Raw genomic sequence first — 121,896 nt, forward strand, 5'->3', positions numbered from 1 at the left:
AAATTAGAAGATTTTTGTAATGATGATAACACGAATGATGTGACAATTGGAGATTTGTCAGGAGTTTATAGGGATTTGTTTAAAGAGAATGAATCTTTCAACGCTGGTTTTGGATTGTATATTTTGTGTAAATTGTTGACAACGTATGCGTGCTTTATTATATCGTTGTATTACTTGTTTGTCGTGCCGAATGTAGCGAATTGGATGATATTGTTTTGGATTTTCTGCATGATTAGTGAAATTGTGCTGATTGTGTATTATTGTGATTGGATAGGCAAAGAGGTAAGAATTTTACAGCGCCATCTATTGTGATAGTGTTAGTATAACCTAAAAAACAATTTTTTTATTTGAAATTTTTGTTTAATTTGTTTAAGAGGAGTCGTAAACTAATGAAATGCGTAATAAACAATGAAAAAGGTTTTAAGAAATGTTGAAATAGTAAAAAATAATAGTATTATTATAAACCATGTTTTTCAAAATGGAAAAACATATTTTTATCAATTTGAACATTGGGTACTTTTCGTTTTTTATAGAAATTTGTTTTTTTTTAAATTCTCACTACTTAAGCATTATTTTTACATACAACTACTTTAATTGTAAGTGGCGCCATCTAAATAACCTAAAATAGACATAAAACATAATGGCTGATACTGTCACAATATATTACTTTTATTTATATTGTTATTTATTATATTCTTTACTAAAACTATGAAAATTTATATTGATTATCACTTTATTGAATATAGGCTAACTACTTAAGTTAATTACACATTTTCTAAGTAGATAGTCATTAAAAAAACATTAAAATTAGTAATCATTAAAGTACAACATCATTTTACACTGTTACTTCACATATTACTATTTTCTTTCTACGTATTTTCATTCATAAGTTTTGACAGTTGACAACAGTTAACAACCGTTAACAACATCCCACAAAATGGCTGTCGAGCGTTACTTTTCCGCCATTATAAAACTTGGTGAAATTTTATGCATACACCGTCGATATCCATGCAGAACTTATCTGTTTAAAGACATTCCAATCGCGTTTTTGCAAAATTTAATGTTAATACTAATACTTCTCTATGGGAGTTACATTTATTACCTTTCTTTCAATTATTTTCGTCATGCGTTTGCTAATAGTTATGATTCCGTCATTCGTATAGCGCAGGTGACTGGTTTCTACGCGTTTATGTTGATGATCTACGGCAGATCAAAAGGAAATTGCAAAAAAATTCGCGAAATGATATGCATATTCAAAAACATTGATAATGGAATGAGTAAAATATTTAGTGCTAAAAAACTCATGAAATATTTAATAAACATTATCCCCGATATGATTTTATTGTAGTTTTTGGTATATCTTTTTGTTTTTATTTGTGTGCTATGTTAACTGACGTTATAACACGAGATCATCCGTTTGGTCAATTCGACGCGACGTTTTCTTTTGTTTACTTGCATTTTATGTTGTATGTAACGTCACTTGTTATGTTTCAAAGAGCGTTATATAAAAAACGTAAATTTATCAATGAGTTATTACTGAATATAATAAATAAAAACAAAAATTTTAATAATAATAATGATAAATATGATAATAAAATGTTAGACGTGGTTGAATCAATGTGGAAACAATGTATAAAAGTGCATCATTTGATAGTTGATGTGTTTGGACCGGTTTTACTAGTGAGGTTATGTGGAATCTACATTTCATTGGTTGCCAATGTTTATTACATGATTCTTAAACCGGACGGAACCGGAAGCGCGGCCATTTTCTGGGCGTGGATACTTTGGTCATTATGGATTATTGTACATCACGCAGAACACAATATTAAAGAGGTAAACGATGTTTTTTGTTGTTTGTTGATTAGGGAAAATATTAATGAATGAAAATGAATTCATAATGAAGGTTATTAACAACTTTATTTTTGGTAGTTTGTCATTGTCAATATGAGTGTCGACATACATTTTAAACCAATTTTTGTTATAAGTCGTTTTCTTTGTCTTTATCGTCATTATAACATTAATAATAATTCAAATTATCGTAAAATAGTCGCAATTAAAATAATACAAAATGGCACCATTGTCATTTTGTTTATAATATTAATATTTTGTTGTATATATTCGAACGTAGAAGAATATTCATTTGTGATTGATGTTATAATACAAGTTTATCTTTTATTATCGTATATTATGTTTATATTCACGACATATTTACTCTCAAATCGAAATTTTCGAAAATTATTGAAAATTATTAATATTTTACAAGAATTTGACAATTTAACAACACAAAACTGTCGAAATTTTCATCCAAAATATGAAGTACTTTTAATTTATTCAATTTTTTCTCTTCAATACTTATTTATTGTTATTTCTGACATTATAAACTTTTTTAATACTGATTTAAGTAACGCATGGACGTATTTTTTGACCCTTTTTGGTTATATTTTAATTATTCATTATACATCCATGTTGATTATATTTTATAACGCGATTTATAAAAGAATAAAATTTGTTAATTACTTATTAAGTAAAAAATCAGTGTTGATTGAAGATAAAGTAGTTAAAATGTTGTATATTCTTCGAAAGTGCATAAATGACTTAAATATTGCTTTCGGATGGTTTATATTAATACAAATTATCATTTCTTACGTAACAATTATTATTGTTGGATATCATAATAAAACAGAAGGCTATACTTTTGTTGACCTCATTGGTTTCACGGAATGTTCAAGTGGAGTTATTACTTTTACGTTTCTAGCTGAGAAAATCAACATGAAGGTAAAAAAAGAACATATTTAATTTTATTTTCTATATTTTTATGTTTGTAATCATCTTATCACTTAATCTTAAGACTTAATTCAAGGAGATGTTTATGTTTTTCTTTGAAAATTACATAATTAGTTATTACTAATGGAGCTATAAGGTAAACAAATAAGGTCAGTAGTAATTATACATTGACGTGTTACACACGCAATTTTGACGACATTTTGTATTTCTAATATCATGAGTGCCGAAGTATATTTGAAACCGATATTTTTTCTTAGCAAATTATTTTGTGTTGATCGTGGTGTAACCAATAAATCGTCAACTAAAATAGAAACACAAACATGTCAAAAACTAATAATTAGAATTTTACAATATGGTTTTATTATATTTTTGATTGCACAATCAATTATTTGTGCCATTTACGCCGATCTAACTTTTCAATGGGAAGCTTTCGATAGATTCATACAAATCTACATAGAAGTTGCCTACATTATATTTGTCATAATATTATACCTAAAATCCACACAAAACATAACCACAATTTTGAAATTTATCGAAAATATTAACATTTTTGACAATATTGCACAAAACAGCAAAAATGTTCATGAATTTTATCCAAAGTATGAAATACATTTAATTTACTTCATTTTCACAATACAATATACCTTAATTATGATTTCTGACACTTTTGCTTATTTGACATATGAGGTTAAGTATCAAATTACCTATTTTGTATTTTTTTGTGGTTATTTTTTGATTATTCACTATACTACCACTTTAACTGTATTATATACTGCAATATATAAAAGATATAAATTTATTAATAAACATTTTCTACTTAAAATACAAAATGGCGACGTAGACACTGTCAAAATGAAGAAAATGACGATGATATTACAATCGTGTATAGTTGAGGTAAACACAAGCTTCGGATGGTTTTTATTGATTCAAATCATCATGGCTTATTTGGCAATCGTCATGGTTGGATATTATCATTATGTGGAAGGACGAGGAGTTTTTGATGTTGTTACATATACTGAAAGTCTCAGTGGTGTCGTTGTTTTTGTTTATTTGAGTGAGAAGATCAAAGTGGAGGTAAATTAATATTAATATTTATTTATTTTTAATTTACAAATGTGTTTATGTTTACTTTTACTTTCCTATAATTTACTTAATTTTACTTGAAACACACGTTTTATCAATTAATGGCTTATTAAAAACTGAAATAAACAATTTGAAAATATTTTAAGGTTAGTTAAGGTTAGAATGTCACACAAAGTGGTTACGTATTGTTCCTTGGTATTACGTCATTCGACTATAACGTAATACCTTGTCATGTAATTAAAATGTATTGGCTTCACAACATTTCCGTCATTAATCAATTACTATAAGTATTTTTGTTTACAAGTTGAATATTTAACATTTGGATATTTTGAGGATAGTCTTTCTTATAATGTCGCATAAAGTGGACACAATTTTCCGTCCCATATTTATCTTCAACACTCTTTGTATCTTCAAAGACTTTACAGTTACCCGATCACAAAATGGCCGTCGTATAAAATGGATTAATAGAATTATCTATCTCTTCAGATTTATTTATATAGTTTATACTTGGTATGTTCTCTTCAGTATAGAAAGTCCTTCCACTGGAGATATATTCGAAGGAGCTTTACAAATTGTCCAAAAACTCAGCTGGGCATTAAGTGCTACTTTTGCTTATAGCATGGCTAGCACAATGTCCCGCCATATTGAACATATCAAAACTATCATGTCACAAAATGGTCGTTATTGTGAGAACATAACCTCACCGTTTCTAAAATGGTTCTCTATTCAATTTCTAATATATTCTACTTTAGTCTCTTGGGATTTTATAAATTTTCCAGGAAATTATTTTGATTATTATCCAATTGCTCATGTGTTGATCAATGCATATGGTTGCTTGTTCAGTGTGATGTTTGGCAGCCAAATATATGCAATTGGGAGTTTTCTTAGACAACAATATCAACACTTGAATAATGTATTATTAAATTACTCGGGCAGTCATGATGCATTATTATTGGATGAAATATCAAAAGTTTATAGTGATGTATTCAAACAATGTGAATTGTTTAATGCGACTTTCGGTGGGTTTATGTTGTGCAAGTTGATGACATCTTACGCGTGCTTCATCATTATATCATACTACTTGATTGTTATTAATACAATGTCACCATGGGTATCGCTGTGTTGGATTATGTTGATGATAATGGAAATAATGTTGATTATTTATTATTATGATGGGGTTCAAACTGAGGTATGAAATTATATTTAAATTGAATATTTTACACCTACACCCTGAATATTTCTTCTTTTTTTACTACAGTAGAATCTTGATAACTCGAACCTTGTTAAGTCGTAATCCTCAGTAACTCGAAAAGATATGCTATTCCCTTCCGCTGAACCACGAACGACGCACTAACTCGAATTTTTAGACTCAGTAACTCGAACAATAAGTTATTTCCCTGTGAGGCATTACTCGTACATTTTAATACTCAGTAACTCGAACTGCAAATACTACCTCAGTAAGTCGAAGTTCATAAAATTTTATGATTTCTTACTCGAGATTCCCGGAGCTCAAAACTCGGGATTCCCGGAGCTTAAAACTCGTGGCAATAAAATCAAAAGGAATGTTCGGGGCTCAGGGGCCTCTTATCTATTGTTTTTGTTTTGCACACGTGCAAAGAATGAATTCATTCAATAAACTTTCTAATTTCTAAGAAACACAGATGTTATGTTTCTTCATTTTGGTCACTTTTGGTTACTTGGCTCAGTCAGTACATATTTGTTTGGCTGTTAACAAGCAACAACATGAGTACAATACAGCAATTGATACACTACGAACTTACATTGAAAGATATAATGATATCGAGTATCATATATTCGGTTCACAATATGAACTAGAAAAATAATTGATAAAAATCTGTAAATGGCTTGAATCAAACGAAGATAACAGATTTTTAATCAATTATTTAAAACATACAGTGTAAGTTCATTCATTATAATTATCTACTTGACTTTCATTTTATGTTACCTAATGTAATTTGTCGTAATAAATGTTCTATGAAATTGTGCCTTTTTATGTCGAAATTTGATGAGTTAACTCTTCATATTTCGAAATTCTTGTTAAGTCGAACACTTGCTATCTCGAATTTTTTTTGGTTTCCCTTGACATTCGAGTTATCAAGATTCTACTGTATATAAAAATAAGTCGGGTTTTTCTTCCTGACGCTATAACTCCAGAACGCACCAACCGATTTCCACGGTTTTGCCTTTGTTGGATAGGTCTCGGGCTCAGAGAGGTTTATAGCAATGAAAATTGAGGAAAAATTTTTACAGAAAAGAAGTAGGAATGATTGCGCCAAATCGAGCTTACCAATTTACAGAAACATAGATAAATTTATTCATATTCTAAGAGTCATTTGCTTAATAAAACGCGAAATAAAACCCACGAAAGACATTTTTGCAGCAGCTTTACAAAATGTTCACAAATTCATGTGGGCATTAAGTACAACCATAATCATCGGCAGTGCTAGTATTACTTCACGCAACGTTGCCAATATCAAAACAATTATGCAACACAACAACCACCGTTGCAAAAACCTAACCTCATATTTTCTACTATGGATTACACTTCACTTTTCTGGGCTTTTTGTTCTCTTCGCTGCAAATTCTATAATATTCTATGAAGATTATTTGGGATACTTTCCCGTTGATCAAATATTTATGAATTTTAACGCTAATGTACTTACTGGAATATATCTGAGCATGCTGCAATCAATTGCAAGCCTTATCCTCCAACAATATCAAGAAATAAATACAGAACTTAACAAAGCATCTAAAAACATATTAAATTTAGTAAAATTTAGTAAAACATCAAAATTTTATAGTGATTTGTTTAAACAAAGTGAATTTATGCGTGCTCCATCATCTTTCTATACTATATGATCATCATTGATGGTATGCCACCGATCATACTCTGTTGGATATTTTCAATGATTATGGAACATGTATTGATTATATATTACTGTAAACGGATACAAATTGAGGTATTGTGTGTTTAAATGATTAATTTAATTCATTCTTAATGAAAATGTGTTTACTCCATAAATACCCATAAAAAACAATTAATTTCAAATGTACTCGTAATTATCATTAACTGCATGTCTATGTTTGTTATTCGATATGATCATTGTTGTAAATGATGTCGCGTGATATTGACCGAATTTTCCAACCGATAATGATTTTAACCGTGCTGTGTTTTGTGAAAACTTTAAAAATCGTAAATTTTTATTTTTATTTAACGTAATTCGTTTTATTTTTATTTGTTTGGCTTGGTTTATCTTCTTTAGAAAATCAGCACCGTATTATAACGTGATGGATCATATAATGCAACTCATGCAGAAACTTTGTGATTGGTCAACTATGACTATAACCTATTTTGCTGCTAATGGTACATCGCATCATTTGGATAAACTTAAAACAGTGATGTCGCTGAATCACAGATGGCGCTACAGGCAATGGACATTTAAAAAGCATGAAAATAACGAAATTGTCTCAAATTTTATTCCGTTATTTTCTATGTTTTCTGCGTTTTATTTTACTGTGCTTATAATGCAATATTATATATACTCTCTAAATGATTGGGTGGTTTATTCGAAAGATCAGTTTGCGCTTGGGGTTATGGTTTTTTTTATTAATGTAATATTTGTCTGCTTGATTTACTCTATGGGTAGTATGATTCATCAACAGTATAAACAACTGAATAAAGAATTGGAAAGTTTTTGTGTTAAATCGCGAGGTGATTGTGATAGTGATGATGAAGATGAATTGAATGAATGGGGAGAGATTTATAATAATTTATTTAAACAGTGTGAATCTTATGGTTATATTGTGGGATCGTTTATAACCTGCAAGTTTTTGTCGACGTATGCAAATGTGACTATTACTTTGTTTTATCAAGCATTGTTGGCAAATGGGGATCTATACTTATACTTCACTATGGTTTGGCTCTGTATATTGAGTAGTGAATTGGGGTGGATGGTATATTATTGCGATTTGATACAACATGAGGTATTTATTCATTGATTAAATTTTTCTTTTTTAAATTTTTTCTTTTAATTACGTTAAATAAGATATTTGATGAGTTAGTTGTGTGATATATTAAAATATATCACAAAATTATTATATTAAGTCTCAAGTGGCTAAAAGTGAGTTGTATTCACAAGTGTATAATTAATTGAGTGTTTAACAAAGTTTAGCCACGTGATGCTTACGTTATTTTTTCTATTTCCACTTGATTTCCACGTTTTGACTTTTGCATTTCAACTCGCGGCACAATGCATTTCATAGTCAGGTGCTGTACAGTAGGGAAATGCGCAGGCTCAATCACCACTAGTGACTAAAGCCCGTGTCTAAAGTACAGCTAATGTTTTGGAGTGCACGTTACATTACAAAACCATATAAACAAAACACAAGTCAATACAATATCAAGACGCGAAATTCATATTTCACTTTCGAAAATATTTACCGGCATTTTTACAAGAGAAATTGTGTTAATTACTAGCGCATCAAAAGAATAATCAAAAGCCACACGTAAAGTAAAACCCCAATATTTGGTTATGTTTTGTTCCTGGATGTAACGTCATTTGACTATAACGTAATATCATGCTCTGTAATTAAAATGTGTTGTCTTCACAACATTTCCGTCATTAATCAATTATTATAAGCATTATTTGTTTACAAGTTGAATATTTTCCATTTGGATATTTTGAGGTTAGTCTTTCTTATAATGTCGCATAAAGTGGATACAATTTTCCGTCCGATATTTATCTTAAGCACTCTTTGTATCTTCAAAGACTTTACAGTTACTCAAAATGGCCGTCGTATAAAATGGATTAATAGAATTATCTATCTCATTAGATTAATTTACATAGTTTATACTTGGTATGTTCTCTTCAGTATAGAAAGTCCTTCCACTGGAGATATATTCGAAGGAGCTTTACAAATTGTCCAAAAACTCAGCTGGGCACTTAATCCTACTTTTGGCTATAGCATTGCGAGTACAATGTCCCGCCATATTGAACATATCAAAACTATCATGTCACAAAATGGTCGTTATTGTGAGAACATAACCTCACCGTTTCTAAAATGGTTCACTATTCAATTTCTAATATATTCTACTTTAGTCTCTTGGGATTTTGTAAATTTTCCTGGAAATTATTTCGATAATTATCCAATTACTTATTTGTTCATCAGTGCATATGGTGGTCTCTTAAGTGTGACATTTGTTAGTCAAGTATATGCAATTGCGAGTTTTATTAGACAACAATATCAACACTTAAATAACGAATTATTAAATTACTCAGACAGTCATGATTCATCATTATTGGATGAAATGTCAAAAGTATATAGTGATGTATTCAAACAATGCGAATTGTTTAATGCGACTTTCGGTGGGTTTATGTTGTGCAAGTTGATGACATCTTACGCGTGCTTCATCATTATATCATACTACTTGATTGTTATTAATACAATGTCACCATGGACGTCGGTGTGTTGGATTATATCAATGATTATGGAAATTATGTTGATTATTTATTATTATAATGGAGTTCAAACTGAGGTATGAAATTATATTTCAATTTTTTATTTTATGCATACACCCCGAATATTATTCAATAATATGAATAGATTAGAAAAAAATAGGAGCATATGGATAAAATTATAAGGTTAGTTTTGATTGCTACGTTATATAACGTATAATATGTTGCCTATATTATATTAATAGGATACAAACACAGAAAATCATAAAACACTCAGTATAATATTATATTATTTCAATATTTTGTTGAAACAATTGTGCAAACATTGTTTTCTTCAATAATTAACAAACACTTGAACTTTATTTATAGATTTCAGAAATATTTCGAGGTTAATCTTGTTTACAACGTGGTATAAAGTATATTGTGTTGCCTACATTACAATAACATGATCCACAGTTAGGTAATCATAAAACACTTAGTATAATATTAAATTAATCGAATATCTTGTTTGAACAATAGTACAAACATTGTTTCACCATTAATTAATAAACAATTACACTTTATTATTAGATTCCACATAATAATTCGAGGATAGTTCAATTAATAATGTCTCATAACGTAGACAACATTTTCCGTTCAATATTTTTCATAACTGCTGTTTTTCTCTTAAGAGAATTTCAAATACCACCTAAACAAAATGGCCGCCTACCTATTTACAGAAATATAAATAAATTTATTCATATTCTAAGTGTTTTTTAAATTTGTTATTTGTTTATTTATTATATTTATTATATTTATATTATATTATATTTACATAAAAAGATATAAAATATGATAATTTTACAACATTATGAGATCGTGTCTAAACAAAACAACCAAAATGTCAGATAATCATACCAGCACTAACTTTGGGGCTGTCCATTAATCACGTGATCTTTTTTTCATTTTAGGACCCCTCCCCTTGGTGATACGTCGTGAAGTTTAAGATTACCCCCACCCCATCATCACGTGTATTTTAGTCCCTACAAAGAATAATAAAATTTTTACAATTATTATAAGATAATATTATTAAAAATAAATACACGTGATATCTTTCTCCACCCTCCCCTGGTGATTTTTCGTGATTTTAACAAACCCCTCTCCCCTTTCATGCCTCACGTGATTAATGGACAATCCCTTTCGCGCAGCACACTTCACAGCATTGTTCGATACACTATACAGCTCCATCATCGCCGCATATTCATTGATTGTAGACGAAATCCTATACAGTGGCGCTCGTGTAGAGAAGCCAGACTTGGCCCTTGGTATGGAAAGTACCCTTGGTACTCTCAAACTGGTGTTTGGCACGACGAAATCCAGTAACTCTATTAGGTCAGGAACATCCAGAAGGCCATTGATAAGATTTGCACCGAAGCATAGGGTCAAGTATTTTCTCCTACTGGCCAGCAGGTTGCAGCCTGTATATTCGTACCCTTGTTGACGATTCATAATTATATTTCTACAACTATGGGGCTGTCCATTAATCACGTGATCTTTTTTTTCATTTTTGGACCCCCTCCCCTTGGTGATACGTCGTGAGGTTTAAGATTACCCCACCCCCACCCCCATCATCACGTGTATTTTAATCCCAACAAAGAATAATAAATTTTTTCTCTTTAGAAATCGTGCGTTTGACGAAAAATAAATACACGTGATATCTTACTCCACTCCCCCTCCCCTGGTGATTTTTCGTGATTTTTAACAAACCCTCCCCTTCATGCCTCACGTGATTAATGGACAATCCCTATTCCGGTATCTCATGTGCCTGATGAATTTTTGTTGTACCTTCTCAAGTTTTTCCATTTGATGGTTGTGAATCGGATCCCATACTACACACCCATACTCCATAATCGGTCTCACAAGTATATTGAAAAGTTTGACCAGCGTCTCATCTCGTCTAAAGTCATTACTTGACCTCAGTATACTTCCAAGTATTTGGTTGGCCTTGGCTGAAATATTTGTGATATGATTCTCGAAAGTCAACTTGCTGTCGTAGATACCGAGGTCCCTGATCCCTTCAACTTGAGGTATAATGTCATTGCCAATGTAATATTGATGATAGTTGGAAGACGTACCCCTACAGAACTCAATAATCGCACACTTCTTTACATTTAGTTTGAGTCTGTTTAGTTTACACCACTTCTCCAGTTTATCAATATCCTCTTGTAGAGTATACATGTCCTCATTGTCCTTAATACATCTGAATACATCTGTGTTATTTACTTAATCTGTATGTGGTATATACTTTTTCGCGAAATAAAACCCACGAAAGACATTTTCGAAGCAGCTTTACAAAATGTTCACAAATTCATGTGGGCATTAAGTACAACCATAATCATCGGCAGTGCTAGTTTTACTTCACGCAACGTTGCCAATATCAAAACAATTATGCAACACAACAACCACCGTTGCAAAAACCTAACCTCATATTTTCTACTATGGATTACATTTCACTTTTCTCGGTTTTTTGTTCTCTTCGCTGCGAATTCTATAATATTCTATGAAGATTATTTGGGATACTTTCCTCTTGATCAAATATTTATGAATTTTAATGCTAATGTACTTACTGGAATATATCTGAGCATGAGGCAATCAATTGCAAGTTTAATCCACCAACAATATCAAGAATTAAACACTGAACTTAACAAAGCGTCAAAAAACATATTAAATTTAGTACAATTTAATAAAACATCAAAATTTTATAGTGATTTGTTTAAACAAAGTGAATCATTCAACAAAGCTTTCGAATTGTTCGTGTTATGCAAGTTGCTGACAACTTATGCATGCTCCATCATCTTTCTATACTACATGATTATAATTGATGGTATGCCACCCATCATACTCTGTTGGATATTTTCAATGATTATGGAACATGTATTGATTATATATTACTGTAAATGGATACAAATTGAGGTATTGTATTAATTCATAATCTTAATGAAAATGTGTTTACTCCATAAATACACATAAAAACAAATTAATTTTAATTTTAATTAGCATTAACTGCCCTTCTATGTTTGTTATTTGATATGACCATTGTTGTATATGATGTCGCGTGATGTTGACCGAATTTTCCAACCGATAATGATTTTAACCGCGTTGTGTTTCGTGAAAAATTCAAAAATCGAAAATTTTTGTTTCTATTCAACGTAATTCGTTTTATTTTTATTTGTTTGGCTTGGTTTATCTTCTTTAGAAGATCAGCACCGTATTATAATGTAGTGGATCATATAACGCAGCTCATGCAGAAACTTTGTTACTGGTTAACTATAACTATTACCTATTTTGCTGCGAATGTTACATCGCGACATCTGGATAGACTTAAAACAGTTATGTCCCTTAATCATAGATGGCTTTACAGGAATTGGACATTTAAAAAGCATGGAAATAACGAAATTGTCTCAAATTTTATTCCGTTATTTTCTATGATTTCTGCGTTTTATTTTACGGTGGTTTTAATACATTGTTATGTTTACTCTCTAAGTGATTGGGTGATTTATTCGAAAGAGCAGTTTGCACTTGTGGTTATGGTTTTTTTCATTAATGTAATACTTGTCTGCTTGATTTACTCTATGGGTAGTATGATTCATCAGCAATATAAACAGCTGAATAAAGAATTGGAGGGTTTTCGTGTTAAATCGCGATGTGTTGGCGATAGTGATGATGAAGATGATTTAAATGAATGGGGAGAGATTTATAGTAATTTGTTTAAACAGTGCGAATCTTTTGGTTATATTGTGGGATCGGTTATAACCTGCAAGTTTTTGTCGACGTATGCAAATGTGTCTATTACTTTGTTTTTTCTTGCATTGTTGGCGAATGGAAATCTAAAACTGATATACTTCACTATGGTTTGGCTTTGTATATTGAGTAGTGAATTGGTGTGGATGGTATATTATTGCGACTTGATACAACATGAGGTATTTATTCATAGGTATCATTTTTCTTTTTCTCATTTCTTTGTTTTAATTACGTTAAATAAGATATTTGATGAGTTAGTTGTGTGATATATTAAAGTATATTACTATTTGAGATTAAAATTAGTATATTAAGTATCAAGTGGCTAAAAGTGAGTTGTATTCACAAGTGTATAATTAATTGAGTGTTTAACAAAGTTTAGCCACGTGATGCTTATTTTATTTTTTCTACTTTCACTTTATTTCCCCGTTTTGACTTTTGTATTTCATTTAGCGGCACAATGCATTTCATAGTCAGTTGCTGTTTGCATAATTAAAGCCCGTGACTAAAGTACAGCTAATGTGTTGGGGCGCACGTTACGTTACTACAAAACCATTTAAACATAACACAAGTGAATACAATATCAAGACGCGGAATTATTTACCGGCATTTTTACTAGAGTATTTGTTTTTATTACCAGCGCAACAAAAAAATAAACAAAAGCTACACCGCGTAAAATCCCATTATTTGGCTATGTTTTGTTCCTGGATGTAACGTAATTTGACTATAACGGAATAACATGCTCTGTAATTAAAATGTGTTGTCTTCACAACATTTCAGTAATTAATCAATTACTGTAAATATTATTTGTTTGCAAGTTGAATATTTAACATTTCAATATTTTGAGGTTAGTCTTTCTTATAATGTCGCATAAAGTGGACACAATTTTCCGTCCGATATTTATCTTCAATACTCTCTGTATCTTCAAAGATTTTACAGTTACCCAATCACAAAATGGCCGTCGTATAAAATGGATTAATAGAATTATCTATCTCATAAGATTTATTTACATAGTTTATACTTGGTATGTTCTCTTCAGTACAGAAAGACCTCCCACTAGGGATATCTTCCAAGGAGCATTACAAATTGTCCAAAAACTCAGCTGGGCATTAAGTGCCACTTTTGCTTATAGCATGGCTAGCACAATGTCACGCCATATTGAACATATCAAAACTATCATGTCACAAAATGGCCGTTTTTGTGAGAACATAACCTCACCGTTTCTAAAGTGGTTCTCTATACAATTTCTACTATATTTTACTTTAGTCTCATGGAATTTTATAAATGTTCCTCGAAATTATTTCGATTATTATCCAATTGCTCATGTGTTTATCAATGCATATGGTTGTGTGTTCAGTGTAATGTTTGACAGTCAAATATATGCAATTGGGAGTTTTCTTAGACAACAATATCAACACTTGAATAATGTATTATTAAATTACTCGGAGAGTCAAGATGCACTATTCTTGGATGAAATATCAAAAGTTTATAGTGATGTATTCAAACAATGCGAATTGTTTAATGCGACTTTCGGTGGGTTTATGTTGTGCAAGTTGATGTCATCTTACGCGTGCATCATCATTATATTATACTACTTGATTGTTATTAATAAAACGTCATCATGGGTATCGCTGTGTTGGATTTTGTTGATGATTATGGAAATAATGTTGATTATTTATTATTATGATGGGATTCAAACTGAGGTATGAAATTATATTTCAATTTTATATTTTATACTTACACCTTGTATATTATTTTAAAATATGAATAGATTAGAACAAAGTTGAGGTTAGTGTTGTTTACAACGTAGAATAACGTATAATGTGTTGCATATATTATAATAATAGTATATTATATTATTAACAAGTTAGTAAAAAAATAGTACATATATGGAAGTATATGGAAAATCTTTTGAGGTTTGTTTTGTTTATAACTTTGTTTATATTATTATAATAAGATGCAAAGTACAGAATCATGAAACACTTAGTAGAATATTGAAATATTGATATATTTTGTTTGTACAATAGTACAATTATGTTTCTTTCATTAATTATTGATCAATTAGTCTTTATTAATAGATTCTACTCAATATTTTGAGGTTAATTTTGCGTACAAAGTAGTTTAAAGTATAATGTGTTGCCTACTTTTCAATAATATGATCCAAAATTAAGTTATCATAAAACACTTAGTATAATATTAAATTATATAAATATTTTGTTTGAATAATAGTACAAACATGGTTTTCTCGTTAATTAATAAACAATTATACTGTATTATTAGATTCCAAATAATATTTTGAGGTTAGTACAATTAAAAATGTCTCATAACGTAGACACAATTTTTCGTCCCATATTTTTCATAACAGCTATTTTTCTCTTGAGAGAATTTCAACTACCATCTAAACAAATTGGCCGCCTACCAATTTACATAAATATAAATAAATTTATTCATATTCTAAGAGTTATTTACTTAATCTGTATGTGGTATATACTCTTTCGCGATATTGAACCCACAGAAGACATTTTTGCAGCAGCTTTACAAAATGTTCAAAAATTCATGTGGGCATTAAGTACAACTTTAATCTTTGGCAGCGCTAGTTACACTTCATGCAACGTTGCCAATATCAAAACAGTTATGCAACACTACAACCACCGCTGCAAAAACCTAACTTCAAGTTTTCTACTATGGATTACATTTCATTTTTCTCGATTTTTAATTCTCTTCGTTGCGAATTTTATCATATTCTCTGATGATTATTCGAGATACCCTCCATTTGATCAAATATTTGTGAATGTGATCGCTAATGTACTTACTGGAATATATCTGGGCATGATGAAATCAATTGCAAGTCTTATTCACCAACAATATCAAGAATTTAATGAAATATCAAAATTTTATAATGATTTGTTTAAACAAAGTGAAGCATTCAACGAAGCTTTCAAATTGTTTGTGTTGTGCAAGTTGCTGAGAACTTATGCGTGCTCCATCATCTTTCTATACTACATGATTATAATTGATGGTATGCCACCCATCATACTCTGTTGGATATTTTCAATGATTATGGAACATGTATTGATTATATATTACTGTAAACGGATACAAATTGAGGTATTGTGTGATTATAGTATATTAAGCATCACGTGGCTAAACTTTGTTAAACACTCGATTGATTAAATGCTTGCTACGATCGTTCTTAATCAATCTCGTGACCAAAACTCCCGTTTAGCCACTTGATTTTTAACATACTATTAGTAAAACTCCGAACTGAAAATTATTTAATTTATATGACACTTATACTTTATTGATGATTTCCGGAAAAACTGTTATTATTTTTTGATAAAAATTGTTCAATATTCTTCTCAATACCTTTAAAAATATATGTACATTATTTCATGACAATCTGTTGAATAGTTTCCGCGTGAAAACGTAACAAACAAACAAAAAAACGAAACAATGTCATTTTTGCAGTGAACATATTATAAGCATTACAATTTGAAACATTATCAAATATGGAAACACATTGGTTATATTTAATGCTTCTACTAATAATTACACCAATAATTACATTAATTAACAATTTTTGTAATTATCATACATCCACATAGTTGTTTACCCTTAGAAAATTCTATAAATATTTTCCATCAGTCTTTTACAATGACGCATAAAGTTGACAACATTTTCCGACCTATTTTAGCAATTACTTCATTATGTTTCCTTAAAAACTTCAATATTACCACAAACATAAAAATATCTTCAAATATTTTTGCATCAATAAGAATTATTTTCATAATTATTGCCTGGTACATCTTATTTCGAAGATCAGCACCAGCCAATGACACAATAGACGTTCTAATGCAACTCTGTCAAAAATTAAACAGTGGATTAAATCTAACAGTGATTTATATAGCTGCAAACATAACCTCACAATATCTAACCAGTATAAAAACACTGATGAAACAAAATTTCCAACATTACAATCAAATAAAATCAGTATTCCTGCCATATTTCATGATTATTTTCTTAGTAAATTTTACTAAAATATTCTGGGAGTTGGAGCTTAGTATTAATACATCATGGATTCATTTCTCACAAGATCAATTTATTATTATAATTTATAGTGATATTATAAATGATTTATTTGCTATTATTATTTATACAATCGGTAGTGTTATTTTTCATCAGTATAAACAACTAAACAATGAATTAAAACATGTTGAGTGTGATTATAATAAATTTGATAATTTAGCTAAAATTTACAGTGATTTAAATGAACAGTGTGAATTGTTTAGTGCGGCTTTTGAATGGTTCATTGGCTGCAAATTTTTATCAACGTACATGATAATAATCATGACGTTGTATTATTTTGTCATGTTACATGGGGTGTTTCCATTGATTGTTCTGTTTTGGAATGTTTTCATGGGTTGCGAATTATTACTGGTTGTGTATTATTGTGAGCAAATCAAAAACGAGGTAATAAAACTTTAAAATTAGATTTTTAGCTGGAATACCGGTATTAATATTGGTATACTGGTATTTTTTTTCCAATATTTGTGTTTTTCAATACTTTATTAATACCGGTAATTAATTTTTCTAGAAAAACCGGTATCAGTATCGATATACCGGTATTTTTTAAATATTTATATTTTTCTCACCATATTACTTCCGATATATAAATAATTATTACCGGTATTGCCGATATATTCATAGTTTGATTTAAAAAATACCGGTATATCGGAATACCGGTATTGAACAAATAGTTTGCATCTACAACTTTTACACATACATTTATTCATAAAAAAAATAATTACAATGATTAAATAATTGTTTTTGTTTTCAATTCACTTGTTAAATAGTAAACAAATTAAATATTTATCTATCTTAGATATCAACTAGAGTTATGTAGTTATAACGTAAACAATGTCGAGTAAGGTGGACAAATTTTTCCAACCAATTATTTTTATAAGCACTTTTTGTTTTTTACGAAATCCAACTTTTAACACTCGACAAAATGACCGATTGCTTAAATTTTGCACTATGCTCCGAATAGCTTTTATTATATTAACGTGGTACTTGTATTTCGAATTTCCAAGCATAAAAGTAGACATAATCGAACGATGTCTGCAATTATCACAGAAAGCCGGTTGCTGTGTTGTTATCACCATTGGATATGGTTCTGCACATTACAAATGGCTTCATATTAACAAAATTAAAAGAATAATGAAACAAAACAGTCAGTTTTGCCCAACTTTTAAATTTTCTCCTTTTATTTTATTTTTTATTCTTTTATTCACAATATACGCTATTGAAACAGTAATGGATTATACACTTTATGCTGCAGTGGATTGGCAAGTAATGTCACGAGGACAATTTGCCATTTTGGTGATAGGTTATGTTGTGCACACTGTTTTCGGTAGTGAGATATACGCGTTCGGGTGGATAATTCACCAGCAGTTTAAGTTATTAAATGAAGAATTAAAACGTTGTGAAGATAAATTAATACTTAAACAACTTACAAAAACTTACAGTGATTTACACGATGAAAGTGAATATTATAACAAAGCTTTCAGTTTGTTTATTCTGTGTAAAATATTGTCGACGTATATGTGTGTTACCATCGCGTTCTATTACTTATATGTTGATATGATATGGATTATCTATACTATCTTCTGGATTGTTTGCATGAGTGGAGAACTTGCGATTATTATCTACTATTGTGACAGGATTCAACACGAGGTATTAATTTATAGTGTAACTAGCTGACCTGGCAAACTTCGTACCGCCTTATTTATTTTTTATTTATTTAAACTTTATTACACAATAAAATAATATTATACAAAAGGCGGACTTAATGCCGTAAGGCATTCTCTGCCAGTCACATCGCTAGCGACCCGCCCAGGCTTCGCACGGAAGTAAAAAAACCGCATCAAAATCCGTTGCGTAGTTTCAAAGATTTAAGCATACAAAGGGACAGACAGGGAAAGCGACTTTCCTTCTCCAAACAAAAACATCAACCGGTCAATATTGTTGGCGCGGCGGGTATGTCACAAATTACCACAGATTACTAAATAAGTCATGCGAAGTATATATATGCGTTCTGTAATCTCATACATAGATGGCGTGACAACGGGAAACGGGTTTTATTTTTTTTTCAATCTTTCTGAGACATTTTCCTAATATTTTTTCCGTAAGAACCTTCTACAGAGTATTAGAAAACTGCCAAAAAAAATCAGCCAAATCGGTCTAGCCGTTTTCATGTTATGACTTGACAACGCAAAACGGGTTTCATTTTTGTATAGATAGATCCATATCTACAAAATTTAATCAATTTAATGATAAGCTTAGTTAAAAATTAAAAACATATTGAAAAGATAAAAGAAATTATAAATTAGGTACATTAGTAGTCCTATGTTCGGTTTTATATCACAAGTCCAACATTGGACTATGAAATTTATCCACGTAAAATATAATTTTTTTTTTGTTCATTTATATTTATTTTAAACACATTGTAGGTTTAATAATTTTAGTAATTGATTATCAAATGGTAATTACTTATTATGTTTATTTTTTGTATTTTTGTCCATTTTATCAAAACACTTCGTTTGATAAACACCTAGAAAACACAATGTCTAATAACGTGGATAAAATTTTCCGACCAATATTAATATTGGCATCATTGTGCCTCTTAAAAAAACACAAAAATATTTTTCAAAATAAGAATAACATTTCTAATATTAGTCTGGTGGGTGTTCTTAAGTAGAATTGTGGAGTCCAACAGCACAATGGACTTTTATATGTTTCTTTTCGAAAAAACAAACAGTGGATTATCCATTTCTCTAACCTTTATCAATGGACATTTGACATCTCGTCATCTTGGTTGCATAAAATCACTGATCAAACAAAATAGTTTCTCAAATACTAAAATTACATCAAATTTTATACCAATATTTTTTCTATTAGCTGTAGGATATTCAATTGAAAGTGCTTTATCATTAGATTTCAACATTAATACAGAATGGTTTAGCTACACTTATGATCAATATGCTATGATGACTTATATAGATTTTGTTAACGTTGTGATGGTCAGTATGATATATTCCATTGGACATTTCATACATCAACAATATAAACAGCTAAATAATAAATTAAATTGTAATTTTATAAAGAGGGATGAATTTAATCGAATTGCAAGAATTTATACTGTTGTACATGAACAGAATGAGTCTTTTAAGGCAGGATTTGGATTATTTCTACTTGGAAAGTTTTTATCAACATATTGTTATGTGATTATTTCACTGTATTATCTTATCACTGCTACTGAAGATTTTGCTTGGTATTCGAATTATACTCTTGCTTTATCTGGAAGTGAACTTGCAATGATTTTGTATTGTTGTGGGCAGATTCAACAAGAGGTATGACATTTTATTTATTTTTCTATTTTTATCTTTAAATCGACAGTTTTTAAAAGGTTTTGAGGCATAAAAAGTGGTATTTTAAACACGGGCGGCCAAGGCCGTAAATAAAGTACTTTAGTCACAGGTTTTAGTCACGGGGTAGAAAAGTAGTAGTAGTAGTAGTAGTAGAAAACATTGCGTAAGCATTATGTCACTAAGCGTTGTTAAACATGTGATTGATTGAACGCTCACTCTTAATCAATCATGTGACTAAAAGTCTTGTTTAGTCACTTAATAGACTACTTAATAATTTACTAATGATTATTGAAAACTTTTTCGTATATTTTTCTTTAACCTCTCAAAGTAACAAAAAAACATTAATTTCTTTACTGTTGTTTACTCATTAGTCATTTTTTAATTACTAAATATTTGTTTTCATATATATCCGAAGTTCAATTAATAATTTTTCTTTGTTTTTCGTCTCTTATCATACTGTAGTTCTTAACCATGTCTTCTAACGTAGACAAAACTTTTCGTTTAATAAACATTATTACCAAAATTTTCCTTTTGCAAAATATTGAATTTACAAAAAATACAAATGGATCACTAACTGCATTAAACAAAATAGTTTCTATAATTTACATTGTAATAAGAACAATTTTTATTGTTGCTATTTGGTACTCACTCTTCAGAAGATCTGCACCTTTCCCTGACTTGTTAGATATAGCAATGCAACTTGGTCAAAAATTCAGTTCCGGTTTAAACTTAACCATAACCTATATAACCTCACATTTAATAATACGTAATATTAAAAAAATAACAAAACTTATGAAAGATTATAATCGATGGAATTGCGCCACTTGGTCACTCAAAAAACAAAATACTCATAACAACAACAAAATTACTTCTTATTTTATGCCATATTTTATTGTTCTATCGCTAATTTACATCTACAATACAATATTTGAATATAAAATTTTCGAGAGTGGTTACTGGTTCCTATTCTCACGTGATCAGTTTATTGTTATGGAATTTGGTAGTTTTATCAGTGTGTTAATGATTAGTATCATATACGCTATAAGTGGTGTGATTATTCAGCAATATAAACAATTAAACAATGAATTAATGGAAGATTATGGTAATGGTGATAGTTTTTATTCGTTGGCAAAAGTTTTCGGTGAATTAAACGAACAGTGTGAATGTTTAAGTGCTGCTTTTGAGTGGTTTGTGTTGTGCAAGTTTTTGACAACTTTCTTGTTTGTTATCATCACATTGTTCTACTTTCTGCTTATTCCGGAGGATTTTCCGGTGTACAGCATTGTATGGATTGGGTATCTGTGCGGGGAACTGTTTCTCATCGTGTATTATTGTGATCAGATACAAGTGGAGGTAAAATTTATATTTAGGAATGTTTTTATCATCAAAGGTATCGTCTCGGTCTCGGTATCGTCTCGGGAAAGCGATACGAGACCGAGACGATACGAGAAAAGTTTCGGTATCGTGTGAAGCCTTAAGTAGAACCCAGTTTTTGATCTATGCAGTTCAAAAGTTTAGTCATTTTATTGCTAATTGCTTTTATTGTAAAGTAAGTCCAAAAATTCATACATAGTTTAAAATATTAATTTTAGATTGCATCAATTTTAATTGATATATTTTTTAATGTTTCAAATTTTTAAATGTTAATGTATACTAGGGTACAATAATCGAGTTGATTTGTGTTGAAAGTAAGCGGCGCACGTCTACAATTCCTAACTTACCAAGATGCATACAAAATGTTTGCTTCAAGAAGTACAGAAAAACACAAAAATATGTCTCCGGATGTGTTAACAAAGACAAAATTTTCATAAAACTTTCAAAAAGTCAAAAAGGTCATGATATTCGGTTACTGACTTGTTCTTTTGAATATACAAAAGAAATATTTCACCGATGGTCATATATTAGATTTCATATTATATATTGGACTTTTCCCATTTTCTAATAACGACTTCATAAAAAAAATTGTTAAAACACGTCTCGTCTCGGTATCGTCTCGCTTTTCCGAGACGAGAACGAGACGATACGAGAAAAGTCTCGGTATCGTGTGAAGCCCTAATATTTCAGAAAAATATGATATTTTTATAGAGATTTTAGGACATTTTTGAAGGGTTTAGAGGGTTAAAAAGGGTTTTAGGTTATAATGCATTTCTTAAGCTATAAGATGGTAAAAAGAAACCTAATTTTGCTTTGATAATTTAGAAGATATCGCATATTTTCGGATGCTTAAAACTTAAAAACATAATATTTTCAGAAACAATATTTTATGGTAATATCTCTGGGTTTATACAGTGGAAATAATACCAATTTACTAAAAGGCTTCTAGCCTATTTCATTAAAAACAATATAGTCTAATTTCTTAATATTTATAACAGATACAAGGTATTTTTCACCCCACATTAAAAAAACACAAAAAACACTTTTTCAAGTATTAATTGTCGATAAGAAGCTTAAAATATTATTTCATAAAAACACATTAAGTTATTAGTAACAACAACATGTTTACTCATTAAGAAATAAAACATTAGCTAATTATTATTCCAATGAAACATTTTATTACCAAAACAGTTCTATTATTGTTTCTTTTGACAATGTCACGTAAACACGATCAAATTTTCTCACCAATATTCTTTCTAACCACGTTATATTTCTCAAGAAACATAAAATTAACTGAAAAACAACATGGCCGACAGATTTTAACCTATATAAACACATTTTTCACTATTATACGAAACATATTCGTAATTTTAGTGTGGTACATTCTCTTTCGAAGAAAACCACCAATAAACGATTTCGTTGACATCGCAGTACAAATTGTACCAAAACTCACTGCTGCATTATACATAACTGCAGTTTATACAAGTATTTCATCAAATATAACATATCATCATTTAGACGAGATAAAAACACTTATAACACAAAATAAACGTTGGAATTACATAAATTGGAAACCAAACTTCAATAAAACTAATATTAACACAATTAAATTTCAATTTATTCCGTTGTATATTGTTTATTTTATTATATATTTCCAAATAGCTTTAATGCAATACATTGTCATTTCTAAAGCTTTCTTTACGTATTATTCAAAAGATGAATTAGCACTAATAATATTCGGAAATTCAATTTCTGCTCTTTTTGTGAGTATGCAATATGCATATGCAAATCTTTTACATCAACAATACAAATTATTAAACAAAGAATTCACAACAATTTCAACATTAACACCTTTTGATAAAAATTTATTAAATGATCTCATTAAAACCTACACTAATATAAACAAACAGCATGAATCAATTGACACTGCATTCGGGTTTTATTTATTTTGCAAATTTGTTTCGACATATTCTATATTAACAATAACATTATATTATATCGTGTGTAAAAATATGTGGCCATTCTTCACCATGTTCTGGATTAGTTTCCACACTGTTGATCTTATATTGGTCGTGTGGTTTTCTCATCAATTACAAACAGAGGTAATATTATTCATTTTTCTATTTTTAATTCAGTAAACAAGTAAATAGATCAATTAATGTTTAATTACTCAATTTACTCTTCTTTATTTTGTTAGTTATTATGTGTATTTTACTCATAATGCACATAATAACTAGGTTAGAATTAGAGTCGATGTTTACAGTTTTCTGTAATTTAATTAGCGGTAGCACAAATACAGGTTTCTGTAATGCAGTTTCCTGTAATACTTTTATATTGACAAGAACTATGTCGCGTCAAGTTGACAAATTATTCCGTCCGATATATTACATAACCTCTATTTGTCTCTTAGAAAATATTAATATTAATAGTGATAAACATTTAAATAATAATAGCAGAAACAAATTTTCTGTGATAATTATTAATGTAATACGTTATAGTTTTGTTATTTTCATAACGTATACTTTATTTAAAAGTAATGGACCTTCAAATAATACAATTGATTTTGCAATGCGAGTTATGCAAAAATTAAGCAGTATTATTTCAATTTTTGTGACTTTCTTCAACGCTGATGCAACAACTTGCAATCTTAAAAATATACAAAAACTTATGAGTCAAAATCAAAATATTCACTGGAATTATACAAAATGGACGTTTGGATGCTTTCAAAATGGTCGAAACACTAAAAAATAATCTGGATTTTTAATCCCGTGTTTTCAGCTTTTGTAATTCTTTACATCTTTGTGGTTTTGTTTGAAATTGAAATTTATAACCAAGCCGGTTGGTTATTATACACGTTGACTCAATATGTGTTTTTGAATCTTTATTATGTCATAAATGTATGCTATATAAGTATGATGTATACTTTTGAAAGCATTATTCATCAACAGTTTTGTTTATTAAATTATGAATTGAAGAGTTTATGCTCTGGAAATGATACAAAATTTAATTTGGTGCAACTGTCGAGAATTTATAGAAATCTACATAAACAATATAAATCGTTTGCGAAGGCATTCGGGATGTTTTTCTGCTGCAAATTTTATACAACACACATGTGGGTTGTGATGACGTGTTACTACAAGTTGATTTATAAGGATTCTCTGCCGATAGTCATTATTTTATGGATGACTTTTGTTAGTTGTGAAAGTTTACTCATCGTATATTATTGTGACCGGATCGAAAAAGAGGTATTGTGTTTTGATAAATATTTACTTTCACAAAAATTAATTAATGAATGAGTTTTATTATGATTAGAATTAAAGTAGATGATTAATGTGGTTATGTTTTTGTTTGTTAACAAATTGAAATTGCATTAATTCGTGTTTCATTGACATTTTATTCAAAATTTCAAAACTTGTGAGAATCAAAATGGCCGAATGTACAATTTAACCTCAATTAGAGTCCGACCGAAAGTGAATTTTAGCCGAAACCGAAACCGAAACCGAAATTTCGGCCCTGCAATCAGTTTCGGCCGAAACCGAAACCGAAACTAATTTACATAAACATATTTTTCTACTTTTACCTACACATCGCTAGTTTTTCCACGTTTTTTAGATGCATAATCCATTTAGGGAGTAAAGTCCTCGTTTAGTCACTTGATACTTAATGTAGTATTAATATGAGCGAACTAAGATGGCAAGTAACGACCGCCATTAGCCGCGAAGTTAGCCGAGCGACGCACGACAATTCACGAAAAGTGAGTTTCGGTGCGGCCGAAAGTTGCGGCCAGACCGAAATTTCGGTCGGCCTCTAACCTCAATTTGGATTTTTTTTAAATTTTTGTTGTCTCATATAGAATTATGATAGTTCAGAAAAAATATTGTTTTGGATAAATGTTTATTTTCACATTAATTAATTTTTTCATTATGATTAAAACAAGAATAGATAATTAATATGTGTATGTTTTTGCTTGTAAACATTCGTCTTTCATCATTCATGTGTCATCATGTTAATATCGACATTAATAATGTCAAAACAAGTTGACTTAATTTTTAAACCAGTATTTTTTCTTACTTCAATTTTTTTCCTACATAATTTTAAAATTTGTAAGAATCAAAATGGCGGACTGTACATTCTAACCTCAATTCGCATTATTTTCTTAATTATTATTGGTTATATTACATCTAAAAGATCATCACCAAGCAATGACGCAGTTGACATTGCTGTACAACTTATGCAAAAATTAAGTTGTTCTTTAACAATATTTCTAACCTATATTACTGCGAATATTACTTCTAAACACCTAAATAACCTAAAAACACTTGTAAAACAAAACAACAAATGGAATTACACTCATTGGACATTGAAAAACACTTTTTTAAACAAAACTCACTATTCTAATACAAAAATTCGATTTATTTTTATACCAATATACACTTTCTATTTATTGTTAAATTTATGGCTAATCTATTGGGATTATTCCGTATTTTCCGGCTCCTCATGGTATTATTTCTCATTTGATGAATTCATACTGTTAATTTTTAGTAATTTTACAAATGCGTTATACATGAGCATAATTTGTTCCATCGCAAGTTTAATTCTTCAACAATATCATCAATTAACAACTTTATCCACAAAACAAAACACTCTTAAAAATTCAATAAATTATCAAAAATTTACACTAATTTACATAAACAATATAAATTATTTTCTGCGGCCTTTGAATTCTTCATACTCGGCAAATTTTTATCAACTTACACATGGCTAACCATTACCCTGGACAACATGGTACGTGTCCCAGGCGAATGGACAATATTCAGCGTGTTTTGGATAGTTTTTTTAACCTGTGAACTCATGATAATTGCATATTACTGCCACCGTATACAAAAAGAGGTAATTTATTAAGTAAATATCAAGTAAACACTAATTTCTTATCGGAATTAAAAATTAATTGTTATTAATTAAATTAATGTTTACTTTGATCATTGAAAAACATGTTTTGGACATACTCGTAGTTATCATTGAGAAAATGACGATGCATAAAGTAGAAAACATATTCCAACCGATGAATATTTTAACCTCAATGTGTTTCATAAGAAATATAGGCACACAAAATTATTTAAACAAAAAATATTCACGGATAATCTTCACTTTTATACGAATACTTTTAATGGTGTTTTATTGGTATATTATTTTAAAGAGAACAATGCCTACAAATGGAGCACTTGATTATTTCATGCAATTCATACAAAAATCCAGCAGTGGATTACACTTTACTGTAATTTATGCTGCAGCCAACTTAACATCTCGCCATCTTGACAATATAAAAACCTTGATGAAACAAAATAGTCGTTGTAATATAACCTCAATTTTCATACCGATTTATGCGGTTTTCTTGATAATATACTTGATTGTCTCAGCAATGGAATATGAATTGTTTTATAAGAATACTTGGCTTATTTTTTCGCAAGAACAGTTTGTTGTGATGGTGTGTGGAGGAATGATACATATGTTAGTGCTTAGTATGTTTTACGCTGTTGGGAGTTTTATTCAGCAGCAATATCAACAAATAAATGAAGATTTATCGCAGTTATGTCGACAAAAAAATAGAGAATTATTGAAAAAGTTGTCGAAAATTTATAGTATTATTCATAAACAGTTGATATCACTTGGTAGAGGATTCGGATTGTTTATTTTTTGCAAATTTGTGACAACTTATATTTATGTACTGATGTCATTGTATCATCTGGTTGTTTTTGTGAATGAATGGATGGGTTATCATATTTTATGGATTGGTTTTGTGATGAGTGAACTTGTTTTGGTTATTTATTATTGTGACAGGATACAAAACGAGGTAAACTTACAAGTGCACATTTATGTTTTATTAGTTAATTAAGTATTAACGGAGCTAAACTGTAGTTTTTGGTAGGAGATTGATTGAGTAGCGAGCGTTTGATTAATCGAGTGTTTTAAAAACGTTTAGTCAAGTATTGTTTACACTATATATTCTACTCGTTTTGCACCGTAATCAAATGCGCAAGTATAAACTTCGCGCCGTAGATAATGCCCGTGGGTAAAGTGCTTTAATCACTTTTAATATATAAAAAATTTGAAAATTTTACACCAAATTGAATACAACATTTTTTAAATGGCAATAAAGCAATTAAAAAGCTAACAACTCGAGCCAAGCTAACGATAAAAGTTATTTTGAAATATTTATTTATAAAATTTTGCGTGATTTTATTGGATTTTACAATTTTAAATGTTGTGTTAATGAAGATGCCCTCAGGGCGAAACATGTTAACTCAACATATAAAAACTGTAAAGTCCAATAAAATCACGTAAAATTTTATAAATAAATATTTCAAAATATTACAATGGATTACGTATTCACAAGTGATAGTAATAAAACGATAAAAGTTAGTTTGTTTATATAGTACAAAACACATTAAGGTAATTATAATTGTAGCAATCAATTATTGTCGTCATTATTTCTAAAACTAGTATTAAATACAAAATTGTCTGGGACACATCAAATGTAGACATTATAAACAAAATGTCGCATAAAGTTGATCAAATTTTCTATCCGATGTTTTTCTTAACATCAATTTGTTTTCTAAGAAATTTTAATCATAAATACATTAAAAACTTAAAATACATTAATACAATATTCTTTATTATGAGAATTATTTTAATTATAATTTGTTGGTATATTCTTTTGTGTAAATTTTTAATAACAGATAACATAATAGATGTTTTACTAAATTTATTACAAAAGTCTAATAGTGGTATAAACTTTACAACTTGTTATATGACAGCAAATTTAACATCTAAAAATCTAAATATGATTAAAACAATAATGAAACAAAATGACCAATGGAATTACGAGTACATGCCTTGGACAATTAGAAAACACAAAAATGGTGGATCTAATAGTCGAATTATATCACCATTTATACAATATTTTATTGGGTTTGGCACAGTGTACACATTTTTTGTCGTGGTGGAATATCAACTTTGCGAAGCATCGTCCTGGACTGTTTACACTCCAGAACAATATATTCTAATGTCCTATGGATTATATTTAAATGTTTTATTCATTTGCATGTTTTACACTTTGGGCAGTTTAATATATCAACAATTTAAACAATTAAATAATGATATATTACATTTTGAAAAATATCATAAGAATGAGGATGGAAACAATGATAAAAATTTGAATAAATATTTAATAATTTATAGTGAGTTATCTAAACAAAGTGAATCGTTTATTAGTGGATTCGAATTTTTTGTTTTGAGTAAATTCGTTACAACTTATACGTATATAATATTTTCATTGTATTATTTTATTCTTGATCCAAATTTTTATCCGATATTCACTTTTTTCTGGATGGCTTTTGTATGCGGTGAACTTATGATGATTGTTTATTATTGCGACCGGATACAAAACGAGGTAATTACTGAATTAATCAAAATATTAATTTTCTTGTTTTTGTTTACACAGCACATTAGGAAAATGAGGAAAATTATAGATTAATTAAAAATAGTGGTATTTACTCATATTATTGTTACATTCTTAGTTATTATACACAAAATGTCACACAAAGTAGACAAAATATTCCAACCGATGTTTATATTAACATCAATTTGTTTTCTGAGAAATTTTAACCTCAAAATTTTAAAAAACAAACAAATTACTTTTAAATGTTTGTCTTTAATAAGAATTGCTTTTATTGTGATGATTTGGTATAGTCTATTAAGAAAATCAATGCCTATAGACGATATAATTGATTATTCTATGCAATTGATGCGAAAAGTATGTACCGGTTTGAATTTATCAGTTGCATACGCTGCAGCCAACCTAACATCACGCCACCTAGATCAAATAAAACAACTAATGAAAAATTCTTCGCATATCTGCGGGAATATTACGTCCTTATTTATTCGAATATATGCAACTTTGTTTACAATGTATTCTATTATAGTTGCGATTGAATTTCAACAAGTTAGAGTAACAGGTTGGGTTATTTATACAAAAGATCAGTTTTTTATCATGATTTTTGGAGGTTTTATACATGGTGTTTTCATAAGTATATTTTATTCAATAGGCAGTCTTATTTTTCAACAATTTAGAGAATTAAACATTAAATTATTCAATTTTGAAAATAAAGATAAAAAATTTTTGGAAAACTTTAGTAAATTGTCTCAAATTTACAGTAATCTGTATAAACAAAGTGAATCTTATAATTCAGGGTTTGGATTATATATTTTATTCATGTTTTTCACATCTCAAGCATATATAATATTCACGTGTTATTATTGTGTTATTGTTACGAATTACTTATCATTATACACAGTGTTCTGGATTGGTTTTGTCTGTGGCGAACTTATGCTGATTGTTTACACCTGTGACCGGATAAAGTATGAGGTAATTACTAGAGTACACAATTATTAATTTTTCTAATAATTTCATAACACATTTAGATAATTATTTCTTGTTTATTTGGCTAACTAACACTAAACAGTTACATGTTACATGTCATTATCATTAAAATGTCGGATAAAGTTGATAAAATTTTCAAACCTATAATAATATTAACAACTTTATTTTTCCTAAGAAATTTTGATTTTAAAAATTTTAAAAACAAAAAGTTAATATGGATTATTTTCAATTTAATTCGAATTACTTTCGTTATTATCATGTGGTATATTCTTTTACGAAAATCGGCAGCTACACTTGATATAATTGATTTATTGTTGCAATTGATGCAAAAATCATGTTGTGGAGTAACACTTTCAATAATATACATGGTTACTTTAACATGTAGTAATATAGATAATATTAAAACACTTATTAAACGAAATATTAATAATGGTCTTGATAATTCTAAAATGAAATCAATTTTTGTTAAATTTTACTTAGTTTTTGGGATATTTTACACAATAACAGGGGGTTATCAATTTAAATTGTTTATGGAGATATCTTGGTCCAATTTCGCTAAAGAACAATTTGCTATATTAGTTTTGGGAAATTTTGCACATCTTTTACTGATTAGTATATTCTACACTTTGTGCAGTTTAATTTATCAACAGTTTAAAGAATTAAACAATGAATTATTAATTAATAATAATAATTTGAATAAAGTGGCGATAATTTACACGAACTTGTATAAACAATGTGAATGTTTAAGTGCGGGATTCGGTTTGTTCATCATTTCAAAGTTTTTGACAACATATGCGTATTTAATCTTCACATGGTATTATTTAACGCTTTATATTAATTATGTTCCGGTATTCAGTGTGTTTTGGAATTGCATCGTCATCGGTGAACTTTTGGCAGTAATTTATTACTGTGATTTGATTCAACAAGAGGTAGAATTATGTTTATTCGTTTTATTTTATTTATTATTTATTTTGAAGTATTTATTTATAAACTTTACGTGAATATTGGACTTACATTTTTATTTGTAGAGTTTAACATGTTTCGCCCTGAGGGCATCGTCATAAACTAACAGGAACATGCAAATCAGATACCAAGAACACACAAACGCAATCAAAAATTCACATACATACCACTCACACTATGCAAAACACATCTTACAACACAATCACCAACACAACACAATAGATAATACACTAACAATTTTAAAATCATCCACAGATAAATACTTAAATCTTAAAGAACACATACAGATATACAAACACAAAATCAAACACCAATTGCTAAACGAACAAACACACTCAATACACGACACAATTTTTAAACCACTCAATAAACTACACATTCCCACAAACACGATAACACGCAATAACATAAACACTTGACACACAAAACACCCCTAACATACCTATTAAAGAACTAAAGTCAGTTTATGAAGATGCCCTCAGGGCGAAACATGTTAAACTCTACAAATAAAATTGTAAATCCAATATTCACGTAAAGTTTATAAATAAATATTTCAATACAATACAATGGATTACGTATTCACAAAGGATAGTAATAAATTTATTATTTAATATTTTTAGTGTTTTGTGAGGTAATTTTTGATTTTTTAACATGTTCCTCCTTCAAAATGTCGAAGAAAGCTAAAAAATCTAAATATTCGACAAAAAAAAACTCATATTTTATATCAAATAACTTAGTAATAAACAATTTTTAATTAATCAATGGTTATAGTGACTGCCTATTTCACTAACCGGATAAATTATGAAGTAATTACAAATGTACACAATTATTCATTTTCCTAATTATATTTACACACATTAAGAAATAAGTAAACAAACTTGTTTGTTTGAATAAAACACTAAAAATGTTTGTAATTAAATTTTAGTTATAAACATTAAAATGTCGGATAAAGTTGATAAAATTTTTAAACCAATAATAATATTAACAACTTTATTCTTTCTAAGAGACTTTGATTTTAAATATTTAAAAAACAAAAGATTAATATGGATTACTATCACTTTAATACGAATTACTTTTGTTATTATCATGTGGTATATTCTTTTACGAAAATCGGTTGCTATACTTGATATAATTGATTCATTGTTGCAATTGACGCAAAAATCATGTTGTGGAATAACACTTTCAATAATATACACCATGGTTACTTTAACATCTGGTAATATTGATAATATTAAAACAATTATTAAACAAAATATTAATAATGGTGTTGATAATTCCAAAATGAAATCAATTTTTGTTAAATTTTACTTAGTTTTTGGGATATTTTACACAATAACAGGGGGTTATCAATTTAAATTGTTTATGGAGCTATCTTGGTCCATTTTCGCTAAAGAACAATTTGCTATATTAGTTTTGGGAAATTTTGCACATCTTTTAATGATTAGTATATTTTACACTTTGTGCAATTTAATTTATCAACAGTTTAAAGAATTAAACAATGAATTATTAATTAATAATAATAATTTGAATAAAGTGACGATAATTTACACGAACTTGTATAAACAATGTGAATGTTTAAGTGCGGGATTCGGTTTGTTCATCATTTCAAAGTTTTTGACAACATATGCGTATTTAATCTTCACGGGGTATTATTTAACGCTTTATAGAAATTATGTACCGAAGTTTGGTGTGTTTTGGATTTGCATCGTCATCAGTGAACTTTTGGCAGTAATTTATTACTGTGATTTGATTCAACAAGAGGTAGAAATTTTATATTTTGTTTTTATAGTATTTTCATTTGAAAATTTAATGATTTTAGCGTTTTGTGAATTAATTTTTAAATTTTTAACATAATTCGGGTAATAGAATAGGTAAAAATATGGTTGTTTGTAAAGTAGGTTTACGATCGAGATGTTTACGTGATAACGTCTTATTGGTGATATAAGTTTTGTTTGTTGCAATTGTTGTAACACTTCACTTGCACTTCACATTTTGTTTTACTGTTAAACATTCAACGAAAACTTAACCGCACGAGAAAATCTCCATTCGTTTGTATGCCGCTAGAGTGAGAGAGACGGAAGATCGGTCAACTCACTCGAACGCTATGCCTGCCTCCGCTCGTGTGGATTCCGCGTCACAAGTTTCACGGAATGACTGGCAGCGCTCGAGATGAGACGGGAGATCGGTCCGTCTCTCTCTCGTTATAACGAGAGGGGGGTATACCTGCGATCGACCTCGCTCGTGACACAGTTTCTGAACAGTCACCCAATAAAACGATTTTAAAGACGTTATCACGTCAAAATGCCCAAAAATGGTAAAAATAAAACATTCGGCCAAAAAACACGCCAAAAATATTATATTTCGATACAAAACGTTTAAATGTTTATATCTTGTAATTCACGTTACAAAATTTAAAAATAGGCATATTTCAATTAATTAATTGTGTTTTCCAATGATAATAATCATGTAAATTATTCGTTTTTCTAATTACTATATTTCAACTCAATAAGATAATTATTTCTTGTTTGTTTTGACAAAAACACTAAGCACGTTAGTTAATATTAATAAAATGTCGGATAAAGTTGATAAAATTTTTAAACCTATATTAATATTTACAACTTTATTCTTTTTGAGAAATTTCGATTTTAAATATTTTAAGAACAAAAGATTAATATGGTTAATTTTCACTTCAATACGAATTACTTTTGTTATTATCATGTGGTATATTCTATTACGAAATTCTTCGGCTACAAATGATACAATTGATTTACTATTACAATTGATGCAAAAATTATGTAGTGGGATATCAATTACAATAATATACACTACGGTTACTTTAACATCTAAAAGTATAGATAATATAAAAACACTTATAAAACAAAACGGTCCCAAGCATTTTAAAATTAATTCAGTTTTTGGGAAATTTTACTTTGTTTTTGTTACACTTTACTCCATAACAGGAAGTTATCATTTTAAATTGTTTACGGACATATCTTGGTCAATTTTCTCTAAAGATCAATTTTTATATTACTTTTTGGCGGTTTTACTCATTTTTTAATCGTTAGTATATTTTACACTTTATGCAGTCTTATTCATCAACAGTTTAAAGAATCAAATAATGAATTATTAATTAATAATAATAATTTGAATAAAGTGACGATAATTTACACGAACTTGTTTAAACAATGTGAATGTTTAAGTGCGGGATTCGGTTTGTTCATCATTTCAGAGTTTTTGACAGCATATATGTATTTAACCTTTACGTTGTATTATTTCACTGTTTTTGGGAATTATGTTCAAATCTTTAGTGTGTTATGGATTGGCATCGTGATCAGTGAACTTTTGGCAGTAATATATTACTGTGATTTGATTCAACAAGAGGTATATTAATGGCATTATAGTATTTCCGTAGTAGTATTTCCTGTAATACTTACATAACAAATATAATTAATTTTCAAAGATGAAAAAAATTAAAAAAACGAAAAATTGGCCAGAAAATACCCCAAAAATATGGTATTAAAAAAGTCTTTATCTTATAATTAACATCACAAAATTTAAAAATATACACTTTTCACCTAATTAATACTGTTTTCCAATGATAATATCTTGTTAATTATTCGTTTTTCTAATTACCTATATTCCAAAACAATAAGGTAACTATTTTTGTTTGTTTGGATAAAACACTGATAATGTGTGTCGTAATATTTTCAGTTATTATCATTAAAATGTCGGATAAAGTTGATAAAATTTTCAAACCTATAATAATATTAACAACTTTATTCTTCCTAAGGAACTTTGGCTCTAAATATTTTAAAACAAAAATTAAAACGGATAATTTTAAAATTAATACGAATAACTTTTGTTATTATCATGTGGTATATTCTTTTAAGAAAATCTTCGTCTTCAAAAGATACAATTGATTTATTACTACAATTTATGCAAAAATTTTGTTGCGGGATAACACTTACAATACAATACACAACAGTTGTGTTAACATCTCGTAATATTGATTATATAAAAATACTTATTAAACAAAATATTAAATATGGACTTAAAAATTCTAAAATTAAATCAGTTTTTATTCAATTTTACTTACTGTTTGTTACACTATACACAATAATAGAAAGTTTTCAATTAAGGATGTTTATACAAATATCTTGGACTCTTTATGCTCAAGATCTATTTGTTATATTCAGTTTTGGAAGTTTTACACATCTCTTAATTGTTAGTGTGTTCAACACTTTGTGCAGTCTGATTTATCAACAGTTTAGAGAATTAAACAGAAAATTAACAAGTTTTTCTAAACATAATAAAACTGGTAGTAATATTAATTTCAAAAAGTGTCGATAATTTGCACAAACTTGTATAAACAGTGTGAATGTTTAAGTGCGGGATTCGGTTGTTTGGTCATTTCAAAGTTTTTGACATCGTATGCCTATTTACTCTTCACGTTGTATTATTTAACGCTTTTTAGGACGTATGTTCCGATATTCAGTGTGATTTGGGTTGGTATCGTCATCAGCGAACTTTTTACAGTGATATATTACTGTGACTTGATTGAACAAGAGGTAGAATATTGAAAACATTTTGTTTTTATAGTGTTTCCATTTGGAAATATATTGTTTTTGGCGTGTTGAGAGTTAATTCTTAATTTTTTAACCGGTTTTTCCAAAAAGTGGTACTTTAAACACTTACAGCCAAGGCCAAAAGTACTTTACTTACGCCCTAATCAATTTTTATTGTAATACTAGCTGACCTGGCGAACTTCGTACCGCCTTATTTATTTTTTATTTATTTAAACTTTATTGCACAATAAAATAATATTGTACAAAAGGCGGACTTAATGCCGTAAGGCATTCTCTGCCAGTCACATCGCTAGCGACCCGCCCCGGCTTCGCACGGAAGTAAAAAACCGCATCAAAATCCGTTGCGTAGTTTCAAAGATTTAAGCATACAAAGAATCAGACAGAGAAAGCGACTTTCCGTCTCCAAACAAAAACATCAACCGGTCAATATTGTTGGCGCGGCGGGTATGTCACAAATTACCACAGATTACTAAATAAGTCATGCGAAGTTTACATATGCGTTCTGAAATCTCACACATAGATGGCGTGACAACGGGAAATGGGTTTTATTTTTTTTTTCCATCTTTACGAGACATTTTCCGAATATTTTTTTACGTAATAACATTCTACAGTGTATTAGTGTATACTGTCAAAAACAAAAATCAGCCAAATTGGTCTAGCCGTTTTCATGTTATGTCTTGACAACGCGAAACGGGTTTCATTTTTATATATTTACTTGCGGCCCTGTCGAACGTTGTCCCGACTTATCTTTCACGAATATTTTCGAAATTCCTGAAAGACTTTTTTAGCTATATGTGTCACATCCATTATTAAAACTCGCAGTTTCTATTTCTAAATTTACAAATTCATTCACTTTTATAATTATTGTCAAAATGAGTTTCTATCTGTCAACTAATAATAATAACAATCGAAAGGTATCGACATCTGTTAGAATCATTTGGAGTTAACAGATAATTGTGACTATCAAATAATAACAGACAAATAATTAGCAATAAATAAAAATTGCGACTATAATTTGAGATTTAAACTATCCTATCTCTCAAGTTGGATAGAACTGCACATGGTGTGCGAATTTTATTATAATCGGTTAAGTGGTTTAGGAGTCCATTGAGGACAAACATTGTGACACGAGATTTATATATATTAAGATAGATAAATAATATTTATTATTATCATCTCATATATTCAGTTTAGAACAGAAAGAATTAGTTTTGTTTGTAAGGAACTTATGCCGATTGTTTATTCTCGTGACCGAATAAATTAAGAAGTAATTACAAAAGTACACAATTATTCATTTTCCTAATTATAATTCAACACATTAAGAAATAAGTAAACAAACTTGTTTGTTTGAATAAAACACAAACTGTTTGTAATTATATTTTTAGTCATTATCATTAAAATGTCGGATAAAGTTGATAAAATTTTTAAACCTATATTAATACTAACAACTTTATTTTTCCTGAGAAACTTTGACTTTAAATATTTAAAAAACAAAAGATTAATATGGATACTGTTCACTTTAATACGAATTACATTTATTATTATCATGTGGTATATTCTTTTACGAAGATCTTCAGCAACCCATGATACAATTGATTCATTATTGCAATTGATGCAAAAATTATGTTGTGGATTAATAATAACAATAACCTACACCACGGGTATTTTAACATCAGGGATTGTAGATCCTATAAAAACACTTATAAAAGCAAATCTTAATAATAGTCTTGCTAATTTTAAATTTTTAAATTTTAAATCAGTTTTCGGAAAATTTTATATAAGTTTCTGTTTGCTTTACTCAATAACCGGAATTTACCAATTTCAATTGTTAAGCCAGTTGTCCTGGTCTTTTTATTCTAAAGAACAATATTTATTGTTAGTTTATGGAAGTTATACACACATTTTATTCCTATGTATATTCTACGCTTTGTGCAGCCTTATTTATCAACAGTTTAAACAATTAAACAGTGAACTATTAATTAAAAATACTGATGTGACTGAAATGTTAACAAGTTATGAGAACTTGTATAAACAATGTGAATGTTTGAGTGCGGGATTCGGTTTGTTCATCATTTCAAAGTTTTTGACAACATATGCGTATTTAATTTTCACGTTGTACAATTTAATTGTTTACGACATTTATGTTCCGGTATTCAGTTTGTTGTGGATTGGCATCGTCATCAGCGAACTTTTGATAGTAATTTACTACTGTGACTTGATTAAACAAGAGGTACATTAAAGGTTTTATTGTATTTCCGTTTGAAAATTTTGGGCTTTTAACATTTTTTTTTAATTTTATAACATTCTTTGCCTGAAAGATTCAAAAAAGCTTAAAAAACTACAAATTTGTGCAGAAAACATGGTAAAATATTATTTTTTAAATAATAATATTATATTTAAATGGCCATTTTTGAGAATTAAAAAAAAGAAAAGCTATTGAATCCACCTATTCAAATTTTGAGGGAATATTTATACATGTTTTGAGAATACACAGTAAAATTTTTGAAATAAAATATTAAATATTTTTGAAATGACACGCGATCTCCAGCGACGCCAAAAAAAAAGGTCCTCCACTGCTGGAGTGATTGCAGCCTTCTCCGTCGATAAAACCAAACAAAAAAAATTCTACTTAAACTAAAACATATTGTCTGTACAATGATCCTCGGGCGATCAAAAAAATCAAAAATTGACAAAATGGCGACATGTTGAATAAGAAAGTTAAATTTTCCCTAAAATTTTGGTCGTTTTTGGCCTGCCAAAATTCGATTTTTGATCAGATCAAAAAACTGGAGGGTCATTGTATGGAGAACTATCTAGAGGAGATGCGAAAAAAAATTGATAGCGATCGGATCATTTGTCTCCGAGTAATCACTCCAGCAAATTCAAAAAATGCTGTTTCGAGAAAAACGCGTTTAAAGATTAAATGCAACTATCTAACTGCCAAGAGGCTACTCTTTTAAGTGGCTGTTACTCAAAAACTATCTCAGATATCGAGTTAAAATTTTAGTATGTTACTTTTAGAGGTATAACCTATCGAAATATGGTAAACAAAAATTTCGATTTTTTGAAAATTTCACACTAGGTGTGCCCCTTAATTTATACGTGAATTAAATTACCATTTGTTTTATTCATACATATTTTTCTTAGAAGGTATCGTCAGAAACGTCAAAAACTCAAAATAAGTTCTAATTATCAATTCACGTATAAATAAAATATTAAATGTAAGTTATGAAGTATTTATTCAAAAGACAGATAAATTATCAACAAATAAAGTTCAAATATTCATATTACGCAATTCACATCACATTATTTACTAATGACCAATTTTTAAATAACTAATAATGTTTTCCAATTATCATAATCATATTAAAAGTTAATTAACACACGTTTTTGTCAACAATTCGTTTAATTTACTTACAAACAATGTCCGAGAAAGTAGACAGAATTTTTCGTCCGGTGGATATTTTATTTACACTGTGTTTCCTAAAATCTATTGATTTTAAATCTAATCAAACCAAAACATCAAAAAAACTAAAATCAATTTTCATCCTAATACGAATAATATTCATCATTATCGTCTGGTATATTCTCTTTCGAAGAGGTAGAGTTATAAACGATATAGTGGACAACATGATACAATTAATTCAACAACTCGGCTGTGGTATAACAATAACAGCAACATACCTCGGTGCAAACTATACATCACAACATCTTCATCAAATAAAAACACTAATAAAACAAAATCACGAGTTTAACCAAGCAAAAACTCGGATAACATCAGTGTTCATACCAACATTCATATTCTGTGTTGCAATGTATTCTCTACAAGCTACTTTAGACATAATATTCTATCAAGAAGCCAATTGGATTTACTACTCACGTGATCAGTACTTTTTCATGACTTATGGATGTTTCATTAACGTTGTATACACCAGTACAATATATACAATCGGGAATATAATCCAACAACAATTTACACACTTAAACAACGAAGTAAAACTCATTCAAAAAAATAATAACCTAAATAACCTCGAAAAAATACCAAAAAAATACACGGAATTACAAAAACAAAGTGAATCCTTCAGTGCAGCATTCCAATGGTTTATGTTATGTAAATTAATAACAACCTACGCATGGTTACTGATTTCATTATATTATCCTATCATTCAACAAGATGCAATGCCGTGGTTCACGACATTTTGGGTCTTCTTTCTGTCTTCTGAGCTTATGCTGGTGTTTTATTACTGCGACCGGATAGAAAACGAGGTAGTAACTTTAAACACACTGTATAATACGTATTTAACCATTGATTAATTTAATTAATTTGTTTATACATTGGTAAACTTAATAAGAACCAAACTAAACAGTTGTTACACGCGTATCATTTTGAATAGCCTTGTAAAATGTCTGAAAATCGTTTTTGAGACAAATTTTTTGAAAAATTTTAAGTATAAGACGCGTAAAATTTTATTTTTCTTTCTTTTTGTAAGGATATTATTTTTTGCTTTTTTGTGGTATAAAATTTACAACTACGACCGGATAGAAAATGAGATAATAACTTTAAACACACTGTAAAACACCTATTTAACCATTGATTAATTTAATTAAGTTGTTTACACATCACTAAACTAAATAAGAACCAAACTAAACAGTTGTCAAATACAATTCATTTCGAATAGTCTTGTAAAATGTTTGATAAAGTCGATAAAATTTTCAAGCCAATTTTTTTTCTTACTACAATTTGTTTTTTGAAAAATTTTAAGTATAAAACACGTAAAATTTTATTTTTTATTGTTTTTATAAGAGTAATATTTGTTGCTTTCTTGTGGTATAGAATTTTTAGAAAAATTCCACATAATGATAATATTATTGACATTTTAATGCAGTTTGTGCACAAAATAAGTTGGTGCTTCAATATTTCAGCAATATATTTAGTTGCTCATAAGACTTCAGATAATCTTGACAATATAAAATCACTTATAAAACAAAATGGCAGATATTACTATAAATTAACCTCACTTTTTACACCAACATTCATATTTTATTTTTTTGTTTATTCTATTTCGGTTATTTATGATTTGATTCTCTGTATAAATGCGAATTGGATGTTTTTGCAGCCGGATCAGTTTGTGATTATGATTTACACGAATTTTATTAATATTCTTTATATTTCGATGTTTTATACAGTCGGGAGTGTTATCAAACAACAATGTAGTTTGTTGAATATTAAATTAAAACAAGAGAAACAGAATGTGGTAAAAATATCAAAAGTTTTTCGAAGATTACATAAACAAAGTGTGTCTTTTCGTGAAGCGTTCGGATTTTTTATTTTGGCGAAGTTTTTAATTTCTTATACGAGTATTATTGTGTCTATGTACAAGGCAATTGTGTTATGGAATATATGGGCGTTTTATCTGCTCTTTTGGATTGTTATCATGAGTGGAGAGTTGTTGTTCATTGTTTATTATTGTGACCGGATACGACATGAGGTACCTATATTGGTGTTTACTTCTTTTATTTAGTAACTAGCTTTAACCCGCGGCTTCGCTCGCGAATATCAAAAATAATGAAGTTGCTTTCGTACGCGTCTGTAGTCACAGAAGAAGTAACAATGAAGTAGAATGGCGGGAAGTTTAAAATGGCTGAAAGTATAGTCTATGGAAGTATAGTGTACAGTCTCCATAGTGTAGTCAATTGGATTTGACGTTGACGTAGCTGTCGGTAATACAGTGTGATAATACAGTGTGATGGTACTATAGTACTTAGGTTTGAGCTTCATTGCTGGAATGCTAGATGGCGTTAAAGTAGTCAAATAGCCAGATGCAGAGGTATTATTGGCTAAACAATTTCTTTATTTTACTTAAAAAATAATTTTTTTATTAAATAAAAAGTAGCCTATAACCATTCGGGGACCACTAAGAATATGTGTACAAATTTTCATGATGATCGGTTAAGTAGTTTTTGCGTGAAAGTGTAACAAACATCAGGACTTTCGCATTTATAATATTAGTAGGGATTAACCTACCAAAACATGTTTTGTAACATAACTTTGAGTAATTAATTGAATTTTGTTTATTTCTGTTATTGTTTTTAGTATTACTCATAATTTTCGGGGTTTTTATCTAAAAATAATTGCAAATTTTGTAAAAATACTTTTTTTAAACTTATTTCAGTCATTATTAACCTCAAAATCATATTTTCTATTTGCAGTTTGTGTAATTAATTAATATTTGTTTATTTCTGTTTTTGTCTTTACTGTTTTTCATTATTTTATGGCTTTTTACCAAAGAATAACGTAAATTTTGTGAAAAACGTGAAAAACTTTTCTTGAAAATTAATTTTCATCATTATTAACCTAAAGAAACATGTTTTGCCACTACTAATTTGTGTTATTAATTGATATTTGTTTATTTCTGTGTTTGTTTTGAATATTTGTCATTACTTTACGGGTTTTTACCAAAGAATCATGTCAAATTTTGTTGAAAATTTTACTTTTAAACTCATTTTGTTTATTTTTCGACTTTTTCTTTTAAATACGAACATTTCTAAACTAAATCTAAAACCAAAATGGCGTATTAATTTCATAAAATTTATAATGGCAGTTATAAAACTTTTAATTGTGTGTTTAATTCCTTTTATTTTATTTTATTATCAGCCCGTTATGTCTGACACTTTTGAGATTGGAATACGAATCATGCAAAAAGTAATTTGGTCTTTAATGGTACTAACCATATACGGTACATCATGGCGGCCATCTTATGCTATACCAAAACTAATCAAAATAATCAAACAAAATTCAATAACACTAAACAAATCACTCTCATCACCATTTGAATTAATTTCTATAATTTACATAATTATCTACACAATTCAATGTATCTGCGAAATATATTTCTACGTCTTGCCTCGGAATAACTCCTACACAAAATTACAGTACACTGTATTTGTATTTGGTTATGTGTTGAATGTATTCTACACCAGTACAATTTGTACATTCGAGAGTTTAATCCGCCAGCAGTATTATGAATACAATCAGTGGTTTCAAGCAGAAGCAGAAAACGAAGCCGAATTTAAAATAAGTGTGATTGTGGGTTTGGGTGAACAGTGTCGCCTGTTGAATCGATCATTTGGAGGTTATATGCTGTGGAAGTTGGCATATACCTACGTGTCGGCCATTACAGCTTTGTATTACACGTATTTTTATGATAATGCTTTGAGAGAGTTTAATATGTTTTGGATTTGTTCGCTGACGAGCGAAGTGCTGCTGATTATATATTTTCATGAACGACGAGTTAAAGAGGTATAATTTTATTTTATTTTTTACATTATTTTAGGAAACACCCTGTAATTCTTAACATAGTTAGAATTTTCTTATACTTCTTCGTTTATTACATTTTTATTTATTAGATAATGAATTACTTCATTAATCAAGTAATTATTAATAACCGGTATTAAATACCGGTATACCGGTATTTTTTTATTGAAAAACCGGTATTTATCAGCATTTTTACTCTAAAATTGGTATTTATTAGTATTTTTACTCCAAAACCGGTATTTACCTGTATTTTTACTCGGTATGCCTTAAAATACCGGTATATCGGTAAAATTTTAATTATAACCCACGTAAAACACTAATACCTAATTAATACTTTAAGAAGAATAATATTTATTATTTTTCGTGGTGTAATATCATTAGAAAAACACCCAGAAAAGCAATAATTTAATTAAATTCACCAATTAATTGAGTAAACAAGTCAATTTGTAAATAAACAATTACTAATAATCATTAATTACTATTCATTATAATCATTTTGTTATTATCAGCCGTACAGCTAGAAACAATGTTTAATTCTGTAGAAAACTTTACATTCAAACCAATTTTAATAATTTTAAAATTTTTATTCATCAATACAAACATTTCAAGCCAATGTATTCAACGATATAACCTAACAAAATGGCATCTGAGATGTTTAAAAATTTTTACGTCACTAATCAAAATAGCGATTATCAGCTACGCATGGATTACTCTCTTTTATAACCGCCAAGTTATTTATTCGAATATTATTGAAAGAGGTTTACAAAATCTGCAAACAACTACCTGGACATTGATGATAACCACAATTTATGGCACTTCATCGCGGACATCTTCTGCTATACCAAAATTAATTAAACTCATCAGATTAAATACTAAATTATTAAATAATTCATTATTTTCACCGTTTTTAATTATTTCTTTAGTGTATTTTATTGCTTATGCAATTTTAACTTATGGTGAAATAATGCTTTATGTTTTGGCTCCGCAACCGTATTATACATTAATACACTACAATGTGTTTATATTTTGCTATTTATTGGATATTTTCTACACGGCGATGATTTGTATGTTTGAGAGTTTAATTCGACAGCAATATAATTATTGTAATCAAACGGAATTCGATGGTGAGATAAAATTGAGAGTAATTGAGAGTTTGAGTGAACAGTGTTGCCTGCTGAATCAGTCATTTGGAGGTTATATGTTGTGGAAGTTGACCTATACGTATTTGTCGGCCATTACAGCATCGTATATTAGATACTTTGATGATGGTCCAACGGGGCAGTTGAATGTGTTTTGGATGTGTGCAATGGGACTTGAAATTTTGATGATTGTGTATTATCATGAGCTACGATTAAAAGAGGTACCATTTATATTATTATTTAAGTAGTATGATTTGAAGGTTAAAATTAAGAGGCGTGAAATATCGGTTACAATATTAGTATACTGGTATTTGTATTATATATTTTTTTTAATTTCATAAATACCGGTATTACCGGTATTCCGATATTTTGATGGAAGAAATACTGGTTTAGGAAATTATATTATTTATTATTTAGTATTATTTATAGGTTTAAACTAGTGTAAAGTGTAAAATACCGGTATTAATATAGGTATACCGGTATTTTTTTTTCTAATATTTGTTTTTATTTCTAATTAATTATTTTTGTAATTACTTAGTTATTTTTATAAATACTAGTATTTCATCATACAAAATATTCACATCTAAAGTTAAATGTTTATTGAGTTGTATATAGATTAAAATCTATCCTGTCAAAATACAATTAATGACACTGTTTTCGCTACAAATAAATAACACTAATTGTCTTATACAACAGACAAACACTCTTCATTACATTATCATCGGTATAATGATAAACAATGTCAAGTTTTATAGAAACATTCACTTTGAAACCAATTTTACTAATCTTTCGACTTTTATTTCTCAACACAAACATATCAACAGAATGTGTTACACGTTTCAAATTAACAAAATGGCGACTAAAATGTGTTAAATCTTCACTGTTTCTAATCAAAATGGCAGTTATTGTTTACGTTTGGAATATGTTCTTCTATTACCATCCGTATCTTCCGGATGTATTCGAAGATGGCATGCATGTTATGCAAAAACTGTGTTGGGCCACAATGGTAACACTTATCTATATAACATCTGGCCCGCCATCTCGTGCTGTACCCAAAATAATCAGTTTAATAAGAAAAAACTTAGAACTCAGAACAAGTTATACATCGCCATTTTTATTAATATTTATTGGATACATTTCTTCATACACATTTCAAGCTGCCTGTGATATAATTAATTTTCTCAACGTTGCGAATCCATATTTCACCCTGTGGCAATATGGCGTGTACGAATTGGGTTATGTTTTGAACACGTTTTACATGGCGACGATTTGTGCATTTGAAAGTTTGATTTATCAACAGTATCGCGTGTATAATCACTGGTTGTGTGAGAAAATAGTCAAAAAAGAAAGATTTGAGTTGAATTTAAGTGTAATTGAGAGTTTGTGTGAACAGTGTCATCTGCTGAATTATGCTTTTCGAGGTTATATGTTATGGAAGTTGTGCTACACTTATCTGTCGGCTATTACAGGCATTTATTATGCCATGTATCTTTTGGACATGGCAACGATCAACGTGTTTTGGGTTGTATCGTTAGTGAGTGAAGTATTGTTGATTGTGTATTATCATGAACAGCGAATGAAAGAGGTATAGTGGAATTTTATTCATATTGTTGATGTACGAGTATATTGAGTTGCCTACATATTATCTTTATAAAATCTTATTTTCTTTATTTGTATTTTAAAAACATATTCAAATTTAATTAAAAATGGTGATAAAACATCTTAAAAACACGCAATTAGCACAATTGCTTGTTTTCAATTTATATATTACTGTTGTTTAAGTATGTTTAATTACATTTCTTAGTAATATTCACTCTTTACTTGTTTTACAAAAAACAATGGTTAATTCGGTAGAAAAATATAATTTAAGCCATGTTTATATTATTTCTAAAGTTTTTCTTATAAATTCTTATTACAAAATTTCAAAATGGCGATTCTCTGCTACATGTCTATTAATTTCCATCATGAACGCTAAATAAATCTGTGTAAAATTCCGGTAAATCGGTATTTATTTCAAAAACTGTCCCTTTTTAATACGATATTGCTAATCCCTACTAATATTATAAATGCGAAAGTCCTGATGTTTATCATGCTTTCACGCAAAAACTACTTAACAGATCATCATGAAAATTTGTGCACATATTATTAGTGGTCCCCGAATGGTTATAGGCCACTTTTTATTTAATAAAAAAATTATTTTTGAAATAAAATAAAGAAATTGTTTAGCCAATAATACCTCTGCATCTGGCTATTTGACTACTTTAACGCCATCTAGCATTCCAGCAATGAAGCTCAAACCTAAGTACAATAGTACCATCACACTGTATTATCACACTGTATTACCGACAGCTACGTCAACATCAAATCCAATTGACTACACTATGGAGACTGTACACTATACTTCCATAGACTATACTTTCAGCCATTTTAAATTTCCCACCATTCTACTTCATTGTTACATCTTCTGTGACTACAGACGCGTACGGAAGCAATTTCATTATTTTAGATATTCGCAAGCAAAGCCGCGGGATAAAGCTAGTTAGATATAAAGTGAAAATATTATAAATACCGATGTTACTAGTAGGTATACCGATAATGACTCATCTTGCTTAATATTATTATATTTACATCAAATATGACATAATTTCCATATTATACTAAAATTTAGTTACAAAATGTGTTGCCATGTAGTTAACACTGGTAATTAATAATATTTGTCATTCTTAATACTAATAATATTATTATTTTACTTATTATTAGCATTATTCACTTATCATTCTGTTTTCTACTGTCAGTGCACCAATAACAATGTCCAAGTCTTTAGAAAACCTAACTATTAAACCAATTTTAATATTACTAAGACTATACAATATCAATACCAATATTTCTCAAAATAACGATTTAATAAATTGGCAACTTCAATTTTTATCAAATTTATTAACACTAATCAAAATTTTAATAATAGTGTTCGTGTGGATAATGTTCTTTTATTATCAACCAAGTATTTCGGATATGTTTGTATATAGCCTCGAATTATTCCAAAAAAGCTACTGGTTCCTCGGTGTAACTTTCGTTTACATCACTTCCAGTCAGACATCTTGTTCCATTTTAAAATTATTCAATTCTATAAAAATTAATGAAAATATCTTAAAACAAACTTTATCATCGCCCTTTTTATACATATTTATTATCTTTAGTGCTTCGTACAGTGCTCAAACGGTTGGTGACTATGTATATTTCATCTTAGTTCCAAACCCGTTTTACATCTGGTACCAATACATAGTTTTCATGTTAGGTTATGTTTTGAACACATTTTACTTGGCAATGATTTGTTCTTTTGAGAGTTTAATCTATCAACAGTATCACGCGTATAATCGAATGCTGCGAGAAGACGTAATAAGAGATGAAAACTTGTGTATAGAATTGAAAGGAAGTGTTATGAAGAGTTTGCGCGAACAGTGCCATCTATTGAATGACACGTTCGGGGGTTATGTGTTAGGCAGAACGTTATACGCGTATGTGTCAACTATTACCGCTATGTTCTACACGACGATCTTTGAAATCACTGCCTGGTTATGGCTCGGATCACTGATGAGTGAAATATTGTTGATTGTTTATTATCATGAACGACGAATACAAGAGGTAAAATATCAATTAGTACAAAAATGAGAATTTTTGACATTTTTAGATTAATAACTAGGTTACTGTTGATTAAAAACACAGTAACTGTAATTAATTGAACAAATAATTACGCAACAATTAAAAATAACATTAGAAAAAGTATTTATTGCTTTTTAGTGTCAGTAAAACAATAACAATGTAAAATATTAAAAAATATCGGAATTTGAAAGAGAAAATACCGGTATTTTAGTATATTGGTAACATCGGTAACATTATATTGAAAAATATAGGTATCTAAAAAAATAGCGGTATACCGGTATACCGAAATACCGGTATTTGAAAAAAATATATTATGTTTTCCCAAAATATATTGCTAGCAATATAATTATGACAAATACCGGTATTTATTTCAAATAAAAGTTAACCGGTTTTAATACCGGTATTTCATACCCCAAGTCAATACTAAAATCAATTATAATTTAATTTTATTACGTTACTTAATTAAGGAGATACTCCATCTAATCAATCTAGGAATTTTTCGATATTAACTATTTCTAACCTTCAATTAAGAAAAATAATAACTTTCAGTAGTTGTTTACTATTTATGTGACGCTAACAATGTCCACTTCCATAGAATACTTCACTTTCAAACCAATTTTAATCTTATTTAGGCTTTTATTTCTCAATACAAACGTTTCCTCAAAAAATACTTCAACAAAACTAAAATATATATCAAAATTGTTACCCTTAACCAAAATAGCGGTCATTATATACGTATGGACGGTAATCTTTGATTTTGATCAAATAGTTCCAGATATCGTCGTGTATTGCTTAGAAGTTTTTCAAAAAATCTACTGGACACTCGGAGTCACCCTACTTTACATCACTTCCGGTCGGCCATCTTTTGCTGTACCAAAATTAATCATTCACATAAGAAAAAACAAGCGTTTCTTGCATTCAAAAGTATCATCACCATTTTTATTTATATTTATCATGTATATAACCGGATATTGCGTTCATGTTACTGGAAATTTTTTAATTTTTATTTTGGTTCCGGATCCGTATTATTCCGCATTACAATATAGTGTGTTTATACTTGGGGATATTTTGAGCGCGTTTTATATCGCGATGATTTGTGCTTTTGAGAGTTTAATTTATCAAGAGTATCGCGGGTATAATCAATGGTTAAGAGTGAGAATTAGTAGAAAAAGAAAAGTGGGGTTAAATTTGAGTGTAATTGGGAGTTTGAGTGAACAGTGTCGCTTATTAAATCACTCATTTGAGTTTTATATGTTTTGGAAAATGTGCTACACATATGTATCGTTGATTAACTCAGTCTATTATGTGATATATCTCGAGGAAACTGCTTGGTTCAACGCGTTTTGGGTTAGCATGACGTTTAGTCAAATGGTTTTGATTGTATATTATCATGAACGACGTTTAAAAGAGGTATTGTGGGTTTTCTACCTTTAATTTTATTTTATTACTTATTTATATACATAAATGAGAGTTTGGTTAGTTACAGCGTTTATAACTCAAAAACGTCTGGTCAGATTTTCATGATTTTTACTATGTTGGATTTGCCCCAGTCTAGAATAGCAGAATAATTATTAAAATATAAAAAATTATTATTTTAAAGGTGTTAAATAAGGAATCAAAATAGGATCAAGAATTGTATAGGGATTTAAATATAGATAATTAGATAATTCAATCTGAGATGGCGGTAAAGAGCCTTATTAGCATTTCGAATTTATCAAAAAGTTAAAATTAATTATATTTTTACTAAAAATGGCAGTTAACCCCATTTGCTCCTATTTATTAACCGAGACAAACACACATTAAACATAATTGACCGTATATTAATGTATTGGTTAATTAACTAGATAAAAACAGTTAAAAATTAATAACAAACCGTCATTTAGTTACTTAACATTAGATATTAGTTGTTTATCATCAGTGTGAGAGTAAACAATATCAAAATATCAAAATATTAAAATGTCTAACTTATTAGAAAACTTCACGTTGAAACCAATTTTAATTATTTTGAAAGTTTTATCCATCAAAACAAATTCTACAAAATCAAAATGGTGGATTATAAGAAACATACAATTCATATTCAAAATGGCGATTGTATCATTTAGTTTTGGAGTATTCTTTTCTTTTTACCCGAATATTCCAGACGTATTCTTATCTGGCATGGAATTATTTCAAAAAATCACGTGGACACTTTTAGTCACACTTATTTATACCACTTCCGGTCGGCCATCTTATGCCATACCTAAACTGATATATTACACACGACAAAATTCGAATTTTGTAAACGGAAAGTTAGCAAAATTTTCGTCGCCGTTTATAAGCATTACTTTAATATATGCAACTTCATATGCAATTCAATCTGCATGGGATTATATAGACCACATCAATGTGCCGTGTAAATATTACACCAGAGTACAGTATATAGTGTTTATATTAGGTTATGTTTTGAACATATTTCACATTGCGATGATTTGTACCTTTGAAAGTTTAATTTATCAACAATATCGTGTGTACAATCAATGGTTATGCATGAAAATTGTTAAAAACGTAAAAATATGCTTAAAAACGAAAGTGGTTGTGAGTTTGCGTGAGCAATGTCGTCTTTTGAGCTATTCTTTTCAAGGTTATATACTGTGGAAGTTGTGCTACACATATCTATCAACAATTACTGCTCTCTTTTATACTTTTGATAAAGAACACGCTGCAATGAACATTTTTTGGGTTGGATCTATCATGAGTGAAATTCTGTTGATTGTGTATTATCACGAAAGACGATTAAAAGAGGTAAAAATGTATGATTTGTATATTTGGTTGCATAAACATTTAGTACGCAACGTTTTATCGTATCACAAAGAAAAAAAAACTGTTGATTCATTAATATTTAATCAATTAAGAAATAATTTTAACAACTTTGAAACAAATTTAATTCATTAAAGAACTTTAGTCACGGTTTAGTCCATACGTGACTAAAGCATCACTTTTCCGGTCCCGAAACCGTAGAAAAAGGGGCGCTTTAAAGGTGAGAAAAATACATTTTATCATGTCACAAAAGAAAAATGTCTATTCATTAACATTTAATCAATCAACCAACAATTACTCAATAATTGTTTGCTTGTCGTTTATTTTTTAGACAATAACAACAAATGGTATTTCTTACTTAGTTTGTGTCATTGTACCAGAAAACAATGTTTAATTCTCTAGAAAACTTAACTTTCAAACCAATTTTAATACTCTTCCGAATATTATTTCTAAATGCAAATATCACAACCAAAAAATGGCGGTTTATTAAAACGCTACTAGTATTAATCAAAATTTTAATAGTTATATCCACTCGGTGTATATTTTTCACTTATATTCCGAATATTCCAGACGTGTTTGAGTCTGGCATGGAACAATTCAAAAATAACCTGGACACTTGCAATCACTACGATATACCTCACTTCCGGTCGGCCATCTTACGCTATACCAAAACTAATCCATTTAATACGTGTAATTTCTCCTTTTAATTCAATTTTCAAATTTTTATCGCCATTTTTAATAATATTTATTATAATCTTAACTTCTTATATTATTCAAAGTTATTATGATTATATTTATCACATCTACATACCGAATTATTATTTCACTGGATTACAATATGGCGTTTATCAATTAGGTTATGTTTTGAACACGTTTTACATCGCAATGATTTGTACATTTGAAAGTTTAATCCATCAACAATATCGTATGTATAATCAATGGTTAAAGTTGATAATGTCACGAAAAGTTAGGTTAGGTTTGAAGTTTAGTGTAGTTGTGAGTTTGTGTGAACAGTGTCGTCTGTTAAACTACTCATTTGGAGGTTATATGATATGGAAAGTGTGTTATACGTATGTGTCAACCATTACAGCCTTGTATTATACGATGTATTTCCGGGATACTGCGTGGGTGCATATTATTTGGGTTGGGACAGTAGTCACCGAATTTTTCTTGGTTACGTATTATCATGAACGTCGATTGAAAGAGGTAAAAATGGAAATTTTGTATATTTGGCTGCATAAAAATAATTTTATAACACTTTGTATAAATATTCATGCCTTATTTTATATTTACCACCATGACAAGAAGAAAAAAAGTAAATTTTGTATGTTTGGTTGCATAAAAATAGTATTATAACTCATTTTACGAACAAATATGCATTATTTCTTATTTTAATTATGACAAAAGATAAAAAAAACGTTAACTATGTATATTTGGTTGCACAACAACTCATTATGACACTTTATATGAACATCATTGCATTATTTTTTAATTACCATCATTACATGAGATAAAAAACATTAAACAAAGTGTTCATTTGGTTGCATAACTATAGATTATATCACTTTGTGTAAATACACACACGTTCTTCTTAATTAACACAATAAATTACTTTACCAACAAACATTTATCACAAATTAATCAAGTATAGATTAAATTCCACTTAGAATTAATTGAAATAAACAATAATATTATTTATTCCTCAGTTCTTATTAGTATGGCAATAAACAATGTCTACTTTAGAAAATTTCACTTTCAAACCAATTTTAATACTTTTCCGACTCTTATTTCTTAACATAAACATTGCTACCAAAACTAACAAACATTTTAAGCTATCAAAATGGCGTTTTAAACACTCGTACATTAAAACACTTTATTATTATTCAAAATTTCAATTGTTATCTTGGCATGGAGTATGTTATTCTATTACCAACCGGAACTCGCGGATATATTCGAAGAAAGCATGCAACAATTTCAAAAACTCAGTTGGACACTCGCCGTGTCACTTGTCTACGCCACTTCCAATCGGTCATCTTATGCAATACCAAAACTAATACATCACATACGTAGGCAACCACCAATGACACTCTCAAAATTAACATCACCATTCCCTATAATAATAACACTATATGCAACTTCTTATACAATACAATCTGTTACTGACATTGTATATTACATCTTCATACCTAAACCGTATTATACCTTAGTACAATATGCGTTTTACGAGTTGGGATATGTTCTTAATGTGTTATTCGTCGCGATGATTTGCACGTTTGAAAATTTAATCTACCAACAATACTGTGAATGTAATAAGAAACTGCGTGTGAAGTTAGGTGTTACATGTGTTACACATAGTGATGTTATGAGTTTGTGTGAACAGTGTCGTCTGTTGAACTATTCACTTGGAGGTTATATGATATGGAGGGTGTGCTATGTCTATGTGTCAACCATTCAAGCGGTGTATTATACGATGTATTTGAGGGACACAGCGTGGGTGAATTTGTTTTGGCTCGGATCAATTCTCAGCGAATTTTTGATGATTGTGTATTTTCATGAACGGCGATTGAAAGAGGTACGGTGTTAAAGCACATGTTTGTGTATATTGAGTTGCATATAAATTTATATCTAACTAGCTTTAACCCGCGGCTTCGCTCGCGAATATCTAAAATAATAATAGAATGGCGGGAAGTTTAAAATGGCTGAAAGTATAGTCTATGGAAGTATAGTGTACAGTCTCCATAGTGTAGTCAATTGGATTTGATGTTGACGTAGCTGTCGGTAATACAGTGTGATAATACAGTGTGATGGTATTATAGTACTTAGGTTTGAACTTCATTGCTGGAATGCTAGATGGCGTTAAAGTAGTCAAATAGCCAAATGCAGAGGTATTATTGGCTAAACAATTTCTTTATATTATTTAAAAAATAATATATTTTTTTATTAAATATAAAGAAGCCTACAACCATTCGGGGACCACTAAGAATATGTGTACAAATTTTCATGATGATCGGTTAAGTAGTTTTTGCGTGAAAGCGTAACAAACATCAGGACTTTCGCATTTATAATATTAGTAGGGATTTAACAAAATTTAATTAATGTAATAATTTTTGGTGATCTCGTTATCAATACATGTTGGAGGGGGAGGACTCTTTGATGAAACCATAGATTTTGTAGGACAAATATTTTTTCAAATAATTTAGATAATTATCTTAAGATTTAATAAAAAACAATCCAGTTAGTAATTAATATTTGAGAATCATCAAATCGACATATTTTATCATTGCTACCTCTGTTAACTACCACAATCAAAAATTTTCGCACAGGAAATTGTTGGGCGTCTTATCAAAATGAAGCTACTCACGGAAAATTAGCTTGATAGTAATCAAGTGACAAAATAGGCCCCGGATCCTGTACTAATACTAACTAATAATATAATAATTTTGATAGAATAATAATTAATAGCTAGTTTTATAGATAATATTACTTTGAAACTAATTATAAAGTTTTAAGTTTTACTGTTAGTAAACATTCAGTGTGTATTGGGTTGCATCTAATACATTTTCATTAATACTATTCCATTACGAAGGATTAATCCATTTTTTGTTTGTTTTGTTGTTTCATCAGTTTATTAATTAAAATTTGTGTATTTTCAATTTAATTTCATGTTGAATACATTGAGCTCTTTAAATAAAATATTACTCTGTCGCTATCAGTATATCCGTAAACAATGTCGAATTTTTTAGAACTTTATACATTTAAACCAATTTTACTAATATTTAGACTTTTATTTTTAAATACAACTATATCAACTATAAATCTAAAGTATTCAAAGTTTCAGAGATGGCAATTTCTTTTTTTAAAAATATTTTTATTCTCAATTAAAAACGCAATTGTAATCTACTCACTGTCCATGTTTTTGATTTTTCACCTACAAGTTTCGGACATGTTTGAATTTGGTTTACAACAATTACAGAAAGCAACTTGGACAGTTCTTGTAGTGTTAGCATACACAACATCAGAACACACATTTTCTGCCGTTTTAAAAATATTTAATTTAATCAGAAACAATAGTATTATATTATCAAAATCAATATCATCGCCATTTTTATTAATATTTCTTGTGTATAGTATTGTGTATACGATCCTAAGTGTCTACACTATTGTAAATTACATCGATCAATCATGCGCGTATTTCAGTATGATTGAGTATCTTGTTTTTGAGTTGGGGTATATTTTGAACGGGTTTTATATCGCGGTGTTGTGCACTTGTGAGAGTTTGATTTACCAACAGTATCGTGCGTATAATCAATGGCTATGGATAGCAAAAAGGAAAAATGTGTATCAAAATTGTGTATCATTAAAATTGAGTGTTAATGTGAGTTTGTGCAAGCAATGCCGTCTGTTGAATCGCACATTTAGAGGTTATGCATTGTGGAAGTTTTGTTTCACCTATGTTTCGGTGATAACAGCAGTGTATTATGCTGTTTTCAAGCCTGGAACTTTGTTTATGCGTTTGGTTTGGTTTGGGTCTACGTTAGGCGAACTTGTGCTGCTTGTGTATTATCATGATCTACGATTGAATGAGGTATATTATTCTTTAATTTAATTTTTATTAATTTTTTTTATGGATAGTATAAATGCAAAAATAATGCAGAAATGTTTGTTTGTTTCGCTTTTACGCAAAAACCACTCATCCGATCATTATAAAATTTTGAACTTATATTTTCAAGAGTATTGCGGAGAACATAGGATACTTCTGGATTGAAAATTATAACTTAAAAGGTCTTAAATAAGAAATTAAAATTAGTAAACATTGTGCAATAATAATATGATGAAAATAGAAACTATAAACACCGGGCAAAACTGGTTTTAAAACAATTATTCATGCAATTATCATATTCTTTACTCTTTATTGAATTAACAAAAACAAATTATTTTCTTAGTAGCAAAGTAATAATTGAATGCAACATGCTGAGAAATGTTGTAAAATATCAATACTTATTCAATTAGCACTCTTATTTATCACTTAATGAACAAACAATTAACATTATTTTGTTTGTCTTGTAATCATTTGATATTTGATAAACAAGAAAATAATATTTCACAATAATTTACTCTCACAACATTAGTACTCTTATAAACAATGTCTAAGTCAACTGAACTCGTCACTTTCAAAGCAATTTCATTATTTTTGCGTATTTTATTTATAAACACAAACATATCAACCAGAACCATTCAATTTTCAAAATTTAAAAAGTGGCAGTTAAAATTCATAAAAATTCTCTTATTACTATCAAAAAGACTAATATTTTTATACTCATTTAGTATGCTTTTTGTTTTCGATCTGCATGCCTCAGACGACTTCGAATACGCCATGCAAAGCATTCAAAAATATGGCTGGACATTTATAGTGCTTCTAATATACGCCACTACTCAACAAAAATCTTGTTCTGTTTTAAAATTATTAAAATTAATTCAAACAAATACTGTGATCCCACAAAAATTATTATCATCACATTTTTTAATACTTTTTATTGCATATTGTGCATCATATACGTTTCAAGGCACTGGATTCCTATTATATTTCATGTTTATTCCAAATCCTTTCGTGACAGTATACGAGTTTTCAGTTTTTGTGATAGGTTATGTCCTGGCCATATTTCATATTTCTATGATTTGTACTTTTGAGAGTTTAATATATCAACAGTATCATGCGTATAATCAATGGTTGCGGATCAAAATTAAAGAACGAAAACGTGTTTCGTTAAAAATGAATGTTATTATGAGTTTGTGCAAGCAATGTCGTCTGTTGAATCGATCATTTGGAGGTTATGTATTATGGAAGTTGTGTTATACATACGTGTCGACTATTTTAGCTGTGTATTATACGTTGTATGTGCCAGGAACTATTGTTATCACGTCAGTTTGGTTCAGCTCTGTGATGAGCGAACTGTTGTTGATTGTTTATTTTCATGAGCGACGATTGAATGAGGTAATAATTTTTTAATTTTCGACTTTTCTTTTTAAACGGAGTATAAGTATCTATTTTTAATATTTGAATTGTTGAGACTTTTACTTGATGAAATATTAATAGTATATTAAGTAGCAAGTTGTTAAACTGGCGTTTTTGTCACCAGATTGATTGATGGCGGGCATTTTATATGGTTTTGTGCCAAACCGTTGACAAATGCGCAGGTGCAAGCTCCACCCTGTGACTAAAGCCCGTGACTAAAGTGCTTTAATGACAGCATTGGCCGTCCGTGTTTGAAGTACCACTTTCTGTGTCTAAAACCCATGAAAAATTGGCACTTTTATGATAAAAGTTGAAAAATTAATTTATTAATAAAAAAATGGTTTTACTAGGTATTTCTCTACATTATCGGTCTGATGATGGCATAGTATGACATATTATGTCACAATGTTCAATAACAATAACGAAATGAACAAAAAATCCGTTTTTTGTATTGATAAATAATTTTTTTAATGTAGGCAACCAAGCATATAGAAATTAATTATTCTTACACTATATGCAACACACATAACACATTAATGAATATACTTATCTTGATCACGAACAAATAAACATGTTATTATGTTATATTTATATTCAGTTCACTAAGATAACATTAATTAAATTAAATTAATTTTCTTCAGTTAGTTCTTAGTTCTTTTATCATTGACAACAAAAGTATATAAGCAGTTTGAGACAAAATGTCAACTTGTTCTTTTAAACCAATATTATTTTTCTATGGACTTACATTTCTCAATACAAAAATATCAACAAAAACCGTTAAAAACCAAAAATTAATTAAATTACTAAAATTAATCTTAATAACAATAAAAATAGCAATTGTTTCAAGTGTCTGGATAATTCTTTTTTATTATTCACCAGAAATACCAGACATATTCGAATGGATATTACAAATAATCCAAAAAATAACGTGGTCACTAATGATAACACTTCTTTATGCAACATCCAAACATCATTCTTATACAATATCAAAACTAATACTTTTAATTCAAAAAAATTCAAATGAAATAAAACTATCATCGCCATTTATAAAAATATTTCTAATCTACATCACTTCGTATCTTATTCAAAGCATCGGCGACATGATATTATACGTAGACAGCCCCAATTCATATTTTACATTGTTGCAAAGCAACGTATATCAGTTTGGTTCTGTTTTGGACACGTTTTACATCGCGGTAATTTGTACCTTTGAAAGTTTAATATATCAACAGTATCATGCTTATAATCAATGGTTATTGAAGCAAATTTCAAAAAAAGAGTTATTGCGGTTAAAATTAAGTGTAATTGTAAATTTATGTAAGCAATGTCGTTTGTTGAATCGCGCATTTAGAGGTTATATGTTGTGGAAGATGGGTTACATATACATATCATCAATTACAGCGTTATTTTATACTTATTTACATGATGGTGCTATGGAACATTTTAATACGTTTTGGATATTTTCAATGCTCAGCGAAATATTGTTGATTGTTTATTATTATGAGCGACGATTAAAAGAGGTATATAATTATTAAATTGAAGTATTAATTAGTGATGTGTATTAATTATCGTTTTAATTAATTAATAATCAGACATTTTTATCAATTTATTTATTAATTACTCAAGTCATAAGCAGAAACAAGTGGAATTTTCATATTAATTAAAAATATTCCTTCAGTATTTCAATAATATTTATCGTAAAATGACTGAAACACGACGCAAAATGTCTTTAAACAAAAGTTTTCATTTAGTATTATTATCATTGTGGTTTATAACCTCACTTCATACCTATCTACCGTTATTATCATTGTATCTTCACTTATAATCTACGAATTTTTCGATTGTTTTCGTTTTTGTAATGCATATTTCCTCACTTTATAAAAAAGCATTATATCAATATATATATATATATATAAATGAATTGCTGTTCGTTAATCTCGCTAAAACTCGAGAACGGCTGAACGGATTTATCTTATCTTGGTCTTGAATTATTCGTGGAGGTCTAGGGAAGGTTTAAAAGATGAGAAAAATTCGAATAATTGCCGGGAAAATCCTCAAAACAGCTCTTTTCTATAGAATAAAATTTGACATTGAGATTCAATCATAGTTATAGTTAAATAGTTGAATTCGAGATGGCGCGCTAAAGTGCATTATTGACTAAACTTTATATAATTAATTTCTTTAAATTAAAATTGCTAATCTTATTGATAGAATTGACTCTTACTACGAGTATGTCTAGAACAAGAGAGTAAAAACGAATTACACTTTTATTAAACACTACCAGGACGAAGTCGCGGGCAAAAGCTAGTATTTTATAAATTCAGAAATTTGGTAAATTATTATCATGAACAGCAATTAAAAGAAGTAAAAACAAAGTAAAAACACTTTTAAAATAGAAGGAAAATATAATTATGTGATTAATGTCTTTGTATCCTTAAGTAAATATTAATTAACTATACTCTATAATGTATTCATTAATTAATCTACCTATTAGAAGCAACCAAATAGAATTCGTGTATTAATTAAAACTATTTCTTCAGTATTTCAACGATATTATTAGTAAAATGACTGATAGTCAAAGTAAAACGTCTAAAATGTCTTTAAACAAAAGTTTTCACCTAATATTACTACCCCTGCAGTGTATATTAATACCACCATTGTGCTACACCTTCAAAAAGAGCAAACAACAATTTAAACCGCGGCCTAACCTCACTTTATACCTATTCATCGATATTATCTTTGTATCTTTACTTATAATTTACGGATCTTTTGCTTGTTTCCGTTTTCGTTACGCTAACTACCCCACATTACTAAAAAGCATATTGTTTTTTCACAAATTCGGAAATTTGGTGAACATATTCGTTAGTTACATCCACGTAAAATCATCTTTTCCAAAAATGTACAACTTAATCAACCAATTGAATAATTCACATGAGAAATATCAGTGTTTTCGTGGTGATTATAAACACACCGTATACATAACCTATATTTACTATATTCTACAGAGTATTATTAGTGGTATCGCAATTTCTATCAACGTAATAATTTATTTAAGTGATGATAAAATTGCTTACATGACGTATTTCGAATATTCGCTATTCATCTTTGGTTACTGCTTGAATTACTGTGATTTAACAATTTTGTTATACTTTGATTGTGTTTTTATTGAACAATATGTGATTATAAATCAGTTGATACAAAATGGCGCTGATAATAACGGCCATTTTGTGCATAATATCAACTTAGACATTATAAATAAACATTATACGATGTGTTTAGATATACAAAGAAAGTTGAGGAGTATTATGGGACCTGTAGTGTTGTATAAATGTTACAAATGTTTCGGATCGTTTGTTGTGGGCGTTTATTTCTTGGTTTTTGAGATGTCTTTCACGAACACTATGTGGGTCGTGATGAATATTATCGATATCGTTGTGATTGTATATTGTGAATATTTGATATGTAATGAGGTGAGTTTTGGGAATAAAAATGGGCAAAAGTTGCGCCCCCGGGTGGGCTCGAACCACCAACCTTTCGGTTAACAGCCGAACGCGCTGCCCATTGCGCCACGGAGGCTTGTTGCTTACGCTTTTCTCTTACTGAAGATAATATACATATGTTTTAATCTTTTAGGTTTGCATTGACGTGTAGTTGAGATAATTAATTATATATTTTGTTTCAGTCGTCTAAAACAGCTCTATTGTATGAACAAGCAATTAAAAAACAAAATAACTCACATTTAAAGGTAGAAAGTTGTTTCAGCTAAGAGAATGACTAAAGTATTGCTTAATTATTAATTTTAGCGTGGAATGTTTTATCTGCAAGTCCAATATCAACGTAATAACTTTTCTGTGTGTGGTTTGTTTAATATTAGTTGGAACTTTCTTCTTGGGGTGAGAAAAATGTTTAAAAACGAAGTAAAACTTAAATTATTTTTGTCTTTTTGTTTGTTTGTAGATGTTTGGAAGCGTTCTCACAAATTTAGTCATTTTACTGCAATTTAGAAAGTTAACTGATCAAAAGAGTTAGATTGTAATTGTTAATCATAACTTGTAATAAGAATAAATGTATTTTAATTATTTTATTGAATTTATGGATGATTGTTGCTGAATCTACTTTTACAATAGGCAACCACATATACACCAAATTTTAGTGAAAATTTTCAGATTTATTTTGGAAATAATGTTTAAATCAGTTGAAGTAATGTATAATTAATAACCTACTGATAATATTTTATAATTTACGCAACTCTGGATGGGTAAATTAACAAAGAAGAGAAGTAATTCTTTGAATTTGTGTCAAAATATGTCACAAGACGAATCAACGAATTTAAGTTTCTAACCTAGAAAAAGTTAACCGCCGACCGAGCGTGTTTCTTAAATGTGTTGTCCAGGGTTGTTTGCTGCAGTTTATTGTGTGTAACTCGAATCACCTCACTGAAAATACATAAATATATCCATACCATTCCGACAATTCAACAGGTAATACATTACTCTTATTATTCTTCTACTTTTATCTCAAGTTTTACTTAATTTTTACTTCCAGAGGTGAAAATGAGTGTCCCACAAATCACCCTCGACCAGACCGTGGACAACTCCCGTATGCACAACATAGACGCGTTACAACAAGCAGCGCGTTTCCTAGACAGATGCCTAATCAAGGACAATACAGCTCCAACTCTCCTGGAGCAGTTAAACATTGGAAATCAACAGAATACAACAACAGCAAGTGGTTTATCAGACCATGACTATCCAATTCTCAATGGATTACCACCTAGTCTTGCTAATAAAACCCAAATGAAGACTGTAAACAGAGTGCCAATGCCAGCTGAAATTATGGAACACTTTAATCGTATCCTTTTTCATATTATAACACATTTTTCTTATCTTCATCAAAAATTACAGTATTTTTCTTAATTTTTTTGTAAAGATATGCAATGTCATTGTATGATGGGCCTATTCCCAGAGATAAATAGAGCTTGGTTAACAATTGACAGTGATATTTATCTCTGGACGTTTGAAGATGGTGGAGATGTTGCCTACTATGATGGTTTGAATGAAACAATCCTAAGCGTAGGACTAATCAAACCAAAACACGCCGTTTTCCAAAATTTTGTTAAACATTTACTAGTGTTAGCCACAGCTGTTGATATTGTTGTCTTGGGAGTGACTTTTACTTCCGATGAGGACGACGCAATGAAAGAAATCCAATTATTTTCGGATCCAGTGTTTTCTATTCCTACAGATGGATCTTTGGTGACTACTATTGTCGGTACCAATAGTGGAAGACTGTTTTACGGCAGCAAAGATGGATGTTTATATGAAATTACTTATCAGGTAAGTAAAAATTTAATCAAAATGAAGTTTTTGTTATGTTATTGTGTGTTTTAAGGCTGAAAGTAGTTGGTTTGGTAAACGATGCAAGAAAATCAACCATTCTACAAGCAAACTTGCATTTCTGGTGCCTTCTTTTGCCTACGCAGCGATGGCGAGTGAAGATTCTGTTATTCAAATCGTCCTGGATGATACCCGATACATTTTGTATGTTTTAACAGAAAAAGGTTCAATTGAAGCGTATGATATGGGAGATAATGGTACATCTTTAAGTCGCATTGGGAAATTGACACAGAATAATATCGTACATCAAGCGCATTCTATAGTCAAGTAAGTTAAAATGTTTAAAAAAATCAAAATGGCGGGTTATAATGTAGTTTTTTTAATAGGACATTAGACTCTCAGAACTTTCATCCGATTGTCTCAATCTCTGCTGTTGAATTAAGCGAGTCTGCTCGTGTGCATCTGGTTGCCATCACACAAAGTGGTGTACGGTTATACTTCACAACTTACACGCAATCGCAGATTAATCTTCCTTCACCACGGCCGACAACTTTAGCGTTGTTGCATGTACGTTTACCACCTGGATACTCCGCAGGCGCACATTATCGTCCACGCGCAATACACATGGCGAATTATCGCGAACGTACGGTTGTGATGGTCTCCAGCGTAGCCGAAAAGGAAACTCTTTGGTGTCTGAGTTCAGATCTGTTTCCATTCTGTCCGAGTTTAATGGAAGCGACGACTACAATCGATCTAGATGGACCTGTGTTAGCTCTGGCTGAGGTTAAGTATCCTACTAATATATTACTGCAACCCACACAACAAGTACCGCCATTGGTAGTGCGGCAACATTCCGAACCACCGAGAAAATATGTCATTCTCACCGCACAAGGCGCGCATATTATGATAAAACAACGTCCAGTTGATTTGTTGAAACAATTATTATTGGATACACGCGCTTTGGATACTGACATCCTAAAAGCGTTCTTTAGTATACAGCAGGAGGAGCAAGCGTGTGCTACGAGTTTGATTTTGGCGAGTTTAGAATCACCACAGAATGCTGAATTGTCTGAACATGCAACTACAGCGTTCTTTATTTTTGGTGGTGAACCACAACTTGCGCCGCAATATGGCGGAAATCAACAGTTCAATCAAACACAACAATGTGAGTAGTAACATAACCTAACATAAGTTTATTATAACCTTTAATTTTTTATCTTTAAAAGTCGGAACATCGTTTTTGCCTAATATGATGTCAACTCCAATGGGTAGCCCGTATCAACCACAATCCCAACCACAATCACCTATGGGTCCATCTTTCTATAGTTCTCCAATGAATCAAACACAAAACTTTGTACCAATGCCGCAAAATCCGCAGATGATGGGCGGTAACGCCCTCTATGATGCGAATTGTCCGTTCTTTTTCTCGCCGAAACACAACGGGCTGTATTTATATGTTGGGCGAATTCTAAGACCAATTTGGAATCTCAGATGTGTTGAAAAGATGACTTTAGATGCCAAAAAGTTCTATGTAAGTAGTTAAACCATTCTAACCTAACTTTTTAAAATGATTTCTTGTTATACAGTTAACTAGCGCCATTGATCATGAAAACTGCGCTTGGATTCTCTGCCATCTTGAATCACTCTGCACGTTTTTACAACGCAATACACAACTCACACTCTGCTCCGGAAAATATCAACCTCCATCTGATAAACATTCGCGATCGAGACTCACACAACAAGACGCGCAACTAGAAGAGCGTCAATCATTGGAATCACTGAAATTATTCGTCAATCACACAACACAAGTGATTGGCCTGTGGAAAATCCTAACTCAACATCAATTCCATATTCTGATGGAGAGTCTTCCACCAAATCATCAACAACTTCTACAGAATACAACTTTCAAGGATGTCTTTCTATTCGGACATGAAATCTGTTGTAACTTGATAAATTCATTGATTAATAGTTATCTGGGTGACAATGCATCTGTGGATTCTATAAGCGCAAAGTTGCGAGACACTTGTCCGAGTTTATACAAAGCGGAAGACGCTGCTTGTTCAAAGGTAAGCAATGATAAAGAAGTGGAGGACTTTGGATATAATGATTGCATCCGGTACGTCACATTATTAACCTATAATGTTTTGTTTTTTATATTAATGTTTGATAAAGGCCAACGAAATGCTCAAATCGGCGAAACACGTGATGAATATCGACGAACGCGAAGAATTGCTACATCAGGCGCTAGGTTTGTGTAAAAATGTCGCGCCGAATGTGAACTTGCCTGAAATCTGCGGGCAGTTCACTACTTTGAAGGCGTATCAAGCTGTTGTGGATCTATGCGTCACATGCGCGAAGAAATTCGACCCGGAAGATATCGCCGTACATTTTTACAAGAACGCGGATCAGAATGACGAGGATGCGTATCAGTTTTATTTGCGGCGCATGGAAGTGTATAAGGAGGTGGTCGCCATGTTGGATCATGTACATTCGACGCATGATAATACTATTACTAATATTGCTGGACAGGGACAAGGGGATGTCACGCAGGAAACTACAGGAAGTCAAATTGTAAGTGATTTTAAAAGTTTTCATATAAATTGTTTGAAAATGTTTATTTATGTGTAGACAAGGAAAATTATTACTGAAATACTACGTGAAGATGATGAATTGTTGCATATTGCTGTATATGATTGGATGATGAACAAACAAATGAACGGCGATCTTATTAGCATTCAACAACCGACGTTGGAGACCTTTTTGGTTAAGGCTTCGCAGCGTAATCCTAATAATATTCATTTGATGGATATTCTATGGAAATATTATGAGAGTAATAATAATCACGCGGCAGCTGCACGTGTTCTTAATGCTTTAGCATCAGCTGAAGAGTAAGTGTTTGTTAACCTAAAATTTTAGGTTATAACATATAACTAGGTTACGTCATTTTATTTTATTCTAATATTTCAGAAATGGTTTGATGTTAAGAGATCGCCTCACTTATTTAGCACGCGCGTTAATGTGCATGCGCAGTGATAAAGTTGGTTACGCTCCGTATTTAGGTGTGTTTCTGCGTGAATTAGAAGATAAACTTGAAGTGGCCAAGGTGCAGGAGCGTGTGTTAGACGCGGTGGTGATTCTGAAAGGACGCCATATTGATGCGGAGATGGCCGAACAACTGCTCAATGGTAAACTGTTTGAGATCACGCAGTTGTATGAAGATTTCGCGGATAAATTCGAGCTGTGGGAGTGCAAATTGGCGATTATTAACTGCGCAGGATATTCAGATACACTCCTAATTGAAAATATCTGGAGTAATATTATTCAGAATGAGTTGCATAAGGCAGGCGCGTATGGAAATGATAAACTGATTCATATTTTGGTTAAAATTAAGGGTTTGGTTAAGATTTATAAAGGATCTGGGAGTTGTGTGCCATTAGGTAGGTTTATTGTGATGTTTTGTTTATTAAAATGGTTTAAATTGTGTTTTTTGTGTGTTAATAGATTATTTAGTACTGGAATTGGAGAGAATCAGTGCACAATTGAAGGCTGATACATCTTTAGTGCCGAAATTCTTTGTAAATTTAGATTATACAGTGGAAGTCTTGATTGCGGCTTATAATAAGTAGGTGGTTTAATTTTTAAGTGAAATAATGATAGATTAATATTAATTTGTTTAATTTTGTTAGTGCTATGGGCTCAGCAGCGAAAGATAACTTCTGGACCAACGAAACGAATGAAAATCACTTCTCCGAGGCGATTGGTGCTGTGATTCAGGCATTTATCGACACACAGAATAAATATACCAATGCAGATAAGTAAGATTAATTTAAAATTAAATTAAAAGAATAGTTTTAATCATTTCTTGCTTGGTTTTGTTTGTTAATAGGAGAAAAATGATAGCCATTTCCTTGGATACGGTAGCAGGTCTATTGTCGCTTTTGTACAGCAAGCCAAACACAGACCACGTTGTTAATCGATTGCGACAGGTACAAACACGTTTGTCACGAATGTAATGTGTATGGAGAAGCAACTAAAAGGTATCTGGATATGAAAATTATGTACTTTTGATAACTACCACGTGAATGATTGTAATAATAAAAATTATTTAAGAATAAGTCTATGTACAAGCCGAAAAATAATTTAAATATTTTTGTTTAAATGTTAAAGTTAGGTTCATTATCACCAAAAGGATCAAACGGATCCAAATCCTTTTTGGAGTTCTTTTTGTTTTGTGTCATTTGTTTATCATCAATGTTTAATAGGTTTATTTCTGAACTGACGCTTTGAAAACTAGTAGAATCCATTGAATGACGAAAAGGTGACGGTGATGGAGATCGACTTTTTGAGCGACGAAAAGACGGACCTGGTTTAGAGAATAATTCTTCGTTACTTTCTTCGTCTTCGTCCTCACCTAAGAATAATAATAATTTATATTATAAAGTGTTGAATTTTAGAGGATACACAAGTAAAATGGCGGTGGTTTGAGGTTATATTTACCTAAAAACAACTGCATCTCTTGTTTTCCTTTCCATGATTGGTATATTAAATAACTACCGCCGATTAAAATGACCAAAAACCCCAATAGGATGAAAACTCGAAGCGCATTAATCTAAAATTATTATTTTTAGGTTTATTTTAGTAAATATTTGCATTTTATTGATTCTTACATGTGGATCATCTTCATAAACTTCCTCCCAATCTTTTTTAACTACCATTTGTACTGTACGTATGTTAATATCATCATTTCTTACTCCTTTTGACACACAGTTTAAAAATCCTTCCTCTTCAGTAGATATACCCTAAAATTTTACTTTTTTGTTTGTTTTCTTCTTTTTAATTCAGTTATAAACTATACCTTTATGATTAATTTCCCTGTGAGTATTTCATACTCATATTTACTTCTGTTGTACTCATTCCCAGGACCAATAACACTCCTTTTTGCATCCGCGAGTTGCCAAAACATAAAGTTGTGATTCTCGTCGTTGCTAGGACAATGAAGAACTGCATTTTTTCCGATTTGCACTTCTTGTATTATATCCGGATGAAACACAAAAGATAAACATAGTTTAAAATGCAGGAGATATAGTTGTGGTATTGTTGTAAAGAATAATTTGAGAAACATGACTGAGTGCACTTGATTTAACTATTGATGCATTCAAAAAACAAAAGGACGAGCATAGGTTGCGCGTTGACTTTCACACGCGCATCAATGACTATTTTTACAATTTTGCCATTGATTGATATTTATAGATACTTTAAACTTTTTAGTATAACATTTTGTATGGTCAAATAAAGAAGAAATTGATTTATTGAAGATTTTTGAGTGAAGAATGTCAAAACATTCAGAATAAGTAAGAAAATTATTCAAAAACAACAACAACAGTTATTTAACAACTAAAATTCATTCATGGAAGTGAATATAAGTATCTAAACTGCTTTCAAGTTATAAACATTTGTATAAAGGGAGTGTTAGTGTAACATCCCCTTCTCTTTCATTCTTTAAACAAATTTTCAACAATAAAACATCAAAATCATCCGAACTAATAATTCCAAACACATTTAATCAATTAACAAGTATTTATTAATAATTATTACTAGTTTTTACATCCCTAGATACAATAAAACATTAAATTTTAACCAATGTGCTTAACAGAATGCTGCATCTGCAGATGTGTTGTAAGATGACGACCGGCAATCCAATCAGAAGGAAACAGCACATTTCTCATTTTAAACTCGCTTTACATCACGTTCCGGCAGTTGTAAAACGACCGTGGGTGCTATCGCATGTAAACATGTTTAGAATACTCTAAAATCTACAGTATCCTCATTATTTTACATTCATCCAGTGCAATTTCCACACAAATCAACGTAAAAATGCAAGTATAAAACCAATATAACCTTTTTATTGAAGATATTCTCTTAGATTTTAACTTGTTAATAATTGTTGTTCTATTTTAGGAGACTGAACAAGAAAACAATTGCATTTCCTACATTACACGTCGCCCTATTTTTAGTCTGCCTACAAGTTTCATGTTTGCTTGCAAATGGTCAATCAACTGATTTGTATGACTTACTTGGAGTCAGCAAAGATGCTTCACTCAAAGAAATCAGGAAAGCATTCAAAGCTTTAGCTGTATTACAACACCCAGATAAGAATCCGGTAATTTATATTAATCTAACACACAATTTCTATCATTTTATTGATAATATTGTTTATTTTAGGATGATTCAAATGCTACAAGTAATTTTATAAAGTTAACTCGAGCATATGACATCCTAAAAGATACTGAATTAAGAAAACAGTATGATTTATATGGTGATGAAGGAATTAATCCAAGTACAAGTCAAAACTTTAAGAGTTATTCTTATTATAAGAATGAGTTTGGCATTTATGATGATGATCCATTGATTGTCACATTGAGTAAAGCTGATTATGGTAAGTATATTCATCAAAATCTTTAAAAAAATTACTAAATAACTTTAATATAATATAGATGTGAATGTTCTTGATGAGAACCAAGCCTGGTGGATAAATTTCTACTCTCCTGCCTGTCATCACTGCCATGTATTAGCGCCAACATGGCGGAAATTATCTCAGGAATTAGAGGGTGTTGTGAGGATAGCCGCCGTGAATTGTGAAGATGATTATGTTTTATGTCATCAGTTAAGCATTGGTGGCTATCCGAGTTTGTTATACTACGAAAAAGAAGCACATTTATACGATGGCGAGAAATACACCGGCCCGAAACATTTCGAAGAGATGCAAGACTTCATTTTGTCTAAACTACAAGTTAATGTTGAACAAATTGATGCTGAAAATTGGGAGAAACTAAATGATAAAAACTGGTTACTGTTTCTATGTGGACCATTCGGTGGAGAAAGATGTCCTGAACCACAAATACAAATAAAACTAGCTGCTGTTTTTGTAAAAACAAATTATTTAAGGTTTAAAATGCATTTTTAATTCTGTTAATATTCTAGGAAGGTTTAATGTCAGTTGGTATAGTAAGCGATGAAGAACTCTGTGATAAACTATCACCAACACATGCAACGCAACCAGTTGTGTTGTATCAAGTCAACGGTGGCAAGATAACAGTGGATGTCATTGAAGGTTCAGATAAGAAGGAATATGTTGATTCTATCTTGAACTTCCTGCCTACTCCAGCGCATTTGGATGAGAAACAATTCGCTGTAAGTTTTAATAAAATAAAAAAAAAACATTTTTACAACTTTTAATATAACATTTTTATTTTAGGAGATCAGAAACGAATTAAGAGATAAAGATAATCAAATAGAAGAAGAAACAAAACCATGGTTAATATGTTTCTATCTAGGTACAGCAACAGAGTTAAATCTGCAACTAAAACGTTTACCAACGATTATTCCAAACATAAAAATCGGCCTAATTCACTGCGGTAAAAGTGCAGGATTATGTCAAGCCTTGCATGTATCTCGTTATCCCACTTGGGGATTATTAAAACCAGGCGGTGCATTTGAACTACACCACGGACGTGATGTCCTCCACGAAGTGGCTGATTTCGCACGTGACGGTGCGAAAGCCACTAATCTCCATGCTCTCTCCCCTGCTGATTATAAAAGTCTTCATGAAGACCAAACACCTTGGTTTATCGACTGGTACGCCCCCTGGTGTCCACCTTGCAGACGTCTCATGCCACAAATTCGAAAAGCTAGCCAACATTTTCAACCCTCGCAAATTAAATTCGGAACTATTGATTGCACAATGCATCAATCTCTTTGCGCATCTGAAAATATCCGTTCTTATCCAACCACAATGATTTATCAAAAAGGTGATAAACATTTGTATCATGGCGCACTCAATGAGAATGAAATCGTTGAATATATTCAAGAGATGTTGAATCCATCAGTTGTGCATTTGACACAAGAAAATTTCGTACAGTTGATGCGTAAACCTGTCGGTGAGATATGGTTGGTTGATTATTATGCACCGTGGTGTGGGCCGTGTCAAAGATTAATGCCTGTTTGGAGAGCACTTGCTAGAGAGATGAAAGAATTTGTTAATATTACAATTGCGAGTGTTGATTGTGTGAAAGAAGCTGATTTGTGTTCCGCACAGAATATAAACAGTTATCCGATGATTAGACTGTATCCTAGGGATAGTTACGGATTGAATTCTGTTGCGATGTATACAGGACACAGGGATTTGATGAATTTAAAAAGTTGGATATTTGCTTTCCTGCCGACGAAAGTGGTGACTTTGACAAGTGATTTTGTTAAAAAGAGAGTTTTAAAGAAGAGTTTAAGCACGCCATGGTTGGTGGACTTCTATGCGCCATGGTGTGGACATTGTGTTGATTTTGAGCCGAAATTTCGAACAATTGCAGAGGTAAATTATGAAACAATTGTTTTAAAACTCATTTTAATTGTTTGATTACTTTTAAGGAACTAGATGGCATTGCACGTGCTGGTAAATTGGATTGTCAAGCAGAACGTAATTTCTGTATTGATATGAGGGTAACAAGTTATCCCACGTTGAGATTGTATTTTTCTAAAGATAAGTATTATCCTATTGATACAATTAGTCCGGAGTTTGTTGTTCAGGAAACTAAAAGGATTATTGAAGCCAATGGACGTAGTAATCATGACGAATTGTAAAAATTAATTTTTAATTCAGAAAGTAATTGATTTCATGAACCATTTTTATTATTTTATGCAAAATACGTAGTTTATACAATACTAAACCAAAGGTCGCGATGATACAAAGGTAAAAACGAGTGAATCTCAAAAGAAAGCTTGTAATTCCTATTATTACTAAGAAAACTCTTTTTAATGTTGTGAATTGACGATATTTTTATAGGAATACGTTTAATGCCGACGAAGAATTTATTTTATTGCTTATATAAACTATTTTCAACACAATATTTGTATTTCATATCAATTTTTATTAATTATGTGATTGAAAGCTGGAATAATTGACAGGTGGCCCTCCCTGTCGCCACGCACGAAGTTACAAGGGTTGCCTACAAACTATTAAATACTAATTCTGCTATAGTAATATTTTTGAGGTTATAGTTTTCATTTCATATTTTATTGATGGTAACGTATCCTTTTAATAACATTTTAAAGCTTCTTACATTAATTTAGAAATAATTTTATAATTTACAATACACAACAAAACATATAATAATATATCACAAATTTAAATTTTGTCCACAAACGCACAAAACGCATGCGTGAAAAATAACAATCGTAACAACACTGCTGCCATTTTGAATATTTCTATTCAAGAACTAGCATTCTTAACGATTGAATTGCCAATTTGTCTTCAAAACTTACTCTTACAGAGCACATTATTTATCTTATACTCATCATATGTTCAATTTCACCTAATTTATGTTTTTAACGAAATACGCCTCTGATTCAGATTGAATTTGAAGAAATTGAAGAAACGCCCAACGAGATTTGACAGCTCAAAGTTTTGCAACTTTCCATTAATTATCTGAAACGATAATTATCGCCATTAAACCTAAATGTTCACTGAAGTTTTAGCTGTAATTAGTCGTTACACTTACGTCTTTGACGATTTTCGAAACAGCCGGTTCCATTTCGTCCCACACGGTATCAATGCCCTCGGGTGTGAGTTGCGTTATCGCTTTGTTTATCACCGCGCCGAGTTTCGTATCATTCATAAGATTCTCAAAGTTATTCTACAAAAAACACAACAAACAAAGTCAAACATTTATCAAGATACAAACGTGTATAACAGCATCGCAATACCTCAATTCTCTTCAGTTTGACGGAGATTTTCAAGTCGTCGACATAAATACCCGGCAGTTTTCTGATGTTGTTGCGCAACTGTGATACCGTGCCTAGAGACAGCTCATATAAACGCAGCCTGCAATATCAAACGAGAAATTATTAACATTTGCACCTTTTGCATCTAGTTATGTAATAACACGTGCCGTTAAGTGTTTTATAAAGATGCTGTACATACCAAAATGGCCCCTTGCCGAAAATGGTGAACATGTCACCGAAAGTGCCCTTGATGTCGTACTTTCCGGTGATGTACAACAGCGGAAACGTGATGTTGAGGAAGAGACGGTTGTTCAGGTCATACTCGACATAATCCAACCGGAAGCGGGATAAATGGCGGATTTCAACGTTTTCCAGGTAACCATTTAGACTGAATACATAGAAAAATAGTTATGAATAACCTGCAAATATATTATTACTTATTGTGTTGATGAAAATGATGTAAACGTACGGGTAATGATTTTATAATGTTGTAGGTTATGTTTTTTGGAAGAAATTTGAGGTTAAAATCTTAAATGATTACATAAATAGCAAATTAGAGAAAAAAAATAGAAGAAAATTACCTGTTTGTGTATAATATTGCTAATACAAGTATTATTACTGCAATATTGACTTGACAATAATAAAAAAACAATGTTTAATTGTCGCGGTGCGTATCAAAACGTTTAGTAACGCATGAGGTGTTTGAAAGAAAGCAAAAGTGAAGAAAGTGACTTTCACTAATCAGTTATCATGAAGTTAGGCTTCACTCAGCTTGATTGTCAATTAAATTAGTACATAAACACACAAAACACAAACAATTACCGTTAATTTGATTTGTATATAAGTAATCTATAAGGATTAGTCAGAATGTTTGCATGTTTTGTGTTAATTGGGTTGCATACACATAAAACTATAACTAATACAACCCAAGATCATAAATTAAAAGTAAAACATTTCCTGTTTAATATTAAATTCTAGTATAGTCAACTCGACAATGCGACAAGCAACAATAAATATAATCATAATTTACGCTCGTCCTGCAGTTTGCACTAATGATACAATCATTAAACATGCACTCTGACACACTCGCATCGTTTCCACGTCATTAAAATTCGCGCAAACACGAACATGAACAAAGAACAAAATATAAAAAAAAAATAAAGCCAACATAAAAGTGTTACTGTAAGTAGAAAATAATTGAGATTTACTGGATTTTATTTATTTTGAACTGCGAAATGGCGAACCCGGAAACAATTTCGACTGCAAAATTTATCTAAACATGAAAAATATCTCTAATTGACGTCATAGCATAATACCACAATAGAGAATGAAAATTATAACCTGTTGAATGTCCTACTCTTGCCCTTGTCAATCACTTCAACATGAAATTACACAATAAATATTTTGTTGGGTCATACAGGATGTTTATTTGTAACTTACGCGATTGTATCATGTGCGAAATCAATGTCTAATCGCTCGATTGTTAATGGATCTAAAATTGGTAGGCCTAGTTCAGGTATTCCGATGCCCATGCGTCGCCGGAATTCTTCTAAGAGTCGTCGCACTCGTTCGGTTACAGATGTCGCACTTGATATGACATTCGTCACTGTTTGGCTTATTAGGTTATAACTTCCACGCACAACACCTGCGAATGCGAAAAGAAATAAATATTTTAGATTAATTGATATTCTATTAAAGAAGTGAGTTTAAAGCGTGTTATAAATGTTTGTCTGCGGTTTGCGTTGTGCGAGTTTGCGTGTTGTGTGGTTTCTTTGTTTGTTTGTTTGCTGTTTGTGTTGCATACAAATAGGAATCATAAAATTCTGAAGAATTTTAAACAGTAAAACAAAGACACAAAGAAAGAAAACCACTTGTGGTAAATCATAATCATAAATATTATTCAAGGATGATTGAAGTATCCTTGATTTTATCTTATATCAATTTTATTGATTATATTTGGTTTTTATATAATTTAAAATACAACGGTTGTCATTTTGAGACTGTATGCAACCAAAAATACTTGTTGCTTTGAACCTGTCGTTGTCATAGCAACGAGAATAACAAGATGACTAGAAGAAAAGTAAAAAAGTTGGTTTGACAATATCTGAGTTGTGAAGTGAGTTTATTAGGTGTAAATGCATTCATGTGAGTAAATAACTAAGTAAATCATTAATAATTCGCACATTAAAATTTAGTTAAAGTATTTAAAAGTTTGATTATTTTCTCTATCAATTTGTTTTCAATATTAATTTGTTAGTTATAAACAAATTCACACGCGATTAATATATTTTAGATATTTAATGCTTACGAAAGTTGTTTTTAGCTTGGATATTATCCAAAAATTGCAATCATAGCTAATATAATTAGAAATGTTAGGTTATATGCCGAGACATTTGCTAACCCGTCACCAAGGTTCCATGGTGTAATGGTTAGCACTCAGGACTCTGAATCCTGCGATCCGAGTTCAAGTCTCGGTGGAACCTAACATTTTTACTTTTTCTTACTCTCTAAATAATTTTTTAATTATAATTTTATTTAACCAATATTTATTTTTTCCAATTGAATTCAATTTACTTGTAAATCGATAAGTATACTTTGTTAAACAAATAGAAAAAAGTCAGGCATGAGTAATTTTACCTAATTTGCATTCAATAGTTAAACATTTAACATGAGAATGTGGTTAAAGTTAAATTTATGCAAATTGCAATTACGTTCTCAAAATCCCAACCACCTCGCGGGTATTACCACAGTGCGAATACAACAAAGCAACAATTGAATGCATTTGCAATGTATCTGCGCTTGCTAAACAATTATTACACATTTGCATAATAGACTAATAAAAATTGAGATGTTAAACGATGACTTTTAAGTGATTTTAGTATTTTAAAGCGTTTTATGACAATTTATGACAAGTTTACATGAACTTGAAGTAGTTAAAAATTACAAATGTTGATTTAGAGAAGAATTATTAATGTTTTTGGTCATAAAGAAGTTGTTTAATGTTTAAAAATGTTTAAAACAGTCTCAAACGTTTTGAAAATAAATTACCAACATGAGACAACGTCAAACATATTGAGAGAGTTTAAAACTACGCAGAAAATGACCTTCAGGTGAACTTCACGTCATGAATACTAAAATGAGTCAGGTTTAAGTTTGGTTAAATAAATATTACACTCACAGGTAGAATTTTAAAGTTGTTATTTGCCATTTTACGTTTTTATTGCTAATTTTGTTATTTTTATGTCAAGTAATTTGGGTTGCCTATATTATTTTGACCTATAAGATTGTAATTATATTTTTAACCACAATTATAAATTCAAAAGTCGTAAATTCAGTGAGAAACAATAATAGAAGTTAAATGTAGTTAATTTTACGTTTTTATTACATTTTGCTCTTGTTAAACGAATCGTTTTGGGTTGCCTATATTATTTTTGACATCTATGTTATCCAAGTGACATTGGTTAACCTCAATTAGAAATTGTAGGGTCGTAAATTTAGAGAAAAACAATACTTGAGGCTGATTTAGTGGATTTTACGTTATTATTTCTTGTTTTATTCACATTGAATGAAATACTTTGGGTTGCCTACATTACAATGGTTATATAGTGCATAATATGTTAGTTAACCTCAATTGTAAAAAGAAAAATCGTAAATTCAATGAGAAATAATAATAGACGCTGATTTAGTTGATTGGTTTGTGTAGTTTTGGGATTTTTACGATTTTTTGCTCAATATCAAAACTGATTGCGTCTCGCACCCAAATTCGAACACCTAATAAAAATCGAATTTCATTGAGACCTGAGAATTCTATCGAGTGAAGAAATCCAAAAGTAGAAAGTATTATGCGTATTAGCGTATTATACTTAAAAGCGAACGCAATCCGAATGCCGAATACATAAAACCACAATCCAAAGAGTTCAATAAACATAACAAACTAATATTATATTAATCAAAAATAAATACACAAATATTAAATAATAATATAATAATTTTGCATCATCCTGTAGAAATAGAAATAGAAATATATTTAAGTTCAAGTATATTGCAAACATTTTTTGATTTGTTGAATGTATACAGAATTAAAATGAATAAATTCATGTTGGTAATATTTCAAAATGTTTGATGCATTGCAATTGCTGTAGTTGGACTCGACATGAAGTAAAATTAATTACACTCGTAAGGTTTAATTCGCACGTGCCGACACTCTAGACAACATGTTATATATTATATAAATCATTGTAATTTGTTTAAGCAATTTAGTAACCTACCAAAAATAAAATAGGTTTATGAATTAAATTAAAATTGAATTATCATGGTGATGATTAATCTGTGCTAGGTCCAATTTGCAATGAATCATCATAAATAATAATTATATGAGTAAATACTTGTTTTGAACACACTTATTTCTATGAAAATTGATTATTTTTGATTTTTTAAATTTTATTTACTTGAAATTACAGCAGTTGTAATTTTGAGATTGTATGCAACCAATCGTACTTGTTACTTTGGAGGAGTCGTTGTCATAGCAACCAGAATAACAAGATGACTAGAAGAAAAGTTGCGAAGTTGGTGATCGGTAAAGTGAGTTTATTAGTTGAAAAATTATCCATGTAAGTAAAAAACTATTCATTTCATATCATAATCTTTTGATAAACCAGTTTAAGACTGTGATATTTTGTCTATGGGCAGTTTTGCTATAGTGTTAGTGATGTGATCTGACCATGCGGTGACATAACCTCACTTTTTTCAAGTTTTAAACGCAACACAAGTAATACACAAGCAAATAAAACTAAAAACACACACAATCCAATTATAACTAAGCTATTACTCGCTAATTATCGGGAAATACTTGAACAAACTTATTATTATCATCTGTTTTAAATAATACTTGTAAAATTAGAATAACTCACAAAGTGGAAACTTGCACAAATAAAATAATTATTGGTAAAAGAGGAGTTAACAATGTAATAATAGCAGTGCCAATCAATTGGCTACTGGTAAGTACATACATACACCTCATACACGTCTAATCTTGTATTACTATAAATAATGAACTTGACCGTGAAATTTCCAGCTTTTTTTCTCGACAATTTGTTGTGTACATCGCAAATATTTACCAGCTAACCACACACGCTGTATATAGAGTGTTAAAAATTAATAATTTATTAAATTTAGGATAAAAACACTAAATTTATTAAATATAAGTAGTTTTAGTCCTTACTATTCTTACCAAAAGTAGTATCAGCTATACCGTTTGCTAGACGTTCGATTGGTTGCATAATCCCGTTAAAAAGTCCGGCGAGGATCTGCGCATCCGATGAGGTGTGATCCTGCGACACTAAACAGGAGCCGGCAAGCAATACCAAACACATATTCACACAAACACCCATTGTTATTAATATTATTATTGCTTTTACTTAAGTCACAATTAATTTAATTATTAATTCATTTAACTTAAATTTAGGGAAAATATTTGATTTGATTTTTTTAAGTCATGTGTTTTACAATTGTTTTGCAAGAACAATAATTTTTATTTCGTTTGATAGTTGACTGATTGCACACGAAGGAGGAACGTGTAGAAAATTTATAAATTGCGCGCGAGTGACGACCGCGAGTGCCGTCGTCGGTCACTGGTGGCATGAAACTAAGCGCCGGGCTTCACTTTCACACTCTTTTACTCGAGCACGCTGAGTATATCACACAACAGTAGTCATTCAACCAGTAGGAGAGGATATAAGTTACAAATATATCGCGAAAATGCATGAAATGTTCATTGACCAGTTTAAATATTAATTTTTTCGTCTAGACTTGAGAGATTTAAGAAAAAAATAGAAGTACTATTTTGTATGGTTCAAAATGGCTAAAATTTAATTTTAAAACATTTTTTCGTAGCAAATTTAGATAAAATTTGTATTAACTTGACGAGAAAGTCTAACAAAGTCGTATTTCTTAGTTATGCATTCAAGAAATACAATAAATAACCTTTAAAATATAATTTTGGTTTCAACTCATCATAAGTGCCTCAAAAATGTACAAATTATTCATTAACAAGTTAAAATGTCACTATTTTTGACTAGGATTAAGAAATTTGATAGAATAAAACAACAATAGTATTTTATAAGCCTAAAAGAGCTAAAATTTAATTAAAATGTTTAGGCGGAAATATAAATACAATTTGTATTAATTTCACAGAAAAGTCCCAAAAAGTTTAGTTTCTTGCCTAGGCATTGTAGGAATGCAATAAATACACTCCTAAAATATTGAATTTTGGTCACAATTCAACTTTGACTTTATAGCAATCGGCGCAATCGGCTTTAATTCCACATCACGTTGTATTTGCCTCTGCGTTTCGTTGACTCGCAGTTGAAGTCGAAGCCAAAGCGTTTCGCAAAAGACGATTGTTATATAATCTGCTTGTGTGTTGTGTGTGCGTTGGGCATCTTTGTTGTCGTATTGCGTATTCCGCGTTCAAGAAGCAGACAAAATCAAAAGAACTCGAAGAAATATGCAATCTGCATGCAATCCGCAAGAAGTTTGCATTTGAAAAACAGAAACTACGAATGGAAATGAATATATCAATAATATAAATCTTTTCAAGGACTGTCACACTAGAATTTACACTTTCCAGGCGGGAAAATGTCACTTATCATTAATAATGCATTAATTAGTTGTAATTTACTTCAGACACATTCAATGAAAGTAATAATTTACTTATGCAATGATATAATCCTTCGTTTATCTTTTGTTGTGCGTATTTTTTTGTTTTTGTTTTTGCGCGTGATCCTATTGCATTTTAAGTAGAGAATGTATCCGCAAACATTTGACCTCTTTGCAACATGTTACACGACATGCAAAACCCAAAGTCGATAATCTATTAGGCACGTTTAGCAATGCTAACGACTAGACATTAGGTAAATATTAAATTAGTGCAACATGTGTGAAGAGATTTTGAAAATATTCAGGTTATGCTGTGGTAACATAGGCAACCAACAATACAACAAACAAAAATAAGTAAAAGTGTCTCAAAAATGATAAAATAGGAAAATAATATATAGTAATTATTAAACATTGTACACAACTTCCAAATTTAAAAACGATAATATATTTGACATGTTAGTAATGTTAACAAGGAGCCCACGACCGAGACCATTAATTTCACATGACGTTCGGTCTCCTGTGTATCAATACTTCGTGAAGGAGCCATTAAATAATAAATTAATACAACATGTGAAAACAATTTTCACTTTTATTTCACGCTATAGGCAACCAACAATACACCAAACAACTCTAGAAGTAAAATCACTTGAAAATTACAAAATAAAGACAATAATTTATACGATTATATAAATTAACTTCAATATAAGTTTATTATCAACATTTTTATAACAATATCGTTGTTAAATAGTCGTATCATTATGATTATCAAGTAATTTAGCTTTGCTCTCCTTTTGTTCAGTTAATGCTCTTGATTCATGCACAAAAACAACAAAATTAATCCCCTGAAACATCAAACACCAAAAATTATCCTCCACTTATAATTATAAACAAATATAAATAAATTACCTGTTGTTTAGCAGCTCTTACAAACCCATCATTGCTACTAACAGTAACCGCATGAATACGATCTCCAAACGTGAAAATCGTCAAAGATCTTTCTTTAATCTTACCACCAATCGGTAAAATCTTCTCACCAGAATATTGCACACTATTGAAAGCATAATCAACATTATTCGTCACAATATCTTCATAACTAGCATCATCTTTAAGCACTATAATCCTTTTAAGTAATTCTTCACCTCGCAGCCTCTCTTTTTCACCTCCAACAATATACAAAATACTTAAAAAACTTTCCTTTGCTGTTTCACAACAATACAAAGTTTTATCCTTGAAGAAATTATCCAAAAGAGGTTTAACAGGACGCGTTACTTCCCATTCAGCCTGCTGAGCCAACACAGGCACGTCGAATTTATACTTTAAACAACTTCCATTTGTTACCGAACTCACATACGCCAACATCGTCGAAACATCCACATTCACCCGTGGAATATGCGCTGTATTCTCTGTAGATAACTCTTTTGTTAATTCCGGTAACTCGAATTCAAATTCCAGAGTATTGTCGATGTTTAAACGTTCGCCTTCGACTTTGATGTTGAGCGATTCCAATTTGAGAGCTAGATTTGTGCCGATGCCATTCGCAAAGACAAAAATCAACTGAATATGATTATTTTAATAGATATTCTTAAAATGTAGAGATTATTACCTTAGGTGTTTGAAACATGCATGGATATTGTTGGGCACATTCAATGTACTCCTCGGCTTGATCAAAAATACTCCTCACTCCATAATTTGTATTTCCCAGGCAGATTTGACTCAGGGATTTCGGATTTCTCGCGATTACTTTTGTCCATGTCAACCCACCATCGCTAATTATATCTATGATTATTTTCCGGTCGTCTAGCATGAATGGTTTGTTAACATGTGTGCAATTTTCAACTTGGCTTAATACTTCGACTAAAGCACTGAAATGTGTTAGATTTGAGCATTGTAGATGCTCTTTTTTGATGGTATTACTTTTACATATCTATAAATAATGATATTTTATTATTATTTTATTTTTAAGGTTTTAATGTATAAATTAGTAATACCTTTTTTAGAAAATTGATTTCTTGTCTAATCTTTCGCTCCAGTTTTTGTATACCATCTAGTTTTTGATATTTCACGAGTGATTGCAGTAGATCTTCACCGTAGGTGATTTTTTCTAGTGCAGTATTGCGTAGGGCAGTTGATTCGATTTCTTCCTGCATTGTGTGGAAGTGTTTTTGGAGATAATTTTGAAATGTGATGAAATGTTTATTTCAATTTCATATGGTGAGTTGGTTGTTGGAATAATCGGAGGTTAAAGTTGAATTGCTGTAGTTTTGGTTGCCTATATTTAAGGGGAGAGTTTTTATACAGTTCAGGTTTAGTAAGATAGAAATTTTACAGGACCGTATTTTACTTAAATATAACCAAATTTAAAGGCATATTTATAATAGAAATTTGCATTTATTTATTTTTGGCACTTAAACTCAAACTTATAACTTTCATATTATGAATTATTGCGTTGATTACTTGTAACACAAAGTAATAACTTTTATTAGTTGCCCTAGGGCTACAAAATCATTTTTTAGACACAAATGAGTAAAAATTATATCAAATTTTTATTCTGGTTTCTAAATATTCCATTCATCCAATAAAACATTTCTATTATCATGCAAATAAAATCAAACAAAGATAATAATGATAAATGACCCTAGAATTATTTTCATGCCGCCGGAAATTAACCACCAAAACTTCAAGAACCCTTCCTAATCCCTTTCCTCGCTAGAAAACAATATCATAGTCAAGGAGCGGCTCACCACTACCCAAAACTTTGATTAACCCAGCGCACCCCTCTTTATCACACCTCCTACATACCTAACACAATATACACCACGTTGATGAAAAATCGCAACTGACCAATTCCGCGCTCAGCGCCGCCGCCGTGCGAATTGTTCCAATTCACGGCGGGCGGCCAGGCAGCCGGCCAGCAGTCGGGCGCGAGCGGCACAACCACACGCGTCGTGTTAACGATCCGCCGTCGCTGCCGCCGCCGCCGCCGTCGTCAAGTGCACGCACACCTGTGCCTCCTCAACACGCGCGCTTTCACCCACCGATAGATACAAACAAATAACGTGCATCGACAAGATGGCGGCGTCCGGCAGCGCTCGAGCGGTCAGATGATAGCTGCCCTTCGCACCACACACTAGACCCCGAAAACATACAAAGCGCGTAATAGAATCATCATGCATAATCAATAGCATATCAAAAAACGAAAAGATTTACTTATGGATGTGACAGATAATTATTTAAGCGTTGACACGCTGACACGTTGAAACAATCCCTTTGAAGATTATCAAATCAACATTATCATCATGGTTGACAGTGGGTACAATGTCAAAATGTCGTGACACGGTCAGCAAAAAACACTAAAAAGGTAAATCATTTGTTTCACATTCACAAAACATAAAAAATCAACACAATTCGTCAACTAAGTGAAATATTCGATTTATTTTATTACCCTAGTAATAAAAGTTAGGTTATAATCATGATAATAATCAACCTAAATTACTATTGGCCTAATATTTGACACTTACCATTAACACACTTAATTACTGGTAGTGTGAGTCACATATAAATGCGTAATTCGGCCAGTGGTCACCTTTTACCTTTACTTTTACACCACTGTTATCGATTTACAGTAAAAAACACTATTTTACTAATTAAATTAAAGTTTTTACAGATTTTTTTAGTAGTTTCTAAGTTTAGTTCGATATTTTTAACGAGGGCGCCACTAGTCTTTGACATCACGTGCTTGAACTCCAATGTACTTGAACCTTGAAAACATGAACTTAATTATATACATTTTAACTTGTTATACTAATAACACATTTGGTAAATGGTACACGTACACGTTGCATGAGAGCAGACAGCGTGTCGCATTAGCAAATTGTTAGATTTTATCGGTTTTATGAAGTGTTTTGCATGATTTTCCGCTAAATTACCACTAAGTTTAACATAACATATTCAACGCCACCTAGTGGTGATATTTGCAAATAAATTATGTGTTAGGTTACATTGACAGATGTCAAGAAGCTTTTAGTCTTTAAAAGTTTCAACGTTTCAATATGCGCTGTATCTATATCTATAATTGTATTATTGAATATTCACTCACGTCTGGCGACGTGTGGGAATAATAAAATTTGTTACATCTGAACACGAGTCGGGCGGAGTAGCGTCTGACACAATACGCGCGTACAAGTGCGCCCGCGAGACAATTTTATTTTTCGTGAACGCTCGGGACACACAATTTCCCATATCTATCCGCACGTATACCACGTGCGCCAATGCGCGTGTGCGTGTATTTCGTGTGTAGCGGCCGAATGTTTTGCGTCACAACGCGCGGCGCGTCTCTCACAAAACCTAAGGTGGACGGTCGGGTCGTTCGGACAGCGTCGCGAGTCGCGATTCGAATTACAATCTATTCGCCATCGACGCGCACACAGTGCAAACACAAGCAGGTTGTTGCAGTTCGCGTGTCATTTGATTCAAGCGCAGGCAACCCATTATACATAAGATTTGTTTGCGCTTGTTTGCGGTGAATTTCATTTGATTTCATTCCGTTGCTGAGTGAAAAGTGTTCCGAAAGTGTGTTTGTGGAGTTTTCGTATGCGTGCGTGTTGAAAATGAACGTAAGTGAGTTATTAAACGACGTTTTGTTACGACGGAAAGTATCTCCATAAATTTACATGTTTTCGTAACTGTACGTCTTTACAGCGCTGGAATTTAATGGAAGTTTATTCGAAACTCGCAACAAAAGCACTCGCGAAAGCTTCTCTTTATGTGTTTAATACTACTTTGTCGTTTGCTAATATGTTTACGGGTTTGAATCGTTTTGAATCTTGGAAGCTGTTAAGGTTTTCTTACACAATAGCGCAAACAATTATAAAATCCGCAATGTTAAGTGAAGTTTTCATTTCTGGCAAAACACCGGCGAATATATAAATATAAAAGCGGTTGAATCGGTTGAAATAATGGGAAAATCTACGGTGTGGTATTGCCTCACATTGCTACGGCGCCGAGTGCGTGCGTATTTCGTATTTCGGCGTTTTGGCATTTTTTACGCGCGTTTCTGAGAGTGTCTGCTGCTAAGCGTTGCGCAGGACTCGGCGCAGTCCTGTGAAGGTGGGCCGCGCGGCTGTCGCTCATGCGTGCTTTTATTTATATCCGCAAATTATTTTCGAGTGCGAAGCGAATTATTTTCAATTTGTTGGATTTGCACGCGCGCAGAAAAATGCGAAGATTTTAATAAAACGTTACGTCAACGAGTTTGTTATAAATTGGACGTTTATTGCAGATATTATGCTTTGCTGCTGTTACTTTATTGAAAACTTCACGAAATCATCGTGTTTTATACGTTATTATATTGTTTTTTTGGCTCGGATATTTTATTATTACTGTTGCTGTGAAACTTTTATTATCCGAAAACTTTTTACAACTTTCTCAGTAAATAACTTTAGTGTAAAAGTAAAATTTTTACTTTAAAAACTTCAAAAATGTTTTATTTTATTTTACGCAATAAATTATTACAATAGTTTAATTGTCAGGTCATTATCCGATTTATTTGATTCACTGAATAATAAAACTTACTTCACACCACATTAGTCTGCCTCCCTTGGACTATTAATAAATGAAGAATAAAGTATTTATGTATTATTCATTAGTTTCCGTCGTGTTGGGGTGTATATGCCGCCACACGGCACTAAGTAGCAACGCAAATAAAGTTTTTATTGCGGCTAAGAATGTAAGAACTATATATCTAAAGCAATTGCAGCGCCTACTCTATAAAGTGAAATAAAATAACGGGGTGCACACGCAACCTATTAGCTAATACATGCATAAATACGCGAGCAGGCAGCACGACATCGAATGTGACATTTATGTTTGCAACATGAATAATTAACGAGACTTTCAGAACACTAATGCAGCTGGAATTGAGCTTAGAAGTAGTGTGGAATAAATAAAATACAAAAACAGTTGACTTTGGTCTATGAAAAACATTGCATTGGATAGTTGTTAGTTTTTTTATAAATAACTCAAAAATTATTTTAGTTATAAGAATTATTCTTATGTATGAAAATTTACTGTTAAATTATCGATTGGATTACGTTTGGTTGATGTTGCTAGGACTATTGGATAAAAAGTTATAAACAATTATAGTTTAATTTTTAAAAACCAATGTAATATTTGTTAAAGTTTTTCATAAATAACTCAAGAACTATTTGAATTTTATTTTATTTTTATTTTATCTTTTCCATTTAATAGTTACTGTTAAATTATCTATTGAATTGCGTTTGATTTTTATTGCTAGCACTATTGCTTGAAAGGTTATAAACAAGTAAAATTTAATTTTTCAAAACAAAAGTCGTATTTGTTATAGTTTTACATAAATAATTTAAAAACTAATTGAATTTTAACAAATATTCTTTTATATAAATATTTATTGTTAAATTATTGTTTGAATTGTATTATTGCATACAAAGTTATAAACAATTTTTTAAGAGAAAAAAATATCGGTATTGTGTGGGAAATAAATAGTTTACTTCACGCTCACTGCTATAATCGGTATTCGATACAATGAAACATGCAACCATAACACAAATAATAGTAAAATACAAAAGATAACAGAACGAAATAATACAAATAATTGATGTGAATTGATTTAGCCCTGACATTTGCCTACTTTTTTATAATAATAATTCTATGATAAAATCACACGCATATTTTTCTTGAAATAAAAATAAATTTAGGGTAGATGCTTAAGGGAGCGGAAATTTTAGTACGATAAAGGTGTTGCGAAGTGTTGTACCACCGTGGAGCAAAAATACGAAAATATTGGGATTTTACGTAAAATGGCATCTGTTTAATCTTTTATTGCGCTGGTTATAAACTGAGTTACGCTAACAAAACATTATATTGCAATAAACAACTATTTTGTAGTACCTATATTGTTGTTAAAATTCCTATCTATATATCAAATTACAATACTTTTTGCAATGAAATAATGAAAATATGTAGAAATAAGTATTTTTTTCCTAATTAATTAAATTCTTGTTTGTTGAGTTATAGCTAGTAATTTATTACAATTAAACTTGTATTACACCTGGGAGACAGTTCGCATGATTTGCACAGGTAAATTTGAATGCTTTCATAGTTATCCAACAGAGGTCGGTAAAAGAAGTTCTATCGGTATAAAATTGAGCTACCTGGTTAAAAGGTGAGGGGAGACCAAGTGCAGGTATCGCTTCTCGGCTCCGGCTAAGATCAAAGTGTAGTATCTGTTCTTATCAGCTTAATATCTGATACGACCCGCATGCGGGTCCAGTATATTAAACTGATTTTTGGACATGGATGAGAGTTAGGGGCTTGCTCCACTCACATCACGGGTTGGCCCGGTATTGCAGTACCTCCGGGATCGGCCCACATTTTAATCTATATATATAAAATTTGCGTGTCACAGTGTTTGTTTCCATACTACTCCGAAACGGCTTTACCGATTTTTACCAAATTTTATATGCGAATTCAGTAGGTCTGAGAATCGGCTAACATCTATTTTTCATACCCCTAAGTGATAAGGGTTGTTCACCCTTAACTTTTTTTTAAATTTTTGGACAAATTCTTTTGTTTTTATTTTTTTATAATGTGGAATTAAAAAATACATACAACCCTAAATTTTTAGTTTTTTATCACCAACCCCTATTTCTTTATAGCCATTTTAGTAATTTAATCATTTTTCATCCCGCTCAAAGAAAATTTTTATATGCGTATTCAGTAGGTCTGAGAATCGGTAACTTCATATCTCTAAGTGATAAGGGTTGTTCACCCTTATTTTTTTTTTAATTTTGGTCGAAATTTTTTGTTTTTATTTTTTTAATGTGGCATTAAAATATACATACAACCCTAAATTTTTGGTTTCTTATCACCAACCCCTATTTTTTATAATAAGTAAGTTACTTTTTGTCTACACTAAAATTTATCTAGAAACTTGAAATAATTTATATGGCAAAACAACGTTTGCCCAGTTAACTAGTTACATATAAAAATAATAATACTAGTTTTATTGTAAATTTATTAGTAAAAAATTGGTTTGGGGTTTTTATGCGGTTTAACACCTTTGGGTATAAACTCAATTTTTGTTCCATTGGTTTCATACAATAGTTAAAAATGTCGAAAAATGCCCAAATAAATTTTAAAAAAATGCAAAATACGTTAAAATACGTTAAAATACGTTAAATTTCTTTAAAACAATCGTGTGTAGTAAACAATTTCATTATTTATGCCACCCTCATTATCAGAATCAATATTCGATTCAATGACAAATACAAACACACTGTATTTTCTATGCAATAAAAACAAATATTTACGAATTATATTTTTTAGGTGACAGAAATCCAGACGCAACTGGTTGAAAACGAATGATCCTATAACCGACAACCCTCATCATTCAACTTCATAAATCCCAAGGACAACCAAAACCAGCGTCAAGATGAATTTGATGTTCAAGAAAAACTTCGCCGAGCAGAAGTCGCCGCGTGGAAAAACGCTCGGCGGCAAGCGCACCACCAGCGGCCACAACAATAAACGCTCGAACCGCGACAGCGGTTACACCCCCATCGAAGAACATCACTACCGCACGCATCTTTTCTTTAGTCCGCCGCGGTGCAGCTATAGTTCAGAAAATGTCGAAGGTACTTATCCCATTCTTTTTAAAATTTTAAAACTTAAACTTTAAAATTTATTTATTTTTTTACTCTTCGATCTTTCTTATCGATACAGCTCGTTTCAGTAAGTGATAAATGTGCAAAAATGTCTCACGCGTTAATTAATTGTCTCGCACTTGAAACATTGAAGTAATCTTGACATTAATTTAGTCAATTTCGTGTCGTAACGATTTCTGTAACTGTAAACCTCGCCGTTGATTTAATTTCTTGCCGTTTGCAAACATTAATTATTCGTAGATCTTTGTCGTGTTTGTCCTTGTCATGTTCAACGCCTTTAATTTGTTTTAATCGATACGAATCGAGTGAATCCGTTTGTCTGTGTCAAAAAGGATCGATGACGAAGGGTAGCGGGTTGAAAGTCGGACGGAAATCGAAAACAGTCGGGTGTTTTGTCAATGTTTACGTAAAAGCTCCGTTCAAGCAGCAGCGGAACTTGACGGCATGACCATGAATACGAAAATTGCCGCCGCTCGTGAAAATTTGATGAGCGATGTCCTTCAAAACTTAATATACACTCTGTCCAAAGAGTTTTCTTACTCAAAATAACTTACTTGATTTATTTCGTTGTATCTGCACTGTGGTAACACTCAGTGTATAAAATGTTGACGCCAAAGCATACGCAACACACGTCCCCCGAATCGATGAGTTTTCAGCGCCCGTGATGATTTATTCAGCGCATTTATCGGCATTGCTCTCGATCGCTCGTCTCGCCGAGGCGGCTAATTGCGGCGCACTTTGCGTAAAAATAGTTCGCTCGTCAGATGTGCGCGCGCGGCACGCGTGTTTCGAATGCAAATCGCCGTGGTAATCGGTGACGACAGTCGCGCGGACGTGTATCTTAGGCAGGCCGGTGGTAAACAACGTGGTCGGCGGCGGCGTCGCATCGCATTATGCGGCAAAAGTCGCCCAGCGGCCGATGCCGAAGAGTTCGGCGGTTTCTACGGCAACAAAGTTCGCACGAACGCTAAACGGTGGTGCATAGCGGCAAAACTGCCGAAATACGCAGTCACACCGCGGTAATCATCTTCAGTTCGCCGGCTGAATCGGACCCATAAACATACTCAACACAAAAAGTGTCAAAATTCGCTTAAAAACGCGTTTAATCATAAAAATTAGTGTAAAATGTAAAAATCATCATGTTATTCGACATGGGCGTGTATTTAAAGAAATATTTCGGATTCTTCAATGAATACGTACCAGTCAGAGGTAAACAAGTTAGATCTTTCTTTTTTGTTGTGTATGTTGGGTTGCATAACTTGTCGGGTTAGCAAATGCTGTTAAAATGAAGTTTTTGATGTTTTTTTCATGAGAATTTAATAAAACGTCACATTTTATTGCATTTTACGCAAGCAGACAGCTGAAATAGTCGCGGAACACATGTTTCCACGTGTCCTTTACTTTAAAAACACACGCAGGAAGCATTTAAGCTCTGATTTCTAAATATCGTATCGGCAGTTCCACAAATTGGCAACGAATTTTATTTGCGCCGACATTGCCGCTGTTGACTGATCTCGTCGTTAGATAAAACGAGAATCAAATATTTTTAGATATTTTATTTTATTATACAAAGTGTTCACTGATTTTCCTCCGCCAAAAACTTAACTTTTTACATTGAATAATTTAAAAGTTTGTTTTATTAGTGCTGCCCTGTAATGCGGCAATTTTGCGGTGCGAAAAAAACGATGTATCAAGGTAGTAGATGTGTGTATGTGAGCCGGAGAGCACACCGTGCCCGAATGCGATGTCTCCGCGTCGCGACGGCGGCGTCGTCGTCGTCGGGAGGACGTCGCCGTGCGAACGTGCGTGCACCGCGTCGCGGCGCGCTGCACTCGGGCCCCGACCGGCGTTTATTCTTTCTATACATAGATGCCAAACAGCAGCGGCCATCCGAAACAATCTTATCTATCCGGCGGTGCGGGTAATACCACCGAAAGAATTACGTATACCTACCGTGTGTGTGTGACGTAATCGAAAGTGCTCAAAATATACGCAATACAGCACCCACACACGTGGTGTTTTCCATTTTGTGCGCGAGAATAACATGTGAGAGTGGTTAATATGGGGAATAATTGTAAGATTATCGGTGGGGCATCAGGTGAGGTGAGAAATTTAACAAAAGGAAAAAGTTTTTGTTTGTTTTGTGTTGTTTTGTGTTTTTATTTTTGTTTTTTAATTGAAATATGATGATAGTTGGAGATGTAGAATGGCAGAGAGGCGTATTATTAGCGTGCGATGGCTTCGGCTTTGTGGTCAACGACGACGCGCGCCGCGACGCCGGAGAGAATCACATAGATGTGTGTTTGGTGTATTTATAGACAGGCTAAAAATTAAATGACTGAATAAATGATGGAATGGATTTGATGGCTATCGCGCGTGCCGCGACGCGCACGCGAAAACGTCTTGCGACATCGCTGCGAGTCGAAAACTTCAAACATTTTATTTTTGATTTTTGCGAGCAGAAAATCACATCATCAAAATATTTATTTAGTCATTGTTTACGAATTTGTAAAATGTGTTATATTGGTTGCCTACTTATTCTAGGCAAGTTTTAGGTTGATTTGCATTATTTTTTAAAATATTTCAATCCAAAACTTTGCTGGGAACATAAAATGTGTAACATTGGTTGCATACTTTTTGTAATCAAATTTTTCGGCTAATTTGTATACTTACTAAGCATATTTCTTTGAAGTGAATGAAAAAACAAAAAAAATTAAATGTTTACAACATCAAAATATTCAATTAATTGTATCGGTGGACTTGTAATATTGGTTGCATACTTATACTAATCAAGGTTTTTAGTTAATTTTTATTATTACTACTAGAAGAATATTGAAATTCAATGTCACCTTTTGATGTGAACAAAAGCTGAACACAAAAACACAAAACAATTTTAGAGTATTAACCGCCACGTGCAATAAGAAATACACTCATACACGCATGCGAACATGAACAATTCGTCTCGGGAAAGAAATGAAATGTAAATAAAAGTAAGAGAAAGAATTGTGTGAACAAGCAATGTGACGATGGGTTGTTAAGGGTGTATGGACGATGACAAAAAACATGTCGCACGTCAGAAGCTCAATGAACAATTCGATTTTTATTCGGACGCATTATACTTATGCACACATTGTTTCGCGTTCAAGTTCACGCGGCTCGCGAAGCTCACGCGGCGTCCATTTTGTTGTTAACTCTGTTCAGAGTGACATCTAAAACTGTTTTAAAAAGTAAAAAATTGATATACTAATAAAATATACAAAATGACAGAAGATTTGTATTTAAAATCAAAGAGTAAGGAGAAAGGTCAAATGTTTGACTTTAAATTCTTCAATCGTGAAACAAAACAGCAGAAAATGGTGATACGGATACACGTCATACCAGCAGGTCTTAAAATTGTATTAGTTGATTGTTTAAGTCACTTATTATTGTTAATTGTGTAGTTTTTATGTGTTTTTTGTGAGATTTTAATGTGTTTGATTGTATTTAGAGCCAAGATGCGGGCCAATGACTGGTATTGATCACATCGCGATGCAATCGTCGACGACGGCGAGCATCTCGCCGCCAATGGTCACCGAATCGGATCTACCTCAGCCGCTGGTCGTGCGCAATCCGTCCGACACCATGCTCAGATGGCCGACGACGCCGACCAAGACGACACCAACAAGACAAGTAACATTTTCATGAAATTATAACAAAAGAAAGTTAAATTGACAAAAATTTTAATTTCAGGTTAGCTTTAACAACAATAACAACAATAATAGCAATCTAGATAATCAACACTACGAGATCTCATCACAACAAAGACATTTGAGCGAGTTGGATAGGGATTGCTTCATCATTCCCGTACACAGCTTGGATAGGTTTCTACCAGCTGGGGTACCAATGCCTGTAAGTATATATTTCACTAAGTAATATTGGTTGCCTAACTTTTATATATTAAGAAACCGTCAACACCGATACCTCCATTATCCGCCGGCGGCGTGAACGCAATAACAAAAAAAGCTCAAGATGGGCTACATGTGATGGAAGTACCTGATCCCAAACTCTGCGTGTTGTGCCACTTAATGAGCCCCATGGAACCCATTGATCCTGTTTTGGAATCTCCGCTCAATCAACCCTTATTTAAACAACGATCGGCGGCTGGTGAACTTGTAACTGAGATCGCACAGCAGAAAACTGCGGTTACGGGCATGTTACTAGCAAATATGGAGAGGAATTGTATGTTAAAATATCATAACCTAATTTTTATTCTAACATCTTGTAATTTTTCAGCTGAATTTCCATTCATTACGTATTACGTAATCAACAGTTCACAAACCAATCCGGTGATGTTCTACAACAATCTTCGCACTGCCAGTCTCTCGAAGTTCGACCCGCGGTCCACGCGTTATTCGGCGGCGCACACATTAGATCTCTACGCAGAGGTAGCATCAATATGTCGACCGCCTATCTTTGAGGCGGGTACATCATTTACGCGTACGCACACACCGGGCACAGGATATATGGTATCAGTGTACAAAGTGTTCGAAGGCGACGATCGCGAAATCTTCGAACGCAATTGGTTGTATTGGACAGGCGCGCGCATGATTTACCGCTATTTGCCGGCGCATGCGGGTTTAAAGCGAATCTCGCTGCATAAATCACTCAGTCCCAAGGGTGACAAAATGTACATCCTTGTTTGTGAGTGCGCCAACTTGTTGAATGACGTTACTGTCTCGGCATTACTCCTGCCGGCGTTACGAGCGCGACTTACCGGCTACACGGGCTTGTTTCGACCCATACAAGTATTCTAATCATGGACCATTTTGGGTTTTTATTTGTTATTTTGTGTTTGACAAGTTTTACAAACATTCATGTGGTGCGATATCTACGTACAGCGAACTCTAAACATATCTACAGGTCCAAAGACATAAAACATGCAAGAAGGAAACGAAGAAGTAAACAATACAAGGAATTGATGTTATGTTGTAGTTTTAAATGTTACAACTTAAAACACGTTGATGAACACACGGTGAAACAGGGAATTCGCGCGAAATCAGGAAGAGGTATTGATATTTACATTTGTATAAAGATTACTGTAGTTGAGCACTTGTTTAAAGGGAGCACTTTTGAAATTTTAACATTTAACGAGTTTTTAACGCAGTTCGAATGACGCCGTTTTTCAAATCAAAGAACACCTTTATCAGTATAGGCAACCAAATTAACACTTACATATCTTGTTACATACATATTTCTGCGACAAAATTCAAAGCTTCAATTACGATTATTCACGAGGTGTTTCCAGTTGTCATTCGGACTGTATCACAAAGGAGCCTTCTTGATATGCCTTCTTCTTCGAGACTTTGACTTAACTATTATTATTGAATTATCTTGTTAACTAGAGTTATTGATTATAATTAATTATTGTATAATGCATTAGAGAGAAGTGAAATGAGGTAAAAACAAATGTGGACAGAAACAAGAAACAAAACACTCCTTTATGAATAATTTAACGTTTAAATTTTAATGTTTACTATTATACAAACAAAAAAATTAAAGAAAACAACAAAGAGACGAATTAAATTACAAAAAGCACGAGAAATTCAAAGAATTGTATTATTTGTACATGTGACTAAGTCTTTTAGAGCATCTAAGGGTATTTGATTAACTAGTATCCTTTGTGTCCTCTGAATCTGGTCCTGTTGTCCAACTAGAATGAATGTTGAATAAGGATATATTATTTTGTTATTAATTTTTATGTTTTACACGTTACCAAAGAGCGTTTGCATTCAAAAAATGTGTTCCTAAGCACTTGACATTCCATTGGCACTGTACCATCGAAAGTATTGAGGCATTCTCTTGGAGTTTTTCTTAGCTAAAATCAAATAAAAACAAAGAAAACAAATAACATGATATTTTAAACAATCAATATTTTAATTGCGCGTATATAAGAAGGTATATAATAGGATATTTAATTAATTAATGCATAAATATTACCAATGTACAGCAATCACTGCGAAGTAGACACAATTTTAAATCTGCTCGAACGCCAGAGCACGCCGTTTTGTCAGCAAGACGTTCTCCTGGTTCTGTGTACTCCATATCAAATTCTACACAAATCAATATCAAATAACAACAAACTGTTATTTAGTATTTTATAAACGTTGTTGTGATTTAGTGCTCTGCTACTGTTCGGCAAATTATTTGTGGTTACATTTGAGCACAACTAGCGCCACGGCAGATATGAGAACTAAAAATATTTGAATGTTTGAGAATAATTTTTAAATTATTGCTTTTACAGCACACTAAATTACATTTTAAACGTTTAATAATAATTTATTAAGTAATATTATACTTTATTATTATTAGATTTACATTTAAATTGTAACTAGTTAACTAAAATCTTTATGTTTTAATCTGATCATAGTCAGCTGTGATACTTCTAACCTCGAGTCAACATGCGAACTCTTCATCTAAGAAACAAAAACTATCTAAAACTATCAAAACAACTGTATAAATATACAACAAAATGCATTTCTACATGGAAACAGCCTTCCGGATACGAAACACCAGTGAAAATCTACAACTGTGTCGCAAAAACGCAAGTACCTTTTATTGTCAGCAACAAACATCTTGTCTCTTGGTATACTTGTGGCCCCACAGTTTATGATGACGCTCACATAGGCCATGCAAGTTGTTACATGCGCCTAGACATTTTACAACGAATTATGAGATATCACTTTGGTTTAAACATAGTGTCAACAATGAATATCACAGATATTGATGATAAAATCATAGCTAGAAGTCATGGTAAAAAAGTGCCTGTGAATGATATAAGTAAAGAGTATGAAAAGAGTTTTTGGGAAGATATGGATGCTTTGAGAATATCTAGACCTGATAAAGTGCTGAGAGTTACAGAAAATATGCATTTAATTGTTGAATTTATTAGTAAACTATTAAATGTTAATTTAGCATATAAAGGACCAGATGGAAGTGTTTATTTTGATGTCAAGCAATATGAAGCTATAAACGAGAGTAATAAGTATGGGAAAATGCAAAATATAGCCAGGGATGATCCAGAACAAATTAAAACTGATGGAAAAGTAAAAAACAAGAAAAATGTTGAAGATTTTGCTTTGTGGAAAGCTGCAAAACCTGGGGAACCTACCTGGGAGGCACATTTTGGTCCAGGGCGACCCGGTTGGCATATTGAATGTTCTTCTATGGCTACTTCTTTTTATGGTGAGTTAAATCATAAATAATAGTAAAATATGTTTTGCACTTGCTGTCATTTGCATGTATATTTGGTTGCCCATCTTTGTGATTTTTTAATTGATTTGGTTTATTTTGTAGGTAAAACAATTGATATCCACGCTGGCGGTATAGATCTCCGGTTTCCTCATCATGAAAACGAAGAAGCACAATCATGTGCTTATCATAATTGTAATCAGTGGGTAAATTATTGGTTACACGTCGGACATTTGCATTTACCTAACGCTGCCAAGATGTCAAAGTCACTTAAAAACACCATTTCAATTCGTGATTTACTCCAAAGCTGTGATGCTACCACTTTTCGAATGGCATGTCTTTTAACAAACTACAAACACAACATGGAATTCTCACAAGAGCATCTACAACTCGCTAATAGTCATGTGAAATCATTCAAAAACTTTATTACTAATGTTACAAGTCTAGTTAGAAAAGACGCAGTTGGCATCACTGTTAATTCCGATGTTTTACTGACAGAATTAACTAAAACTATTGAAATTGTTGAGTCTGCTTTATGTAAAGATTTTGATACTCCCGGTGTGATTAAAGCCGTGGAAAGTTTAATTTCAACCAGTAACAAAGTTATAAATACGTCTGCAAGCACAAATAATAGCGAAAACAAACATAATTCAATTGCTGCATTACTTGCTGTTGTGAATTATGTTCAAAATATAACTGAAACTTTTGGGCTGGATTTCCAAGATGGTGAAAAAGTAAGTGATGGAGCATTTGTTGAAGTAATGGATTTGTTAGTTAACTTTAGACATCAATTGAGGACTGTATCATTGGTAAGAAAAGACAAAGAGGGTTTAGCTTTGTGTGATGATATAAGAAACGAGTGTAAAAAGTTAGGAATTACTTTGAAAGATAACGCAAAGATTTCAACTTGGAATAAATGAAAATGTATGACTTTTATACATATATTGTGTTTATAAGTTTTAGAAACATGTTTATTTTATCATACAAACATGTTAAATATTGTTTACACTGTTATATTTGTTTAAAAATTTGAATTTTGTACAATCCACATCTGTTTCTGATCCGTTGTTGATATTAATTCAAAACTCCGCCGTTGTTTGGCGCTAGTAGTACATTACTCCAGCACAGCCCGCACGGCTGCTCGCTCACTGTTGCGTTTTTGTTTGGCACGAAACCTCGTCCGGTGCGTTTCATGCCGCCTCATCAACGCGTCCACCGTGTTCGTTTCCCGTTGCCCCCGTCGCCGCTCACCACCATAGCACGATAGGATTAGCCGCCTAGCAGCAGGACGCAAACACGAGCCGCACTTCCTTTCCGGCGCTGCCGCAGCCGTGTGCGCCGCGCTCATCCGCTTTATTCATTTGTTTCATCAATCCGCGCGGCGGTCCGGTGTGTCGCGTCTCCGCCTCGCTCGCGGCTCGCATCTTCAGTGTGTTTGTTCTTCGCGCGGCGGTTCAATTCGCCTGTGTGTTCACCACGTATACGCCGACAAGAGGCGTGCAGAATCATGGCCGCCAACTTGACTCAAGACCAATTGATCGTAAGTACACACATTTCGATTGATAAACCGTCTGTCTGTCTGCACTGTGCGCGTGTTACATGTTTGCGTTGTACACAATGCGTGAATATTGTGAATCACTCACTGTGCGTTTATCTTTCCAAGCGGATGCAATCAATGAAAATTGCTTGCAACAAAATGCAACGAGGACGTCTGCGCAATTGTTACTCGTGCCACATTTGTACATACGGTTGCGTTAATTGTCATTGTTGCAAACAAATTCGCAACATTTACCACACATACACACAACACACACAGAAAAACACTGAAAAACTGATTTTTCATCTTTCATTCTACATCGTTAACTCATTCACCCTTTGTGAATATTCTCGCCTCGTCGCTTCGTTTAGCGCTGAACGCATCAGCTTTAATTGAAGCAATGAAGCGCGACGTAGGCGTTTTTACTCCGTGTTGGTGTTAATAATTGTTCACGAGTGCTGACACCGAAAAAAATCGTCAGTCGTCGTTGGTTACTTCGGTGTATGGTGCCACAGTTGGTGACATTGATCTTGGTGTAAGTAATGTTTGCACGTGCGTGATAATTCACACGTGCAAAGGGTGAAAACATTTAAATTTAGTGTAAAACCGTAATTATTTCTTTTGTGGTATTATTATTATTAGTATTACGACTTGGTGATAAGACCGCCCACCTGTGGCTTTTGTTTGCCTCGTGTCGTGAAGTTATTGATTTCCTCAAGGTCACTCCATTCGCGAAAACTGTTTCCTTTTATCACCCACTTGTAGGTGGCTAAATAAAGTTTTATTTGTTTTCGGGATAATCACCGGTAAATTTGACTATTGTGCCCGAAATAGTTCAAAATTATTCATTAAATTATGTTGGGTATGAATGAAAACAGGCTTTGATATCATTTCTGCTTGTGATAAAATAAAAATACTATTGATAACGGTTGGTATGCGTAATTTATATGTATGTAAATAAAATACGTTGTGTAAATTTTCCATGAATTCTGCAGTAGTTCATTAGGAAACTATGTTATCGGCACATATTTGACCGATTGACAAGTGTAGAAGTTGTTTTTGTAGAATAATATGCAGGTAATATGTAGGTACGAATGTCGCGATGTGTGTGGATGTGGGTAACCGTTTCGTTTAATCGCGCTGCGACTAGATTTCTTTTTGTTTTCCCGTTCCCTCGCCTCGCCGCGTTTCTAGTTTAGTTGTAATACCTGCACGTACATATAACTTTTTAACAATAATATGTAGTTGGTTTATGTAGGTATGTGTCGTTTAACTACGATTGTATGCTTGACACGGAGAAATAGAAAGCAAAACAATGCCATTTATGTAGGAGACATACTTATTTTTTTATTGGTTTTGTGTTAATGTGCGAATGATTCGAATTGGAATAATTACAGTGGTGGGTAAATCAATATTAGTTGAAATATAGAGTAAGTATTAGTTATTATTGATTACTGGAAAACTATTTGCAATGAAATTATGATTCATTCATAGGTATATTATTCTAGATTAAATTTTATATCTTACGGAGTAAATACTTTGTTCGTAAGATTATTACAGGATAAATTATTAATCAATAAAGTCATTTAGTTATAGGTAGGTTCTAGAAAAGAAGGTTTTTCCAGTTTCTGAAATAGTTTTATCATAAAATTGACGAAATAAAAGTGGTAGGATTAGCAAAGTTTAATAAAAATTGCCATTTTGCAATTTTGATTGCAAATTTGGCCGGGTTATCATTAAATAAGCGGTTTTTTTCTTAGTAATTGTAATCTTAAATAAATACTAATTAATAATTTATAAAATTTATCTAGGGAAATGCATTTTATTTTCTTATTCTCCAAAGCATGCAAAATTTAATTCTGAATAAATTCTTGCCTGAAGATTTCTGTAATAAAACTTGATTACTTTTTGTGTAATCAATTAATAACTGAGTTTATGTACCCTGTGCATATTTAGATGTGCATGTCTTCAAAGAATTCTATTCATGGATACAGAGTGTTTATTTAAAATATGTTATCTTTTTCATATGTTGATTCAAATCGCAATTGGGGAATTTCCACGCATATATTCCATGAAACGTTTATTTTCTCCCGTCTAAAATATTAAGTACACATTATACAATACACATATACAAAAAATGTTCGAAATTTTTGTATAATTACAACCTTGCTGATTAAAAAAAAATAGTTTATACCAGAGAAAAAGTCCATCATTAAATACTAATATAAAACATATAGGGGGAAGTCCCGTAACGCCGGACGGCACCTAGCACCGGACACTCGTACTATTTAAGCTAGTTTAAATCTTTTCATTTCAAAAAACAAGTGAAAGGGGTGCGGGGGGCACACAGGTACAGGATCACTCGTCGTGGCTCGCCAGAAACGCACACGGCCACGGCGGGAGCAGCCGTTTGCTGTTTCAGGCGCAAACTCACGACGTCACCTAAATTTCAATGTAAGTAATTCTAGTATATTTATGCATTTACATTTGAGTGGCATTCAAAGATAAAAGTAGTACTTGATTGTTATCCGTAAAATGGTAGAATATTATTAGATTTTTTAAACAATTTTAGTAGGTACCACCAAATGAACGAAAATGTCTGTCCCTTAGCACCGGACACTAAGTTGTCCCTTAGCGCCGGACAGTAAACATATTGATATTTCTTGTGAGAGAGAGAGAGTGAGGAGATGGCTATGTTGCAGTCAATGCATACATTTAGTAAATGTATACATTTACTAGACAAGGCATACATTCGCTAAAATTCGTAGTTAAAGTATTCATTGTAACTGAAATGAACACATTAGCTAGTGGATGTATGCATTCACGGGCTGCTTCAAGTCAGTGTGTTAAATCCGTTGATTAAATCGTTAAATTCTATCACCCCACCCCCCACCGCCCCATAAATAATACCAAACAAGGTAGCCTACCTAACCATATGACATATTTGAAATGTCCGGTGAGAGGGGTATGGCACAAATATGTGTCCGGTACTAGGTGCCACTTTTTAAAACTATACTTTTTATTACCAAAGTTTGATTGATAGTATTAATTATTTTTTACCAGAGGTTGCATTTTTGTTATTTTAATTTGATTTCTAACTTTGTTATCTACTATATGTCATAATTTAATTAACATTTCTTCAAATATTTTTTGATTTATTTATAAATAACCTTAGGTGTCCGCCACTAGGGGACTTCCCCCTAAATTGTTTATATGCGTTTCGCGTTTATATTTTGCATCGATTGTTTGAGTTTAAGTTTCAATACTCGAGATCAGTCACTCAGTGCGGTTGCGATGCGGTGTCGTTGCCTTAGGTATTATTATCCAATTGGAAAAAATGAGAACATCGAAGGCGCACGTCGGGCTCGGACTCACCTGAGCGCCGACGACACCAATACCACGGGTATAAATAAATACATGCAGGCATAAGAAATCAATGGCATTTAAATTTACTATTTTCTTTTATTCTTTTTATTCAGTTAGCAAAATCACTTTGTTCTTTTTTTTAATGTAAAAACCATTTACTTCGGTACGTATGCACTCAACTGTCTGATTCATAAAATTACGATTTGTTCCAATTGAACGTGACCTCTCACTCTTAGGTATGTAATAATAAAATAATAAACATGGGAGACAAATGGAAACCAAATTTAAACCGTGTCTCATAAGTGAGATATCAGATTGTCATTCAATTTAGCAATACTGCATGTAATTTACTTTCAATTTGCTATAAATAACACGCGGTGACAAGTGTCAGCTTCAATCTCACTTAACATTTATTTTCTACTGATAAAAATAATATCTATTTGAATAAATCACATTTGGCTAGTTTAATTTTATATTCTTCTGCTATTTTCACTTTTAAAGTTCCAGTTTTTGTTTGTTTTGAGGTTCAAAAAGTGGTATTTTAATCACGGACTGCCAATGTACTTTAGTCACATGCTTTAGCCACGAAATGGAACTTGCACGCCATTTATAACCTTACATTTCACTGTAGTGGGTGAGTGAATTTCGAAGATTTAAAATAAAAAATAGAAATACAAAAACTAAACGTGGAAGTAGAGTGGAAGTAGAAAAAATGGCATAAGCATAACGTGGCTAAACATTGTTAAACACTTGACTGATTAAACGCTCGCTTCACTTGCTCTTAATCAATCTCGTGACTAAAAACTACTGTTTATTCACGTGATATTTAATATACTATTATACTTTGTTATTATTTAATGATTAATGCATTCTGCGATAGTTTGTTGAACTTGGTCACGATAACATTAATTTTTCATGTCACTTATCCTATTTAATTGCTATAATCACTGTTTACATGATTACGTAATAATATCCATGCGGCAGCGTGATTTACATTAGCTTGCACTTCTTGGAACATTCATCACATTTGTTTGATCAGTGGCTTATTTATTTGGCGATATTCCTGGAATCTCAACAACATGATTGTGGTTTGTTTCTGTATTGAAATTCCTGATAATTTACGCGTGGATTATATTTTGACGTTTTGCTAATTGGTAACTTGATACTTTCTCATGTTTGTGTATGTGTACGCGAGAGATCGGATAATTTCAGTAAGTGATATTCGTGCTTGTTTACCTATATTGTTTATTCATCGACGCGTTGCGCAATGAAAAGTGGCTGCAAAAATGTCTTGTCGCCGAGCGAATCGTATCGGTGACCCACTTTGTTTAGTATTCTCGTATGCGCGCAAATAGCTCTCGCATTCAATTGATTTGAATGCGAAGCGAGCTGGCCAGCATTGAAATTTGATGAAAATTCCGCACGTATTTCTAGGAATGAATTCAGCTGGGGTGAAATTGCATTAAAGGGGAGACGAAACGGAAGTTTACGGTTGGGATTCTTTTGTGATAGTTTATTTTGGGTTTTTGCTACGGTATAACGGTTTTACAAAGTAATTTTTACAAATCTGCCCGTTTTTTTATATAAATTTTTCCCTTGGCGAGTATATATCTCTAGGGAAACATTTATTATTATTATTTATTATTTAATTTTTATTCTGATTTGGGTTTTTCAAAGTAATTTTTACATAAAATTCATTTCTTTACCTCCTTGGCCATCCGGATCCCTTTTTTTATTATTACATATTAAATTCTCTCTCTTGATGGATCACTTTATTGTATACAATACGCGAATTTTATTTTTATTCTTTTATTTCTGAATTTTAAAACTTTTCAAGGAAATTTGCTCCATCATGACACATCATCCTAATAAAATGTTATTGCACATTTTAAATAACTCCTTACGTACGACTTTAACGACAAAATAAATACCATGCGACAAGTTACACAGAAACCGAATTAAATAACAAGACTCTCCATCTGCATCGTTGAAACGGTTGAAATTCAGCCGTCGGCAATGTCACTCATTAGTTTATATAAACTCAGCGTACAATAGAAACGCGCGCGCTCGACATAAAGTCATAAAACATTCTTCGTTATTTAGTCATTTACTCGCCCATTGATTACACCGGCAGATTGTTTTGTTTGAATTGTAGAAATTCAGGCCACACGGGCATTATTCATGCCATGGCAGCTTTGTGTTTGTATGTTTGTGTGTTTATTTCTTGTTACCCACTGCATTGTCTCCGCGTTGATGAACTTTCTTTGTCTTATCTATGCTGAGATTCAAGAGGTAGCACAAGCACACTTCTAAGCATCTAAACACTTGTGTGTTGTGTATCATGTCATCGCGAATAGAAATAGAAACTTGGCTGTTTGTGTTTACTTTACTCTTGACTCTTTTTTTTACTTTTTAAGTTTTAATGGAAAGGTGCAATTAAAAATTCACTTTTCTTTGGAGGTTAGAATAGTGAGACGCTTTTAAAACATCATCAACGAGAAGAATGCGGATAGAATGTTCGAAAAGAGAATTTTGAAGAGAAATTTCAACGTTGTGATGTTTACAAAATCGCAGCCGTTTAATTTTAAGCTTCGCGGATAAATATCAGGTATTTTCGTTTTAGTTTAAACAAATTGGGATAATAATCAAACTCGACATCCGGTGAATCAATTTGCGTATGTTGTTTATTCGCAAAATTTCCAAATTTCTAAAGATAAAGTAAAATCTTATTTTATGAGTGAAAATTTCCCAATAAACAATTAAATGTCGCCATATGCAGCATCTAGCATTACTCATTTTTATTATAGTATTTCCACGGACAGGACAGGATACTGTCATGTCACACTCGACACGAAAAATAGGTGCTTAAGAGGCGACTCGAAGCTGTTAAAACAGATGCGCAATACTCATACTTGTGGTATGTAATGTATTGCACACTGTACACTCGTATATCTTGTGTGCTGAGATTGCTTCTCAACGAGAAAACATTACCTATCCCACAGTAGTATGCGTTCCGACGCCCGACGCCTTACGCCAAGTTCGGAGCAAACCCACATCCGACATCCTCATCCTCTTTTTTATTGGTTTGTCGGGCAGCCACGGAGAGACATTGAGGTTATTTTTTTTTTCATTTTGGTTTTGTAAGCACGGTTTGAGTAATACTTCGAGGTAATTTATTTATTCATCTAAAAATATGACCGGGATACCAAGATGTGCAAGTTGGGAATTATACAGGGTGTAAAAATAAATTTTAAAATTTAAAATATGAAAAATAAATTAATTAAATGTTTATAAAATTTAAATTTTAAAATTTTTCAAAAAAATTTATTTTTATAATTTATTTTTACACTGAGGTTAAATATAAATAAGTCTATGTATAATGTTGTGAATATATATTGCGTAAATAGGTACTTCCGGCGACCCGGCAGAGACATGAAACGTTGCTTCCGGCCGAGTAGCTGTCGAGGCGTGTTCTCCTCTCCTTCCGGATTGAATCGAGAGACGCGCAAGAAGACTTGCGTCATATTTTACACTCGTAGAGAACATGACGATATTAACACACACGCATGACATTTCTCGAACATCTCACACATTGCATTGGTTTGTAGTCGTCGGAAAGCATGACAGATCAAACGGATTACCCGCAATCACCTCGCCATATGGATGCACTCGTCATCGTCGCACTCGCACATCAACACGTCATCCAACACGCCACGAGTAGTTTTCGAGTAGAGTCACACTTGAGAGCAACCGCACACAATGCACATATACACAGAGAGACACGCGTCATGTTTCGTAGGTGTGATGATGATGATGATTTCTAAGTAGTGGTACTTTTTTTATTTAGTAGAATTTGTATTTATCGATTTAATTATGCATTTAGGTAGAACACATTTTAGATGACGCTTCTTATCTAGATACGCTATAAGTAGTCATTGTTAGTGGATATAGATATAAATATAAATATTGTGTTAGTTAAAGCGTTTATAACTCAAGAACAGTTGGGTTGATTTTGATGATTTATGACTTTTTGGATTCATCTTGATCCAGAATAGCAGAATAAGTAATAAAACATTCAAAATTGTGATCTAAAGGGTGTTAAATATGGGGTGAAACTTGCTATAGAGATTTTATGATACTTACAGTTGAATAATTCAATCAGAGATGGCGCTACAGTATATTAATCGTGACTAAAGTGCTATTTAGCGCACTTAATAATTAATATATTATTAAGTCGTAATGTAAACTAAATTAAAACAAAATAATAAGATAATTGCATGAATAATTAATTTAAAAGCGTTTTTTCCGTGATTTTACTGCATTTAAAAATTGTAATCGTGAAATTAGAATATATGACGCGTAGATAATATTATTCTAATTGAATTTACAACATGGCGCCATGCAAATGTAAACGTTTCGCACCTAAATTAAATAAACACCTCCCGCGGAAAAGTATCAATGAATTGCGCGCTACTTGCGAATTATTTCGCGCACGTTTGCAGTTCCTGTTTGCATTAATCGAATTCACGCCGTAGTTTATGAATGAAACTACGCAGTAATTTTCAATTTTCCTATTCGCAATCTAAACAAACAGCCGCGCCCGCACCAACGCGTTTGAATTTTTTATTTTTCAATCATCTCTCTAACGTTTTATGCTATAACTTAGATGTCGATAATATTTTGTAACCAGATTACTCAACTCCGCACTTATTAACATAATTCTGCTAGTTTACCGTTTCCTTTTCCTCTCTTCGGCTTCCTTTCGCTTGTGTGTACAGTGATGCACGCAAAAAATATTCGTTTATTGCGTCAGGAATTTATCTCGGTTCTATCAACGCCTAGTTGGTGAATTTTGCAATTTTCACCTCATTGCGCATCGCTGCTTTATTATTTATTCGCTTTGCATCGCCTCGCACATGGCAATTAGATTTAACATTTCTATTCGTAATAATTAATTAGTGATGCGTTGTTATGCAACGTTTTGTTCAACTTGTAAACAAAACAGATTGTTGCGCTTCGACGCTGTTTGGCTTTTTGTACTCGTTACGCCTCGAAATGGGTTGGTTCTAATTAATTATGCGAATGTGTAATCCGAATTCGTTCCGCAATTACACTTAAATATTAATTAAAACTTAGTTTTACATGATTGTATAAAATTTACACGTTTTAAATTAATTTGAAATTATTTTCTAGGCGACGAAAAAATTTCTCCAGATTGTCAACGCCCGCTCGCGACATAAACACGACCTGAAGTTTTCGATGGCTGTGAAGTTTCTCTTCGCACGAAAATTTGACGTCGAGCGTGCTATCGCCCTCTATCAGCAGCATGAGGTGACTCGTCAGCGTGAAGGTCTAAGCAACTTTGATCCAAAGGTTGAACCGTTGAAAAGCGAGCTAAAAACTGGAAAATTTACGATTTTGGTAAATATTTTCTTTAAAAAGTAATAAAATTTGTTAGTAATTAATTTGTATTTTTAAATTTTAGCCTAAAAGAGATATCGGTGACGCCGCCATTGCTGTTTTCACAGCACACAAACATATCCCAGCGAAGAGTACACATCAAACCACTTTGCAGGGTGTCGTTTATCAACTGGACGCAGCACTGCAGAATCCCGTCACGCAGCGCTCCGGAATTGTTTTTATCTACGACATGTCCAACTCCAAGTTTTCCAACTTTGACTACGATCTGAGTCAGAAGATCCTGACCCTCCTGAAGGTGAGTCATATTTACTGTTGTTAAACACACATTGCGCGCTAATTACGAGATAATTGATGTGAGTTTGGACTCCGTTACCGTAATTAATCTTATTATGCTATTATGCACTGTCGGCTAGAGTAAATAAGTTAAATTTATTGTATGTTACCATGTGTACAACCAACAAGTTGTTTGGGTTGCATATAGTTATACTTTGATTTAGTCGGGTGTAATATTGGTTGCATAAGTTAACTCATGAGGAAAGTTGGTTGAAGTTTTAATGATGATAGAAATTGATGTTTGTGTTGTGAATGAGTTTTCATTTCGCTTTTGTTTAATGACTTTTATTGACTCGTTTTGTGAGGTTAGGTTGCAGTGCGTGTGGTAATATCATGCGTGCTGCGCCGGTGCGCTGATAACGAGGCGGTGTTTCCAAGGTTGTGTGCGTCTCTTAGATGGCAAGTGCACACACAATACACACGCGCGTGCGCTCCGACTAACGATGATGGTGACGATGCCGCTGCCCGAGGCAGAATCGGTTTCGCGTGCCGCGCGCAATAAAACATTAGCATTAGCGCGCGTGTTTACGAAACCGTGACCCAGAGCCGGCCGCTAGTCGCGATGCGACGCGATCATTAGCGTGTTTTGTTGGTAGTCGCAGCGCGGACGCCGAACATGTGCGATATGTTTACATAACTTTGCGAATTTTTCAAGTTTCCCTCTTGTTAGCGAAGTGTATTTCGATTGATTGAAATAAAATTTATAATAAGGTTGTGAATGTTTGACAGTTGACATATTTGACGTGTTTTTGACATTTGGCAATAGTTTTAAATTTGCCGTTGATGTTTGGAAGAATTTCAGTGATAATATAAGTGAATTTTTGCGATAATCGTGTTAATAATAATAGTGCACGGTTGTTTTCGTTGTTGGTTTAATGCGATGGTATTAGCGCACGTGTTAACCTCCGCAATTTCCATTGGACGTGACCAACACAAAAACGCATCGCATGCGCAGTTTTCACGAAGGTATTTTATGATATTTTGCGTTTTTTGTGCTAAGAAAAGCGGAGAGAAACTATAATTACATGAAAATCAACAATAAATCTTATTTTTGGGATTACAAATTGCTATTTCAAGGTACAAAGGTAATTAGTATGCCTTTGAGTGTCTTAAAAACACATAAATTAGTTTTTTTGAATTTTGACATTTAATTTTTCAATTTTAAATAGAATATTGATAAATATCTAGAGAATTAGAGAGGCGTCTTGTACAAAAATGGAAACTTGATTTGGCCAAACAGTTTAGTCGGTATTTATGGATTAGTATTGTTATTATCCGTCTAGTATGGATAGTTTCGCAGCGGTTGTAACAATACTTTACTCTGTGACTCACCGTCTCACGTTATATTTATTTTGCAAATAATATGACCTAATATTAACATATCCGCATGGTATATGACTAAAATTGGTTGTTATCCACACGGTAGTTCTGTTATCTTAAGGGATGCGCCGCTGCGCATGCGTGGCCGAACGCGGCGTCGCGACGACACGACGACCGGCGTCGCACGACGAACGCGACTGACGTGCACGTAACATCATCGATTGCGCCAACCCGCGCGCTCCATCGTCGTCGTCGGGCGCTCGTTTGCTGTGTCCGCGAACCGAAAACGAACTCAATTCGCCATTCGGAGTCGACGAAATAAATACGAAACACACACGCACTCGCGCGATGAGAATTCGTAAACCGTACGCGTTTTGTGCTTCGGGAAATAAAAGTTAAATTCATCTTCTTCCTTCGGCTGGTGCGAGGATAGTCGTCCACTTCCGAAAGGAACTGATATCTCGAAGGAAATCGGCGCTTTTCCGGCGGCGCGCGGTGTATGCCAGTGGCAGCAAGTATTAATAAACTTGCAGCCGGGGCGCGGAGCAGGCGGCAAAAATATCTGCGCGCCGAACATCAGGAAGTGATTAAGTATCGCGGCCGGACAAGACATGGGAATTTAACCTGTGATGTGCTAGAATTTACTCATACTGCAGGGGAAAATAAGCAGAGATCTACTTTACCGATTTAGCAGCAAACAGCAAACAAGTGAGTAATACGTATTGAAATTGAAAGTGATGCGTCCTGATGTGAATTATAAATATAAATAATAATAATAATAATGCAGTAATGCGCGCGTTAATAACATAATAAGCGTCAATTTGTGCTCGTGCGGAGCAACGCGGTCGAAATTGACGATAAACTAGGGAAGCTAAGCTAGGCTCTGACTTGTGGACACACTGCACAAGAGCTTTTTACTGCGAGCGCGGAGCAAATAGAGCAGACACAATGAACGCGCTGCTCTCGGTACGCTTCGGAGATCCTCTTTTGTATGCGATGTGTGCGTGTAAGCACAAAGAAAAGCACTGTGCGAAAATGATACCGATAGGTTCAATATTGCGACGGCCAGTGTCCTGTAATCAGTCTACGGACACAAGTTTATTATTTCCTTCTTAGCGTCAGGAATGTCAGATGAAAACGATGACTAATAACCTGCTGTTTTGCTGTGGTAGGGAGAAAGATTTATTTTATTGCGTAATGTTTGAAAATTGATGATTTTTCAACAATTTTCTGACCTAAATTTAAGATGTATGACTCATTATTGACAAATGTGTCGCGTTTGTTTATGAATGTACTTTGCAACTATTGCGATTTAGCGCTGAATGATTTAAGATTAACTTCAGTCACACTCCAAACTTAAATACCTACCGAATTTCGTATTTAATTATAAACCGTAAGCATTAATGCAGTGTCATACATTTTGTGAGAATATTCAGCGAGTTGAGTTGAGTGCGTTACCTCGACACACAAATTTATTTTCGTTTCTGTTCGCGAATCTTTCATTTAATTTTATTTTTGCTTTTTGATGAAATTAATCATTAATAAAAATTAATCTTATTAGTTATAATTTAATCTCTTAATTGGTCTTTATTGAATTGTATGTTTTATTTTTGGTCGAGTGTGGATTATACTAATTACAAAAAATGTGACGTTTGTATGCGAAAAGTCTGCGGCGTATTATTCCGAGAAGTTGATGCCACTCATCATCGACTTAGGTTTTGTTTCGTGAAAAATAAAAGTCGCGGAGTAAAATGAAATAGAGTGTATTTCACGAATTTCTCATTACGTAATGCTTATTATGCCCGTTTCGAATATGTGTACCTGCGTTTAACGTGTAAAATAATCAGGCGAGTTCATGGAAACTCAGCGACCACAACTCGGGCAGTCTGGCACGATGGAGAATACGCAGAAGGCGAATTTCTACGAGTTGAGAGTTTTGATAGGTGTCATTATGTGCAGGCATGCAAGCAGCATGCACACAGGTACTTCAGGGGGAAATCAAAAGGGAGCAAAGGTTACGGGTCGAGGGTTGCGACCGAAGTAAAAGGGCAGAAGCAGAGGGACGTTTGTTTGGTGAGCTTTGAATTACACTACTGCTAGGGTGAGTCATCCACCAACAGCACATGTCAAGTTAGGTTATGTTTATGTTTATACTCATTTTGTGACAAGTAAAGTTGCATAACTTACAACTTAAGCTATGGAAGAAGTATTTAATATAATATATTATTCAGATATTCCTTGTTTACGCTGCTATTAAACAAAAACAATAAAACAGTAACACGTGTCTGACAATGAATAATAAATAATTACATGCGGCGTACACGAAGTGTGTGGTGTGTGGTGCGTTTAATAGCCTCGTGTATTATTCGGTTTTATTTCGTTTAATTAAGTGCATGAAATTTCCGTTTGCTTGGCTTGGCGTTGTTTTATTACTGCATGTTAGCAAAGTGTCTACCTGCCGACAATGAACATGACAAGGTGGTTGCAAGAAATGGGTCATTTTTTATGCAGCTTTTCACGCGCCGATTCCGAAAAAGGAAACCATTAAAAATAGAGTACGTGGAAAAACGCGAACGGGGAAAATAAAGTAATATAAAAATGCGGCGAAGGTCTGAAGATCGATATTTCACAGAAAGGTTGTGTATGTGGCGACGATTTGTCGTAAGTTGAAATATGCGGATGGGAATAGAAATGTGAGTTGCGCTGACTTTGATGGAGTTCACTCGAATTTGTGGGGCTTATATCGATTCGATTTGGAACTGGACCTCGGCTGGCCTCTCTGAAATCGGGAAGGACGTACGAGTATCTCGTGTACATCGAGTATCGATTAGCAAATGGCCGCCTACGCAGATCAAGCGCAAATTAGAAATAACTAGCTATTAGCTACACATTTATATTATATCATGCAATGCAATCGATGTTAAAAGTTTACTTCTGAGGTTAGGAAACATAAGTTCTGTTTGGTGTAATGTTGGTTGCCTGTGTTTTAGGATAAATTATCATTCGGATTGTTTGTATTCTCACTTTCTCTCGCTTTTCGCTCATTTCTCCTATTAGGAGAGATAATAAATTAATTACAGCACAAGGCGGCCTAATTTACGACTTCCAAAGAGTGTTAGTAATTGCCATGCGGCACGAAGCGCTGGAAAATAGACAAAACTAAGTAATGTACATATGCCGCGCACGAAATCCGAATAAATTAACTCACGAAAAGCAACACACCCTCGGTTTGGTTAATTCTATGAATGCATACTAAAAAACGTTAAACTAGGGCGCAAAAGGGCAAAGAAAACGCCCTAAAGTCACACGAATCACTTAACTGCTTAACAAAACTAAAATTATGCATAAATCAAAGTAAAAAGCAGTAATTTTAATCAAATCAAGGTTAAACACGCACTTAAAGTTAAAATTTAAAGTTTTTTTTTGTTGAATGAAAGTTTTTCTTGGCACGCATTAACGTGCCAAAGATTTTAAAGTGATAATGATGGGTTTATTTAAAGTGTGAAACATTATCTAATAGTTAAATTTATATTTTACTTCAAAAACACATTTAATTTTGTTAAATATGAATAATTTACAAAAATCTTAACCTAGTGAACATTATATTCATTATCCAGGTGAATTTTAAATGTTAAAAATTTTGTTTACGCTTTTGTGCACATTAAGCAATATAATTGCTTGAATTATTCAAACGATTACGTTGTTGTGGGCTGTTACCGTTTGTTGTGATGTGCGTGTGTTGAAATGCTCTCCGAGTTTGAATTCAACTTCCTTTTTATTTAAATTCGTATTTTATACTTATCTTTATCTCGGTACATTCTGAAGTTTTATTTATATTGAGATTCTTTTCCAGTGAGTACTCGGCGGGCTGCAAATTATTCGCGTTAATGCTCGCTGGCTGCTTGCGTTTTTCTTCGCGCCTGCTTTGGTTTTGGTTTCATGCTTTCTGCTTTTTTTGCGCGCGCGCGCACGCGAATTCTTTTCTCTCGTTGTGTTGTGCCGCTGCTCATCAGCGAGCGCTTGTCTGCTAACAAGAATAAGAGCGGCGGTTGAAGACGCGTTGCGTCAAATTTCCGAATTGTGATTGCTTTAATCGCCGCCGAGTTGTACTTCCTGGTTCAGTATACGTTTTCGTTTCGCGCTGCCAACACTCTAAAAGAGTTACATATTTCGTACAGAAAATATTTAATGTTTAAGATGGTATTTGATGGTTAAAATGTTTTTAAATTGTGTTTTTAAATGTTTTTATTTTGTGATTTTCAGGGAGGTTATCCTGCTAAACTGAAGAAGGTGCTCATCGTGACGGCCCCGCTGTGGTTCAAAGCACCATTTGGAATTTTGCGACTGTTTGTGCGCGAGAAACTGCGCGAGCGCGTCTACACCGTGTCGGTGGCGCAGCTGTGTACGCACATCCCCCGGGAGTCGCTGCCCACGCAGCTGGGCGGCAATCTAGTTCTGGATCACGATGGCTGGCTCGCCGACTGTATGCAGTCAATGACTACCAGGGAGGATTCACCAACACCCGACTACGGTAAGTTTTTTCTGCTTTTTTCTGCAAAATTTTGATTTAAACTTTAATTTTATTCCAGATGGCAAATCGCCATCGTCGCCGGATAAGCTCATCAACTCGGACATTGAGATCTCAGCATCCCCCAATAACATAAACAACATGGAGAGCAGCTGGGCCGAGGAGGGCATCATGAACCCGCCGAGCAGTGCCTCTTCGGGCTTCTCCGACGACGACTCCTTACACGGTGACGGCGCCGTGATGAGTGTCCAACAGCTGGTCGAACATGTCCGTGACGCAGGCCGCGAGGGTCTCACTAAGGAATACGCGGAAATTCGCGCACGTCCACCAGAGGGTTTGTTTGCCTGCGCGCGCCTTAAGAACAACCTGCCGAAGAACCGCTACACGGACGTGCTGTGCTATGATCATTCTCGCGTCATCCTCACTGAATTACCCGGCGAGCCGGACAGCGACTATATACATGCTAACTTTGTCGATGGGTACAAGCAGAAGAACGCTTTCATTAACACGCAAGGCCCGCTGCCGAAGACAACGCCTGATTTTTGGCGCATGGTTTGGGAGCAGCACACGCTTGTGGTGGTGATGACCACGCGCGCAATGGAACGCGGGCGGGTCAAATGTCATCAGTATTGGGAGAGCGATGTGGATCGCGAGACTGCCTACGCCGAGTTTATCGTACGCACCATCGCCATTGAGTCAAACGCTGACTATACCGTTTCGACTATCGAATTAGTTAATAACAAAGTAAGTATTATTCACATTTTAGGTTTAAACTGTTTAATTTATGATATTTTTGTTTTAGACGGAGGAAACAAGACAAGTTTCCCATTGGCAGTTTACCTCGTGGCCGGATTATGGCGTCCCGCACACGGCGAAAGGACTCATTGAGTTTCTAGAGCGCGTGCGTCAACAACAAGCGACTATGGTGGCAGCACTGGGCGATACGTGGGCGGGGCATCCGCGTGGTCCACCGATAATTGTCCATTGCAGCGCTGGTATTGGTCGTACCGGTAAGTTTTATTATTAACTTTTATTTTATTAATTTGAAGCAAGATTTTAAATTTTTTTATGTTTTAGGGACTTTCTGCACGTTGGATATTTGCATATCACGGCTCGAAGACGTTGGCACCGCGGACATCCGCGGCACAGTCGAAAAGATCCGCTCGCAGCGCGCATACTCGATACAAATGCCCGACCAGTACATCTTCTGCCACATCGCTCTCATCGAGTACGCGGTGATGAAGGGCCACCTTCAAGCGGCACTGCTGCCCGAATTCGCAGCCGAAGACGATTCGGAGTGAACGAACATATATTAAAACACGATACTGTGAACAAACACGATGTGCTGTGCGATTTTTGTCCGGTTATTGATAAGGTATTTTGCATTAACGCTAACGAACGAAATGATAACGAATCCGCGCGCGTCGCGTCGACGCAGAGCGGTTGTTTTTATATTGTATTCATGCCTCTTATAATGACCAATGATGCGGCTCGCATTCGATTGGTGGGCGTGTGCGACGTTGCCACCGATCGGATGAAATCGTAGCGATGGGAAAACTTGTGATTTTTTTCATAAGAGTGTGACGACGTATTTATTTATGCGGTTTATTTATGCGGAAGGGTTTGCGCTGTAGAGAGGGTTTTAATTTGTATAGATTTGCGCCATTGCACGCAAGTTGTTTAGATCTGCATTGCTTTCATAAGTTGACATAACACAAATCCATCCAATTCAATGAACACTAATTATAGATTACAATATTTAAAGAGTTCATATAATATTGCCAAATTAAATCTATTACAATACTACATAGCAACAACACCGAAAAACAGAACATAAAATTAATAATGCAGGAGGTTGAAAACATAAAATGCAAACATAAAATCGTTCGTTTCAAACAAAGTTCCTTAAGATTCAAAATGGCGTCGTACATTCTCTCATCGCTGACAAAATGAAACGAACTTGAAACATGAAGGGATGGTTTCTACAAGACTGCAAAACGGTTTTAAGATTAACTAAATAAATAAACTAGCTAAAATGAAAGTAAACAATTACCGAAGAAACAAAGGGATGCAAGCGATGTCACATTGACAGCCGGAAAAGCGGAAAACAAAAAGAACTGAATTAAATCTAAAAAAAAATCTAGCAAAAATGTACCTTGTTACCTTTTTCGATGCGAGTTTCCAATTGGTTGCCCCTTTGTTTGTTTTGCATGTTTCGAATTGTCGGTCTTTTTATACGAATCACACCGCCGCCAGCTCTGATAACTTTGATAATTTATTACAACCCCAATGTTTATTGTAAATGTTTGTATGAATGGATTTTAGTTTTTAATTGTAACGTTGGGCGAAGGCGAGGTGATGAACACTTGATTATCTCAACATAGTACAATCGATTTTGCTACACTATGATTCTAACTATTAACGATCTAGGAAAATGAGACATTCATTTCAATGTTTGTATATCTTGTCCTTCTGCTTGTTATTGCGTTTCGATTTGTGAATCACGCTGTCTGGACAACGGCAGTGTGGTTTCTGAATCATAATTGTGCATTATAAATACTTGTTTTATATTTATTACCCAAAAATCTCGTTTTCATCTCTTTTATTGTCTAAATCAAGTTTTGTCTATGTATTGTATATAATGTATCCATGATTATTATTTCTTTGAAAACGATATACAACAAAATAAGATACAAATGATGTATTCTTTTAAAATGATCAAAAACATCCTAAAAATTTATACTTTTGCCTGAAAGCTGTCCTGTTTTCTTGGTTTATTATTTATATGTATGTTTGGTTGCCTAGCTAAATTCTAAATTATGTTTTATGAATTTTTATTGCAATTTTAATATTTTTGCGTTTATGGATTCAATTAATGACTTATTTTAGTTGTGAATCATAGTAATATTTTTATGTAAGTGGTTTTAATTTAAAATTTGTAAAAACAAATAATTCGTTTTGTTTTATAATTGCTAGATGCCGCTAGGTACACGATGCAGGTATTTTTGTGCGTGATGATTGGCCGGCGATTCTCCGCGCGGTGGGCAGTGCGCACCGCAAGAAGTGTCAACGCGTGAACATGGCCGACGGCGCGACCGACGGCCAGCCGCACCACCAACAACACCGCCATCCGCAGGACGCACGCCGCCAGCCACCGCCACAGCCGCATCAGCCGCAGCCGGTGCAGTCGCAGCGAGTGCAGTGCAACGCGTCCGCCACGATGCGCGTGGCGAGCAACGGGCCGCGTGTCGTCACCATCAACAAAACTGAGACGGGGTTCGGTTTCAACGTGCGCGGCCAGGTGAGCGAGGGCGGCCAGCTACGCAGCATCAACGGAGAACTTTACGCCCCCCTGCAGCATGTCAGCGCTGTCTTGGACCAAGGCGCTGCCGAGCAAGCCGGAATCCGCAAGGGCGATCGCATTCTCGAAGTGTAAGTGCACATACATTTTACTTTCATTCTTTTCATTCAACAAAAAAACACACCGGTGATCGAACCGGATCCGCGATCGATCTTATTGGTCGATACATCGATGTCGTTATTGACGTTACCATGGCAATGCCATAACAACGCTCTTGTTTCCATGATAAATTGTGTGAAATATCGATCGGTTGGACGAGTTGCAAGTCTTTAAAATTCCGCATCGCATGATTGCATTACAATTTCACTCCATTCTTTTGAGTGCATTGCTTGTGCAGTCGACGTTGCGATTTGTATGCGTGGTTGTTTTTTTTATATGCGCGCAACAAATACAAACAGCTACGCAGCGTTTCAGTTTCATTTCGTTTTCTGTGTCAACGTCGAGTCATTGCGATTGATCATATTATACAACCATTAAATGATTAAACTATCGGTTTCATTGAGGACATCAATCAAATCAGTCATGTCAAAGCTAACAAGACAAAACGCAATCGATTCACAAACCAATTTTATCAGAAATGTTCTATATTAATTAATTTTTAATAACATTTTAAGGTTATTATGTCAATACGTTTAAATTATAATATTTCTGCTATATTTTCTTATTTAAATTATTTTTCTTTTACTAATGATTGTTTTGCGTTATAAAAATAGAGTTATTTGCAAAGGCATCTATAAACGTTCGAAGTTGACATTGATTAATTATGTGTATTTGAATGTGAACGCTCCGCTTGGCAGATTTAACAGTAACTGTACATTTTTTGTAAGTGCGCACGTAATTTAGTTGTATGTAATGCTGATTTGTTGATATGCTGGCAATTGAAATATGTGCTTGATGGGTTTAAACGGTTTAAAGTGTTTATCATGTACATTGCGATGCGTTTCGGTAGCGCAGCCGGCTTCACCGAGTGCGAATCTACAGTTATTGGATTACATTAGCCTGCAAATGATGGGCGCGTGGCGAATCTAAAAATAAATAACGACGAAGTAACAAAACGTTTTATTTTTGTTATTTAATTACATTAGTACGAATTTAGTACGTATGATACTAAAATGTGCGTAATATAAGTAATATGCGTGTTGGAATTTGCTTCTCTCGCGCAAATGTACATTTTAATATTATTATTTTAGCATAACTAATCACTTCAAGTGTTGCGTTTGCTGTAGGCTCACAGGTTGTGTTGCTGAAGAACTGGTTACATAAATGTTTTTTGTTGTTTGCGCGAGGAGATGTGAGTTTGCACGCGAAGCAGACGTCGATGTTCGAATGAAATGCGATTGCAACTCGGCAAAGAAGCGATTCGCTGCTTTAATTAGAGTTCATGAACATTTCTGACCTTTTGGCGCATTGTGAGTCGAAACAAAGCATTCACTGCAAGTATCTATGTCGAAATTGATTTATCTATCTTGTATATACTTGTGGTAGAAGTAAAAACGGCTTAGACGAATAGAATTATCTTTTTTGATTGGTTTATTACTACACAGTAGTTTTGATAGAAAGAAGACTTTTGAAGAAATCTTAGAGTACAGGTAAAAACGAAAAGTTTTGTTTGTTTGTCTTAAAAAAAAACAAAAAAAGGAGAAATCTTAGGGTGCGAAATACCGGTATTTAAAAAAAATGACACGGTATTACCCTCGAAATACCGGTTTTTCATTCAATATTTACATCCCTACTAGAGACTTGTCCAGGTTAACCACCCAGGCATACTTGAGCACTAAATCGCTGCAAACTGTCCTTTTATATCTTTGGACTACCCGCAAAAAGTGGTGGGGGTAAAACCTCGCTTCGTTGATCTACGCGCGCAAATTCAAGTCATCAAGAGTCTTTTATTATTTATAAGACATACTTATGATTAAAATCGTAGCAAGTTGTATATTCAGTTGCCTAATGCCAAGAAGCAAATTAAATTTACTTCATCAATATAACGAATATCATATTCCAGTTCACCAACAAACAATTTGTAACTTATGAAACCAAATTATACGAATTCACTCGAAATGATTGATCGAAATAAATGCTGTAATTAAAGTTAAAGTTTAAAGATCACAGTGGAGCATGACGACAAATTAAACACACGTGTAGCGTCGCTTACGCACTTACCGACGCGCTTTTACGGTTCAACGCGATGTTGTCGTTAAGTTTGGGTTCGTGTTTAATTATTATCGGTCGCCGGCAATTATATGTTTAAATGCGACAATGTTTTTCCTATTTGTCCGCACAAATTGACTCGCTCACGTAGCTACAATCTATAATTAAATTTGATTTACATACGTGCATTTTAATTAATTTGCTCTGAGGCCGCAGACAAGACGCAGAAACGCATATAGAAACAAAACGAGATATTTATTGAGTGGATTAATATTTATACTTAAATATTATCAGGTTTTTGTATAAATTTTGTATGAAAATGGAAAATTTTCGTGATTGACTTTGAGTTATTTCTTTATTAACTTGATTCTCTTAGGTCGAGGCTCAACAAGTCAAGTTAAAGACAAGAGAAAGTATTTTATAAAAGACACACACTCTTTTTATTTATCTTAAAGGTCAGTTGCCATCGAGCACGTTGTTTGTACCTACGCGCCGACGACGTTTCAATCGTCGCGCAACTTCCAATCTTGAAGTCAGTCATTACTCTTGTTTTCATTCATTGCTACCAGCGGTGGATTTGTTTTTACTCATTTTTTTGCCAACGCGGTTTTTTATCGATAGAGTTCGGTGTGGTTCAGTTCAATTTTTTTCGATAAGCAACCAAACATAAAATTTTATTGCCACCGGCTTATCTACAAGAGGAAAACACTTGTCACGCGCGCATCATTGTCTCCTCCACGGTAGAATCGTGCGTTGTGATTGGGGATAATCGATGTTGTGTTTACTTAATTTTTGTTATCTGAGGCAGCGCCGGCGGGCGCGCGCTTAAAAGTGGCGAACCTTTTACCTAAATGTCATATCTGTGCGCCGCGTCGTGTTTCGTTGTTGTTGCAGCGCGTGAAGTGTGCATGATCGATGGCAAATGCCTTAAAATGTTGAGCTATCACGTGTGTCTACCATATGTTAATTGTACTTCGTACAATAGGTAAAGATAACTATTTCTTAAGACGTTGAAATTAATTTGGTTGTGTTTCTTGTTACAGGAATAGTGTGAATGTCGAGGGTGCTACGCACAAACAAGTCGTCGATCTTATCAAATCCGGTGGAGATGTTCTCACACTTACTGTTATCTCAGTTACGCAGCAGGTAAATGTTTATTAGTTTCGAGTAGAAAACCAGAAATATATGTCGCCAAATCTCAAGGTCGCGCATTCCTCTATCGCAAAGTTTAAACTAAAGGTTACCATTGTGACATTTCGTTAAGTGTAGAAAAAAGTTTGCATCAAATGTATCTCTGTATGTCGCAATAAGCTGACCCAGATTGCGACGCGCCTCTCTCGCATCTTGTGCACGACGAAATAATAAATTTGAATGCGTTTTAGGAAGCCGAAAGGCTGGAGCCGTCCGAAGAGCACCAGGGCTATACGTACATGGACTACAGCGAGAAGCGCTCGCTGCCCATCTCGATACCCGACTACAATTACAATGAACGCGGCGGTGAGCGCTATGTCGCCTTCAATATCTACATGGCGGGGCGGCATCTGTGCTCGCGGCGCTATCGTGAATTTGACCAGCTGCATCAGGACCTCAAGAAGGAGTTTGTCGGGTTTACGTTCCCGAAGCTGCCGGGAAAGTGGCCGTTTAATCTCAGCGAGCAGCAGCTGGATGCACGCCGTCGTGGGTTAGAGCAGTATCTTGAGAAGGTGTGCGCCATCAAGGTTATTGCGGAAAGCGATGTCATGCAGGAGTTTCTTACTGATCATGATGATGAGTCGAATAGCAATCCTGTTGATTTAAAGGTGAATAATTTTTATTTTGTAAAATAAAAGATTTTAATTTAATTTTGTTGTTTTATAGGTTTTGTTGCCAGACCGTGAAGTAATTACGGTAACTGTGAAGAAGAGCGCGAATGCAGATGAGGTTTATGCGGCTGTAGTGAAGAAAGTGGGAATGAACAAGCAGATTGCCAAATATTTTTATTTATTTGAAATTGTCGAATATAATTTTGGTAAGTTTAAAATAAGAATATTTATGAAGATATTATACTAATATGTTTATTTGTAGAGCGGAAATTGTTGCCTTCTGATTACCCGCACAATTTCTACATTCAAAACTACACCACAGCGACCAGTACCTGTTTGTGCATCCGGAAATGGCTGTTTTCCATCCCTAAAGAATTAACGTTGATGTCGGATGCTCTCGCTACTTCATACATCTTTTGGCAGGTAAATATTTAATAGATTTTGTTTTATGTAATATTTTTATTGAATGTGTTTGTTATTTAAGGCTGTGGATGAAGTAAATCGCGGTTATATCCAAGCCGGCGAACGCCTCTATCAGTTGAAAGCCCTCCAGGATCAAACACGCGCCACCGAATATCTGCGACTGGCGCGTGAGCTTGCCGGCTACGGCGAGGTGGTGTTCCCGCACTGTGGATGTGATTCGCGAAAAGGTGGCCACGTTATTGTCAGTGTGGGCACGGTAGGCATCAAACTACACGCGTGTCGCGAAGATGGCACTCTCGAAAGTCAGGTGGTCGAGCTCGCTTGGGACTCAGTCGCACAATGGGAAGTCGACGACGAGGCGATGGCGTTCTGCCTAAAATATAATCGCGCTGATAAAGCGCCGAGATGGGTTAAAGTGTTTACGCCTCATGTATGTATTCAAGATAATCAGTTAGCGCCTATTTGATTCGTTTTGTTTTAGTACCTGTACTTGATGGACTGCTGCGAACGAATAATGGAAGAAAGCAAGTGGGTCGACACCGGCGAGAGAATAGGCAACTGAATAGCATAAGAATCTCGCGTAACGCGCGCTCTAAATCACATACTTCACTCCTCACCTAGTTAGGGCATACACTTTTCTCCCCTTCAGAGGGATGCCAATGATTGTATATTGTTATCGATAAAGACAAGAGAAAAACGAAGGTAATAATGAACAGAACACAGAAGACGATGGTCTGTTTCACGTAGATTGTAATGTTTAATTGTATATCATGTCATTTCCACTACGATTGCTAAGACATTTCGGACATAACGCAATTTTTCAAACCCACTTCGGTAACGAGGTGAAATTCTAAGACTAAGAATGTGTTACTAGTGTGTGGTAGTTACTGGTTAATAGTTAGCACAAGTATTATCTCCTCTACTTGAAAATTGTTTATTTGTTTGATTGTTTTTCATGCAACTTAAGTGTTACTTGTGATAGAAATATTTAAATTGATTGGATATTCTAACAATGGGGAGGAAGAGAACACACACACACTAAGCAAAGTAATTAAATTTAATGAAAAAGAACTTTATTATATAGGTAAATAAATTGTGTACAATTGTGTAATGTTGTACATGAACAGATAGGCGTAAAATTATCAAGCATACTATATTGTAAGCATAACTATTAGGTGTTAGAAATCATTCATATATGTTTAACAATGCAAACAAGATACACAAAACAAAGAGATTCTGTAAAGTATTAGCAAAACTGGAACGGGAGAATTCCGGAGGAACGTTACGTCATATATTCTATTAAGTTTTATTATAATTTTGCTCAAGAGAAATGCGTGCGACGAGTAGACTCACGCGAGGCGCTATTTATGCAGTAATTAGATAAATGTAATGTAATGTACTGAAAGTACAGAGCTGTGCGAAAGTCGAGTGATGCGATTGTCGATAGCAGGACACTGCCATAGTATTGTAATTAATAAAGCGCGCTTGTGCGCTAGGCGGAAGGATCGTGATTGACCCGAGAGCAATCATCACAATGTGCTGCGTCCACCTGGCACATACACATTGGACATATTAACATTCACACAACACACACACAAACACCATGCATTAATTGATTAGTGAATAATTTTGCCGCCTTTTTTGCGATTGGTTGCGCATAATCAAACCGAGTGTAAGAGACGTCGTGCAAACAAATGCAATATAGAGTAAATTAAGTACTTCTCGATTCGTACACATGTACATACATAATCTGGCATTTGGTTGGGAAAGCGTCGTTGCGCCGGCGATAAACTACCTGATGATACATGGTGTCTTAAAAAACGATTTTCGCATTTTTGTTGTTAAGTTTCGAGAATGAAAATGTTTATTGTGATATTTATCCCTTATAGCTTTACATTACAATAAATGATAACTATTGTAAAACTCTAATGTTACGTACGTATATCTTGTCAGGTTCATGAAATTTGATTATTATTATTACATCTCTATTTCGTATTTATTTACTTGTATGTAATTCTTCAATCAATATTTTTAAAGTGTTTTGTAACCATACACAATGCAATCTTAATTGTAATTTAAAGATGTATTAATTTTGATGAAGATGTATTTAATACGTTTTATGTTTGTTTCAGGAGTCTTGCAATCAAACGTGATCTCCCAGCAGAGGATTCAGATCGTGAGTATTAAAACTGTATCAGTTTTATAAATGACTTATCAGATTAATCCATGAGAACGCCACAAGAATATGAGTTGAATTTGTGTTTTAAACGCGAATGATTTGTTGAATAGCGAAAGAGTAACTGCATTGCAGTTTTCTGTGATAGGGTAGCACTAGTAGATGTATTCGAAACGAGATGGCGCTAGCGGTTTGATGTTGTTATTTGTTCTTCTCATCGCTCCAAGGTGGCGCTAGTGTCGCTTTACTTTGGCTATTTTCCTTTTCTACTTACTAGTGTTGATTTACTGCGGTGCTTGCTCAGTCGTACGCTCCTGTGCGCTGTGTACGTTCTCGGCTCGGCAAATCTTTGCATCTTCTCTAGTTTCTAGATTGGAATTCGGTATTATGTGCGGTTCTGCATGTCTGCGGTAGGATTTATTTGGTTCACATTGTTATTTCAATTAATTTCTTTTCTGAAATTTAGTGCACAAGTAAGTTAATAATTAAATAATTTTGTAGGTTTAAATTAGTCATTGCAAATTTTATTATTTTCATGTGTAAAGTAGATAATCCTTTTTCTGATCTTTTAGCTTGCCGGCTAGCGAAGTAAAATTAAGAATCCGGCTACATTTTTTAAAATTCTAACTATCGTAACGTGACACGCTGAGATTTGCCGATGTTACCCACTTGTTTTAAATCTTTGTCATTAATTTGAATTGGTTCTTACAACGGTTTGAACCGGGTAATGTTTATATCGTCTTCGAGTAATGTTGAATGAAAAATTGGTTTTGTTTGATCTAGGTGTTTTGAATATGATCATTTTTTGTACTGATGGTTACATTGCAGCATAGTACATGTACTACTTGCATTAAATGGTGAGTGTTGAAATTCTTTATTATTTTATAAACGGCGCTACTATCTGCTTAGTTCACATTGTCTATCAACTCTTTTACCTGCTTAGTCGGTCATGTA

At 32.5% G+C, this 121,896-nt stretch overlaps 10 protein-coding genes, 2 long non-coding RNA genes and 3 other non-coding genes across 24 annotated transcripts; 9 read left to right on the plus strand and 6 right to left on the minus strand.

Annotated features, from left to right (window-relative positions):
• Positions 1-60,337: 60,337 nt before the first annotated feature.
• Positions 60,338-60,410, minus strand: TRNAN-GUU (transfer RNA asparagine (anticodon GUU)). The gene has a single exon. It is a non-coding gene; the product is annotated as a tRNA-Asn (tRNA).
• A 581-nt stretch (positions 60,411-60,991) lies between these two features.
• Nup154 (nuclear pore complex protein Nup154) lies at positions 60,992-66,285 on the plus strand. The gene is made up of 13 exons (XM_065314047.1): positions 60,992-61,315; positions 61,380-61,685; positions 61,764-62,170; positions 62,226-62,497; positions 62,557-63,335; positions 63,397-63,701; positions 63,757-64,236; positions 64,343-64,741; positions 64,799-65,058; positions 65,138-65,607; positions 65,672-65,792; positions 65,857-65,985; positions 66,057-66,285. Exons 2-13 carry the CDS (start codon positions 61,388-61,390, stop codon positions 66,181-66,183), a joined length of 4,047 nt encoding a protein of 1,348 aa, XP_065170119.1. The 5' UTR covers positions 60,992-61,315; positions 61,380-61,387; the 3' UTR covers positions 66,184-66,285.
• A 22-nt stretch (positions 66,286-66,307) lies between these two features.
• On the minus strand, positions 66,308-67,308 carry LOC135800730 (uncharacterized). The gene is made up of 4 exons (XM_065314048.1): positions 67,026-67,308; positions 66,838-66,969; positions 66,668-66,779; positions 66,308-66,581 (listed from the first exon to the last, which is right to left on the minus strand). Exons 1-4 carry the CDS (start codon positions 67,290-67,292, stop codon positions 66,325-66,327), a joined length of 768 nt encoding a protein of 255 aa, XP_065170120.1. The 5' UTR covers positions 67,293-67,308; the 3' UTR covers positions 66,308-66,324.
• A 395-nt stretch (positions 67,309-67,703) lies between these two features.
• Positions 67,704-71,068, plus strand: LOC135800271 (dnaJ homolog subfamily C member 10-like). Its single transcript, XM_065313445.1, has 7 exons — positions 67,704-68,046; positions 68,129-68,330; positions 68,393-68,606; positions 68,665-69,095; positions 69,152-69,361; positions 69,426-70,535; positions 70,592-71,068. Coding segments are annotated over exons 1-7 (2,382 nt in total). The 5' UTR covers positions 67,704-68,044; the 3' UTR covers positions 70,805-71,068.
• A 147-nt stretch (positions 71,069-71,215) lies between these two features.
• On the minus strand, positions 71,216-77,608 carry LOC135800273 (uncharacterized). Of its 3 annotated transcripts, none has more exons than XM_065313447.1 (6): positions 77,166-77,608; positions 73,385-73,589; positions 72,144-72,332; positions 71,927-72,044; positions 71,722-71,856; positions 71,216-71,648 (listed from the first exon to the last, which is right to left on the minus strand). In XM_065313447.1, the coding sequence occupies exons 1-6, from the start codon at positions 77,332-77,334 to the stop codon at positions 71,541-71,543; spliced, it is 924 nt and encodes a 307-aa protein (XP_065169519.1). In that variant the 5' UTR covers positions 77,335-77,608; the 3' UTR covers positions 71,216-71,540. The 3 variants fall into 3 exon arrangements, with proteins under 3 accessions (XP_065169519.1, XP_065169522.1, XP_065169521.1); XM_065313450.1 differs by having other exon boundaries at positions 77,196-77,607; XM_065313449.1 differs by having other exon boundaries at positions 77,175-77,607.
• TRNAQ-CUG (transfer RNA glutamine (anticodon CUG)) lies at positions 74,356-74,427 on the plus strand. The gene has a single exon. It is a non-coding gene; the product is annotated as a tRNA-Gln (tRNA).
• A 1,684-nt stretch (positions 77,609-79,292) lies between the features above and the next one.
• LOC135800272 (UPF0415 protein C7orf25 homolog) lies at positions 79,293-80,879 on the minus strand. Its single transcript, XM_065313446.1, has 4 exons — positions 80,590-80,879; positions 80,205-80,525; positions 79,508-80,155; positions 79,293-79,443 (listed from the first exon to the last, which is right to left on the minus strand). Exons 1-4 carry the CDS (start codon positions 80,746-80,748, stop codon positions 79,342-79,344), a joined length of 1,230 nt encoding a protein of 409 aa, XP_065169518.1. The 5' UTR covers positions 80,749-80,879; the 3' UTR covers positions 79,293-79,341.
• Positions 80,880-81,500: 621 nt separating this feature from the next.
• On the plus strand, positions 81,501-92,890 carry LOC135801420 (uncharacterized). Of its 7 annotated transcripts, none has more exons than XM_065314904.1 (6): positions 81,501-81,959; positions 86,963-87,270; positions 90,788-90,969; positions 91,030-91,188; positions 91,242-91,518; positions 91,573-92,890. In XM_065314904.1, exons 2-6 carry the CDS (start codon positions 87,069-87,071, stop codon positions 92,091-92,093), a joined length of 1,341 nt encoding a protein of 446 aa, XP_065170976.1. In that variant the 5' UTR covers positions 81,501-81,959; positions 86,963-87,068; the 3' UTR covers positions 92,094-92,890. The 7 variants fall into 7 exon arrangements, with proteins under 7 accessions (XP_065170976.1, XP_065170977.1, XP_065170978.1 ...); XM_065314905.1 differs by lacking the exon at positions 81,501-81,959 and adding an exon at positions 83,056-83,214; XM_065314906.1 differs by lacking the exon at positions 81,501-81,959 and adding an exon at positions 83,059-83,218.
• LOC135801540 (U2 spliceosomal RNA) lies at positions 85,823-86,011 on the plus strand. Its single transcript, XR_010550385.1, has one exon. It is a non-coding gene; the product is annotated as a U2 spliceosomal RNA (small nuclear RNA).
• On the minus strand, positions 86,080-88,020 carry LOC135801423 (uncharacterized). The gene is made up of 2 exons (XR_010550366.1): positions 87,855-88,020; positions 86,080-87,798 (listed from the first exon to the last, which is right to left on the minus strand). It is a non-coding gene; the product is annotated as an uncharacterized lncRNA (long non-coding RNA).
• On the minus strand, positions 92,777-93,506 carry LOC135801422 (cytochrome c oxidase assembly factor 5). The gene is made up of 3 exons (XM_065314911.1): positions 93,277-93,506; positions 93,053-93,154; positions 92,777-92,989 (listed from the first exon to the last, which is right to left on the minus strand). Exons 1-3 carry the CDS (start codon positions 93,379-93,381, stop codon positions 92,948-92,950), a joined length of 249 nt encoding a protein of 82 aa, XP_065170983.1. The 5' UTR covers positions 93,382-93,506; the 3' UTR covers positions 92,777-92,947.
• Positions 93,507-93,706: 200 nt separating this feature from the next.
• CysRS-m (cysteine--tRNA ligase-like protein, mitochondrial) lies at positions 93,707-95,588 on the plus strand. The gene is made up of 2 exons (XM_065314903.1): positions 93,707-94,521; positions 94,633-95,588. The coding sequence occupies exons 1-2, from the start codon at positions 93,738-93,740 to the stop codon at positions 95,445-95,447; spliced, it is 1,599 nt and encodes a 532-aa protein (XP_065170975.1). The 5' UTR covers positions 93,707-93,737; the 3' UTR covers positions 95,448-95,588.
• A 57-nt stretch (positions 95,589-95,645) lies between these two features.
• Ptpmeg2 (Protein tyrosine phosphatase Meg2) lies at positions 95,646-113,729 on the plus strand. Its single transcript, XM_065314902.1, has 7 exons — positions 95,646-96,067; positions 104,624-104,851; positions 104,916-105,146; positions 110,768-111,035; positions 111,094-111,776; positions 111,835-112,042; positions 112,110-113,729. Exons 1-7 carry the CDS (start codon positions 96,035-96,037, stop codon positions 112,331-112,333), a joined length of 1,875 nt encoding a protein of 624 aa, XP_065170974.1. The 5' UTR covers positions 95,646-96,034; the 3' UTR covers positions 112,334-113,729.
• Positions 101,536-103,670, plus strand: LOC135800745 (uncharacterized). Its single transcript, XR_010550217.1, has 3 exons — positions 101,536-102,038; positions 102,238-102,544; positions 102,838-103,670. It is a non-coding gene; the product is annotated as an uncharacterized lncRNA (long non-coding RNA).
• A 364-nt stretch (positions 113,730-114,093) lies between the features above and the next one.
• Positions 114,094-120,695, plus strand: Snx27 (sorting nexin 27). Of its 2 annotated transcripts, none has more exons than XM_065313918.1 (7): positions 114,094-114,464; positions 117,585-117,687; positions 117,924-118,340; positions 118,399-118,549; positions 118,606-118,766; positions 118,828-119,196; positions 119,248-120,695. In XM_065313918.1, exons 1-7 carry the CDS (start codon positions 114,112-114,114, stop codon positions 119,326-119,328), a joined length of 1,635 nt encoding a protein of 544 aa, XP_065169990.1. In that variant the 5' UTR covers positions 114,094-114,111; the 3' UTR covers positions 119,329-120,695. The 2 variants fall into 2 exon arrangements, with proteins under 2 accessions (XP_065169990.1, XP_065169991.1); XM_065313919.1 differs by lacking the exon at positions 114,094-114,464 and adding an exon at positions 117,190-117,526.
• The last annotated feature ends 1,201 nt before the right edge of the window (positions 120,696-121,896 follow it).

Source organism: Atheta coriaria, unplaced genomic scaffold (genome assembly GCF_025399875.1).
Source record: "Atheta coriaria isolate IRGN ID8LTWV9N9 unplaced genomic scaffold, Caltech_Dcor_3.1 hic_scaffold_10_pilon, whole genome shotgun sequence".
In the NCBI taxonomy this organism is placed as follows: domain Eukaryota; kingdom Metazoa; phylum Arthropoda; class Insecta; order Coleoptera; family Staphylinidae; genus Dalotia; species Dalotia coriaria.

Coding starts and splice junctions, on each gene's coding strand:
- Nup154 (XM_065314047.1), top strand. CDS start 61,388: ATGAGTGTCCCACAAATCACCCTCGACCAGACCGTGGACAACTCCCGT. Junction 61,686..61,763: donor AATTATGGAACACTTTAATC/GTATCCTTTTTC, acceptor TTTTTTGTAAAG/ATATGCAATGTCATTGTATG. Junction 65,986..66,056: donor AAATATACCAATGCAGATAA/GTAAGATTAATT, acceptor GTTTGTTAATAG/GAGAAAAATGATAGCCATTT.
- LOC135800730 (XM_065314048.1), bottom strand. CDS start 67,292: ATGTTTCTCAAATTATTCTTTACAACAATACCACAACTATATCTCCTG. Junction 66,970..67,025: donor CAGGGAAATTAATCATAAAG/GTATAGTTTATA, acceptor GTAAAATTTTAG/GGTATATCTACTGAAGAGGA. Junction 66,582..66,667: donor AGAGATGCAGTTGTTTTTAG/GTAAATATAACC, acceptor TATTATTCTTAG/GTGAGGACGAAGACGAAGAA.
- LOC135800271 (XM_065313445.1), top strand. Junction 68,607..68,664: donor ATTGAGTAAAGCTGATTATG/GTAAGTATATTC, acceptor AATATAATATAG/ATGTGAATGTTCTTGATGAG. Junction 69,362..69,425: donor TGGATGAGAAACAATTCGCT/GTAAGTTTTAAT, acceptor TTTTTATTTTAG/GAGATCAGAAACGAATTAAG.
- LOC135800273 (XM_065313447.1), bottom strand. CDS start 77,334: ATGGGTGTTTGTGTGAATATGTGTTTGGTATTGCTTGCCGGCTCCTGT. Junction 72,333..73,384: donor TTCGCACATGATACAATCGC/GTAAGTTACAAA, acceptor CTATGTATTCAG/TCTAAATGGTTACCTGGAAA. Junction 71,649..71,721: donor TTTCGAAAATCGTCAAAGAC/GTAAGTGTAACG, acceptor TTATCGTTTCAG/ATAATTAATGGAAAGTTGCA.
- LOC135800272 (XM_065313446.1), bottom strand. CDS start 80,748: ATGCAGGAAGAAATCGAATCAACTGCCCTACGCAATACTGCACTAGAA. Junction 80,526..80,589: donor AAATCAATTTTCTAAAAAAG/GTATTACTAATT, acceptor CATTATTTATAG/ATATGTAAAAGTAATACCAT. Junction 79,444..79,507: donor TAAGAGCTGCTAAACAACAG/GTAATTTATTTA, acceptor TTGATGTTTCAG/GGGATTAATTTTGTTGTTTT.
- LOC135801420 (XM_065314904.1), top strand. CDS start 87,069: ATGAATTTGATGTTCAAGAAAAACTTCGCCGAGCAGAAGTCGCCGCGT. Junction 87,271..90,787: donor TAGTTCAGAAAATGTCGAAG/GTACTTATCCCA, acceptor GATTGTATTTAG/AGCCAAGATGCGGGCCAATG. Junction 91,189..91,241: donor CAGCTGGGGTACCAATGCCT/GTAAGTATATAT, acceptor TTATATATTAAG/AAACCGTCAACACCGATACC.
- LOC135801422 (XM_065314911.1), bottom strand. CDS start 93,381: ATGGAGTACACAGAACCAGGAGAACGTCTTGCTGACAAAACGGCGTGC. Junction 93,155..93,276: donor GCAGTGATTGCTGTACATTG/GTAATATTTATG, acceptor ATTTGATTTTAG/CTAAGAAAAACTCCAAGAGA. Junction 92,990..93,052: donor TTGAATGCAAACGCTCTTTG/GTAACGTGTAAA, acceptor CATTCATTCTAG/TTGGACAACAGGACCAGATT.
- CysRS-m (XM_065314903.1), top strand. CDS start 93,738: ATGCGAACTCTTCATCTAAGAAACAAAAACTATCTAAAACTATCAAAA. Junction 94,522..94,632: donor TATGGCTACTTCTTTTTATG/GTGAGTTAAATC, acceptor TTTATTTTGTAG/GTAAAACAATTGATATCCAC.
- Ptpmeg2 (XM_065314902.1), top strand. CDS start 96,035: ATGGCCGCCAACTTGACTCAAGACCAATTGATC. Junction 111,777..111,834: donor TCGAATTAGTTAATAACAAA/GTAAGTATTATT, acceptor TTTTTGTTTTAG/ACGGAGGAAACAAGACAAGT. Junction 112,043..112,109: donor CGCTGGTATTGGTCGTACCG/GTAAGTTTTATT, acceptor TTTATGTTTTAG/GGACTTTCTGCACGTTGGAT.
- Snx27 (XM_065313918.1), top strand. CDS start 114,112: ATGGCCGACGGCGCGACCGACGGCCAGCCGCACCACCAACAACACCGC. Junction 114,465..117,584: donor GGCGATCGCATTCTCGAAGT/GTAAGTGCACAT, acceptor TTCTTGTTACAG/GAATAGTGTGAATGTCGAGG. Junction 117,688..117,923: donor TTATCTCAGTTACGCAGCAG/GTAAATGTTTAT, acceptor AATGCGTTTTAG/GAAGCCGAAAGGCTGGAGCC.